The following is a 121896-nucleotide window of genomic DNA, read 5'->3' as shown; positions in this document are numbered from 1 at the left end:
CACATCTCGAGAAGCTTTATGGCTGTGCGCTTTACTTACCTACGGAAGTGTTGAGATTAATTTCCTTGGCATGCCTTATTACAGCAGAGGGTACAGGATCAAGGGAGGTTTGGTAACCAACAAACAGTTCCACAGTTTGGAGCTGGCGTTTTTTAGAAAGTCGTAAGTCCACAGATGCAGATAAAGGCAAAGTACTAAGTTTCTTGATTCAAGAGCAGGTATATTTATTTTAAGATAATATAAGAATGTAAGGTTGCTTTACAATTATATTTTATAATAAAAACAATACACTGGAAATTAAGTTAAATGAATTTCTTACTATTAAATGATTCTGAGAAGTACCACAACCCTTTCATCATGTAGGCTCTCTGTAAAGAGTATGATACTAAAATTTTATGTATAGTTTCATTTGTCCAAAGAACAGTTTGTAGAAAGAAATACTATGAATAATAGCATACATGTATTTAGTTCATTACTATTGTCAAAGCATTTACGTTTTGTTTTCAATTGACGTGAACAATAATCCAATGAGTTCTTTTTATCTCTCATTTTCATTATAGGGTAAAGTTCATGAGTGATATAATATGTAGGGAATCATTGTAATTTACTACTCTTTTCCATTTTAATTGACTAGAATATTTCACTTATTTCCATGCTGCAGTCTTATGATGAGATGAATGTACATTCACTCTGATACATAATAAAGATTGCATACATAGTATTTCTCGAGAGAATGGCAGAATTAGAATTAACTTTAATGTGTTGATTTAGTTTTTAATATACATTTATAGGACTGTTCTAAATGACAGTTTTTCCATGTCTGCAAGATAATACAACATAATTAAAGATAAAAGTAAATTGCATTTTTTTCAATTACTTTAGACAGCAAATAATGTTGAGAACATTTAGGTAAGGTAAAATAGACTTGGGCGTGTGAAACGAGTGGATAAGCATTTTCATATCAATTGAATCAACACTGAAAGAAGGTGAAATTATTATACTATACAGAATCTTCAAATTTATGAATCATATTCCTATATCAATGTAATAAATAATATCAGATAAAGAATGTAAAAAGTCAAATACATAGTAAATGCTAATAACATCTTTCTTGGAAATAGTATTACTTTTATAAATAGGCTGATGCACAGCTATCAATTTCACATTTAATAACTTACAAAAACAAAGTATTTCTTATTTTCATAAGCAAAAGCAAGGCAATAGCTGGAGTGTATGCACTTACATTAAATATATCTTGGAAAAGAAGATGAATGAACATATCCTCTACATATAATACATTAATATATTAATTTAAATCCATTTTTCTACTTTGTATAGTATCCCTTCATAAACTAAACTTTTTAATTGAACAAAATTCCATTAAGTGCTATCAAATTTTCTCCAAGTGAAAATCTAATTTTGTTATTTTTAATAGAAAGTTTTTCTTTCCTTCTTTAAGATATTATGTTGAAGTAATGAATTATATTAAATTATTTATTATTACTATTTGGCATCACTTTTGCAGGTGGTCCTTTTGCAAGAAACAAAGTATTAATTTCTACCTAATATTTACATACATCTAGAAACCACTTTATATTAGTCTCTTAGAGTTCTTGATTTGATGCTACAGACATTACTAATAATGAGCAAATAAGTTACAGCGTTGTGAGCGACTAGTTTCACTAGCATTATTGACATACACCGTCTGCAACCGGGAGCAGCACCGCGTTAAACCCGTGACACCGACAGTGACTCCTGCTCCAACTACCACCATTCTGCCATCACTGTATGACTTCTTCTGAGACAAAAATCTACAGTTACGTTTCTTCGCTGTATACATAAAAGAATACCAAACATTCTGTTGACTTTGATAAACGCAAACTTTTGAAAAACTTTATATGATTCAAACAATGTATATCAAGTACTTTTAAAAGTTAAAAGTACAACGTAAACCATCGTATTGTATAGTATCTTAATTTCTATTAGTTTTTCAAAACACTGTCAATGTAACTAAAAATAAATAGTAAGGATTTATCAACAATTCTAAGGCTCTTCATTTTCTTAAAATAAGTTCACAGTCTAAAACCAAAGAAAAATATGTCATTGTTCATTTTTAAGTGATCTAGAGTCCAGAATCATACACTATTTTGAAATTAGGCAAATTTCTAATACATTTTTAAATATTTAAAATACATTCTTATATAGTCATTGGAAGTATCTATATACTTCTGAAAGGAATGAAAAAGTGCAGAGTTCAGTCAATCAAGGCAAAAGCTTAACCTGATAACACACAACATTTGTAGTTAATAAGAAGATGCATTTTATCTGTCTTATGTTCAAGAATTCAGTTCAAGAAAAGATTGTAATTAGCATTTCACCTTTTCCTTCATTTCTGCAAGTTCTGACCTCAGACCTGCTTCTGTTCTCTGAAATTGTTGCTTCTTGCATTTGTCACGTAGATAATCCTTTAAACTTTGCTTTACAAGTACCTAATTTAAAAATATATATAAAAGCAATATATATTTAGAATGAAATTCAGAGTTGGTGGCATTAATCAAATATTATTATGATAATAATATGAAACAGTAAGGTACATAATAAAAATACCCAACAGAAAACATAAGTATCAGAAGACTTAATCGTAAAATGTTTCCTTTAATTTAAAAGTTCAGCGTTTCGGTTAGTACCTTGTCTAACCTTCAGGCTTATAAAGACCTACAGTAAATGCAGTCATTTTTATCTGCGGCGCTTAGCACTAACGCATAGGATCAGCAGTGTCCATGAGACAGTATGACAAGTTAGTTGGCAGCACTGCCGCTAGGAGCGTACAAATGGTAGGGTCCTACTTTTTTTTTTTTTTTTTTTTAATGTTTAAAGTTCTTGCAGGGGAGTATCAAGTTCTTTAAAATAGAGATTAGGAAGACCTTTTGTTAGCTCAATCAAAACAGTTACCACCTTCAATAAATACCTAAGCCTACTTGCTACTAAACATTTTAGACCAGCATTTCCCAAGATGGGTTCCACAAAACATGAGGTCTCAAAGCTACTTGGCAAAAGGCAGAATAGTGCTGTTTTCTTTTAAAGATACAAATGCATGGTAGCATAATAAGATCCTGTAAGTTCTAAGGGGGAAGGAACCTCTTTAACCATGTTTACTGTATTTCTGTAACTTATTTGATGAAACGTTGTTTTAAAGAATAATATGCATTGATATCCCTTGGAATCTCTTTGGCAATACTGCTATACACATATATAAATGTTTCAAGCTTGAGAAAAAAAGCAAGAAATATACATTTGCAAACAGGTATGAATGAATAAAACCTTCAAACAGAGACCTAACAAATTGGAACTCAGAGTTGACCAAAGTTTTATAGGTACAGTTGACTTTTAAAAGAGAAAAGGAGAAACAAAGCCCTCATTGTGGAGATCAGCATCAAGTCTGAGACATTTCTTTGGGTTGATACAAACTGAGTGGGTCTCCTGTATCTTCCTCACTTACGGTATTCTACAGTGATTGTTTAAAAAATAATAAATAAGATGGCTTTGCTGTCAGACAGACTAAAGCTCAAACCCCAATTTGTGACTTACTAGAGAATGTTGGGCAAATGACTCACTTGGCCTCTCTTTTCTCTGCTGTTAAATGGGATATCTGAGAGGATTAAATGAGATTCTAAATGTGGGAGAACACCCTATATTCTGTCATGGACCTAAAATAACTCCAAAAGCATTAGGTGCCATTATTGTAGCAGATGTTTGGAATCAAAATCCTAAAAATTAGTAACAAATATTCCTTAGATGTTAATGATCCTAGATTATAACAGCCCAATCTCGAGTTATTATTTTGTATTTACCCGGATACAAAGCTGCAGGTTAAACAGAATAATTTTTAATCAAGATATTCCAAGAGAATTCCAGTTGGATGAGTATTTATCCACTTTATTTTTATATTACAACTTAATAGTGGAAAAGTAGTGCTCTGTTCTAATCACTAATTCTTGAATTGCGTTACTGGTCTAAAATAAAATAATTTAAAAAGTACTTTTTAAGTTGAATTAGTGACCTAAAAATTAAAAATGAATCGTATCCCTTTCAGCTATTTCTGAAATATCATAGCAGAAAAGTAATTTATGACCCTTTCTTTATTGTTGCTGAACAATTTTAGACAGAAAAGCTAACATACTTATCTGCTATGAAGTTCCTTCTTCAGACAGGATTTGAAAGTGGGATATTTTTGAACTGTTTTATAGCCCTGTGGAACAGAAGATTAAAAAATGCAAATGTAAATAAAATTATTGGGGCCACAGATATGCACTAAATAAAGAAAAATAAAAAACACACAATACCTAAGAGATAAACACAGTGGCAGAGGTTTACAGTATAGTTTATATTTTAATTTGATCTTGCTACTCTAAAACTTTTGAGGAAAAATAGATGATTTTCAATATATGCCCTTTTAGGTATATGAGCCATCATCGCAAATGTTAACAACTAACCACTAGGGGGCAGTTATGTACACAGTATCTTTACCAAGTCCGCTTGGATTTAAAAAAAAATCATTAAAAGTCTTTAAAAACACTAAGATGAATATTAACTTTTTACACATATAACTTTTTCTCTCTTTAAATGTATAATGCTTAGGGGTATTCATACTAAAGAGGGAAGACTGCATATTCCAGCTGTTACTAGAATTTGCTTCTTTTTCCATTTATGACACTATCCATAAATGTTAGATAAGTAAACATTTATTGACTCACACTACATTTCATTTCTTAAAACATATTTCTGAGGAAAAAAATCATTGAACTTCTCATAATTGTTTTACAGTGTAGGATGTTCACAGAATGAATGGTTCAATAGACAAAAAATAAAAAGTACTGAATATGCAGTGACTTAAGCACCTCAAGTTGTCTAGTGGAAACCCACATCATCTAAAATGAGAAATAGTGATATTTCTTTGTATACTAACAAGTTTCAAAGCCAGTGTGAAGACTGAATAAAAAATATTTGGCAACATTGGGATACAGACATTAAACTACTTGAACATGAAAATGTTATTAAAATTCAAATTGATTTTATGTTTTAAAAAAGCATTACCTTTTACCACCTCAACTTATTTTTGAAAGTAGGTAGGGCCTTATATTCTTCTTTTCAAATATAACATTTTGTGTTTATATCCTTACAAATTTATATAAATTGTTTCTAAAACTTAGATGGACTTTTTTCTTTCAGTTAAAAAAAATTGTATCAATAGGCTTGAAATTTATAGGTTTACCCGGAATCCTCTATGGAGTCTGTCTTTCATAATTCCAATAAATTCTTTATAACTTAATTGATCATCTTTGTCAACGTCAAAAATCTTGAAGACTGTGTTCACTAAATGTGGTGAAAGTTTGAGGCCAGTAGCTACATAGACGGCACGCTTAAATTCATCTAGATAAATGTTACAGAAAAGGAGTAAATCATTAACATTTTTAAAATATGTCTTAATTACTAGAAAGGTTATAAAAGAAGTTGTTTTATAAATACGGGTCATGATCTTATGTAACATGACTTTTCATTAATTATGTTATCTTTTAGGGAACAAAAGTAATTTGCAGTTTTAATTTAAAGGGCCAAGAATAGTTATAGCTTAGTTTAATAATGCAATCACATTCAATGAATGTTTAATGAGCACCTGCTATCACTTTAGAGGTTAAGATGAGTAAGTTCTCCAGAAACTTACAGTTCTGATGGGAGATGAGACACCTGCCCAAATAACCATTACACAGGACCACACAAAATTACCAACAAAGCGCTATGAGAATTTGGAACTGAGTGATTACTTCTGTCCATAGTGTGGAGTGGGGAAAGGAGAGAGAAGAGCAGTGAGTAGGAAAGGCTGCAGTTTTGTATGTGAGCTGAGCCCTGAAGGATAGAAGATTTCAGCTTGTAGACGAGAGAAATGACGGATGAGACAACATGAACACAGGCATGGAGGGAACAGGAGGTGGGGAAGCACATCCAGAAAACAATGAGCAGTCTGGACACAGAAGAGCTGGAGGAGCTCGGTACAGGGGCTGAGTGAGGAACCTGTACATTTTTCACCAGGCAATTGGGAACTGAAGAGTTTTCCATAGCAGGCGTGCCATAGAAAGGTTAATCTGTGTTTTAGATTGTTCTGTGAGTTGTCTAGGAAATATCGGAGAGGAAAGTGGGTACTGGCAGGAATACCAGATCTGAATGAAGGTGCTAGTAGTGACAACAGAAAAGAAAGAGACATATATTCCTAGTACCTGCAAGAGGATGCAATCGATATTTTTCCATTTCCCACTTCCACAAAGTAAAAGAACAACTGTCCCTGAACCAGGCAAGCAGACTTTTTTTTTTCCTTTTGTGGTTGACTAGTAGGTTTATCATGGTAGTAAACGCTGGTCTGGGAAGGCAAGTTTCCCAAAGGTTTTGGTTTTAAAACACTAAAATGGGTTGAGTTGAGAAGGAGCACTCTTTGAAAATGTAGACTAGACAAGGGTAAAGTATGACAAATTTTCAGGTTTCTCTTCCTCAGTGAATAAATGAATGAAGCTAAGCTTTTGGAAGACAGATGACTAACATTAGTATTTAGGGGCTGCACCTGGGCTTCTCCCTAGACCTTGGCGATAAAATAACAAGACTATCCCCTTAGGTTACATTTGGGAGATGGCATTTATTAGATTATGGCTGACACAGGTCACATCACCCTAAAGACATGGACAGAAAGCCCTTGTACGGCATGAGTATCTGAAAAGGATGTTGCCCTGAGGGAAGAATGGAAAGTAGTCACAGAATTTTAGAAAAAGGATTTGATTTGTTGGTCTACGTATAGGAAAGGAAAGAGCTGGTCCTGAGGTTAATAACATTTTCTACAACAGTTGTATTTCTTTGTAAATTAAGCAAAACTGACATTCAATTTTACATATTGTTCTTAAAATGCAGCTAATGTAAATCCATAGCTAAGAGGGAGCTCTGTTGACAAAATTCAGGTTTCAGAGCCAGCAGGGATTGTGGGTAATGTAAGTATCATCCTGTGATGATGCCTGAGGCATGACCCGCTGGCTTTTCTGTAAGTAGATACACATCCTTCAATATGACTAAGTGGACACGAGGATCTCTCTCTTTGAACTTTTACAAACATCATTAGCTTTTCCCCATAATATGAGATGAAGGATGATAATAAATTTTATTTTCATTTACTGAATTTATGGGGCGACATTGGTTAATAAAATTATATAGGTTTCAGGTGTACAATTCTGTAATATGTCATCAGTATATTTATTGTTAATACCAAAACTTAGCATACTTCCCTAAATTTTGCTTAGAGAAAACAGATTTCCCATTTAAGTGCACAACAAACTTTCAGGCAAGTTGATGGCTAATATGATATATCTAAATAATTTGCTGTCAAAGTCCCTAGAACAATATAGGATTATTTTTTGCTTCTAATTTTTGAAAGATTGTTACTTACCTTGCCCTATAGAACGACTTGCAAAGTTATACATATTCAAGGCTATTGCAAAATCTTCTAGGTTGTTCAAAAACTGGAAAAATGACCTGAATTCATCAAATGAGATGCCCTATATTGTAAGAATATAAGTAAATACATTTTAGTATTGCCAAATTTATTAAAATAAGTTATCTATTCTTACTAGATATAGAGTAAGCATGTGCAATATATCTTGCAAGTAAACATTTCTAAGGCACGTTCTGAACCTTTCTCCAAATGGAATGTAAAAATTCACTCAGATTTTTCCCTATTGGGTCGTGTTGCTACTGTTAGCAACAATGGTGAAAATATTTAAAAAGTACTGTCATGTCGGCATGAAGTTCCAAAAAATTGCTACAATAAAAATGGATAAGAAATCTTTAGTTTTGAAAACTCTGTATTTCAGGCCTGAATTGTTTAAACCCTCTAAGTAAATATGATGAGGAAGAAAAAAAGAGTGAAAAAACAAACACCTAAAAAAAGTGTCCCCTGTACATGTACTCCTTAATATAATTTAGCATTACATTATGGTCATTACTGTCTTTATAATGTCAATGCAAAATCAAAACAAGCCAAGAGCAGTGCAGCTTTGCTTGTCTGTGTCATGGAGGCACCGGGAGAGCAGGAGGGTGCACAGAGACCGCGCAGGCCCAGCTCCGGGAGGCCCGGCTTAGGGCCTGTGGGGGGTCACGGGAAGGACACAGGAACACCGTTGACATCAATTGCAATTGTTGCCACTGCTATTGACGTGAACAGTAAAGTCATTTAAAGTAAGCACCATATATCTCAGATAATACAAACTTGGCCATGAAGAGCTGCATTTAATTAATGCGTTCTCAGTAAAATTAGTAATTGAAAGAAAAAGAACATGGAAAAGGGCAGAGGGCCAAGAGCTTAGGCCTACCAATTTCTGACCTGAGTGGAGGGGTACAAGTGGAAGGGAAAGTAACAAGACAGCACTGGGAAGCCAGGGAAGAAACCAGGAGAGGCTATTTTCAGATAAGCCAACTACTGATTAAGTCATTATTATCAAAATAATATTTATTATCAATTTCTTATCAAAAGAATAAGAACAAATCTTAGTATACATTATTTCCACTTCAATTACAATCTCTATTTGCACGGAAAATTCTCACTGTTTTTTCCTTTCACATTTTTTCCTCTTTCTTTATATTCAGAATTGGCTATTCCAGACTTGAATTCTGCTTCGTGACACAGTCCCTTCTGTCGTGTTTTCCAGAGAGGAAATCAACTAGGGAGACTGTGCCAGAAGGGGCTTGTCCTGACGTGGAGAACTTGTTGCCAGGGAAACTGGCCACTGCTCTAGTTCTGAATCAGTTTATGCTGCAACCAGCTGCCACAGCAACAGTGTCTGTCTCAGGGTGTCATGTTAATGCTAGTAAAAATGAAAAGCAGGATGAAATATTTTTAAGCAAAGTGTAAACAAAAATGTCAATATTTTCAAGGAGAGTACTTTCTGCTTCCGGCTAACCATTATGATAGTGGAAAAGAATCAGTTCTCTGGCTAACCAGTAAGGTAGTGGAACAGAATCTTTAGTGACTGCACGTGACAAAGAATATAAATGAACAACTGCAGGCGAGAATCTGATTTCTAGGGTTACTACATTATAATATTCAAAATGCTTAGTTTTTAGCAAAAATTACAAGACATACAAAGAATTAGAAAGGATACAGAAAAAAATAAGTCAACAGAAATGATCTCCAAGGAAGCCCAGACTGGACTAAAAAACAAAAACTTTAACTATATTGCTTTAAATACCCTGAAAAGAGCTAAAGGAAACCATGGATAAAGAACTAAAAAAAAAAAAAAAAAAAAAAAAAAAATCAGGAAAACTATGTATGAATAAAATAAATAGAAATTGTAAAACAAGAAACTAGAAAAAAAATGTGGAGCTGAAAAATACAATAACTGAAATGAAAAATTGGCTAGAGACATTCAAAAGCAGATTTGAGCCATCAGAAGAAAGAAACAGTGAACTTAAATGAGGACAATCGAAATTATTCAGTCTGAAAAGAAAAAAGAATGAAGAAAAGTGAACAGAGCCTAAGAGACCCAAGGATACCATCAACTGTTCCAGTGTATACGTTATTGGACTTTTCAGAGGAAAAGAGAGAAAGGGACAGAAAAAATATTTAAGTTAATAATGGGTGAAAACCTCACAAATTTGATGAAATATGTGATTCTACACATCCAAGAAGCTCAACAAACTCCAAATACAAGAAATGAAAAAGACCCACATTATGACACATTATATTCAAACTGGCAAAGGACAAAGATAATCTTGAATGTAGTAGGAGAAAAGTGACTCTTCATATAAATAGGATCCCCGATAAGATTAACCGCGGACTTCTCATCAGAAACCATGGAGGTCAGAAGTGACTGGATACTCCAATTGCTGAAAGAAAAACGTTTGCTAACCAAGAATTCTATACGTACCAAATCTGTCCTTCAAAATGAAGAAATTAAGACATTCTCAGATAAACAAAAGCTAAAGGAGTTTATTGCTAGCAGACCTGTCAGATGCTAAAGAGAGTCCTTCAGGCTGAAAATAAACTTGAAAGTAAATCAAAGTCATATGAAGAAATACAGAATTTTGGTTAAGGTAAAGATAATTACATAGATACTACTTCACACCCAATAGGATGGCTATAAAACAAGGGGGTGGTGATATAAATATACATATATTTATATTCCAGTCTAGGTAAAAACTCAAAGGACTGAAAAGTGGTACTCAAACCAATACATGTACACATACATAGCCTAGCAGCACTACTCACAACAGTCGAAGGATGGAATAAAGCTCAGATATCCATGGCCAGAAAAATGGATAACAAAGAGTGGTATATAAATACAATGGACTGTAATTCAGCCAAAACAAGGAATAAAGTACTGATATGTGCTACAATGTTAATGAACCTCAAAAATCGTATGAAAGAAACCAAATATTAAGGGTCACATGGTACATGTTTCTATTTATATGAAATAGCCATAAGAGGTAAATCCACCAAGACAGAAAGCAGACTGATAGTTATTGGGGGCTTGGAGGTTGGGGAAAGAACCCATAGTAGATGTAGGGTTTGCTTTGGTGTAATGAAGATATTTTGAAAATAGATAAAGATGGCTGTTATACAATTTTGTGTATATACTAAATGCCAAAGAACTATTCAGTTTAGAATGGTTAATTTTATGTTACATACATTTACCTTAATAAAATATAATTTAAAAAACAAAAATAAAAGACTATCTTGAGGAAAAGATTAACTTGAAAAATCCAAATAAGTAATCAGAACACATTATCATCCAAGTAAAAACTACCTTTCAGAAAATATGGTTTTATGAGCACCTCAAGTGTATAGGTTATATTTGTTCTCTACACAAAATTCATACTTATTCATAAATTAAGTATGCCACTATTTATACTGCTCAAATTATAAAGTTAACTAACCTACATGACAGCTATGTAATTACTTTAAAAAGTGTAAACAACTTTAAAAGGTAGGGAGAAATGTGCCATGTTGGAATAAACAGAAAATTCAAACTCTGAATTTTTTTTTAAAACAGTTGTGTTAAAATTTATTTTTTTCTTGTCTTTATTTTCTTTCTTTCTTTATTATTCCTCACCCAAGGACATTTTTTCATTCTTTTTAGAGAGAGAGGAAAGGAGAGAGAGAGGGAGAGAAAGACAGAGAGACATCAGTGTGAGGGAGAAACACTGACTGGTTGCACCCCAAGCAGGGATCGGCCTCACAATGCAGGCACGTACCCTGACCAGGAAGCAAACCTGTAACCCTGTCAGCGTGCAGGACGGTACTCCAACCAACCAAGCCACCTCAGCTAGGGCCAAACTCCGAAACTTACTGGCTGAATGACCTAAGGTAAGTCCTTTAAATCTTTCTGAAGATCAGGTTCCTCAGAGCTTAATAATGATAATTTTGTAACTGTCTTGTTCATATTTATATTATGTGGTTATTCTCAAAAGCCCTTTCCCTTTCCTTCTACAGTCTCTATCTGCGCTCTCTCCTAGAATAGTTCACCTGATCTCATGGCATTTAAATTTTTTAAAAATTATTCTATATGGCAAAGTATTCACTTGTTCGAAATCCAAAAGGCACACAGCAATGTAAATCACAAAATCTCCCTCTCTCCACCTTTGTCCCCTAGTCATGTTATTTCTCTCCTTGGATGAACCAGTGTTTCTAGTACTGTGGGACCGTCCGGAACTAGCACAGGCTATCTTTTAAACAAGTGGTAGGGTACCATACACACGGGTCTAAATGGTTCTCTTTTTCATTTATCATATCTTGGAGGCTGTTCTATATTAGTACATAAAGAAGCATGGATGGACCTGCAGAGAATTACACCAAGTGAAATAAGCCAGTCAGAGGAAGAAAAATACCACATGACCTCACTTACATATGGAATCTAATGAACAAAATAAACTAACAAACAAAAAGAGACAAGACTCATGGATACAAAGAACAGACTGACAACTGTCAGAGGGGAGGGGTTGGGGGGTGGGTAAAAAAGGCGAAGGGATAAAGCGAAAACAAAACAAAAAACACCACAGACGGAGAACCGTTAGGCGATTACCAGAGGGAAAGGTGGGTGAAGAGAAGGTAGGAGAAGGTAAAGGGGGAATGAATAGTGATGGAAGGAGACTTGACTTGGGATGGTGAACACACAATACAACATACAGATGATATGTTGCAGAACTGTACCCCTGAAACCTATATAATTTTATTAACCAACGTTGCCCCAATAAATTTAATTTAAAAATGGAATTTTCTTGATCTCTTTTCAGCTGCACCATTTTCCATTCTGTAGACACATCAATTTATTTAACCAGTGACTTACTGAAAAATATTTAGGTAGTTTCCAATATTTTGCTATTACAAAGATCTCTACAATAAATAACTTTGTATATCTGCCATTTCATACAATGAATCACTTGTAGGTAAAATTCACAAAAGTAGAAAAACTTTTAAGTTCTACATTTCTAAATAATATCTATCAATTCATTCAATAGGGGTTCTAGGTACCGTGGATATAAAATAAAAAAAAAAGATAAAAATACCAGCCTTCCTGGAGCTTACATTCTAGTTGGGGAAAACAGACAAAAAATAATAAAAATAAGTACATTCTGTTTATATTAGATTGGAAGGGTAGACATCCCCGAGAAACAACATACCCCATGCATGAGAAGAGAACACATCCAAAAGCCCTGACATGTAAGGTCACCTGGTACTGGGCGACAGTGAGGGGCTGGTGGCTGCAGCTGAGTGAGCAAGGGCGAGAATGAGAGGGAATGAGGTCAAAGGGAATGGGGCAACAGCTTGTGTAGGCGCGAAGGCCGCTAAAAATTTTGGCTCTTAACTTGGAGTAAACAGAAGTTACTATGAATCCTGGTATAAAGCATTTTCTTAAATGCGAAATGGAGAACGGATTGTAGGGAGACACAGTTGGAAGCAGAGAAATGATTTAGGTGGCAACTACAATAATCCGTGGGTGTCAGTAGTGGAGATGGCTGGCAAGAGCTGGTCAAATTCTGACACAGGCAGAGTCAAGAGGATGTGCTGAAGGGCTGTTTGTAGAAAGTGAGAGGAAGGACTCTGAAAATTTTGATTGGATCAACTAGGAAGGTGGCGTTTCCATTCATTGAAACAGGTCAGATGGTGTGTGTAGCAAGATGCTGACTAGGCAATATGCTGTAAACGTCTGAAATTCAGGGAACAAGTGCCCTGACTGTGTGACTCAGTTGGGTGTCATCCCGCAAAGTAAAAAGTCACTGGTTCTATTCCGGGTCAGGACATGTGCCTAGGTTACAGGTTCAGCTCCTGCATACTAAAGAGGCAACTGATCCATGTTTCTCTCTCTTTCTCTCTCCCTTCCCTCTCTCTAAAAAATAAGTAATTTTTTTAAAAAAATTCAGGGAAGAAGTTTAAGTTGGAGACACTACGGATTACCCAAAGTAGTCCTGATTGCACCCATGAATGCTACAGTCAAATATCCAACTGCCTGCATAATTTCTTCCCTTCACTATCTCACTGGAACCTCAAACTTAACTTGTCTAAAACAAAATTACTGATTCTTTCCTACCCCCAAACCTATAGTCTTCTTAGCTCAGTCGATGGCACCACTGTGTCACCTTGTGGTTCAGGCCATGATGTAGGAACTCTTGATTCCTCTTCTTCCTTCATACAGAAGACTAATCCAGCAACAAGTTCTATCAGCTCTACTTTTTAAATGATCCAGTGTCTGACCACTTTTCTCTACTCTAACTCTGGTCCAAGCCATGCATCTCTTTCCTGCACTCCTACAATGTCCTAATTTGTCTATCTTCCAAAGCTGGGCCAACTAAAATTCTGTACTATCCAAGACAGTTTTTTGAAATATGAATCAGATCATATCTGGTACATGAGTCAGATCACACTTGACAGCAAATACTTGTTGAATGAATGAACATCATGCCTATTCTCTAAGGCAAGGTTGGCAAACTTTGGTAGTTGCTGCTTCCTCCATTTGCAATGCTGTTCATCCAGATCTTTGCACAGGCTCTCTCTCAGTCTTTCCCCAAAAGCTACCTCTTCAGAAAAGCTTTCCATAACAGTATATCTTCTTTCCCTCTCTCCGGGACTTTTGGTCCTCTTCATAATATTTGTCTTATCTGAAAATAGGTCATTTATTTATTTTTTGTTTACTTGTTTATTGTGTCTCTCCACTAAGTATTCCCATGAGAGAAGGATATTGCTTGTCTAGTCACTTGACCCGTAGTGGCTAAAATAAGGTGCTTAGTATCTGCTAAATAAATAAATGGAAATTAAAGTATTTTAGAAATGTAAAGTGCTATTCAAATAGCAGTTGTCATTTTTTTTTTTTTTTTTTTTGAGAGAAAAGGATGAGAAGTAAGGGGAAGGGAAGAGAAAGACATAAGTAAGATGCAATATCATTGGCTTGGCATTTTGGGTTTGAACCTTTAGGCAGGGGTCTCTGTACCTGAGAACATCAGCTTCTCGTTTTCTAAAAGACAGCTGTCAATATCTGGAAGACGTTCTAAGGGTTAATGAGGTAGTACCAAAACAAAAAACCAAAAAATTAATGAGAATCAGTGCTGGTTCATTTGCCAATATTTCCTTTTTTTTTTTTTTTTAAACTGTAATGATTTGTAGTGCTTATGATACCTCATCAGTTAGTTTTCAGAAGCTGAATGTAACTTAAAAGAAAACTTCTATTTTGACATACTTTTAAGTGTGAAAAATAGTTCTAAAAACAATACAAAGAGGTCTCATACACTCTTCACTTTGGAATTAAACTTTCTTAGTTACAGAGATTTCTTTAAGTTCCCATAAGATGAAAGAATAAAAAAAAGAAACAATCTTTAAGGCCTTAAAAATACCCTAGTAGTTTGACATAGTTCAACTTCCAATATTTATTTTTAGGGAAGCGTCTGTGATTCAGAAAAATTCAGTTTAACATGTAAAACAGATAAAAGACTCCTAATTAAGAGATGGTGAGACTAATGGCCAAATGCATCAAGTCCCTTTTTTCCTTCCTAAGGGGGCGTGGAGAATTGTTAGCCCTGTCACCGTGTATCCATTTGAAACAAAGTCAAACTATTTGCAAGTTTCTCTTGGATAGATTAACTTGATCCTTCTACAAACACAAATAGAAGGCACTATATCGCAAACAGCTCATGCCTGAAGGGGTACTTGTAGCACCAGTCCTATTTGGTTGCAACGATGCATTCAAAGACCACTAGATAATGCACAACTGCTCAGAACTGCTGACAAAACACTTGCTGCTAAACAAATAGACAATCAGTTGTTCCAGGTTCTTAACCATTCATGCCATCCAAACTCTTTGAAAAACCTCACTTCAGCTGCTGATAAGATCACTCACTCATCAATGGCCATTTTCAAATGACCTTTTACTAAGAATATTACAGAAATGAATAAAGTGTGACTGAAGTGATGTCAATGTAAACGGCTTTGTGTGAGGTGATGTTTATGCAGTAGTCAAAGCAGACAGCTCAGCAGAATTCTCTGGAAAAACAATATTCATAATCTGAATAAAATAATTAACAACCTTAATGGTTTTTAGCATATCTGAGAAAAATAGGAATATCTACTCAGAATTTTAAATTAATGAATTTTTAAAATTTGGCCAGAACACTTAGGAACCATAGGAAAAAATGAAATACATCCAAAGTATCTATTAACCCACAGATAAGCAAAAGAACTAAAAAAGGACAACGTATGATATAATAAGAATAATATAATTATCTATATAATAAGATAATAATATGTGTAACAAAATAAATATGGGGGATTAGATACCTTTTCTTCAGGTATACTGTAGCGTACATTTTCCAAAAATACTGATGTATTTTCCACATTTGTATATCGTAAAAGAATATGAGCAAAATCTTCTTCACTGATAGTATTCATCCCGTTAGAGTAGGAAAGGAATTCAATCTCTAGAACTTCTGTTTGAAGGTTATCCATGAATCTAAGACAAAAATACATAAAGAATGAAGAAAACAGACGGTACTCAGCCTCTCAGCGCTCTGGTGCTTCATCTGCCAAATGGGCATAACCAAAAATACCCCGCAGGGTAGTGATGAGACTTAAAGCGGTTAACATGTCGTGTCCAGTGTTCGCTGCAGTACTGCTGTATGTATAGGAAATAACAGTCCAGATATCCAGACTCTTTTTTAATCATTCAGTAACTTCCTCTTATACTTATCAATAAAACCACTGGTTTACAGGTACAGCCAGAAGTGGATATTTGTTAAGGCAGGTGAAAACAGCACAGAGGTACTGCTGCTCTAGATGATTCTAAAGGCCTTTGTCACTTCAGCATGTTAACATTTTCTTCAATACAAATATAAAAATTAAGCTCACCTATAAAAATCTTCAAAGTTGAGCTCAGCTTTTCCTTTTTTTCCAAAAAAGTGTACAAGAAGTGTAGTATCTGCTACTAAACTCGTAATGTCATCAGCACGCTTAAAAAAAAAATTACAATTTAAAAGTTAGCTGCAATAAACAAACAGAATAGGGATACCCAATATCCCTCAAAGTATTTTGTCAACATATAAATATCCAAAATACAAATGTACTAATATTAGAATGAAAAGCATAAGGCTCTGTTAATAAATGCCATTACAGTTAAAATGAAGTCTGACATTAGAGATATTAATAAAATCTATGTTTATCCTCAAAAATTTTTTAAAATATGATTATACCCTTTAGGAAATTTTCGACTTCAAATTATGCATATAGGGTATCTATATTTTAAATTACCTAAAATAGTTGTACTCCTTTACTAATCATCTATTTTATTTTTACTTAAGTAATTTATAGTATGGATTTTCTTACTCAACTTGAAAAATCCTTTTTTTTAGGATGTTCAAGAGAGGTGAATTCTTCAGGTTTATTGAACATATGGGGCTGACAAAGGAATGGTCTCAAGCTTTACACAATACCTTCCTTTAGCCATGATATGCTTTTATTGTATTCCATATTTATGGTACCTTAGGTAGAAGATATTACATTTTGAAAGAGAAACCACAGTAGTATTACTTTGGAATTTACATCATCTGTAATTGTTTTAAAAAAGTCTTATGTTATTTTTTGAAAAATTCCAGAGGGTTTTTTCCTTTCCTGCTCAACTTGATAAACTAAGTTCTAACAAGTATATTCTTAAAATAACTGAATTATTTTCCTATAAAGTTCAATGGTCTATGGAAAAACATCATATGTCCTTTAATGTAGCGTTATAGGTTTTTCCTTTCTTTCCCCTTCCTACCACCTTCTCTCCCCTTCTGTTCCCTTCCTTCTTCATTTGGCCATCAACTCATACCTATCTTACAAATTCAGGTAAAAAAAATGATAAATTTCACATAATTGTACCTCTCTCATACATTATCTTGGAAATATATGAAAATTAAGAGGTCAAATAATAACTACTACTTTCTCTATTAAAAGGGACATATATGAAATGTATTACTTCTTGGCCAGAACTCTGACAATAAGGACCCCCATGACAACCCACCCCCCCACATATAAGAAATAGAAAGCATATACTTCTCTACAAAGGATCAGTTTTTTTCTCCCCTTCCACACTTTAAATTTTGTTTTTAATATTTAAAAAGATAGGTTTTTTTCCATTACCATTTAGTCTCCTTATACCCCGCCTTCCGGCCCTGCAAGCACCACACTGTTGTCCACGTCCATGAGTCCTTCCTCTGTTTTGCTCAACCCTCCCACCTTGTAACCTCCCCCCCCCCTTAGCTGTCCTCCTGCTCTCTGAGTCGGCCTCTGTTTTGCTTGTTCAGTTTGTTCATGAGATTCCACAGATGAGTGAAATCATACGGTGTCTTTTGACTCCTCAGAGCCCTCTTTCCAATCTTCGAAGACAGCTATTTTATCTTTCATAGCATTTATAGGGTCTTTATTTCATTTCTCCCTAAACCAAACATTACTCTCTTCTAATGACTAGCCCAGTTGGTCTTTTCCCCTCCAGCATGCCCTACTTTTAATCCATGACACTTTTTCTAAAATGATCTCTCTGCTACCTTGACTACTCACATCTCTGTTAAAAATGCCAACAGGTAGGATATCTTCTGCTTTAAATTATCTAAAATTATTAAAATTCTTAGTAATCATCTCGTCTATATTTAAGTAATTCAGTTGAAGTTTTCAAAATCATCTCTGGTGCATAACCTCCTTATAATTGGTTTAGATTCAGAAGATCTCTACTGTTTCTCAGTTTAGTTTGTTGACAAGTCCCAAGCATGCTCCGAAGTTGCAGTAACCAAGCAGTTCCCTATATCATAAGCAACTTCTTTGAAGACGTGCTTGCTAGGGGGAAAAGAACACAGCCAGCAAACCCGGTGTCAGGCACTGCTTTTTAAACATACTTTCCTGAACAAGCTCACTATGGATGGTGAGGAATACCGGCGGTACCGGCCTTTCAGGGCCCCCCATGAGAGCGGACGAGGGTGATCGTGCGCAGTGCTCAGAAGGCACGGCTGCCTTCACCAGCAGCTTCAGGCTGAGGAGGCAGACTGCCATAATGGGACCAGCAGGATTTAAAATCAGAAGACCTGGGTTTGAACTCTATCTGTCTTATCTGTAAAATGGGAATACTCTATAACAGCGATTTTGAGAATGAAATGAGAATATGAGTGTAAAAGAAACACACAAATGTTCTTACTGGCAGTCATAAGATGCTTTGACAAAAAAATATTGACTTTGGTGGGGAGGGGAAGAGATCCCATGTTGATTATAGACCTTTCTTGGTGATTGTATACAATCAAGTCTAGTCAGTTTATTATCCATGGGACAGCTTCAATGAGCAGGGGAAGGAAATACCTGAGAAGGCAAGCCTAAATGGAGCATAAGAGTGAAGGCTATAGCCAATCCGAAGTCAGCATGAGGAACTGGGTCGTCCATCTGGAAGCTAGAGGAGCGGAATGTGGGGGAGGGACAAAATGGCTAAGAGGAGGAGGGACGGTGTTTTAGAAAAAAGTTGCTTATTTCACAAATAAGCAGTAGTGTGGTGAACAAATACGAGGAGCTCAAGAGTCAGAATTTTGGCTTTGAGTCCTGACTTTTCTCAGTATTAGCTAAGTGACCTCGGGGAAGTCATCTCTCTGAGGATATGATTATCCTCAGGAATAACAACAGCACCTACTCCGAAGGACTGCTGTGAGCATTTGGTCACACACACAAATCACTTAGCACTATAACTGGCATGTTGTGAATATCCAATAAATGTTAGCTATTATTATTTTGGCCAAATCAACATATTTCAAGAAATTACAAAAGGGCCAGACAAGATAGAAAAGATAATAATGTTGAAACTTACTGCCAAACCATAAGAGATTTTTATGTGGTACACTTTTAATTTTGTTATTGAAACCACACATATATGTTATATAGATCTGAAAAAAAAAATGCCTTAAAATGAGATGTTACGGGAACCCCAAAAGTTAGTAAACTCAGATAACGTAATTATGAATGCCTTCTCTAGTGATGTCCTTTACCTCAGGCCATAGTACACTGAAATAAGATGGCTTTGTTTTACACAGGTTTAAATAATGACCTCATTCAGCCAGGTTTTCTCATGCCCACTGAGCAGGGCATATCTTCATTTACAGTCTTTCATCATCAAAATCTTATTAGACTTAGGTTGCACTTATCCAGATAATCCAGACCCACAGAGGCATAAGTAAGAGTTTGACATTAGAGGAAAAAAATTAGAAAATGGAAATGGTGAAAACTCCTCCACCCCCATGCAATGAAACAGAGCACTGTTGGGAGCCATTGAAAACTATACCAGGGCCCTCGGTGCCCTAACAGTGTTATATAACTTACATCACGGGGGGGGTAAGACAAAAAGAGAGACTTTATCCCTTTGATTCTTGTGCTCATTGTTAAAATAAATTGAATTCAGGTGTTTTCATAACAAAGCATGAAACTGCCACAAAAGAACCCATGGGTCATTTACCCAAAAGGCCATTATCTAACTTTGTTTTGACTTAAATTTACTGTAAATGTGTTCATAAAAAAAGTGCAATAAACAAATTAGTAAATCTGCATGAAATAAAAGTTTGTCAAACTCTTGAAGGGTTTTAAGGGTATTCTTTCAACATATTTTTATTGATTACAATGGGATAATCTTATCAAGCTCTATTCAAGGGCTTGGAAGAAATTGTCAAACTCTTGATTTGTTGGCAAAGGTTCTGAATAATTTATTGAAATTTATTAAGGACAAGTAAAGTTTAAAGCAAACAAAAAAATTTTATGTATAAAATTCAAAATAGTTTTTATAATTCTAGTACTAAGACTGTATTCAACAATTGTGTGAGAGACTTACACTATAAATTTATTATCTATTATTTTGGTTAGAAAATGGTGCTGGCTCTGGCATATTCAACTTTTCATTGTAGTATGGTTTCACTATAATTGAAAAATATCTATTGTGAGAAACTGCTCTGGAATAAGAATGACAGGCTACTCTCAAATTTATCTACAGTATTTAAAGAAAAAGGCTTACCTCAGTATTTACATTTTTAAATATATAAGTAACAAAAAATACATATAAATTATAAAGCTTTCTTTCTGAACCAATTTGAATCTTGAAATACTGATACAATTCAGTGTTACCCTGGCAGCAGTCAGAACCTATGAGGAGTTAGAGTGAGTTGTAATTTAACTACAGTTAATTCTCAACTACCCTAACGTGTGTGTGGTGGGGCGAAGGGATGGTAACAAAGATAATTCCCACACACTTATTTTCTTTGGAATTCAAGTTTTGTCTTTTCCTTTTTCTTTCCCACTTTCTCTTCTCCGTAAGATTTACTTTAATGATGTCTGAATCAATTCGTTAATTAATTTAGCATCTTATGATTATAATGCGGATTGACTACAGCCAATAGTGTGCTATGTAAACTGGCTCACCAGGAAAAAAAGGCTGGTCTGTAGTGTTCGCCAATTTCTGTGGTATTAACACTCCTGTCATGGGCACTTCCACGGTACCAATGGGATCGAACAAAATGGTGAGTTGGGAAAAGATGTACAGAATTAGCTGTGGGAAGCCAGAAAAGCTAGCTCCAGCACGCCTCTGACAGAGTGCTCAACGTCTTCAAAAGATCTTCTAATCATGTATAATCTCTAAGTATATGTAAGAGCTGACTGGTCTTCTGATTTTAAACCTCCCAGGATTTAAATTAAACTCAACTTCTAATGAACAGATTGTGTCTAATTGTGAGAATTTCTAGCAGAGTTAAATGAGATTAAAGATAGGCTGGAGGCTGAGACGTGGGCAGTCTAGTACGGGGAGAGACAATGGCACGACAAGACCGGGAGTTTGGCCCCAGTGGCATGTAGGGACTTGAGGGCTGGTGCCTGGAGTAGCTCTTACTTTTAAGCACTGAAAAGTAAGGGCTCACAGTAGTGCCTTTACTTTGTGCCTGCACAGGTGATTCCAGAAGGAGGGACTTCTAAAATATCTGTAAATGAAGCATCTATTACCACATCAGGCCTAAAAACAGTTCACATTTAAAAGGTAATCTTGAAAGATTAATTGCTTATTATAATTATATCATATTGCTATATCAAAGGCAGATTTGAGATAGGGAAAAGTGCTTTATTTGGGGATTTTTAAAATTGAGTGCAATTGAAAAAAAATGAACATTTCTAAGTGTTTGCCCTAGAGATATCAATTAACACTGTATATATAAATAACAGAAATTACACCTGATCTCGTTTACTTCTCTAGATATTTTTAGGTGTAACTTTTAAACATCAAACTTTAAAAGTGAAATGAGAAGCCCACTCTATCAAGAAAAAAAAGCTAATAAAAACATGCGGTCTGTCCAGAAAAAGTCCAACCATTGTGAATGGAACGAGGATGGTTTGCACGACATCCGTGTCACCTGGCAGCCACGGAGAGTGGACTGGATGGAATGCGCACGCGTGAACAAGGACAACTTTACTCTGTTAGTCGGGGGGGGGGGCAGTAGATGCTGTTGTGTGAGCATGTGGACTGTGTGGCCGTCACATTCAAAATGATTAAGTAGGACAATGAACCTGCATCAAAATTTACATTAAGCTTGAATCTTCCTCTACGGAAGCTACTGGGATGACTGAGAAGGCCTCGGCTGTGGGCACCTGGGGACTGGCAGTTTCATCACAAAAATACACCCATTCATGCATCACATCTTGTGCAGTTTTTTGGCGAAAGATCAAATCGCCCAGGTGACTCAGTCCCTTTACAGCCCACAGGTGGGGCCCTGTAACTTCTGGCTTTTCCCAAAACTAAAATCACCTTTGAAAGGGAAGAGATTCCGGACCATCTGTGAGAGTCAGGAAAATATGACAGGGCAGCTGATGGCAATTGGGGGACCTGTGTGAGGTCCCAAGGTGCCTGCTTTGAAGGGGACTCAGGCGTCATTGTCCTATGTACAGTGTTTCTTGTATCTTGTATCTTCTTCAATAAATGTCTCTATTTTCCACATTGCATGGCTGTATACCTTCTGGACAGACCTTGTATGTGTCTTTTACTATTTATTGAAGAATTCTTTGTGGTAAGACTAATAGACATCTCCAAAAAAGTTCTGAAAAATTCTTAATAGAAAACACACAATGGTGTCTAAGCTACAAGACATGGCCTATCTTTTAAAATGACAAAGCCCTGTTGGGAGCAGCAGAATCAGAGGGGATGGTAGGTGCTGTCTGAGAGCAGCAATAAGGTGTGTGTCTCTATGAAATTCAAAAACAGCCTGGATATATAGTCAGTCTGCTTTTCCCCATGCACTGGCAATCCTACACAATGTCAAGGTGAAATAGTCTTCCTTTCCTTGACTGACCGTTCCTACCACACCTGCTCCGTACCCTAACCTTGGTGAGCTACTCTATTAATAGTAGGAAAATTAATTCTTTAAATCTCCCGTAATGCTAAAGTATTAGTTATCTTTTACCAAGTTAAAGTTTCAGCATTTAATGTAACATTGCAAGTTAGAGGTTAGGAAAACCTGTGAAACTATAAACTAGCATTTTCAAATTTTCTGAAAGTGATCCTTAAGTAAAAAATAACATTCCCTCTTAATTCACTTGGAAAGTCATATTTTCTACAACAAACAAGTTGATTTAAGGTAGACCATTTTAGGTGATCTTGCAGCCTCTGCCAGTACAGCTAACATATTCAAATAGACCATTTACAGATAAAAACTCTTGCTTTACTGGAGAAAAGGAAAATTATAAAATACATTTTTGGTTCCATCCTTATGACTCTAAAATGAAGTGAGGACAAGACTAACAAAATGGCAAATAGTACAATGACCTGGGTGAGGTTTAATTATACCTCTGCGAGGTCTGAAAAGAGTGCTTGGCTTGTGTTACGTCTCAGTGTATCCCAATAGCTTCTGGAGACAAGTTCCTCAGCATCTGTTTTAAGTACCTGTAGAAGTTTTAAGAAGCACAACTGAAATCTAAAGAATAGTCACAAAGAATGATAATTTATACACTTTGAATCTCTTCTAGCGAACCTTGAAAAGAAAACACATTAGCTTACCTTTTTTGTTTTCTGCGGCACACAACAGTATTGTATTACATTGCTGGTAAACCCAGGGCATTTTCAAAGGTGTAATAGTATATAACCAATATTTCTAAGTACATTGTGGCTTTGTCAGAAAGAATCATATTCTTTACCCTCTCGCCCATGCCCTTCTACTGAAACATGCATAACTTCTAAGAAAGTGTGAAATAAAAATTTTATTCACGCTTTATGTGAAGTAAATTCATTTGTAGACTATCTGGAGAGTTTTGTAGCAATCAATAAAATTCATGATTCATTTAAAAATGAATCTGTGCTGCCTAGCATGCATTGTGTTAGTGCATCAAAGACTCAAAATGACCATATTCATTCTTTAGAGAAACAAAATTTAAATTAATCCAAAACTTGTCAAACAAAACAAGCCAGTTTAAGTAAAACTACTCAGAGCTACTCAGGGATTTGATAGGTGTGTCTGTTGTGAATAGGTAAGGTACTTCCTAATCAATTACAAGGACAGAACACTAGCTTCTACCTCAGCATTGACTAGTCTGCAGAAGGTGGTATCAAGATTAAGAAGTGTGGTCTAATCTTCATATGAAAATGCAGAACAATATGCTTAGGAGTTTAAGGAGTCTATAAACTTACCAAGTTGATAAGTTTATAGAGCCTCAAAAATGATTAAACGCATGTTTCTGTCAGGATTTATCAAGAAGATTCTGCAGGTTCTTTTACTTACTGTGGGAAGAAAATGCTGCATGATATACTTAGGAATGAGTGGCTGATACTGAGAGAACTTTTATTTTTGTGTGTGTTAATTATTAAAAGACTGATGACACTAAAAATTATTATGCATCTGAGAATTACTTCAACAATCTAAGTTTTAGTGTATTATTAACTAGAAAGCACTGCCTATTGCCCATATTTTAATAAAATCTTTAATTATGTTAATAATACAGTACAGGTAGCAGGAATCACTTGTATAACACAGACATTACTGTAAGTGTAAATGTAACAATATGACAGAGAATCTGCTCATTAGCCCCTTTTGTAACTAAAAAAGCTTTAACTAATTGGTATAAGCTAAATAAGTAAAATAAATTGAATATAGAACTAATACAGTTCATTTTCTTTTATACAGGTTTGGTAGAACCTCAATAAATGGTAGTTAGCTTAAATACTCTGCAAATGTCTAAATATTTTGAACACGGATGTGTTTTTAAATTGAATCAGAAGGTTAGCATATGATAAACAAAGGGATTATTAAATCTGTCAAACTAGCAAATAAGGCTTTATGTACTGTTATTAGGAGGGTGACAGGAATCATTTGCTTAGTGAAGCTACGCCTTTCCCCTATTTCCAAACACTTGCCCCCGTCACACACGCACACACATATACACAAACACTGATGACATCAGAAAAAATATTTACAGTTTATTAAGGAGTAAAATTAGTTTTATAAACTTTAGTGACATGATTCTCTAGAAAAAATATATTTTCTGCATATAGAAAAGAGGTAAATATGCTCCTAGGTACTGATTATCTCTGAACGGTGGCATTAAAATATTTTTTTATTTTCTTTTTGTGTTCCTATATTTTAAAATAAGAATGTGTATTTATCTATCAGGATAATACATAACCTTTTAAAATAAAAAGGTTATTTAGAGCATAACAGGTTAATAGTCTTCTCCTACAGAAAGTTTTCCCACTTTTTATTTAGCTCCAAAGAATAAATTATGCTAGAATATATAACTGAATTTTTGCAATTACCTTAAAGAGTCTTTTACATTTTATCATTTCTGACAGAAGGGACAATATTCTCACAGCAACTACTGTCATGCCTGCCTTAAGTAAATATATGGTATACAATTAACAAGAAAATATAGCTAAGATATTAGTGACTTTCCTGGCACACAGATTCCTGTATGCATGTCTGTTAAAGGGCCAGTATTTAATGATTTAATTAATGACTTTGATAATATAATTAAAGTAAAATTTCAGAACATGCAAAATAGAAATCTTTAATACCAGAAAAATATAATAGGATATTTAAAATAAATTTAAGATACCCATAAAAATCGGAATAGATTTTAACAAGAAATACAAAGCAAATACAAAAATCAGAACATGTGCATGCAGGCAAAGGAAAGACTGATAGGGGAACGTGTCCAAATATGACTGAGTAATGTGATTGCGAGGAAACGTTTTGACATGTAGAAAAATTGGCAAGGACTTCCTTCAGTCTTCTTAGTGTCACTGACAACTCTGTGAGCTTTAGGCCTCCTTACCAGTGTAAGGTAGGTGCAGACCTTCACTCAAAGAGGAAAAAGACATAGATCATTCAGAAGAACGTTAAAATGAATGGTACAGGCAAAATGATGCCTCAAACGTACTGTATCCTGTAAGTCCGGTAAATTTTTAGCCTAAGTTTAGAGTTTGTTATTAGTAGAACTTCCTTAAACTTTGCAGTTTGGGTCAAGAATTCCTAATGACTTTTTGGCTGAGCCAAAGCATGGTCCTATGCAAGCCATTCCATGGCATTTATGATGGAAGGAAGGAGGGAAGGGAGGAGAAAAGGAAGGAAGGAAGGAAGCAGGGGAGGGAGAGCAGGAGACAAGGGCAAGCTATGGTCTGAAAAATTTGTGTGTTGAAACCTTAACCCCCAAGGTTATGGTATTAGGAGGTGGAGCCTTTGCAAGGTGATTATGTATGAGAGTAGAGCCTTCATGAATAGGATTAGACCTCTTATAAAAGAGGCCCAGGCGAGCTCCTTTGCCCCTTTCCACTATGTGACAACACAGCAAGAAGACGCTGTCTATGAATCAGGAAGTAGGCCCTCATCAGCCACCGCCCTGAATCTGCAGGCTCCATGATCTTTGACTTCCCAGTTTCCAAAACTGTGAGAGATGTTTATTCTTTATAAGCCACCCAGTTTATGGCAGTTGGCTATAGCATCCCAAAAGGACCAAGACGGAAGGAAAGAGGAAGGAAAAAAGGAAGGAAATAAAAGAAGGGAGAAAATTAAGATGAAAGGAAAGAAGAAAAAAGTTAGGAAAAAAAAAAGAAGACTGATTTAGAAATGAAAATATATACTGTCCAGACAGGAAAATACTCTACATACAACTAGGGTCTGAGAATGGTTATATTCAGAGATTAGTCAAACGATGAAAAAAAAAACCAACAACCCACCAACCAAAGTAGCAGCCCACAGAATCAGACAGCAAACTGTCTTTACTATTAGTGATATTTAAAAATGCACAGAGAAAAATATAAAACCTTAGAATCTGTACCAGTATGACAACTGCGGCGGTCTGACATAACAATAATGTGAGAATTGTAAAGTTAATGAGATTGTAGTTTCCCTCCACTGCGTGAGGAAAAGAGACACACACACACACACACACACACACACGCACAAACAAAATCTTCCCAAGGAAAACACACCCTTAACTGAGTCTTTAAAGAATCCACACAGACGCATTCCAACAAATATATGCTCACAATACAAAATTACTAAACGTAAAAGAACATAAGCTACCATAAGTGAGAACTAGAAGAAATAACAAGCAATAGAACTAGACCTGCAGAATTCAGCTATTCAAATTATTAAATATGGAATACAAAATAAACTTATTAAGTTAAAAAAAAGCAGCTGTATTTGAAAGGATTTTTCAGGAAAAACAGAGTACCAAAAAAAGATTAGAAATTAAATTAGATTTAATTTAATCTTTAATTAAAAGATTAGTAGTTAGTTAATACAAAGATTAGAAGAACAAAATTAAACATCTAGAAATGAAAATTGGAACCACTAAAACTTAATATCATATCATATATAGCTGGAGAGATAATTAGTAAATAGGAATATAATATGAATAATTATACAGAATGTTAATGTGAAAAGATAAAAATATGGCAAATTATTAAAGACAAGTTTAGAGACAAAGGAGAAAGTGAATATCTGTGAAAGTTTCAGAAAGTAGTAACAGAAATGGGAAGAGACAATATTCAGAGAGATATTGGCACTAAATATTCAAGAATTGTAAACAATCCTCATATTTGAGAAGCACAATAAATTTCATGACAGATAAGAGCAAACAGAGATAAACTATAGTAAAATTGTAGAATACCAAAAGCAAACAAAATCTCAAAAGTAGTCAGAAAGAAAACAGATTATCTACAAAAGAATAATAATTAGACTCAGAGCTGACTTCAATTTCAACAAAAGAAGTCAGAAACCTGAAATGATATAATTTGTTGCGAATAAGTGTCAACGTACAATAATATATCTAGTAAAATCATCTTTCAAAGTAAGGATGTATATATGTATATTGAACCCTTATGTTGTACACCTGACACTGATACAATGTTATATGTTAATCATACTTCAATTAAAAAAATAGTTGAAAAGAGAGCATCACAGTCATAGAAACATATTGATTAGTGGTTGCCAGAGGCAGGTGGCAGGGTAGGGATGGGCAAGTGGGTGAAGATGGTTAAAAGTACAAACTCCCAAGTATAAAATAAATAATATAATGTACAGCATGGTGACAATAGTTAACAATACTGCAGTGTATACAGGAATTTGCTAAGAGAGATCTTAAAAGTTCTTATCACAAGGAAAAAAATATGTAACTATGTGAGGTGATGGATGTTAATTAAGTTTATTGCAATATATACATATATCAAATGATGGTGTATACCTTAAACTAATACAATGTTATGTGTCAATTATATTTTAATAAAACTTGGGGAAAATAAGGGCAAAATAAAGACAATTTCCAGAAAGAGGGTTTTAAAAAAATTTACCAAAAGACCCTCACTTGAGGATATAAGAATAGGTGAGATTAAAGGGGGAATTAATGAGTAAGAAATGGCAAATATGTAATTCTAAACAAATACTGATGGTATGTATTTAGTAAGTCTAATTAGTGGTATTAAAAAAAAAGACAAAGGCAAACTTTGTGCAATGTCAAGTACCCATGCCAGGAGGAGAAGGAAAGATTTTAAAGCACTTTAAGAATCATTTTTAAGGAAAAGAGTAAAGATATGGCCTAATCCAAGACTGCATTATTTTAAGTACACTTATTAACATTTCAAGAATACAGAGGAAATAGAATAGAATGTTTTCTAAATGAATACAGAAGGAAATAAAATGGAAAGAATAAAACTAAACACAATGGCTAAAAATAAATCCAAGTAAATTAGTAATCACGGTAATGTAAATTAACTGAATTTCCCAATTAGAACACAGATAAAAAAGAACCAATAAAATACACAAAATATACCTTTAATAAAGACACATCTAAAATATAAGGAAAGAGAGGGTGAAAAGATATACCAGAGTTTGTTAAATGATAGGCTAGCCAATAGCCTATCTTCTCACTGAGAATAACTGAAAAAGCTGGACAAGATATAAAACAGGAATCTCCTTCAAAGCTTCTTAAAGACAGTACTTTGCCTTTGGTATTGTGTTGACAGTTGCAATGATGCTGCAAAAGCAACGGTGGGTAAACCTTCTGAAGTCTTAGTATAAGGATGGCAGTGGCACCAAAGTCCAAAGTGATTACATTCTTCAGTTCCATATACTCACATTAAAAAAAAAAATTTCACTTATACTTGCTGAAGAATAAACTTACAATTTTGTTAAACTGACCTTTGAGCCCACATCTTTTCACTATTCAGTGTGACGAAACAGGAAGCATGCACTTCTCCTGCCTACTGAAGTAATATGGTTATTATCAGAAAAAACATTTGTGTGATGGTTTGTGCTGAAAAGAGTAGTCACTTCTTTCATGAACAACCATTTTTACTTGAAAGAAAAACTGACAGACAAACTATGGTTGTTCACACTTTGGTATCTGGCAGATGTTTTTTTAAAAAGTGAACCAAGTGAGCCTGTCACTCCAACGGAAACCACGGACAGTATTGTTGCCAAAATAACATACTGCAATAGATTGAATGCAGAGGCATCTGTGAGAAACCAGCTGTCTTCTATGAAGCCAGTACATTAAAGAGATTTGCAAAGAATGTAATATACCAGTGTCTTCCTTACATTTTTGGAGTTATTTTTCATAAAACATTTGTTAACTTGTGTTTTTATTTTAAAATGAATTAATAAATATTTTTAAGTTTCTCAATTTTAACTTCTAATATAATAAATATAGATAGATATAACCAACATAAACAAAAGTTCTTTTGGGTCCTCAATAATTTTCAACAATGGAAAGGGGTTCTAAAAACAAAATGTTTGAGAACTGCTGCATACAGTGATAAAAGTGTATGAACTAGGATTAGATACAACAATAAAAAATGAAATTGACAAATCATGATGTTGAGACAAAGAAACAAGACATGGAGAAACTTGAAACTCATATAATATGATCCCATTTATATGAAACTCATATAATATGAAACCCATTTGCATGAGTTTCAAAATGGGTAAAACTATATTATATTATTTATGATGTACAAGTAGGTGGTAAAGTTGCAAAGATGTGATTTACATAAAAGTTATGACTAGTTATCTTTTGGAGAAGAGGGAAGGATTACGGTTGGAGAGACATATGAAGGGGCTTTTGGGGGAATAGCAATGTTTAGTTTTGGTCTATGTGGTGGTTAAACTTTTATTATTAGTTATTTTATTATATTTTATTTGAAGTAAATTTCTGACTAAAAATATATTTTAAAAGTCAGGAAAAGCTTATCATCACTAGAGGAAAAAAATAGAAAATAAAAAACAAACTATTAACACAAAATAAAGGTCAGGGTGGGGGTGGGGTTATAAGGGAGATAAATGGTAATGGAAAATACAATAAAACACTTGATCTGTAAAAAAAATACTAATACAAATAAAGGTAGCATATTTATTCTAACAACAACATAGACTTTAAGATAAAAGCATTTCATGCAAACTCAACCACTAACTGTATGATGTTGCGGAAGAGAGGGAAACCAGGTTAGCTAAGGTAATGGTGGTGATGGAAATGCATTGGCCTCAGAAGCTACTGAGGTGGTCCATTTTACCCTTGTACAGTGCAAAAAAAAATTTCTGGTCAGCTAGGGATGGTATGTGATAGAAGATTCAATTCACTAAAAAGATGTAACTAACTTATATTCTCCAATAGGCAATGGCAATGTTTTAAAATATGTGAAATTAAAAATGACAGCATTATAAGTAGAAAATGACAAGTCTATCATTGTAATGTATAACTTAACATATTAATTAACAGATCCGATCAGACAAAAATATTAATAATGATAGGGATTTAAAACAAATAATTAACATGTTTGATCATATATATATTCTTATATATATATCTATATAAATGTGTATATATATATATATATACACACAGACACATATAGTCTTATCTCAAAAACATAACCCTGTACCCAAAATAGAAAATACACATTTTTTCGAACAGATCATTTATGAATATTGACATTGTTTTGGTCCATAAAAGAAGCCTCGATACACATCAAAAAACTGTATAAAAATTAGTACATTTTCTGACCACAATGGAAATAGGACAATTCAGATAATCTTAAATACTTTAAAAAGTCACATAAGGCATGCCAAAATCAAATATACCTGACTTTTGCAATATTTATTCTTTTGATTTCTTAATATTTCTTTTCAATATAGTAGTAAGACAATCAAGAGTTGTCTGGCTACATGAGAAATATGAAAATAATCAGGGTTCTTTGGAACAGAAAAGGTTGTAAGGTAATGATTTCATGAACACTGAAACAAGAAATAGAGCAAAAAAAAAAATAATTTGATTGAACACAAGCAGAATCTAGTGCAACAGTGATTACATCTGTGAAACGGACTGCCACAGAGGACACGGAATCTCCGTCTCTGTATAAAAGCCAAGAGGGCCTCTGTTTTTACTGAGGAACTTCTTCGTAAAGGTAGAATCTTAGGTCATATTCAGCTCCATGAACTGTACTCACTTTAAATACTTTATCTTCCAGTTGATCTAGAGCTCTGTAAACTAGCAGATAATGACCAGTTAATTCATAACATTATACTAATATATTTGTGCAATACATACACCAATGATATTTCATATAAATTTTTAGGCTATCTGAAATTTTTCTAAATTGAAATGAACTGTCCTTGTTTGCTTGCATTTTTTGAAAATTATTTATGAGTTTAAAGGGAAACTATAAATTGCCACAATTTGAAAATAGCTCATCCAATTATTTGATTAGAAAAATAGATACTGATGTTATAAATATTAACATTTATTAAGTTTCACAAGGCTCATAGCATTATAAACCATAAGATTTTTATCTTTCATATTCTTACAAATCTTTAAAGTGGCTAAGGGGAATCTTTTTAAAATTTTAAGAAAACAATAGACCTTATTTAATGAAAAATAGTAGCAAATTTTGTCAAAAAAAATTTTAAGTATCTTATAAGGAATCAAAATAACTAATCTATCATATGGGTCCCCTGGACTTGCCTGATTCTCCAACCCATTCTAGGTCCATTCCCTGTGACTTTGGCAAGATATCTTAGGTTTATCCCATGCTGAATCAACCTCCAGTATATGCAAATCTAGAACGCAGCTTGGACTTTTGATTATTCAATACATGAGGCAGCACAGCTACTTATGGAGTTGCACACTAAACTGAACACTTTTAGCACAATAATACTGAGTCAGTCACCCTGAATTCAAGGCCTTCTCTCAGGTGGAATTTGTATCATTTGAGGGATCTTTCTAACCTTGGGAAAATTAAATGAATTGTGCGTGCTTACATTCAAAAGGGGCACAACCTACTCTTAGTTGTTTAGTAGCTGGGCTAACCAACAAGCTCAGCTTTCCAGCAGAAAGGAAAGAAGAAGAAAGCTTAGCATAAGAAGAGTACATTTGAAAGATCATTTACCAAGCTCCCAACTTTGTCAGGAAAAGAAGAGTCTGAATATCATAATCCTCTTTGAGAAATAACATGATATATTAAGCATATCAAATGTCATCTTATACCAGACTTTTGTATAGACCATAGGCAATAGGCAGGCATCAAAGGTTTTAGAAAAAAATTGGGAAGAAATACTGAAAACTAAGAAAAGGCTATCCATTACCGTGCCTCTCTAATAGAGTTGAGAAGAGAATGTATATCAGATATGTAGATCTAGTTCTTAAAATACCTGTGTTCTGCAGGAGCACAGACTGAAAATCTGCTCCAAAATTTGTATTTAACTCTTCAAATACTGCTGAAAATTATAAAATTTCAATTGTTCTACCAGATTTTTTGGTGATTGTTCACTCATCTTTATTTTAATGCAAAGTTAAAGACATACAATTACTCTGTAAATTTTAGTCTTCTCATAAATCTAGGAAGGAAATAAAAAATTTTGACTTGGTTGTATCCTATTATATTCAATAAATTCCTAAACACTTTCAGTAGCAGATACAGCTTTATATAACAAAATAACATTATCAAGTATAACAGGTGAGTGCTATTCACATAAAAACATTTAAAGTATTGTACATACACTATTAGTAGGTGAATGGTATCCATAAAGTTGAAGACGCTGACATAGAGCACAAAGGGCCAAATGAAGTGTCACATTTCAGAATGAACCCAAGTATAGCGAAAGAAAAAAAGAAAAAGATGACAAAATAATCAATTAGGAAGGGCAAATCATTATGCTACTTTCTATATATAGAGCACACATACAAGTGGGAGAAATGTTAAAGATGAGTAGCAAAGCGTTTAAAATATCATTAATTAAACATTAAATGAATCTGTACTCATTTCAACCATTTTCATTGTAACCTTCTGGTAGACCTATTGCTTTGAGTAAAGCATGCTCCTCCCCAGTATGTGACTTTATTTAAGACACATCTCAGCAATGCTCTGTGGGATGGGGGGAATCCACACGAGCAGCGTGGCAGTGCGGATGGGACGAGAGACCTGCAGCGAGTCTCGTTCTGCTCCTATTAGTGCCACGACCTTACACACGTTAATGAATTTAAGACTGTTTTTCCATCTGTAAAACAGGTATGGTACTTACCTGGGGGAAACATGAGGACTAAATGCAACTAAGATTTATAATGTCTATAGCACAGAGGCATAGTTAGTTTTATCTGGCATGTAAATATTTAACAATTTAGTTTTGATTTAATTTTGATTTGCATATGTAAATATTCAGTTCAAGTAGCTATGTGGTTCTACGAATTCCCTTTTGAGTGTTTATTATATTTCACATACTGTTAAGTGGCTACATGTTTTAGCACAACAACCACACGTGATCATCACTCCCATTATCTCCTTTGTAAAAGTGAAGAAACTGAGCCAGAGATGTTAAGAACCTTTCTCAAGGTCACCCAGGTAATGAAGGGCAGGGCTACTATTCGAACCCTGAAAATCTGGCTCCTGGGCCTAGCCTATACCATCTCTCTTATATAATCCGTATATTTTCACTATAAATTTTAATTGCTTCAAAACTCAAAAATCTCATCAGTTCACATTTGCATTATTTAAAATGCAATGACTATTAACAATAAGTTACCATTATTATCATTAAACATAGTAACACATCTGTAGAGAGCTGTATTGTCGTAGAGAGTGCTGAACCTGCTTTAAGAAGTAGTCTGATAGCTAAATTAAGTGAGATTTCAGGAGCACTAATTAAACTATGTCAGACAAATTTGTGCAAGGTCCCTGCAGAGATCAATGATTTTAGTAAGGATTCTTTTACATAGAAACAAGTTATATATTCCTTCTAAGTTATTTTTACTTGTTCTTTAAAACAAGTTTTCTTCCCCATATATCTGATAGGGAAAGCTTCATTGACCAATAGGCAAACAAAATAATACAATTTGGGATATGCTTACATAATTTAGATCTCATACTTGAGACAGACTTTCCCTAATTAATCCAAGTTAATGAGGTTTTCTTATGTCACTATTACAGAATATTCGCATTAAATCAGAATTAAATTTACTTTACTTGGGCTACAATGAAGTTCAGAGCCAAGTTTTGTGCTGACCCTATCCGTTTTCCCAGTGTGGGTTGTCTGCTATTATTTCTCCCCTTCCTCTCTCCCTTTGTTGCTTGGCTTACATATTTTAGTAAATATTAATGATTAGAATAGTATTTATTGTACTTTTACTGGAAGAAGCATAAGTCCTTTCTGGAAGTAAATAAACAAATAAATAAAAGTTAAATTTCTCTCCACTAAAATATGATCTACTTTATCACTAAGGTATATCAAGATTAATTAATATAATTCAACCTCCTAAATGATTTTTACTAACTTGTCTACCCAATCAATTAAAGCTGTCAACCTATCAAAATTAAAATAATTGTTTACTCATTGGATATATTATATCATCTACAGAAAATAAAACTTCTAAAGGTATTTAACTTTCTAGTGTTATTTGCTAATAATCTAAGAATTGCATTTATGGGGCTAAAATCATACAGGATTTATTGATTACAATTTGAAAACAGTAAGACCTGAGTTAAAGAACTCAATACCCCTTTAATACTTGGCTGACATTATAATCAGCTCTTTTGATTTTTTTGAGTGTCTTCCATAAGCTTTGTCAATTAGTATACTGGGGGTACCATTCAACAAATACTGATATGTCATAGTCAACTATCCCATGAAATAATATGTATTGTATAATCCCAATAATCTGCTTTTATTAATATAAATATGAAAAACACTTTATAAATCTATTGGGATTGAATATGGCACCCATCCTCTACAGATAATACATGTTTTTTAAAAACCTAATATATATGATTACAACAATGAGAATAAAAAATGTTGTATCTCTCTGAAGTTAATTATTTGAATTCCCAGAAGACCAACACAAATCAGTAATTTGCAGATGAAATAATTATCATTTACATGCCAAGAAAATTCACCGTGTTTCTGCTATCTAAGGACTAGACGAAGAAATATGCCATAGTGGGTAAGAGTGTAGATTTTGGGGCTGTCCAGCCATGGGCTCAAATCTTGGCTTTGTCATTTAGTAGCTGTGTAATTTTGGACAATATATTTAACCTTTCCAACTATCAGTTTCCACATCTGTAATTAAAGATAATAAGAGAATTGCTAGGTAGATTAAATGAGAAAATGCATGCAAAGCATCTAGTACAGTGCCTGATAGTAAGGTCTCAGTACCTGTTATTTTTTACTATGTGAACCCGGGATGTTTCAGGTTGAAATACCTGGGGCAAGCCAAAGAAAACTGGTAGGAAAACGGAGTGAAATGTTGCTTAATTCTACCTTTGGAGTAAGATGAAAATATCATCCCAGAAGAATAATATATAATACATACTTATAAGAATGCAAAAAAAAATTTTGTTTTTGCTTCAACATTCATATTGTTACAGCACCACTAAACTCACTCATATATGTAATTAAATCTTTGCAATTCACCTTTAAATTTTTATATGCATAATGATCTATATTAACCTATAATATGATATACCCTTCAAATCTCATGGATAACAACAATATGAATAAAATGATTTCATCAATGTAATTACGGAAACAGATATTTAATATCAATATTTAATATAAATATTGATATTGATGTTGATATATATCAATACTGAAGCAATTTTTCTACATAAGAACTTTATAAGTTTTCAATAAAAGGGACAGCTCTAAATTTACAGACTTATTGTTTTCAACACGAGTAATTCTCATCTAGAAAAGCCACCAAAAACTACTACAAATTATTCTTACCAGCATTGCACGCTTTTCTTCATCTCCTTTAGTTTCTCTCTGTTCATTTTTTTTCCTGAATATCTCTTGAAGCTAAAAAGGAAATCACTCAAGAATCAAGCATCAAACAAGAGATTCAGGTACCTACCTACCACCTTATACCAAACTAGATGCAGTCTTAAAACAAAGAAAATGTCTGGCTTCATCTACAAATAACATTAAAAGTACTATATATATTTTTTTTTCTAATGTCATTTTTTTTTTCCTGAGACAAGGAAAACACATCCTTTGGCATTAGCAACCCATGATTAAATAAAATGTACAAAATCATAGTAATATTTTATCTCTAAGACACAAAGACATGAAGCTTGTGGCACACACAAAGGAGATGAAGCCTATTGGGGTATAAAGAACATTAAAATAGGACACAGGGTCTCTAGGTTTGAGCCCATCTTCTGGAGAAAAAAAAATGGAATAGACATTGGCCACAGAAGGAGGTGCAGAAAGACATGGGTAAGAAGAGACTGAAAATTTCTGGAAGGCAGGGTGGGAGTGGTAAGATAAATGATGTCGCCCGCCCAGCACCAACACTGGACCCGGCAGGTGAGAACAATCGAAGGATGGACACCTAAAAGCAATCTCGCCTCTCCCACTTTAGATCAGCCTTTGGTCAAAGACAGGGGAAGAAAATAGGAAAATGGAGACAAGACTGCAATACCGGCAGAAAGGAACGAAAGTGAAAAGGAAGAAAAAACAATCGTAAATCCTCTAATGAGAAGGAAGAGGAGGTCCTGCCGCACAGTTGTGACTGGGGAGCTGACGTGATGGGGACTGAGGACGGACGGGACGTATGTAACGCCTCAGGGTGCACGTTCGCCACTCAACAGAAAATATCGGACACACTTCACACTTCCAGAAAAATGTGTAATCAACTATAATCATCTTTATACACTGAATATAATTCATATTTTTACAATGTAAAAATTATTCAAAGGTCATGAGCCTATACTCCTTCACTACATTAAGGAGAAGGCATAAAATTTTCACTCTTTCTTCTACAGCACTTTAAAAGAATGCAAAAACATAAACATGTAAGCAATCTTTAATTATCGATAAAATTCGGCATGCAATGTACATACCACCAAAAACTCCTTTTTATCCACCATCTCATTGCCATCAGTGTCGAACATGTTGAAAGCTATTCTAAAACCTGCATGTGGCTCTGCCAGAAGAGACAGAAAAGTATTTATGAAATGGGGAATGGTTTTAAAGTACAAAGTCCATGTGAGTTGTAAACAGTTACTTATATTTGGTACAAAAATATCTTCTTTAACCAATACACTGAAAACAACATGTAACTATTAGTTAAATAAAATAAAAGCTGTATGTAAGGATACACATTTGTGCTTGTATATTAGCATATATAGTAGCAACATTGATAATATACTTTAAAAACACTATTTGATACTTGTTGCAAAGCACTGACAATAACATTTGACTACCCTCCTTCTAAAAACAAATATGGCAAAATGAACTAGTCCAAATTCTGCAGAAAATTGTAATGGAAATGACCTATCAAAATAAATGCCAAGCATGAAAGATTACATATTTGGGTTTAAACTTTTAGAGGCTTCAAAAACAGAAATATAAGAGGCTTAAAAAATTAATTCCTAATTCCCCCTAAAATACAAGAAACAATTATTTTTCTGAAAAAGGCAGACTTTCACTTACTATGAACTGCTTTAATTTCATGAACCCTACAATGAGGTTCAATCTTTTTTCTCTTTTTACTTCTAAAGCATAAAGAAGAAAACTTGGACACAAGAAAATCTGAACTTATTGTTAAAGGAGGAGCTCAGTGTACACGCCTTTTTCAAAACATTTGACCTACTCTTTTGAGACGACTGGAAAAGTTCAAAAAGGGGCCTCCCACAGACACACTTGCCACTACCAGTTGTGAGACCTTGAACCTAGACGGAGAGAAGCACACAGACCGACTTTCTTAACTGGTAATAGCTGTCTCTGAAAATAAAGGACACAGAAGCCAGTCTTTTCTGCAAGTTCACTTCTTGCATGTATTTTAGGAACCTAAATTTACTTTCATTATTATTCATTTGAGAAAGAAATAGAAAGTTATGCTCTCTGATAACTAAGTTTTAGGCTTTAAAAAAGTTCATGAATATATATGCAGATAAGAAAACCTTACAAGCACTCTTCGGAAGCAAATTATTATTTGACAGTTAAAATAATAAAAAGTAAAGAGGACAGGACTACAGAACTATAGACAAGCAACACAAATTATCTAACCCTCTTCCTGCCAACCCTCTTTTCACTTTTTTTTTTTGGTTCTAATCTAAATGTCATTCATAATTTTAAAATTCAAACTCTTACAAGTTTCCGAGAGGGGTCCTGGACACCCAAAGAAGAAGTGCAGCCTCCAAAGACCCTAACCTGCCCACGGTACGCAGGAACCACCGCGTGTGCTCGGTCCGGCACCCTTAAACCACACTCCGTCCCGCTGCAACATACAGCTTCCTTAACTACTTCTGTTTTAGACTTACCTATCCCTCTGCTGGTTCAGGTACTTATAACTTCAAATTTTGCATTCAACATTATAGCTAACCAGATAACTTTTTAACAAGTCTCTGAGATACTCTCGCACCCACTCTAATTTTTGTGGTTGCATTCATTGTTAACTGGACTTGAATCATCATAGTTCTTGTTTCCATACATCGCCACAAATCCCCACAATGGGGAATTCCACTACTGATATTCTTTCATTCATTCACCAACTATGTTTTGAGAGGCTAACATGTGTCAAACACTGTTCTTGATACAGAAATGCACAAAAAAGATAAAATCTTTACCATCATGGACCTTGCATTCAAATGTGGCGAGACAGACAAGAACATGTAAATCAATAAATAAATACTTTCAAACAATTTAAGCACTATGAAGAAAATAAAACACTGTAAAGGGACACAAAGGAAGAGATGAGAGAGGGAGCTATTTTAGAAAGGATGGTCAAGGAAGGATTCTCTAAGTATTCACATTTCAAAGGAAACCTGAATGATGTTTATTCTCATGAGGCTCTTGAAGAAAAGCACTGATGTCAGAGGGAGCAGAAAGTACAAATTCCTGAGGTGGCCATAAACGAATAGAAAGGTCAGGTGGCTGGAGTGTAGCTCTCCCATTAAACGCAGTGAATTTAACTGAAAATCTCAGTAAACCCTACATATATTTCATAAGAACTGCTGTATATAAGAGGAAGAGAAAAATGAAGCTGTTTTAGGATGTATCACGAGTATTCTGACAGACTTACTAGTTAAAAGATTCATTCTTTCACACTAGCTTTGCAGAAAATGTGATGCAAATGAGAGTAGCAAGAAATTCACAAATCATTATATGTCCTGACCGTTAGGCTCTCATGTAGATTAAACCACAGGGATTGATGTACAATGTTAAACTTACAGTTTAAGAGCATTTTATTACTATACTGTACGCCATAACAATATTTATGATTTTGACTTGATATTCCATATTTAGCATTATCTGTGGCCATTTAGACATAAATTTTGCAAAACAGCATGGACAGATATAAAGTGATTTTCAATAGTGAGAGAATCTAAGAAAGACTTGTTTTCTAAAATTCTGATTTAAAAAATTACATTCAGAAATACATTTAACGAGTACACTTACTTGTTAAAATACACAAAAGAAAAAGATATTCTGTGTAAGAAATCACACCTAGAAGAAAAACAGGACCAGTTATGCTATATAAAAATACTACTTTTTCTTCATATTTATCAAGTAAAATATTCTTCTAATAGCAATAAGTAATATTAATAAAGAACTTGTAGTTTTAAAGAAGATGCTAAATATTGTTTTAAATGAGACCAAACTTATTACAGAATCATAGCAAAAAAAGCAACAAAATTAATTTTACTTTCATTGTTTCACATGTCTCTTTAGAAACCCATATAAAATTCCCATTAATGTTTTCAGATATATGTGGTATTGGCAATAAAAATCAAAATTATGTTTACTTATAGCTGTAACTTTTAAACTTGTTGCTAGCTTTCCGTGTACGAATCAAACATAAAATGGAAAGGTTGGAAATGGTTAAAACTGTACAGTACTTAATTTTTAGTAACATTTGAATGGAACATTTAGACATTCTTCCTTGGAATTTTGATTTTTGCATTGTATTAAAAAAGCCAAACTCTGTAGTTATCCTTTTTCTGCATTCAAGTTATTATCATTGATAAAATTAATGCTTCTATTAAGTGTAACCTAAGAAGTTTTTATTTTAATTAAAAGATTATATACATATTGCAGCCTGAGTTCTCTGTAATGCCAGAATCACAAATTTCAAAAGGAGTTAATTTGGAGTAAGTAAAAATATGAGTTCTGTTACCCAAATTCTTGTTTTTGGACTATAATACCCAAGAGTAGAATTAATGTGTTACTTGACTTTCCAAGTGGATCCTGAGAAAGTTAAAATTGGGAATACGCTAATAACACTTATCCAGAGATCAGTCCTAATGTTTGGTAAAAAAGGGTATAAAGAACCCTTACATAATCAGATTGCCAACTTTAAACCTCCATTTCCCCCAGGCGCTCCTCTTGGAGGTCCTCCCCTCTGTTATAAAACAAAGGGGAGAGGAGTCACTGTCAGGCAGTTTGTCAGAAGTCCGGGAGGGAACGAGCCAGGAGGCCCTGAAGGCATTCCCTTCCTTTGTTTATACTGGAATATTGCGACCTATCGACAGAGTTCTGGTTGATTGCCATGGACGTTATGGGAGAAAGATTCTGGAATGGTCAATGTATATAAAGATACAATACCTAGAGTTCATAGGGATACCTTAAAAAGAAGGAGAAGAAGAAGAAGAAAGAAAGCATAAATGCAGAGGGATAAAAAGGAAATGGGCTCCGTATCCACAGTTCTATCTGACTGTTGTTCAAATTGATTTAGTGGAAGATATTTCCTGATCTTATCACCCCACCCTAAGGCCTCAGTGGCAATTTTTAGGACAACTTCCAGGAAAGAATTTCTAAGACCTTTAAAGATACCTTGGCACAGATTTTGCAAAGATTTTAAAACCCTAAGTTATGACAAACTTAAAAGATAAAGTGTCTTCTCCTTTCAGATTCCATGAGAACCGCGTAGAAGCAATTTTTAACTCTACTTAGATAAAATATATGGATTATAACTACTCCTTTAAACTATTTGTCTTCAAGTGAGAGTAAAACATTTTCAAATTAGTATCAGTTAAAATTGATGAAAAAGAAAAAGGTAACTTTATATAATTTCTTTACAATTTTTATTTCATAGATTCTCATACTTGAAAATATTAAAAGTATATTTCAAAGAAACATTCCTTTATAAGATTAAATTAATTAAATATTTTATTAGTTTTTGCTATAACTATATACCAAAATTACACTGTAAAAGAAAACTGCAATAAAAGCTACGTAATTTGACTATATGTATGAATTAGTGTGTTAAGTTAGATACATAGGTATAGATAATAGAGTAAATTGAAACAAGTGAATTTTGCAGTAAGAGTTGTTTTTAAAAGAAACATGGTCAAATTGGGTGACCAATGACAGGTCCAATAAGTTTTTCATATTGATTAAATTTAAGAAAACCTATAATTCCCAGAAATAAAATAGACATTTAGAGATTAGTATTTTTGAAAAGTGTTTTATATAGGTAAATATAGCCTATACTTCTCAATATGGTTAAAAAGGTTTGTTACCTATAAAAGTTCATTTTGTTGTAAAAAATTTGAAAGATGTAAATAATATACGTAAAAAGTAAAATAAAGAACACCCTTAATCCCATTACTTAGAAATAACCATTATTAGTATTTTTGTGTTTTTCTCTTCAGTTTTTTCTCTGTGCACACATATACACATAGTTGTAAAATTATTTTAAGTATGAAGAAAATCTGTATATATAATAGTATAAGTAATATTACATCAATATTAAAATGCTTAAGTACTAAAGTTAACTTACCTCTTTCTTTAAGGTTTCGAAATAGCTTTGATGATCCTTTCCAAACTGGTGGTGTTTCTGAGAGCATTTGATTTAATTCCTACGACATAAGGTGTCATAATGCTGATTAATATGTAAATTAATTCTAAAATAGATAAAAAATTGAATTCCTATCCCAAAAAATTCACTTAGAAGACCTGAGACATGACTGTATTTATTCTATCCTCTACCCGCAAAACCCAGTATTTGCCCATAGTCCAAGCATAAAATAAATGATAAAGATGCTACAACTGGTAGCCCAATTAGAGCTACCAAAAATTTCAGATAAATTTAATAGTTAGAGTAATATATATGTGATAATCAAATGAAGATTAAAAAGTGAGTTTAAGTTATGGAGCCAGTTAGAAAAAGTTCCGTGAGAGCCACTGGAAAAGGTGGGCTTCCCAATCAATACCCCCTGGCTTCACACACTGTCTGTTCTCTGTTGCTCTTTTGGATTTAGGGGGCTTTGTGGTGGAAGAAGTAAATGGACAAAGGATTGTATCAGGAAGGAATGAAGAATATTTTAATAGTGACTCCAAGATTTATGACTTTAGATGAAATGGAAGGATAAGGACATTGAGTTATTGTGGACACTTTCAATATTTTTTTCTAATTTTAACCTAAATATTCAGTAAAGGACACAGACTTTATTTGTTGATTAATTGGGATTTTTTTTTTTTTAATCAAACTATCACAGCTGGTGGGGGGGGAAACTATTTTGGAAAATTTAAACATTCGAATTATTCTTTAGATACTAAAGCTACTTCAAATTTATTGTATAACTGTGTTGAAAATAACTAAGTGAAAATTATAATTTGGTTAAATGTGAATAAAAATTATTAAAGGATTTGATGAGATAACTTGAAATAAACTGAAATTTAAAAATTAGTCTGCTAAGCAGCACACTGAAGAAACACTAGAAACCACTTCTATTTCAAGATCTGATTCTTGCCACTCAAAGTCTGGTTACCCCATTGCCCAAACATCATTACCTTGGAGGTAATTACAAACGCAGAATCTCAGTTCCCATCCCAGACCTACTGAATCAGAATCTGTTTTTAACAAGGTATCCACGTGACTTTTATGTACATCCAAATTTAGGAGCACTTTAGACAAACTCTTCCTGATGTAGTTGTACCTAGAAATGTGCTGTGGCAATTACAAACCATCTCTTTCTTTACAAAGTGGAGTTAGCATGCAAATAAGGATGAAAGAGGCAGGAGAGGCATTTTTAGGGGATTGCAGACATCCTGAAGCCCATCTGTGAATCCCAGCTTTCATTTCCTCCATAGTGTTTTCCCTGCACTGCAGGTAACAGATGCCACCGGGTAATGGGTAGCATGGCAGAGAGGTAAAAATGCAGGTATGACTAATGATGAGAAGCTGGGGTATCTACTGTCTAAACAGTAAACTCATACATATTTTTGTTAGAGCAAGAGATTAAAAAATATTTTGAATGTGTTTTATGTAGTTTACTTTTTATCATTTCTATTATATAAACATTCATTTCTTTTCATTTTAACTGTTGCTATGTATTCATCTTAAACTTAGCTATTTTTTACCAACTGCCCTCAATGTGGTTGGCAATGGGTTATCACAATATCTCATTTAATTCTAAAAGACAATCCTCATTTTGCATATTTTATTGAATCTTAAAAAACATAAGTAACTAGTCCAAGGTCATACAACTAGTAAATGACAGGCCAGATCCTTACTGATTCTAGTCAGTTTATTTTAGTAATAATTTAGTTTCTTCTGATCTAGATCATCCAATTGAAACACTCTTGTGTCTTCTGTTAACTATAAGGACTGTTAAATTTTATTAAAATCTCAGGCTGGGAAGGATTGAGTGGGGGAGGTAGGGGTAGGTGGGGCAGGGGAGAGTGGTGGCGAGTAAATGGAGACAAACGCATTGGAACAATACAAAAAATTATTATTAAAATCTTTATTTCCATTCAGTCTGGGAACCTTTCTCCCCACTCCAATGCCTAGCTCGGTCCTTTATATGGAGTAGTGTTGTATAATGAAGAAGTTGATTAGTCTTTGTCCCAGGTCTTTGGGAGGGAGGCTCTATCCCGTAGCATCACACCTGAGCTTATGCTGAGATGGCGCAGCTTGGGGGCTGGGAGCCAGAAAGAACCATTGTGTGGTTAGAGCGTTCGGGCTTTGCGCTCGCCCAGCCCTCGGGGAGGAGGCGGAGAGGGACTGGAGATTGAGTTCAGTCATGTGGCCACCGATCTAGGCAATCATACCTGTGCAGTGAAACCCCCAATAAAAACTCTGACACTAAGCTCCGTGGAGCTTGCAGGTGGGTGAATACAAGGGTTTGCTAGGACGGTGACACACTCAATTCCATGGGAGAGGACACGGGAGTTCTGTGCCTGGGGCCCTGCTGAACCTTACCCTACGCGTGTCATCATTGGGCTGGTCCTCATTTGTGTCCCGTATAATTATAAACTGTAATTTTAAGTGTAGAAGGTTCCTGAGTTTTGTGAATCAGTCTAGCAAATTATTAAACTCGAGGTGAGTTGTGGGAACTGCCTGGGTTTGTAGCCAGTTGTCAGAAATATGGGTGGCCAGGGACTCCTGAACTTGCAGCTGGCATCTGAAATGAAAGTAGTCTTGTTGGGGACTGAGCCCTTAAACCTGTGGAGTCTGACAATAACTCTGGGTGGTTAGCATCAGAGTTATATTGCAGTCTTGCAAATAGGTACCAAATAAATATTTGCTGGGTTGAACTCAGTTACCTAGAATTATAGCTGCCTTTTAAAGGATTTATACAATTTTCTTAAATGCACACAACTTTGCCTTATTATATAGCTAAAATACATCTATTATCTGGAAATTAGTAAGTACAGAAAATAAAAAGTAATTGCAATCCAGGGATGAACGACAAAAGTTTAACACCTTTTTAGTTTAATTCTCTATCAGGCATAATTACATAGTATTTTGTTATTATTGTGACAATTAGTAAATCATTTCCCACATATTGTTTAGTAACTCACTCTTTGCATCTAATACATGGGCATATTTTTCTGCCAAATGCTCTTCATTTTCATTTTCACAGCTACATAGCAGTTGTCTATATTGTCAGTTCTGAAACATAACTCTATACTCCTGAAAATTATTATGGACTCAAAAAGAGATATTGTTTATGTGGGTTATTATCTATCAATATTTAATGCATGTGGAAATAGGAACAATAAAGTTTTAAAACACAAAAACACACCAATACATAATCTAGTAAGCTGTCAAGGTGATAGTGTTGTCACTGACCACGAGGCCTCATGACAGAATGAGAGAAATAAAACAAGCAGGTATCTTCTCAGTATTGTTATGAAAATGACTTGACTCTACGGATCCCTTAAAAGGAATCTGCACTTTAAAGAACTGCTGGTCTATATTATTCTGTAACTTGCTGTTTTATTTAACCTTATGTTTGCTCAGTATATTCATGCCGATAACCTAAGTAGCTCTAATGTATTTATTCATTTTAGCTTTGTATTGCTGTATTTGTCCTTGATATGCCTCTTTCACAATTCTTTCATTCATTTCTCTAATTGACATTTATAATGTTTCTATTTTTTTTTGCTATTATAATCAATGCTATAGGAAATATGTACAGGACTCCTAGTATAAACACACAAATGTTTATCTAGTACACACACACATAGAAGTAGAATTTTTAATATGCATTTTCAACTTTACTAAATACTGTCAAATTTCTCTCAAAAGTGAATATACCAATTTATATCCTCACCTGGTTCCTTCCCTTCTTGTCCATACTAAGTACTGGTATTGTTAGATTTCTGGAAGTTAACAATATGATGGTTGTGAAATAGTATCATATCTGATTTAATTTGCATATCCCTGATTACCAGTGATATTGAGCTCCTTTACATATATATACCGGGCATTCTAACCATATTTGTCTGCTTTTTTCTTATTGAGATGACTTTCTTCTCTATATTGACTTAGAATAGTTCTATATGCCTTATAAGACGCTTTAGCTTTACTGTTAAAATGTTGCAAGCATATTCTCTCATTTGTCATACATCTTTCAACGTTGTTGACACTATCTTGAAGAATGCTTAAGTTTTTGATATTTAACTTTGTAAAATTTGCCAATAATGTCCTTTGAGTTTTTCTTTATGTGGCTTTGTCTAGTAAAACCTCCCAGGTTTCTCATTTTGCTTATAATATATCAGAATTTTTGTTTCTCAAAAGTAAGAACTTAATCCATCTGAAATTTGCTTTTGTATATGGTGGTCAGTTTGAGACCTAATTTTATTTGCCCAAATGTAAGAAAGACTATTGTTTCAATACCTAAAGGTCAATCATTTCTCCAATGATTCACAGATCTTCCCATACATGCCTGGATCTGTTTCTGGATGCTGAAGTCTATTTTGTTGGTCTACTTAAAAATATTGCAATAGTAACAGTATTACTTTAATTATTATACCTTTATTATTAATCTTAACATGATACAGGCCCTGTTGTTCTCATCCTACTTTCTTTCTTTTCTTCCTTTTCAGAATTGTTTTAAAAATTCGCAGACCTTATGCTTTCCAATGAATCATCCATGAATATATTTGTTTACTTATATCTTTTTAAAAATATAATTAAATCCTGCAACTTTACTGTATTTGTTTATTGTTTCTAATCATTTTGGTGGAGTCTTTAGAGTTTTCTATATAAAGGATCATGTCATCTGCAAAAAGTGATATTTTTACTTCTTCATTCTCAATTTAAATGCCTTCACTTTCTTTCTCTTGCCTAATTGCTCTGGCAAGGACTTCCAGTGTTACGCTGAATGTACAAAAATCCGCTACATTCCTGCATACTAACAATAACACTTCAGAAAAAGAAATTTTAAAACATTCTTCTTGCAATTGCAGCAAAAAGAATCAAACAGCTAACAATAGACTTAACAAAAGATGTGGAAGACCTGTTTGCTGAAAACTACAAGGCATTATTAAAAGAGATTAAAAAATTATGATGAAATGGAAAGTTATTCCACATTCATGCATTGGAAGACTTAATCTGGTTAAAATGTCCCTATTACCCAAAGCAACATACAGATTTAATGCAATCCTCACCAAAATCCCAATGACTTTTTTTAAAAGAAATAGAACAAAATCATCAGATTTGTATGGAATTACAAAAGCCCCCAAAAAACTAAAACAACCCTGAACAGGGGGCCGGGGTAGCAGGGGGTCTGGAGCTGAAGGTATCATGTTCCCTGACTTCAAGTTATACTACAAAGTGAAAATAATCAAAACAGCATGGTATTGGCAGAAATAAAAAAGACACACAGATCAATGGAGCAGAATTGAGCGCATAGAAATAAACCCACAGGTGTATGGGAAAATAGTTTTCAAGAAAGGAGCCAAAAATAAACAATGGAGAAAAGATAACCTCTTCAGTCAATGAGGTGCTGTGAAAACTGGAAATCCCCATGAAAAGAACGAAAGTAGACTACTATTTATCCCCATATTCAAAATCAATAAAAGACCTAAATATAAAACCTGAAACAATACATTACATAGAAGAAAATAGAGTTCCTAAACTTGTGGACTTAGGACTTAGAAAAGATTTTATAAATTTGACCTCAAAGGCAAGGGAAGCAAAGGCAAAAAGAAATGAATGGGATTATATCAAACTAAAAAAGCTTCTGCACAGGAAAAGAAACTACCAAAAAAACAAAAAGCCAACCAATTTAGTGGGAGATAATGTTTTCAAACAACAGCTTCAACAAGGGGTTGATATCCAAAATATATAAAGAACTCATACACTCAACACCGAACAAACAACCCAATTAAAAATGGACAGAGGACCTGAACGGACACTTCTCCCAAGGAGACATACAAATGATCAACAGATAAGTGAAAAGATACTCAACCTCCCTAGCTACTAGGGAAATGCAAATCAAAACTCCAATGAGATACTATGTCACACCCGTTAGAATGGCTATTATCAACAAAACAAGTAATAACAAGTGTTGGAGAGGTTGTGGAGAGAAAGGAACCGTCATTCACTGCTGGTGGGAATGTAAACTGATACAGACACTATAAAAAAAACAGTGTGGATGTTCCTCAAAATTTAAGAATAGAGTTACCATATGACCCAGCAACCCCTCTGCTGGGTATCTATCTACCTAAAAAAAATTGAAAAAATTTATTCACAAAGATATATGCAACCCTATGTTCGGTGCAGCATTATTCCCAGTGGCCAAGAGAGGGAGACAACTCAAGCGCCCTTAAATAGATGACTGGGTAAAGATGTGGCCCATATATCCAATGGAACACTACTCAGCCAGTAGAAAAGATGAAATACTGCCATTTGCAACAACACGAATGGACCTTGAGAATATTAAGCTAAGTGAAATCAGTGACTATATCAAAACTATATCAAAGCTCATTTGTCAGTTCTGCTACTGCTATTGTATCACAGTCTTTTTGGCCGTCATGAACAACCCATGGTCACTCCTATGAACCTACCCTGCATACGTGGAAGTTTCTCTGGTTATACACACTGGTATGAGATTACTGTATCAGAGGGTATATTCAAGCTTAGTTTATTAGGTAATATACGCATGCACCGTTGTAAAACCCCAGGAGTAAAACTGCTAGGTACAGGACATGTGGATATTTAATCTGAGTAGATACTGCCAAACTGTTTTCCAAAGTGGGTATACCAATCTACATTCACACACGAGGGTTACCATTGATCCACATCTTCGAATCGCTCTGGGATGTGATTTAATTTCCAGAAAAAAATAGATATTGTGTGTGTGTGTGTGTGTGTGTGTGTGTGTGTGTGTGTGTGTGTGAAGAGAAAGAGAGAGAGAGCAAGGAGGGGGCAGGAAGAAGAACACCAAGAGCTTTAACTTACCTGTTTGGAAAGTGACTTCCACGTTTTAGCAACTATAATAAACAAAGATATAAGAGGTAGATAACTATCAACAGCCATAACTCATAACGCCAAGTTTTCATGTCTAAAATGCAAAGTTTCTTTAATCTCAGGATTTGGATCCAAGATATTTTATTTATGGTATATATTTGTTTCATGTACTATAAACTATTTATATTAAATAAGTCACATAAAGGACACATTGTTCCATAATCATTATCTTACTTTGAGGATTTCTAGATTTATAAAGTAAGTTAACTCACTTTATGTCAAACATCTATGGTCTTAAAAAACACAAATAATAATGTTTATTAAATATTCATACTAGAAGATAAAATATTAACATAGAGAAATTATAATTTTAAGGTATTACCATGACCTCTGTTATATTAGTATCTCTGATGATAATTCAAAAGTCAGGTGTCTCTAGGGTAAGTGGGAAAGATGGAGACAAAGGCTTTGAAAAGAGATGAAGGAGAGAGCAAACAATGTGAGCTAGAGAGCCTCATCCTGTTTCACTCTCTTCCCCTAACAATGTTATGGTTGAGTAAAATACCAGGGATCATTTTCTTTTTCTGATTCCTCTTCACATACCTGAAGATCTCAAAAGCTATAAATCTTTATGATATTGGAATAGATGTGAGTCATATTGCTGTTTTTTTTTTGCTCAGATTTAACACTGTGAATATCAATCTAATGACTGCCCAAGAATTATCCCCAGGTTTATACAGGATTAAGTCTTCTCATACAGCTGAATTAGAAACTGGTCAATATTAAGTACTTTAGCTACATTACAATAATGACAACCAATAATGTTCCTACATGGTGATGTCGTTATTTCTGTGTAATAAACCACAATTAATATAAACAACATATCAAATTCAAAATTATAATATAGGCATTTCCTTACCTATATAATGTTCTCTTTTTAAAACTATTATCATTTTGAGATCAAAAGGGAGTCTGTTCTAAAACTTAGCAAACTGATTTCTAGGCAGACAGATTTCTTCTTTATACAGCTACAACATCCTTTCTTTACCCAAGGTTATTTATAGAAATGTGTAATTAAGTGATTAAAATCATAGGTCTACAAAGTAGAATTCAGCATTTAACCTTAATTATGGCACTGTATACATTCTCATTTAAAGGCATCCTCCTTTTCATAATAAACAGAACATTGTGAATAATATTATTCTGTTGCTTTTGAATGATAGCAGTAAGAAGAGGAGAAAAATAAATGGCACAAAAGTATATGCACACGCTCTTATGCAATGTTCAGAAGCTATTTATCAAAAGAGGAAGTTAGACACACTCTTGAGTCTTGCAGGGTTCATGAAATCTCCAGGGTAAATTATTCACAAAAGACACATTCATTCTGCCGGATGTGTTACCACGTTCAATATTATTAGCTTTTTCTTATAAAGACCAAAGAGCCATTAAGATTGTTCTTCAAAGGATTTTCTGATTTTCTAAACTTATTTAATGTGAAGTTACTGCATATATAAATATAACTTAGATGAAGAGGGACTTCAATTCTATTGGATATATTTTATTTCCTAAAGCTATAGGTTAATGTTTATTTTATTTTTAATATTTTTATATGTCCAATTTTTTAATACTACCTCTTTTAAAATTAAAATTAAAATATTTGAAGCTATATGAGAATAATCAATTACTTATTTTAGTTCTAGAAGGGATCTCAATTAACATTTACTTGTATTGTAAACTATTAGTCTGGTAAAATTATATAGCATAATGTCTTTCAAAATACCACGTTACTTTGTTAGTTCTAAAAAACTTATACTGCTCTAGAGATAAGAAAAAATCTTATAAAATTATTAAGATAATTTTAAAAATATACTTACATTTGGGCTCATCTGTTGTAACAGCCAAAATAAAATCATACGGAGTCATGAATAACTGCCCTTCACATTCTACAGAAGCAAACAAACGAAATCGCCTTTCACGAGACGTAGCATAGAGGTCTAAGTCTTCGATGTCTGTTCTGCCAATAGCAACCTAAAGTGAAGGAAGCAAATAAATTTTAACTATGTGAAATAATGCCTCCTTTCAGAAGATAAATGCTTTCAATTGTGTTAAAAGTGAATTAACAGAGTAAGTGAAAACCTGAAAATACTGTCTTTTAAAGAACTAAATACTTTTATAAATAAATTATCCACATGAATACAATGAATTAATATTCCAAATATCCTACAATGAATATTACTAAGGGCCTGAAGTTTTTAAACTGAAACTTTGAAGGACTAGTGATTTATTTCTTCAGTTTCAGTCTTAGAAGACATTAAATTTCTGAGCTGGCAGTTTCTCTAGAGCAGCAGTTTTCAACGTTTTTCATCTTGCGGCATACATAAACTAATTACTAAAATTCTGCAGCACACTAAAAAAATTTTTTTTTTTTGCCAATCTGACCAAAAGAAAAAAAGTATAATTCTGATTCATTCACACCGGAAGCTATTGTTGTGTTGGCTGTTGTCATTTTTTACCTGACAGTCTAAGAGAAAGGAGGTCAGAGCCCCCGCCGAGTCAGGCATTGCACGTTTTAAACAGGTCCCACGGCACAGCGGTTGAAAGCCGCTGCCCTGCAGGGAGCGCTGACACTCGCTGGATGCTGACTGCGCCCTCTCTAGACTGGCGTATTTACTCAGTTAGAAGTCTATTCATTGTAGTTTATTAATTTTCTTTAAAAACTGAAACCCTGATAGGCTGTTCATGGCTACCACTAAGGAAACCACGTAGGGGAGGCGCTCAGATTAGAACTGAAGCTGCTAACTCTAGATCACCGTACTATAGTCACTACCAATAGTGTTCTGAAGTCTGCCTAGGGGTACGGCCAACGGAATTAGGAGTCTGTGTATGAGGGGAAAACAGTCTCTTTTGTTTTCCTTAATTTGAAGACCTTTCTCTGTAGATAATTTTTCACTTTATTTCTTTTCCTCCTGATCTAACGATAACAAATTTATTTTTTAACAAAAGGATCACTTTCCTGGTTACAAAAGTAACACATAATTATCGTATATAATTTAGAAGAAAAATTTAGAGAATGATATGTATAATTTTTGTGTTTTTTGGCAAAAAAAATTGGGTTAGACTATTACAATTCAGTATTCTGGTCTTTTTTACTTATTAATATATCAGGCCCATTTTCCCAAGTAAGTAAATAGTTTAGTAGATCATTTTTAAAAATTGTATACTATTTCAGAGTAAGTGCTTACAGCATAACACAATTAATAAATCCAAATGGTTGAATATTTAGGTGACTCATGATATTTTACTGTTATAAAACAATGTTATAATGACCATCCTTGAAAATATTTAGGAAGAAAATACAAATTTTAATGTTATGAAGATATATGAATATTCTAGGTTTGCACAGCATATCTGAAAAATGGTAATCATCTTCCTGGAACATAGGATTTGCATTCATAGAAAAGGGTGGGTAACTGATGACAATTTCTGAATGATAGAGTAAAACACTGGAATTTAATCTGACAGAAAACAAATGGCTGTAGGGAGATTCTTAAACGTAGCAATGACACAAAGAAAATAGTGCTTTGGAGAGAGAAAGCAACCTGGTCAGAGACAAGTAGCTCATCAGTGTATTAATAACAGTGCTGAGGTAATCCATGCTATTATGAAATTGTTTTTGCTCTGCTGAGGGTGCAAAGCTAGACAATGAACAACTCCATGTCAAGAAGGGGCAATAATTTCCCTGAACACTCCTCAGGGGTCAGTCTACTGTCTTCAGTCCACTCTACACATACACCCCAGGGGTTTCTTCTTCCTCCCAGGGCAGGGAGCCCACTCTTGTCTGTGATCACAAATTACTTTCCTGCTTTCTTCTTGCTAGGCCGTTTCCTTAGGCCTAGAAGGCCCAAGTCAACTCTTCAGTTTCCTGGAGGACCACTTACTCTAAAGGCTGCTTTCCTGCCATAGTCTAAAGCCACACCGCAGGCTAACGTCCTGAACCACAGTTTTTGCCTATAGCATCTATGTTTGCTATGATCTACATGGACTTGATCTGTGACTTCTGCTACTACCCAGTGCTGCCCATGAGGTGCCTGTGTTTTCTCACCAAACATTCCTTCCTTAAGCAGTTACCATCTGTCCCAGTGCCAAACCTGCAGACGACTGCAGCTGGAAGTCTGATCCCTTCTGTGAGCTAATGCTAACAACTCCTCTTTCTCCTTCACTTCCACTAACAACCAGTTAGCAAATCCTGTTGTTTTCCCTTTAATTTCTCAAATCCACCCACTGCCACTAACTTTTTTCAAACATTCGTTCCTTCCCTAAAATTTTACAGTAATGGCCTGTGATTTTTGCCTCTAATCCATCCTATACTGAGAGAAGGATAAAACAGCAGAAGTATAGAATAATTTTGTATTCTTTAACTACCCAAGCACGGGTGTCAGAAGAAATCTACCAGGTAGAATGAAAGGTTTTCATTAAAATCTCTACTGCCACATGAATTCTGTCCACTATTACCTCAGCAAAAGTACCCCTCATTTTTGATAACAGCATTATTCAGTGATGCCCACAAGTCAACCTAGCACCAACTTAAAAAGAAGGTCTGGGAGGAATTTGGAAATGGTTTGTTTCCCAGATTAAAAAAATTATATACATCCTAAAAGGGAAAAATATGATTTATGAATAAAAGAGAGAACCAGAGCCTGGGTGCTTAAAAGGGCTCTCTGCTCCTGCAGACGTTGCTTCCTCCATTGCCTTTGCTCTATTTAGTGTGATATTTCACATAGTGCAATGGCACACACGGGCACTGCTGAAACGAAACAAGGACTGGCGAAAAGTGAGAGCCAATTTCCCCGTTAACCCCTTAAACTGGCCTGATCCTAAACAAAGCCTAGATCATCTAGTAGGAAAATTTGGTTTCTCTGGTTGGCGAATGGGATAGGATGGAAAGCATAACAGGAAATCAATACTTGGGTGTTTTTATATTCTCCATTCTATTCACTGACTTATTTGTCTCTTCCTACTAATATGTCATAGTGGTTTATTACTGTGACTTTTGGTTATATTTTTGACATTAGTAAAGCAAGACTCCATCTTATTGACCAACTTTTAAAAATATTCATGGTGATTGATACGCAATTTTCTCTTCAAAGTAAACTTTAAAATCAAGCTGTCAAACTTTAAAAATCTTACTGATATTTTGTTTGGGATGACAGTGAATTTTCGTATAATTTAGGAAGACTTGATTTTTTCCAAACTGGAAATGTGAATGTCTGTTTACTCAAGTCTTCAACTATGTCTTTCAGTAAAGGTTTGCAGTTTTCTTCATCTAAGTTTTAAATATTTTTGGTAGATTCACTCATATATGGTATAGTTTCTGTGTAATAGTGACTTGGGAATGGAACCTTTTATTCCTATTGCATTTCAATTGGCTATTTCATAGGAATGAGAAAGCTATTGACTTTAGTTTTGGGTTGGCCAAAAGGTTCACTTGGGTTTTTCCGTTAGATGGCTGTAGTAGTGCTTAGTTGTCTTTAATTTCATTTGAAACAATTTTGTTAGACTGTGTTGTGACAGCTGTCATGTCGGCATGCATTTCTTAAAAATTTAATAAAATTGTTGAATTTTTCTGTAGCCATTTTAATATTGAAGATGGAAGAGAGTACCCCACATTTTCAGCATCTTATGCTTTATTATTTGAAGAAAGTTCAAAATGCAACTGAAACACAAAAATAGATTTGAACAGAGTGTGGGGAAGGTGCAGTGACTGATCAAACGTGTCAAAAGTGGTTTGTGAAGTTTCGTGCTGGAGATTTCTCACTCGGTGATGCTCCACGGTTGGGTAGACCAGTCGAAGGTGATAGTGATCAAATTGAGACATTAATTGAGAACAATCAGCATTATACCACACGAGAGATAACCAATATACTCAAAATATCCAAACCAATAAAGTTATTAGTGAAAATGAAAATTGTGTCTTATTTTATGGAAAAAACCATACAGACTTTTTGGCCAACCAAATATATTTGCTTTGTATTCAACTAACCTTACTAAATTCCTTCATTAATTTTAATAACTTTTTTCTTTGATTTTCTAGGTAGAGAATCATAGGTTCTTTCAAAATAGTGACAGATGTGTTGCTTATCCTTTTAAATATTTATGTCTCATTTTCATCGCCTTAATTACTAAAGGTCTGTGTCTCTAAAAATGATGTTGAAGAGTATCAGTAATATTAAGCATTCTTGTTCCATGTTTTGAAGAGAATGCTTCTAACGAATTTCCATTAAATGCAATGTTTGCTATTGGCTTTGATAATTATCTTCTGCCCTAAATCAGGAATGAGAGCTTACCTAGTCTGCTTTGTCCACTGAAAATAAATGAGTTAGAATTAGAATTGTCCTTAGAGACCATTTGTTCCTCTTGTTTCTTTATCTTTTTACTAGAATAGAAACATAGAGTCCCCAAACAATTAAAATATGTTGGGCAAACAGAAGCATAAACAAATCCCCCCAAAAGCTCAAAAGGTACTGTACAAAACTCTATTATGTACATTATCTTTGAACAATTTTTAGTTTCCAAGGTGAATTTCATCTAATGAACTAATGTGAATTTATTCATTCACTCAATAGATATTTGGTGCGTGCCTACTATATACAAATGAATCAGTTATAAAGCAATTAATCAATTGGAAAATTACTTTTTCAAAAACTGTTTTAGGGGAAAATATGAATAAGTAAGTTTGGCTTAATCATTCCTAACTATTTGCAAACACTTCCATAATCTACCTGCTTCTTTCCCCATAATTTATGAACAGACTATTTTCTTAACTACTGATATAAAATCACAGATAAAGAATTCTATTTCTTTATCTATCCTACTGTGGAAAAGGTCTAACCACGTCAAACTTTACAGTGTTTAGGAGGCTGACATGGAGAAGCCGTCCATGAAGTTTGGCTGATGATATCTGACCTGAACTACTGGAACCTCTGAGGAAGAGGGCAGGGCCAGGCCAGTAGATACCAAGTGTCAGAAGGAACTCAGACCTTTAAAAGATTCAACTTTGTTCTTGAATTTTCCAAGGTCTGAAAAATCTAAACCTTCTGAAGTTTTACCCTCAATGTTATGAATATTCAGAAACAACAGTCAATAAAGGTGCAATATGATATTCAAACCAGTTTATTAATCCTTTTGACAGTCCTTCTTACCTACACAAGACAATGATCTTGTACCCCATTAATGTTCTGAAGCTTTAAAAACAATACAAATATGCACAGCCATTTTCCTCAAGAATATTGGCATGAATCTGTATTATAATCTTTATATTACAAGACGCAGGTTAAGTATTCCTATACTCACTGGCTGATCTACTTTAATACCTTTTTTGCTTATCTAATTCCAATATATCTTTTAATTTCTAAAACTTAAAATTAACCAAAACATCTTTCAATAATATATACTGTCTCAGAGAAAGACAATTACCACATGATTTTACCCATATGTGGAATCTAATGAACAATCTGAACTAACAAGCAAAATAGAGAGAGACTCACAGATGGAGAACAAGCTGACAGCTCTGGGGGAGGCTGAGGGCACGGAGGGATCGAGTTAAAAAGAAGAAAAGAGAAAACTCGTGGCCATAGAGAGCAGTGCGGTGACTGCGGGGGCAGCGGGGGCAGCGGGTGGGTGGATGTGGAAGAGGGTGTAGGGGGATAAATGGTCATCGTAAAAATACGATAAAAGAAAAAACTTAAAAAGTAATATATTGTCTCAGTAAATGACACTTTTTGCATCACAAATTGCCAATATAGTAAAAACTCAACGGTAAGTATAATGTATCTAAAGTGAATGGGAAAGTTAACTTGAAAGCCAAAAAGAAAAAAACAAAACAAAACTGAATTATATCCATGTAATTGCTAAAATGAAAGTTTTTTATTATCAGTCCAGTATCATGTATTTAAAAAATAAGCCTTCCAAAAGAGGTAAAGAGCAACTATACCATTTGTGAACCACAAGAGACTGACAGAAGTTATAGAAGTCATGTTCACTATGAAAAACTCCGTGTAGGTTGATAATCAAATTTAAAAAAAAACACTTTTGGGGGGAATTTAAGGAAGTGACAGCCTTTAAATTGTTAAGAAATATTAGCAAGAAAACTCTCCAGCTTATAATGGCTGCAAAGAGAACAGCCTCTCTCGGAAGCAGGTGGGGAGGCGAGCTCAGAGAGAGCAGAAGCCTGCTCAGCTGCGGGGAAAGCCTCTCCAAAGTAAACACAACACAGTTTCCACGTTCCGTCTTTTCTGGAGATGCTTCTTTAAAGTGGCCTTTTATTAGGTGAAATCCTTTCCCTGCATGTACTCCTGCCTTTTCTTGTTTTGTTTTGGTTTTTTTTCCTTATTATCAGCAGACCCACTGAGGAAGTTCTTAAATGATGGAAGACTGAAACAGTTTTTTGTTAGGCAATGAATAGCACATCAAACCAGGGAGTATGGCTTCAGAGAAAGACAGTAACATATGATTTCACTATATGTGGAATCTAATGAGTCAGCTGAACTAATAAGGAAAATGGGGACAGACTGATAGATGGAGAGCAGGATGACAGCTAGTGGCAGGGGTTATGGGGTGGAGGAATTGAGAAAAAATACTCATGGACATGGGCACCAGGGTGGTGATTGCTGGGGGGAGGGGGGAATAAGGAGACTAAAGGGTAATGGAAAAAATACAATAAAGATTAAATAAAATACAAAAAAAGAAACCATAAAAAACTATCAATGTTAAAAATTTGCTCTCATTAAAAATTCTTAGAGAGTGAATGTAACTAATATTATCTGTTCCTTGAATTCATGTTTATCCTGGTTTTTATAGAACCAGAGTCTTTATTAGTGAGAACGCTGATTTCAAAATAGTGCCCTTGACTTCCACTTCCTCTGAGCATCTGAGCTTGAAGCTACTTAAGTACTATTAGCGGTATTTGGTTCACATCCATCTCTAGAACCAATCCTATCCCAAGTTGGAGGTAACCAATGACTTTGAGGCCAAAGATTTGGGTAGCAGTATCTGTCCTGTTCTGGGACCAGGGACTGAGCTGATTTCATTCCTATCATCAGAACCCATCCACTATTTCCCAATTTCAGTATCTGGGTTCCCACCTGTCGGCCTGTGCCTGAGGTCTTTTCCTGATCCTCCGCAGTTCCCCTGAAACTATAGTACATGCTTACCTGCCCACTCCAGCTCTTGGCGTTAAGGTGCTATTTATGAGGTTTCCTTGATGCTTCATTCTAGACTCTCTGCTACAGAGATCTTCTAGTTATCAACAAGTTAGAAGGTTGTCTACTCTTAGAACTTCATGAAACCAATTAAGCTAATCCTAACTAATGTCTAGTCCTAACGTGTTGATAAAAACAAGAATGAGTCTAATTTCACTCTGTGCCTGGTTGAGCTCTGGGAAATAGAATGGTGTCTGCGTTATGGTCAGCTCCAGCAATATTTTAGATCAACTTCAGTTTACCAATTAGCTTTTCAATTCTCTAGAGGTGTGCCCTGACACCTTTTCTGCCAAGGAGATGAATCTTTCCTCTATATCAACTTACCTATGTGATTCTTCTCCTCAGACTCTCGGGAAGGCTGCCTGCCAGGAAACTTCGGATGCCACACACTCTCGACTATATAACATACTGCCCCAAACCAACCCTAATTAATCACACCCCTTGTAATAACAGACCTTAGACTTGTATAACACGCCTTCCCTGAGGGTTAACACTGCACCCTGGACAAATCCTAGTTACTTCCTTTATATGCCCCTAGTATATCAAGGGCTCTCCTTTCCCACATTTTCAAATTGGGCTGCATTTACCTATTTACGTATCTGTCCTGCCCATTAACTGTGAACTCCTTGAGAGGGGCAATATTTTTTACTTTCTAAGAACTTAACCAGTGGTTAAAAGTGCCTGGCATATCTAAGAGGCTTAGTAAATGTTTATTGTATGTATAAATGAATGCTTATGGATGGGGAAAAAAACTGGCAACGGGGTAATAAAGAGCCAAAGAAATACTGAGTCTGGATCAAGTGGTGTTAAGGACAACCAGAAGAGAGGCTTCGGATTCCAAGTTAGGCATTTACACAGAGATGATCAGGGAGAACCTAAAGCTTTAGTGAGAAAGAGACCACATAATTTGCATGTATCTCTTTTAAAAGTTGTTAAAACAGATCTTCAAAACTACTATTGGCAATTGTTTAAGGTCAACTTGTAATAGGCTTATAGATTTTATTTCTGTTTGTTTATTATGCTAATAGACTAAAAATGCCGGTAAAATTAATCTCTTTTTAAACAGGAAGGTGGGCAAAAGTAACCTGTGGCTTAAGTCTTGAAATTTGGCCCTCGATTCTCAGGCACTACTCCCAAGTGATTGCAACATATAAAAACTGGATTCTTATTTTTTTTCTTGTTTTTATATTTAGATTTTAAAAGAGAGTTCTATGTACCTCAAATTTTAAGGTATTATACTTTACTAGCTACATATTACTTCAGTTGGCTTCTTCAGTTATACATTACCAATTCTTTTCTACAATAAAGAGTAATTTTTGCTTCTATAATATCTTTCCAAAAACATTAATGAAATTCACAAATTCTTCTAACCTTTCACTACAGGAATAACAAAAATGAATGCATAGTATACTGGTGAGAATTTTGTAAGTGTATGAATTAGGGAAAGCCAGAAAGAGTAGAATACAGCTCTTCATATTTGAATGAAGACTGAGAATTACAACACAGAAGAAGGTCCTTGGTTATTGTTGGAGGAAAAAACAAACACAAATATGATTTGAAAGTCTCAAATTAGTAGATTACCCTTTTGGCTACATGGAAGATAGCAGGAAGGACAGTAGTGGAGGGCAGAAGAAGTCAGAACAAAAATGTATAGGAGATGTAGCCATATGATTTATGTGGCACTACCTGAACCAAGTACAAGACTCAGACTGTGGACCTCAGCTGGGGGTACAGTTGATACACAGGGGTTCAAGCAGTGGGGAAACTGGCTGAAATCCATTATTCAAAGAAAAGATGAGGAGACTAAGTCAAGAGCAATCCGAGGTCAGAAAAAAGAAATGTAGTCCATTGGATGTTGCATAAAGTCACTAGGGTATAAGATAGGACTCCGTAAGACTGGGGCTAAATCACAGGATCAGTTACATTAACAACTGGTGAAGAGTGGCTAATTTCCCGTTAATTCAAAGCTCTGCATATTTTCCCGTTGGTCTTAGTGTCTACAGTGAGGCTGAATCTACAGGTGGATGGTCAGCTTAACTCTCATAACAGGAGAATATAGGAGATCAGTCCAGCTGGCAAAGTTAATCATTCATCAAAAAAAACAATCATTTTCCTCCATCATTAGATGAATGGATAAAGAAGACGCGATGCATATAAATATATATATTTATGTGTACATATAGGGATATATATAAAATGGAATATTATTCAGCAATAAAAAATAATGGAAATTCTGCTATTTGTGACAACATGGATCGACTGAGAGGGTACTATGCTAAGTGAAATAAGTCAGAGAAAGACAAATACTACATAATTACATTTACATGTATAATCTAAAAAAACAAATGAACAAACAAAACAAAAACAGACTCACAGAAACAGAGAACCAACTGATGGCTGCTAAAGGAGAGATGGGTAAGGAGATGGTATTGGCAACTGTACCCAGATTTCATAAAACATTAAAAAGGAGTTTTATTTTATATTTTGTGGGCAAAACTCTTACAAGATGTACACGAGATGCCATTCATATCTATTATAACTCTAGCCAAAAAGATGTTCATGGAAGTGTTACACTCGGCTTTCTCAAAAGGCTTCAGGTTTATTTAAAAGCTTCTATGAAGATAAAAGGAGTAACATTTTTTTTTGTTTATTGGGTGGTTGAAAGGTTAAATATCAAATCCCCAGTGTTGGAAAATCCCAAAGTATTGTAGGTGAAAGGGATCACAGTCGATAATACTGTGATAATTTTACATGGTGACGGACGGTACTAGACTAAGTGTGGTCCCACTGTAAGGTACTGTATATAATAATGTTGAATCAGTAGATTGTACAAATGAAACTAACATAATACTGTATGCTGACTATACTTGAATAAAAAAATTTTGAATAAAATATTTTAAAATAAAAAATTCTTTGAATACAAAATTTTTAAAAACAAACAAAAATACAATTATTTCCCTTCTCAATATGCAAGGCCTTCACCAATTAACACTTCTTCTTTCTACTACATTAGATAAGGAAGGCTAAATTCCTCATATGTAATGGCTCAAACACAGCAGATGTAGGTTCACTTTTCTCTCCTAAAGGCCCAGAGAGGACATGCTAGGTCAGGGTGGGGAGGGTAATCGGGGAGCTGGGTTTCACACAGTCATTCCGAGACATGGGGGGACGATGGCTGCCATTATCAACCAAGCGGGGGTGGGGGCGGGGGCAGCACGGAGGAGGTTCCTGGGAGCAGCTTTTACAGGCCCGACCTAGACGTGGTATAAATCGCTTCTGCTTACATTCGATGGAAAAGAAGTTAGTCACATGGCCATATCTAAGTGCAAGGGATAATGGAAAATAAAGAAAAGGGCCTCCACAGCCCTAACCATTATGTGGGGAAAGAAGAGACTATGGTGAATAGCTTGTGGTTTCTGTCACACCAACTTTTGGTGACAACATCAAGGATTGATGGAATATAAAGGACTAGGGAGAAAAACATCAGAATTTTATACAGTACGTTTAACAAAAACTTGGAGAGATACACTTCCAAAACAAACCACATCTGTAGCCTCTTGGGAAATAAGACTTCTAAATAACCTTCATCAATCTTTTAGGAAATACTCCACTACTGTGATTCACTTAGGCTGACACTTCCACACATTCTATCCTCTGCATATTGCATTTCTTTCCAAAGTCTTAAGCACAGCCACTATTCACCTGAAATTTAATATTTGCAGTTACACTTTCCCAGGTCTGTTTTCCCGAATTTGGCAAAACAGTTTCGTAAGTCCAACATTTTCACAAAACACTGCAGTGAGATTAAGAAACATTGGTTCTGGTCTCCATCCATGATATTGAGAGATGCTGCGTACATGGAGACATTTGTGCTCCACCTCACAGACCTACCCACAGACTGATGGGAGGTTAAAGTAATTGCCATCCAATACTTTAATTTATAAAAACAGAATTGAACTATCTATAGGTAAAATGACGATAACCTTTAAATAATTGATCTATGATTTAAAACTGAGTTATTCCTAAATTAAATTTGGTGACAGATTTGCTAGACTCAAAATATCCAAATAAAATAACTAAACACTCTAAAATTTCAGTAACAAATAATATATAAAATTACCCCAAAATTCATATATATAAACTTAAGTTTTAAATTCTAACAAGTTCATTTCTTTCATTAATATGGTAAAATTCACTCTGAAAATAAAGCATCATCAAACTTTAAAATAATGAAACTATAGATGGTGTGATTTTTGACAAATATTACTTATTAAATGTAATACGATGATGATTTCTTGGCTTCATGTGGGCACATTCTAACTAGATATGTTAACATTTTTACGGTGTTCCACAGGATGAGAAAATACAGACATCCTAAGTTTAAGGTAAGATATTATTGCAATATTTTCAGATGTGGCAAGTTTCATAGAGGAAATGGAATTTTTCATATCAAAAATATCTTGCAAAATTGCTACTGAAAACTACCTAAGCACGGGTTTAAGAGTTGGCACATAAATTATATTCACTGTAAATGCAAGGTTGCACAACAGGAAAATGAAATCACAGAAATCTAGAAGTAGAAGAGAATTTAAATTTCCCTTTTCATTTTATTCCTTCTAAGAAATTACATTTTACACCTTCTAGGAAATTATTTTATGGGAATTACTTAATATTCTTTTCAAGCTTGCTAAACAAATGTTTGGGGAATCTCCTTTCTAGCTCCAGAAAGCTCTATCTTTTCTGTTTTACAGAAAAATTGTGTCTTTAATCTCAGTTTCCCAACTTACAAAAATGGAGAATTTCATGGAAATAAAAATTTCAAACACACTTGTAAAGTAACACACACATTTAGTACTAAAAATAAGTAAGGATCATTTTCAGATACGTTGTGGGTCCTCTAAGTCATGACAGATCAGTGGCTTAAGAAGTGGTAGAAATGATAAAAGTTACATTTTAAAAAATTATCTCATCTTTCCAAAATAAATAAAAATACATCTCAATGAAATTACATTCTTTGGAATTTCCAACCTCAGACCTTTGTAACTAGTCCTTAGATGTCACTTCTTAAGTTAGTGAAACTGGGGCCTTCAGGCAACAGAGTAAATCATTATCCTTCCTAAGAATAACAGAAAGCAAAGGTTCACTGCCAAGGCACAGTGTCATGTTACTTCAGGTCAGCAATTTGAAAATTTACTCTGTGGTAAGGTCTGGTTTTCCCAGGGAGGCAAGATTAAATGCCAGATAAAGGATTCACTACTTGACAATTAGAGAAACTGATGCCTACAAGCTGATAATACCCTAAAGAGGTAACTTGAAACAATTATATCAATTATCCAAACACTATATAATGCATTACCTCTTAGCAGCCAAGAAACAGAGACATGAAAATGAAAAATGGAAGAAGGAAAAATAAACACCATTTGTATTAACCAAAATTATTTAGATGACTCATCCTTGCTAGTTTATTTTTTTTAAAAATTTGTTTTATATTAAATTAAATCAATATTAATTTTTTAAAATAAAAATGAATAGAAATTTTACTTGATTATATGCAGAAAGCTTAGAATTTTAAACCCAGATATTGACAACATACCAACATTTTATAAAACATTAAGAGGGATTTTTATTTTATATTTTGTGGGCAAAAATTCTATGAGAAAGGTGTACATGAGATTCTATTCATATCTATTTTTACTCTAGCCAAAAAGATGTTCATGGAAGTATTACACTTGGCTTTCTCAGATGGCTTCAGGCTTACTTAAAAGCTTCTATGAAGATAAAAGGAGTAACATTTTCTTTGCTTGTTGGGTGGTCGAAAGGTTAAATATCAAATTCCCAGTGTGGGAAAATCCCAAAGTAAGGTGAAATGTTCTGATGCTCAGTAAATGTATCTATGTGGAAATACACATGGCTGAAGACCAGCCAATAGTATTTTTCTGGCTGAGATCAAATAGAAAAGGAAAATGGTAAAATAGAAAAAAAGAGTAACTGACCATTCATGATTTTAAAGTGTCCACTGTATTGTAACAGTAGCTTACATGATAGGGGTTTTCACACCATTTCTCGCCTGCTATTTACAAGGCTACTGGAGAGAGCTGCCTACATTTCCTGTCTCTGATTTCCCCTACTTCAGCAGGTTCTCCCCTCTACCACTCCACTAAAACTGCTTGTCAAGGTCATCCATGACCTCCTTGTTTCTAAATCCAAAGGTCAATTCTCAGTTTTCATCTCACAGCATCTGACACTGTTGATAACTCTTCTCCTTGAAATAATTTCTCTCGGTTTCCAAGGCCACACTTCCCTGATTTTTGTCCTACTCCTCTGGCAGTTCCTTCTTAATACTATTGCCGGTGCTTCTCATCTACACAGTGCCCTATGGCCAGTCCTGGAAACTCCTCTCTTATTTTAATCTATAATTACTTCTTTGATGATCTAATCTAGGTTTTACATATTATAAATTTACTATCAAATCCAAAATAGAGGCTGTTTGCTTGAGATAGGGCAAGGTGAGGTGTGCTGCAGGTGCAGAGGAACACAGCACTTTGGAATAGCTTTAGTGGGATGAGAAATCAAGGTAAAAAGGACATGTAAAAGGATTGTTAAACATGCGCACATGGTTCAGTTTCTCAAGGGTATATATCTAGATAGAATTCCAGAGTGTTGAGGCACATAAACCTTCAATTTAACACATAATGTCAATCTATTTTCTAAAGATTTGTACCCCTACCACCAGAATATAAGAATTTTTGGTGTTCCATATCATTGCCCACATTATTATCAATATTTTTAACTTTACCAATCTAGTAAGAAACAGTGCTTTCCTCTAGTTATAATAGTATATCCCTATAATTAGTAATGTTGAGCATCTTTTCATGTATTTATTGGTCTTTTCAATATACTTCTCTTGAATTGCCTATTTAGACCCCTTGTCCATTTTTCTATTATATTGTCTTTTTTCTTACTGATTTGTAGATCACCATGATATATCATATATTCTTGGTACTTATTCCTTACAAGTGTTATGTAAGTATTTCTTCCATTCTAAAACTTCTTTGTGTTTTATTAGATATTTTTGTTTTAATAAAGTGAAATGCAGTAGTATTTACCATTCTAGATTGGGCTTTTGTCTTGTTTTGAAAATCCCCTTCTTAGGTTCAAAATTTTATTTTCATATATATTCTTCTAAATATCTTAAAGTTTTACTTATCACATTTAAAACTCTAATACACTTGGATTATTAGGTCCTGAAGTAGGCATGTGTTTTTTTTTCCCCCCATAGCATTTTAAGTCTAATCAAACCCCACTGTCTTGCATATCATTGTTGTTCAACATTTGAAAAGCATCTTATTTTAACTCCCTTCAAAATAATAATATTGTTGGAATATTATTGTTTAATATTTAATATTAATATTTAATATTTAATGTTGTAATATTTAAATAGTTGCTATTTAAAACCTATTCCATTTTTACCAATTCATTCACATTGCTTCCTGAATTTCACCCTTCTTGTTATGTTCATTTCTTCCTGATATTCACTTTTTAACAGTTCTTTTAATGATGATCAAAGACTACTAAACTCTCTCAGACTTATGAAAATAAATTTATTTTGTTCTTATTCCTAAATTATAATTTACCTAGGTATAGAAATCTATGTTGGCAGTTATTTTCTCTCAGCATTTTGAAGATACAGTCTATTATCTTCTGGCTTCTGTCTGTTGCGGCATATTAGTGTCCAATCAGGCCAACAGCTATCCCTTTCATGGAATTTGCCCTGTCTTTGATTTTTCAGTTTCACAATAATCTGACTAAATACTTATTTTTATTTATCCTGCTCAGGACTGTTTGTATTTCCTACATCTGAGGACTAATGTCTTTGTTCCTTTCTGAGAACTGTTCAGCCATTATCTCTTAGTGTATTGTTTCTCTCAGTCTATTCCCCTAGTCTGTAGCCCCTAATAGATGAATTTAGACCCTCTCAGTCCATTTTCCATGTCTCATAAACTCTCCTTAATATTTGCCATTTCTCATATTACATTCCCTGTAGTTTCCTCAAAAGTATCTTCCAGATTACTAATTGCCTCTTCAGTTACATTTTATATCCTGCCTAACCTTCCAAACTCCAATGACCGTATTTTGCATTTCTATAAGTTCTATTCTTTTCATTATGTATGTAATGTTTTTGTATATATTTAATTTAAAGATGCAACCAAATTATCCTATTATTAAGTTGCTAGGAATTTAATCAATTTACTGACTCCTTTTCATAGACTTTCGTATTTTATTCTCTTGGATTATGTTCTCATCCTCTTATAGATCTTATTTGTAGAATTTACTTATGGTCAGTGTTCAGGGCATTTCTTTCTATAGAAGTCTTGCATTTCATTCTGCCAGCAACGTCAGCTTTTCTCTTTGGGTTACACAAGCTCTAACTCTGAATCCATGCAAGGCAGTGTGGGACCATGCTTATACATCCTCAGGAGAGTCCTTTTTTTCTACTTAGAGCCCAGGCAAGTATCTTCAGATTTTCTTGTCATCAACTTTTAATGGACGAATGCCTTTTTCTAGCCCATTCTTTTGATGTGGGCTCTGACTTTAGGAAGGTAGGGTGTCAGGGGTCTCAGTTCCAACTTCCCAAGGTCTTGTCTCCTGTCCCCACACTGGCATTAAAATCCAAGTCCCTAGAATTCCATGAATCATGACACATCACTCCCCCAAGGTACAGTAGCACTGTTCTATCATTACTTTCCTCTTTATTTCTGCCTTTGGCAACCTTCCTTAATTTACTATAAGCACTGGACAACAGTGTGGTGATTGCAGGAGGTGGGAGGTATAAGGGAGATAAAGGTAATGGGGAAAAAATGCTATAAATTAAAAAAATAAAAATAAAAAATAAAAGAATTACTATGAGTACAGTAGAGTATTTAAAAGGATGTTTAAAATATTTTTATAACAAATTATGTAGCATGCTGTATTGCTAAAACCAGAACTCAAAACAACTGATTTTATTAAATGGGCATTCCATAATTTATTTATGAGCATTTTCATTTCATTCAAAAGCCATTTCCTAACACAATACACTGTAAACATAACAAAGACTGATAGATAACCTATTACTTATTATCTGGTTTTTTCTTAGAAAGCAAACTTTGATTTTTAGCCATGCACAATAGTACAAGAAATAAATGTTACATTTCTGAGGCTTTGTTGCAGTTAGATTGGGCCAACTGACTAAGTTTTAGCCAGTGTGAAATGTAAACTAAACGGTTTGTTTTGTTTGTTCGTTTGTTTGTTCTGAGATGTCCAGGAAAGCCAATTAAGAGGTGCTGGCTCAGCTATATAGGGCACAGGTAAGAAAGTCAAAGTCATTATTTTGACTCATTTCTCCTGACCCTAAGCCAATTTCTCTTTACTGCACCCTGCTTCACTATTTCAATTATGTTATTTTCATGATCCCATTAATTCCTGAGCTTAGAGGTGTTGTAGAGGGCAGTTGCAAGTAGACACGGGCAAGGAAATCACTGTAGAGGGAGGCCATGAGGGCAAGGGAAGGGAGGAGGATCTATACCTTCACAAGCAGAAGCTAAACATCTTCATGAAGATCGAAATTGCTTTTGGACCAGGGTGTGGTGAAGTGAAGCATCAGCAGGTATACCACAGCGTCTTCACCAATTACTCTGGGGTAGGTGACTCTCATCCTCTCGTGCCCCAGTATCTTGTTTTTTCAAAAGGACTTAAACTCCCTAGGGAGCCACTCTGCTATCCTACAATTAAGAAAGCATAACTCCAGATACCTGTATCATACATTACATTTAAGAATGCCACTTTCTCGGTAGAGTCTAAGAGAACACTTCCAGAATAAAACATACCACAAAAAAAAAAAAAGAAAAGAAAAGAAAAGGAAGAACTTCTTTATCAGCCTGTAATCAAACAAAACACGCCTACTACCTCTACTACCTGAGTTACCTCTGCTCTTACATATCTGACATTCAGAAAATTCTTCACTGCTTCACTTCTCCATGTCCTTCAAATTTTCATCATTCTCCTGAAGATCAATATTTAACTCAATTTATGGCTTTAGCCATGTTCCAAATTCTGTTGGGCAAGGGATGCAAGCAGAAGACCAAAGACACAAAGTGCTATCCTCCTATAATTTGCCAGCAAAGGGCAGGAACTTTAAGAAGTTGGCCTGCTCCCTACAGTTTTATAAAAACTAAAAAATAAGTACTACAATAATTCAGGATAAGTTCTAGACTTTAATTACTTGGTGATACATATGTAAAATATTTATGATAGTTACTTCACAAAAGCATCCAGTATTTGTACTTTTACTAATAATATTTAGAATACTGATCCCAGTATGAAGTATAGATTTAAACTTACTCCCTAAATAGAGTGTCTTGATTTTGATTAAGTCTGTGTTAAAAAGACTTAAATCAAAACTCTTCCCTGACTTTTACAGTGATCAGGAACTCACCAGGGCCGACAGATCAGCAGAGAACATGACAGGCAGGTATGTTAGCACATCCACACAGGCTGGACCAAAAGGTTACTAAGACTGTATTCACACTATGAGGACATAAAATTCTGCTGTGACACATTTACATGGATAGTAAACAGTCTAGAGGAAGCCATGTGACGACAAAGACTGAATGGTGAAAACTCAAGTCACACTAATCTCCATTCACCACAAACCCTAGTCCAAAAACTGCCTATTATTGTCCTTAGGATTCCATCATGATCTTGATGGTAGTGATATCTTAAAACCTTTCTCAATCTCCTGGGGACAATGAGTAAATGGGCTTGAATGTATATAGAGAATTATAAATTACATCCCATCTTTAGATTAGTAAGAATAACTTTAAAGTGGTTGTAAGAAGTTTAGGTCATCTTGTTTTTTCAAAAGGACTTAAACTCCCTAAGGAGCCACTCTGCTAGGAGGGAGGGGGCAAGGGAAGTGGTGCGGGGGGGGGGGGGGGGTAGGCAGAAACAAATGTATTTGAAAAAATAAATTAAAATAAAATTTAAAAAAAAGAATATAACACTAAAAAAAAAAAAAAAAGAAGTTTAGGTCATCCTATTTGAAGAGAACTATCAGGTTGGAGCTAGCTTAAACTGGACCTAATCTATGAGAGCCTTTCTGATATGATGCGAAGTCTTTTAGAAAATATTCACTTTGAATTGTTGCAAGCAGTTTGAACAATCCATTATATTCCTTCCAGGGAAAGGGATAATCCAAATATTCAATACTAGTCAATACTTAAAGTATCAATTGGATAGATGTCACCCTTATCTGAAAGCAGAAAAAAATGAAATTATTCAAAATTCTTTTATATACACTTCTTATGTCTAAATTCTGAGGACAGAGTTGATTATTAAAATGGTTAAAAGGCAATTTAGTGAATGGAGAAAAAAGCAAAAAACGTGTATTCTACTTTCCCAAATTGGAAAAAACAATTCTTTAATGAGCAAACACTAACGATGCTGGTCAATTAAATGATATAGCTCTAAAAAAGTTCCACATTTACCTTAGTTTATATCTATCAACACATTGAGAAAATAAAGAAGGGTTACAGAAAGTGAAAGGTAAAAAAAGTAATATATTTAGAAAATCCTGTTTAGTACACAAATGATTAGGCATTGTCTTTCATGCTAGATAAATAATGTCATAAACAGAACTTGTTTGATTTTTTTAATACATTTTTCTCCAATACAACAGTGTTTTTACTACACAAAATAAAGTTATTCAGATTCTCAGTGTTAGGCACAACAGTTACAGAAAATCAATGAGAACTAACATTTTCCAGTTTAAACTTGCCCATCAAGTATAAACAAAAGAATAAAAATCTATAGTATGAGTCTGATGTATTTCCTATGTAAGTTAAATATTGCATCATGGGTAAAAAAAGTACTAATTGTTTACACAGCTAAACAATTACTAAGTACTAAGGTTTACAGAGCTCAAAAAGAGGTAATAACATACACAAGAATTAGAACAGCAAAAGTTGTGACCATGTAAAAATATTCATTAACAAACTACATTTCATGAGCAAGCTAAAAATTCATTTTATCATTCAAAAAACTCATTTAATCTTGAAAATACAAAACAGAAGCAAAAAAAATTCACGGTTTTTTAATTTTTTAATAGCTCTATCCCCCACTCTCCCACAAATCTCCACAGATTTCTATTGTCTTGCTTTCTAGTTAACAGAGAAAATAAAAGCCATCAGGCAAGGACTCCTTCAACTATTTACCAATAATCATGTACACTGTCTGCTTCCTCCCATCCTTCCTCCTATTACACTGGAAATGGCATCGCTTCCATTATCTAAAATGAAACTCTTCCCTGTGCTTTCACTTTCCTCTCCCATCTCCACCTGAGTCCTTGGCAAATAAATTATCCTCTTTCCTTTGGGTTTAGTGTTCCTCTTCATTCTCTTAGCATTTAAACATATGTGAGGAAGGAAGGGAGGGGAGGGAGGGGAGGAAGGCAGGATGGGAGGAAGGGAGGGAGCAGAGGGAGAGAATGAATCAGTTCTATGTCCCTTAAACTACAGCCCACTCTCCTCCCATTCCTGGCCAAATTCATGGAAGGTTTTCACCTCATCTTGTCTGCTTCATATTTTCTTTCCTTTACTCTCAACTTATCCAACTATCTGATCATCACTTTCAAGACCGCGCCAAGATTACTATGGCCTCCTTATGGCTGAACCCAAGGCCATTCCCTCATCTTAGTCCCCCTCCTCGGGCAGCGTTCACGGTAACTGACTCCTTCATGTTTGATGTACTGACTTCTGTTGGCTGCCATGACTCTCCTGGCTTTCTTTTACCTTTCTTTCTTTTGCCTTCTCAGCTTTTTACAGAGTTCCCTTTCTCTGTCAGTCTTTTAAATCATTGATGCTGGCCAGGACTCTCTCCTTAGGCCCCTTTATCTGCTTGTTTTGTATATCCTGAACAGTGTCATCCATTCAATGACTTTTAACACTTGTTGTTTCCCAAATGCATTCCTGTAGTACAGATTTCTCTTCTGAGCTGCTGACCATGTATCCACCCGGCATTCACTTCAGCTGTCCAAAAGACACCTTGATCCACTGTGCAAGTTAAAAAATCATCATCCATACCCACGACCTCCAACCTTACTTCCTGAGGACCCAGGCTCAGTGCACTGCTGCACAATCCACCCAGCAGCCCGAGACGAAAATCTGAATATCCTCCTAGACTCTTCCACCTCCCTCATCCCTAAAATCTAATCGGTACCAATCCTGTTGACCCCACCTCCCAAATCTCTGTCCAATCCAGCAACCTCTCCCTGCTGCACTGCCATTTCCCTGGGAAAGCATGGGTGAGATGATTTTGTAAAAGCAAGATTTCTAAAGAACTATGATAATAAAAATATTATAGTTTATCTCTGGATATAGAATTCATTCATTTTGTCATCAAATAAGAATTTATTAAAATCTATGAGACCCAAGGCTTATGTGCTAAAAGGGGATGAATGAAACCTCCCTCAAAGAAGCTTCATAAATTTAGGGTTAGTATAATTGTTTTAATAATCCCAAAGTGTCTTTGTTAATCATTCAGCTCAAAAATTACTAAAGCTAAATTATATATTCAATCAATAAGAGTGCCACTACACTTAGTACTCATAAACAGTCTAGCCCAAAATGATATAAACAGGGTTTTATGTGAGAACATGACAATCAATCAGGAAGTCACATGAAGTTCAAATACTACTACCTGAATTCCAATCAAAATACAATTCTGTGTTTTCATTTATGCTTTTAATGTGGAAATTACACAGACCGAAGAGAGGGGGGACCGGTTATATACCTTCATTCAAACTGATTACTAGGCAGTATTTGACAATTTCTAGGTCTTGGAAGAGAAATACAGATGAGAATTTTTTTTTATGTTCAAGGTCATAACAGTTTCATGTCCTGATTCCTTTTGTGAATCTGAATAAAAAGATATCCATAAAATGCTGTAATTAGTTTTCATTGTAACCCAGACAAAAGGTTTATGCATTTCTGTAACTCCTGGTTTTCTATAACCAAAAAGAGGGATATTATTTCCCAATTCACCCAAATTTTATTCTGTGATTTACTTAGAAAAAACATCTACACTCAAATTGTTATATGTGAATCTACAACTCGGTCAGGCCACTGGCTGGAACGCAGGTAGAATCTGATGGATTTATCAGAGAGTGATTCAGAAAACCAAAAGAGGGGATCGCTTAGTTTAGCCTCCTGTACAGCAGAGTTATTTTACACTGGATTAACCTGTCTTCAGTCTCACACCTATGTCACCTCCCTTGCTCTATAAAAAATTAGGACTTTTCTATACTGACCCATCTGGCAAATTCTTCAGTATTTTGCAAAGAATAAGCATAACCTCATGTCTCAAAATGTGCTGCTTTAAAAAAGAGGTTGGAAAAGATACAAAGTGAAATTTAAAAGTGCATAATTACTGGCAATTATTATGGAAATATACAAAGAAATACAGGTATTATTCTCTTTTCCATTTGAAAATAAAACTAAATTAAGTTGCTTAAAGATTTTTTAGATGAACGAATCATAAAATAGATTATGCAGTTTATATCACAAGTAAAATACTGGATTAAAGTGTGTTAAACATGTAGTAGATAAATTCTGGACCTGAAACAAAAAGGCAGTTATAGAACAAAAATTTTTTCCACTAATAAAAATAATACTTTAAGATTAAAACTGTAAAGTTCTAAACAGAATCTTGTCAACACTGCCTTCTAATATTAATAACGTTCAAGGCCATGTTTACTGAAAAGAAATCTGGCAAGCCAAACTTGCACAATTAAAATAAACACAGGGTCACGTGATTTGGTTTCCCAAAGCCTGGAATTTTGACCTTAACTGAAGTTTTCCCAATTTTAATGCTATAAATAACTACTTTAGCTAAACAAAATATTAAACTATTAATTTTCACAGAACGCAGTTGTGCCGTTTCTAGTGCATGTCCCACGCAAGTGTTTAGTATAAGCTTATTGATTTGACAACTATTTTTCAAGGCTAAGCCCCACGTAATGATGATATAAGTGTGGTCAAAACCAACATGATACCTCTCCTTAAAGGGCTAAGACAAGCAGAGAAAACAGACAATTAACAAATAATTGCAAGAAGTCATCATCTGGATGTACATGATAGAGTCAGGAATGCCTTCTGGAAGATCACAGGCAATGTCTTTAAAACAAAAATCTTCAAGGCTATGGTAACAGAACTGCATGTCTGTAGGTTAACTGAATGCCATCGGTTAAATTAGTCTCATAACACACACAGGTTAGTCTATATGCTAGGCTATGTGCAATATATATGCTGCTTACTTAAAAGAGGCTTTATAAATCAAGGGTTTTTAGTTATAGTTTTAAACATCAAAAGAAATTTCTACCACTTCAGGAAAATCAAATAAGCTTAATAAATGAAGGGGCAACACTGGTTTAAAATATTTCTGAAAAATGGCAGATCGACTTCATGAGTTTCTTTCAACCTCTTCCTCCCAAAACCACATTAAAATCACAATGGATTTTTTTTTAAAGGTATGAACATACAAGAACTAAGAAAGAGAAAGGAGAGGAGACCAAAACGCTCATGAGAATTCATCAACTTTTTATAAACTTTAAGAGACGGAGGAGCGATAATTGGCCAGGGGAGCAGAGGCACGGCCTGCGTACCGTGGAGGACACCAAATGGAGGTGAGCTAGTTTGGGCTACAGACCTCAGGAAGGAGAAAGCTTTCAGAACACAAGGAGCTGTGTTGGCAGAGAAGGTGGTGGGGCTGAAAACAGAGGATCAGAAAACAACATGTCACTGGATACTCCTCTAACACACATGTTCTCACACACATGTACATGTGTGCCTTTATCCAGATTGCTGCGCCTCCCGCCTCTCCTATTCTTGGGAGAAGCTCAATGACCCTGGAGAAAAAGATTTATAAAATACTGAAATGTGGATGCTACTCTCATGAAAAGCCCAGGTCACCAAATAAAAGGCCATGCTCCTGTACAAAAGAGCTTCTGAGTGGTCTCAAACAGATAGGCAATGACCACAGATATGTGGGGAAAACCTCCAAAATGAAAATAAAAGCATAGAAAATCAAACATAAAAAAGAACCTGGGAGAAACAACACAATGCATGGAGCAGAATGCAATTTAAAAGCAAAACTAAGATTCATGTCCTTATAGTAAAAAGAGAAATGTAGCAGCCATAAAACAAAACAGAAAATTGTAACACATGAGCAGCAGAGAGCACAGAATAGTTTTGAATTAAAAAATTAGGATAACTGAGATAAAACATTGAATAGAAAAAACACTGAATAGATAACTGAGATAAAACATTAGAAGATAGTCATCTCTGAAGATAAGGACATCTTCCATAAAAACAAACCAACTAAAAGAGTAAGTAGCTTGAATACAAGAAAGATTAGAATTAAATTAGGATCTGTCAGAAGATGTAACTTTACCACTTCACACCAGTCAGAATGACCATCAGAAAAAAATCAACAAACAAATGCTGTTGAGGTTGTAGAGAAAAGGGAACCCTAGTGCACTGTTGGTAGGAATGCAGACTGGTGCAGCCACTGTGGAAAACAGTGTGGAATTTCCTCAAAAAGCTAAAAATGGAACTGCCTTTTAACCCAGCAATATTTTCACTGCTGAGATTATACCCTAAGAATCCCAAAACACCAATTCAAAAGAACCTATGCACCCCAATGTTCATAGCAGCACAATTCCCAATAGCCAAGTGGTGGAAGCAACCTTAAGTGCCCATCAATAAATGAGTGGATCAAAAAACTATGATACATTTACACAACAGAATATTATGCACCAGAAAGAAAGAAGGAGCTCCTTCCCTTTGAGACAGCACGGATGGAACTGGAGAGCATTACTTTAAGTGAAATAAGCCAAGGGGTGAAAGACAAATACCATATTGTCTCACCTATAAGTGGAACCTAATCAACAAAACAAACAAAAAAAGAAGATGTAACTTCCAGGTTTCAAAAAAAAAAATGGAGAAGAGAAAAATCGTCAGAGAAATAATACAAGAAAAGTTTACAGACCTTTCAGACATGAATTTCCATAATGAAAGGGCCCTCCAGTGCCTAGCACAATAAATGAAACAATGCCCGCACCAATGCTCACTACTGCCAAGTTTTCAAACACCGGGGATACACAGAAGATTATAAAAGTTTTCAGAGGAAGAAAAAGGTCACATAGAAAAGAAATAATGATCAGAATGTATAACTGGAGATTGGGAAGGGTAAGACACAGGACTTCGGTATTATTGAACTTCCAAAACTACGCACAAGTATTTTTCATAATTAAGCAATAATAACGTAAGTGAATAGATCCATAAGTAACTAAATGAAATAAAAAATAAAGTGATTGAGTGCTCAGTACATGACAGGGTATCATTCTTTTTAAAAAATATATTATCTCATTTAACTCTCATAACTCTGCAAGGAAGACACTATCAACCTCCTATTACAGGTGAGGAAACGGGCATTGAGAGGTTAGGTAACGGTACACCGGCTAAGTGGTGGAGCCAGAGTCCTGGCTTTCTGAGTGTGGTCTTTTAAAACTGCATAGGGCTGTCTCTCAACTTTAAAAGTAAAATGAGTTTTTAAAAAGAAGAAAATAAAACACTATTTGGTTGTTTCCTATGTTCCTACTCTGTTCCCAAATCAACTGTGGTTGATTAAAAGTCCTGTCTTGGTCAATCAGGACACAAGGGGGGCGGGGCGTGCGCGCGCGCGCACGCGCGCTGAGGGATGAAGGTTGAAGGTGTTTGCTAGTATTTTAAGTGCTCACTGCATACAAGTACCTTATGTGACGTGTTGCCAGAAGTTCCACAAGTGGATTCCCTGACCTAAATGCATCAACAACCACAACCCAAAGAAATGACGCACCTCTAGCATCAGATCACCCCTGCCCATCCGGGCAAAGAATAAAGGTAAAAACAGAATCGTTGCCTCTTTTCTAAATTATTGCCCTCTAAACCATCCACGCTCTTCTAGTCTTGCAAGGAAAATATCCCTAGACGGTTTTCCTAGTTATTTACATGACTTGTTACCTATATTGCTGTAACAATAGCATCGTGCCTCTGCTCTCTCTTGCCTTCCACTCTTCTTTACCTTACGTTAAGTACAGCATGATTCTTGAACATTTGCATTTGGAGTTCCTCCGGAGGAGCCAGCCTCATTCAGTTTCCTACTTGTGCTGTCCTATCCTTCTCCTCACTTGTCCCTTACTTAAGAGAGTCTACCTTTGGGGGTGGGTGGGATATCATCTTTTCGAACAGTATTTTTTTTCTTTTCTTTTCTAATCTGGCGACTTCTTCGTTCTTTCTGACCTGTAATACTACGGAGGCTACACAGCTTTGGCATTCGGTTCTTTACGACTAATAAACCTCTATACAATGGCGTCTTTTGGGACCTGACACCACTGCCCTGCACTGGACCGCCCGGCTCATATGCTGCTGCCCGGCTCAGCCCGGGAGTTCCTTCCTGCCCCAGAGGCAACCCTCCACTTTCTGCCTGTCATGCCCTTGACCTCTTCCTCGGGGTCTGTTTTGCCTTGTCCTGGTGGGGGTTTCCGTTGATAGGTAATGGCTGCAGCAGCCTTTAAGGTTCTCAAACAGCAATGAGAGCATTGTCCCTGTCTTCCCAACATCGGGGTGGGCGCGCGCGCGCGCACACGCACACACACACGCACACACACACACGACACGCACGGGGGCTGCCTGGCCTAGGTCTCGGTCTTGGTCACAGAAGGTCCCTGCCCACGGCCGCAGGGCTGACACTGCGACAGCCTCCAGTGTCACGGTGGCCCACGGCCTCAAGTCGCGCCCTGCGCGGCTGTCACACCGTCCCTCCGCGCACTCAGGTGGCCCAAACACCTGGCGGCCCTACCCTCGGACGTCACCGGCGCACCGGGCCGGCGCGCGCGCGCGCGCGCGCACGCGCACCTACCGTCTCCTTGGCAGCGGCGACCGGGATGGGAAGCAGCCCCAGTCCGCGGGGCGCGTCCTCCAGCTCTGCGTCCGCGCTCTCGGAGGGGCGCCCAGGGGTCGGCGCCCGCGTGGGGTCGGGCCTGGGGTCCCCGTACAGCTGGTAGCACACGAGGCCCACCAGACCCCCGCCGGCCGCCGCCGCGATGCTCAGCTCCCCCCAGCGCCGCCGCCGCCTCCACGCCGCCTCAGCCACAGCCCCCTCCTCCTCCTCCCGGCAGGAGAAGGGCCGGCCAGGAGGGCCCGGGGCTGTCCCCACAGGCCGCCCCCAGGGCCCGGGCAAGGGATGATGAGGGGAGGGTGTAGGCGGGAGTCGAGGCGGTGGCCAGAAGAGCCTCCTCAGTGCAGCCATAGCGGGAGCTGCCTGCACCAGAACCCGGAGGGGGCGGGCGGGGGGTGGGGGTGGGGAAACCTCGCGAGAAGTCGGCGCGCGGAGGTTCGCTGCTGTGCGAGGGCGACCCTTAATGAACGCGTGGCGTGGGGACCCCGGGGGCAGCTGTAAGCTGGGGGAGTCCGGGGTCTCTGGCCACCGAGAACCTGGAAGAGAAAGCGGCTGCTCCTTCGCCCCGCACTCCCAGTCCCACCCCGCAGACAGAAATAACTGCGCCCGCCCGTTGCGACACCTGACCGCGAGCGCCGAGCCCCGGGCTGCGGGGGTGTCGAGCGCCCCTCCGCTAACGGGGCCTTCGCCGCACCTGCACGGGGTGGGCCTTGGGCCCCTCTGAGAAAGTCAGATGCCCGAACGGTCTTCCTGATCTTCGGACGCAAGGTCGCGAATAATTTGCAATCGTACCTTGGGAAGTCCAACAAAAATGAGATGTAAAAAGTTGGCTCAAGTCATAAAAATGGCAAATTAAGGCGAAGGGTGCTTTGACTACACGACGAAAGCTTCTGGACTTTTGATGGAGGAATGCGAATGCCCTTTTTTAGTTACCGTTAATATTAAAAAAAAAAATATCATACCTGTGGTCACTTAATTCAACCAATCAGAACTTTGAAAGTTACCCTTAATTGTGGAAGGAAGCTGTTGCTTTCAATATAAAATGAATTGATTTGTATTTTGTTATTACGATATTTGTTTGTTTCACGGTCAGTATCACTTTTAGGAGAAAGTATACATGACATTCCTACCGCTTCTCCTCCCACCCCAGTCTTGGTAACAGTTAAGCCAGCTTTGGGGAATGGTGCCTGGAGCCCCCAAAATATTCTGGGTCTAGGGGTGTAGGCAGCTAAACCCAGGAGTCTCAACGGCGCTACGGTCCCCAGGGGATGAAGTCAGTGGGATCTGGCCGTTGTTATGGAGACCAAGGGTTTGCAGGGGCGCAGAGAATGAGGTTTTAGGTCAAACTGCTCTTCCCACTCCTCATTGACCATTTGCCTCTAGTAATCTATCGGATACGCCTTAGTCACTTCTTGTTTTAACAGAGGTTCATGGAATTTTTCTTAAAGACACTGAAAAAGATACACAGAAAAATCTCCTATAACATATGAAGAAAATGTGTCTATTTTAGGAAGCCACCCCTATTTCTTTCACTTTCAGCCTTTTGGTTTTATACAACTTATGCTATAAGAAAAAGTCAGTGGTGTCTCCTGGCGTTATCACCAAAATTCCTTTAATTTCTGCCTTCTCTGAATTCTGGAAGCTTTCAGTATCCAAAGAAGCATCATTGATTCTCTGGATATATAACACAGCTCTTCTGGCATTGTTTACTTTGAACTGAGCACAATTTTCTGGACTTTCTCATAAATGTCCTACAAGGCCTAATGGTAGAATTCTTAGACTAGTGAGTTTTAGTTGGTTAGATATTAAAAGCTGAGTAGCTCTAAAGAGAATTAGGGAGGCAATACAATAACATCATATTGCACATAAGGGGAATATCACAAACTTTCCATTAAGATGACTTTATGTGTATATGATTTCTAGTTTCAATAAATTTAATACAGCTACTGAAACTCATTTTTCTGTCTAGAAACCCAGGTGCAGCTGTGAGAGATGCAGGGATTAAGTTTGTCGAGTACTCAGCTCCATGGGCAAAAGTTGTTCCAGTTATAACTTTCCACAGTGTATTTCCTCTAAAAATCAAGTTTCTTTAAGAATAGCTATTGTTTTCTTTTTACATTTGATGCTCTGTAACTATAACTACAGATTTCTTTATTACCTGTATATTTTTCTGAGTTTAATTCTCAGGGGGAAAAATTATAAGGGAACATGATAGGAATTTGGAAACTTCTGAAATTATGGATAATATTGTTAGGTCAATGTAGATTTAGCCCAATTTCCTTCATCTTTTATGTCAATTCTACTGAGCATTAATAATATCCCCAAAATGTCCCTACTAAACAGTAAGAGTCCACATCTTCAAAAAAATACTCACTTTTATTCACTATGGGCTAAGTAAAAAGAAACGCTCTGAAACATTTAAAAATGTTTATAACAGCAGGGATTAAGCCAAAGAGAGTTTTTCAGGAAAGTATGTCTACCAATGGACAGAGTGATAAACTAGATGAAAAAATCTGGACTCTTGGTTTTACTACATTGTGACTGTATAAACTGATAATGTTTTGGAGGCCACAATTTCCTATGAAGTAATCGAATTGAATAGGTGATCACCTCCTGAATCCATGGTCCTAATGAGCCAGAATACGCCAAGCATATCAGTAAACCTGTACAGAGACTTCATAGCATTTCTCACACGTCATTTCCCTTCTCAAGACCTATAACTGCTTTATTCTTTCCAATTAAAATCACATCCTGTGACCTAATATTTTAACCTCTAAACCTCCTTAAGTTACAAATACATGAGTGACTTATACATTTTGAAAATGTGAAATGCAGGTGTGATATGTGTCATGCCTAGGCAGAAATGTATTGTTAAAACCCCCAACAGAACTTCTATTAAAGCATACTTCTCACCTTATTTCACTTCCAAGCCCCAGTATCTGGACTAGATGAAAGATAAGCAGTTATCTGTGAGACCCTATGTCAGGGACACATGGGGGCCCCCAGCCCAGGTCCACGTAATTCTGACAGAGCGAGGCTACCAGCCAGAGAGCAAGGCTGTAGCAAGCCCCTTCTTTCTTGAGGCAGTTGTCATAAACACTGTCCTCATTTTCAGTGTTGTATTCCTTGGGGAACAATTGGCAAAGTCAAAGGAGAAAGTGGTGGGGAAAGTGTATTCTGTGCAGTTACTGGCTTTTCTTGATCTCTTCTCTTTAGAGTATTAGACACTCTAAGTTGGGAGTTCAATTCCCAGAACCCAGAGCTGTGGAAACCAATGTACTCAAGGCACTGACGGCCTGTTTTCCATATTGACTGTCTCCCACTCCCAAAGACAGATTGACAGTGGTTTGCCTCCTGCCCTCCTCCCTCAATCAAAACTTAGCTGTGTCTAAGCTCCAAGAAGTCAGAGTTACTTAGTATTTAGCCCAACTCCTGACACATAGTAAACCTCAATCAATGTTTATTAAATGAAGACAGGAATTTATTATTATTGTGGGGGTCAACATAGAAATGGCCAATCAGGAGATAAACAAACATGAAATAGCTCATCAGACTTTCTCCTGTGAAAGGTCCATATGGTTATCACCACTGAAAGAGGTGATAAACCCAGCAGCACGCCTGGAAATGCAGTTAGTGCCCACAGAAGGCCAGAAAGAGGAAGCGAGATTTGGGCAAGGAAAGGTTACAGAGCGTGTGGTCATGGAGAACGGTTGATTCAGGAACACATTCATGATTCTGTTATTTGAAACCAATCTTGCACATATTATAATTTTCCATGATCCGGCTGGACTTAGAGCCTTAAAGCAACAGGCTTCCACCAGGCTCTCACGCTCCTCGGAGGACGTCCAGCATGATCCATGGCCAAAGGGGAGAGACTCGACCTTGGCAGCTCCTGTTCTGCTCTTGCAGGCTTCACTGGTCACAACAAGCAAGTTGGCGGTTGTGCGCATTCATTTATCTGACTTCGAGGCCAGTAACACTCTTTCTGACAATTACATCAGACTTAGATAATTTCCAGTTTTAGGTACTGGGCCTTTACTGACAGTGTCTCACTGTTTAATTCTTATTGATGTCTTCGCCCTCCATTTAGTGGCAAGAACTTCTTATCTATTTGGGAAACAAGGAATAGCAGCTCAGACTTGCTACTAGCAAATTTTCCTGTTTAAAAATAACTGAGCCCTTTCTCAATGGTCATATCCTTTTTTTTTTTTTCATGCCTGAAAATGATTCAAGCATCTAGGCCCATTAGAAGCTGTTTTCTGGTGGGGAATAGCCTCGGAGTAATATAGTAATCATCTGTCATGCAAGAATGACACTAGAGTAGCAAAACAAATATCTATCTAAAAATGTAACTGCGGGAGTTTAACATAAGCATTCCCTATGACCCATCAATTTCACTCCTAGGTGAAATACTCATCAAAAATGATTGCTTTATACCCATCAAAAGACATAGACACATTTGTAATTGGCCCCAAACTAGAAAGTATTCACTTGCGCATCTATAGTGGTCTGGATTACTTTTTTTAGCATGTGGTACATTTATATAGGTGAACACTACATAGCAATGAAAATCACTGAAGCGCAGCTACATGTAATCATGCGGATAAGCATCACAAGCAGAAAGTTGAGTCAAAGAAGACAAACACAAAAGAACCAATTATATCATTCTATTTATAATATCAAAGCCACATACGTATTTATGTTTTTATTCAGAAATATAGTGGTTTCCTTGGGTAGAGGGTGACTAAAAATGGGAAAAAAGGGGATCCTGGAGTTCTGTTCATGTTTTGTTTCTTGATCTGGCAGCCAATTAAATACGTGTATTCATTCTGGGGAAAGTCACAGAGCTGTCCACTGACTATTAGTGTACCCTTTTAATGTATGTTATTCTTCAATAAAGAGCTTATATAAAATAAAAAAATAGGGTTTTTTTCCCTAATGCTCATATACTAATATGTTACTCACTGGAGAACTTGCTCAATTGTGAACTGCGTAAGTTAGGAGGAATGCACAGAATTTGTGAAGAGTTGAGATAAGAGCAAAAAACTTGAAGATTTGGAGACTCGTGGAAAAGGTAGAGAATCCTGATATAACCTAAAGAGATTTAATCAAGGAGCACCTTAACAAAAGTCTTTTGGTGCCTGAACACCCTTAAGAGGATGCTCATGAGCTATTTTCCTAATTTACTAAGGAAAAACCAAAAAGAACTTGGTATTTTAAGCAACAACCTAGTGTGTTACCTTCTTTGACTTTTAGTACTTTCTCCTGTGAAATGTCCATATGGATAGACCCAGTAGGTATCTGGTAGTAAGGCCTAATGAACCAGTATATACCCTTTTCTCTGGCTGTAACCCCAGATTGTCAGGTGTTTGGTGGGAAATTGCTTTAAGGGCAGATAACCAAACAGAAGGGCAGGCTTCACAACAGATGGAAAGCTCAGCACCAAGAGGGAGCCATTAGAGAAATCAAGCCGAGCATAAGGAAAGTCAGTGTACATACGTGCAGAAGCTTAGCAGGACGGCAAACCAGTTTCATTTCTTGCCAACTCCAGTTGATTGATATTGGTTACCCAGAATGTTGTGGGAACAAAATTTTCTTATCAGGCCAGAATTCATAGGAAAAAGTGCTCTGGTGGGTGGATATGTCAGCTAAGAGCTAAGAGCAGGCTATCAGACTGAGCTGAGCTGTATTATAGAACCGCCAGAGTTTTTTTCGTTGTTTTTTTTTTTTTAATTTTGCAACTCCCCAATAAGGGAAGACAGTGTAAATAACTGCAGGAAGAGATAAATTTAAAAATATTTAAATGTTTCTGTAATACACATGTGAACACTTTGTATTTACACTGCAAAGATACAAAAGAATTTAGTAATAGCTTGGTCTGGAAATTTTTTAAACTTTCAAGTTTTTTTCTGTGTGCGGTGGAAGGGGGTGCTAGAAAGGGGAAGTCCTTAGTGGAACTGTCAAAAGAAACCTTTAGTCACAAATGGCAAAAATTTACCTATCTTTTAGTCAAGAAGGCGTTTAACAACCTCCCTTCCCTTCCTGGGGAGGTTAACTGGTTTCGATCGACCTATATTCCGATATTGCTACGAAATTACTTTTACTCTTTCCAAATAATAGTTGTTCTTCCAAAGACTTAGAGTTAAAAAAGTCATCTCAGGCGTGGACAGAAATAACTGACTACCCAGAGTCAGGTGGGGACTCGAGCTGAGTCTACCGCGAGCCAGTTAAAATGTTACGCATTTAGCAGCTGATATCCACTAGGGCCCAGCTCTCATCTGACATTGCTTGGTAATTAAGTGTTGCTTTATGCTAATGTTGATTTTTAAGTTTGATTAAAATATATTATATCAAGTTTACAATACAATGATATAATACATTTAAACAATTCTTACATTTATTACAGTTAAAATTTATATTTTGTCCACAGAAAGGTAGTCATTCTTAAGGCAAAATAATAATCAAATGATTTAGATCACTGTGCAGTATCTTTTTCTGCTAAAATAAATCAGCTTGCCTCAAACACTGGAGATTTATCTAAAAGTGAAAAGTCTGAAAGTATGGGCTTTCATAAATTCTTCGGCAACTGAAGCATATCAAAACTCGTGCACTTTGGAAGTGATTGCAATTTTTTCAAGATTGTCTCAAATCTTATGTTCAGGAATCTGTAAACCTCAGACCACCACATCAAGGGGAATGAAGTGAACCTTTCACTGATGATAAGGCTTTATAAAAAAACCACTAAACGAGCTCCTCTAATATCATCATGCAGGTGCATGCGTCTCCTTGAACAAATGATTCCAGATTAAGCAGGTTGGTCCCTTCATCCTGGTAGTGTTATGCAAGGAAACCATATTTGATTAGGGTTTTATTGTGTGAAGTATTTGTTTCAGGGCATAAGCTGTGATCAGGATCTATGTACTGGAAGTTTGATTTTGATTTCTGTATCTAGAATATATCATTGGCCTCTCGGCTATGGCTAAATATATTACATGGATTTATTTATTAAACACCTATGTACCTGTGAAGAGTTTGTTCCTAAAGTGATTTTTAAATAAAGAGGAACATCAAACAATGATGAAACAAATATATGAAACTCAAGATCATTATCCAAACCAAGTGCTTTCTCAAACGGAAAATAAACCAAATGCTAAGGAAGAGCTAAACATTAAATAGAGTAATTCATTATTTTAAGCCTTTTAGAAGAGGAAACAAATGAGAAATGAATTTCAGAACATGGCGTAAACGTGCCCTTGTTCTTATTTCCAGTTTGCAGATTAAAATAAATTTTCTTCTAACCTTTCTCTGACAATGTTGAAGGACCAATACAACATTCAGCTAGAAGAGGCCACTACGCAGAGATAGGTAACTAGAGCTTTGGGACAGAGGTCTCAGAGGTAAAACGTGACTGCTATGAGGCTTTGTATTGAAATTTATTTGGGCTTTTATGTGAAACTGGTAAAAAAAAAACAACCAACAAAACTTTGAAAGACAGTTTACATATGCTATAAGTAGATTATGGTAGAGTCAAAAATTATAAATTATATAGCATTTCCATAATTTCAGACATGGGAAGTTCATGTATATACAAATACATGTTTTTTTTAACATATTCATTTTGATAAAATATCAATATTTGAGTATCATAATTAGAACCTTCCTTATCTTCATTAAAGCTCTGATTTTAAGGGAAGAAGAACTTAAATAATTTGAAGACAGAGGTTTGTGAAAATTAGTTTATAGAGCAAAGTTACTGAATTCTATTTTCCAATGAAATTTTGCCTTGAAATTCAGATAGGACATTATAAAACGTTGGGACCATAGAGGTCATCTAGCCTGAGGCCCGTGTCACAGAGAAGAGGAACGTGAGTGGGCAGTGCCCTCCCAGGAGCTATTTTCTGACCCGGCTCTGCTTTCCCTCCCTTCCCTGGCCCTCCCTGACAGAGCTCTGCTGAGACAGAACTTGGTCCAAAATGCTCACACCGTTCCAAGGCTAGTTAGTCTACCCCGCTACCTGCCTCCAATAAGCTACTTGGAACTTCCCCATCATAGCACCGCCACTATAATGTTCTCCTTTACTTGTTTGTATCCACCAACGAGACTGTCAGGGGCAGGAAGATAGAGATTATGTTTTGCCTTTTAAACGCAGACAGTACCTGTTATACAGTAAGAACTTACATATTTTTTGAATGAAAATCAGATATTTGTTTTTATAAAATGACCAAGAATCCATATGAATTTAGTATGAGTAGAAGTCCTTTCTTCAGAATAATAAAGATATGGATTGAATTATCGTTCAAAACTCAGAAACCCAAGCCAATGAACTGCTAGGTTAAAATGATTGACCTGCCCTGGCTGGTGTGGCTAGGTGGATTGAGCACTGGCCTGTGAACCGAAAGGTCGCAGGTTTGATTCCTAGTCAGGGCACATGCTTGGGTTGTGGGCCAGGTCGCCAGTTGGGGGCATGCCATAGGCAACCGATCCATGTATCTCTCACACATTGATGTTTCTCTCCCTCCCTTCCCTTCTCCATAAAAATAAAATATTTTTAAAAAATGATTGCCTTGAAGAAATATTTTCAATAGTTTTAGCTTACTTAGAACTATTTATATTTTATTATATTGACAACATTGAGGAAATAGTAGTGGATCTGAGTTTACTGAACTCACTCATGAAAGATTGCTGTCTGAAAGTTTCTTCTCTTATTGTAAAAAATCCACAAAGAGGTTACTTGCTGTTGTGATCATGTTGTTTTTGTTGCAGATTCTGGTACGTGCAGTTTTATAGGTGATGCAATTCTCAAAGAACTTATCTTTTTATTTGGTTTGTATGACAACAAATGACTCCAAATCCAGTCCCTTGCTATTTCATGTACTTGACTCAAGCTCCTAGTCCTTGAACTCATTTCACAATTTCATTGCCAGCTAGAAACTTATAGCCTAGTTCACAGGAATAGCTGGAGTCAAATATTTTCAGCGTCAACACTTTCACGGTGCCCTGACAGCTGACAAAACGGCTGAGCTGCGTCTTATTCTTCATAAGATTATTGACATTTACACAGTTTTTCTGACTTTCATCTTTGCCAATGACCTACTGGTTATCATTGCGTTGTTACTCTGTTTTTGTTTTGGGGGGGTGAAACTTTGCATGAGGAATTTACCAATGGCTGGAACCTGGAGAAGTGAAACTTGGCAGCATTCCTGTCTGTCTCTCAAAGTCCCTCCTGGCTTTCTGGAGGGTCTGGCAGCCTGTGTGCCCACACCGTCCTCTAGTGGCTGACCCCCATGCCTGTCCTTTCTCACAGCGCATGGCTTTTCTGCCCAGAGCTTCTTACCTTTTCTAAGATTAAGGATATTTTTCCTAGTGTCAAATTAAATTTAAGTCTCTGAATATACATTCTATGACTCAGAACCATTTTCTGCTAGGGGAAATATAAAAGTAAATTCAAAATCAAAGCAAGTGCAATACTTCAGGTTTCTGAAAAAATCTTCACGTGTATGTCAGTCAAGCAACAATATTTATCAAGTGTAAAAACATGCCAGGTACTGATGTCGGTGCTTGATATACATCAATGAACAAAATACACAGAGACGCCTGCCCTCATGGAGCATGCATTCTAGTATGAGAACTACAACAATGAACTTGTTTCTCCTTAGGATAACGTTCACACCAGGCTACTATACACACATATTTCAACAACTGTGCTATTATGAACTGTATTCTTGACACCCATTCTAAAAATCTACAGTTAAATGTGGTTGATGTTTGTCTTATCTTCTCTAACCTGCCTTCAGGGCAAATTGCAGGTGATTTGAAACACATCACTTACATAGCTGGTACTCCACCTTACAAATGCTTTATTTCGCTTCCGCTACTAACATTTCTCACTTTAGAGTGAGTAGAATTTTAAATGGCCTAAATCCAAGGGAAAATTGATAATGATTATTGTCACTAAAATAATATGGCATTAATGGATTTTCATACACATTTATCTATATGATTCCTACAACACTTTCGCAAGTTAGATATAACATTCTTCATTATCCCAGGTTTATAGAGGAAAAAACTGAGCTCAGGGGAAGTATGTAATTTTCCCAAGGTCTTGTAACTATTGTGTCTAGTAATGTGAATAGGGAAAGAAGATAATAGAAGGCAAAAATCAAAGTATGTGCTGTTTATAATTCTTCCTCCTTGTGGTAAGTAAAGTGAGCCTAGGGCTGGATTAGAGTAGTTTTCATTCCTGAAACAAGCAGGCAATAACAACAATGATCAATTTGTGACAAATTTTCATTCTGCTTGGTTTTGGTTCCCCAAATTATATGCCTTCATACTTAATTAATATTCAGTTTTCCACATGTGTTCAATACCGTCCACAGAGTATATGCGTATACAACCTGTTCTGGTCCAGGTTTGAGATTTTGTGCAGACTGGAACTCTCCTAAGCAAATGCTTGATTCAAATTCAGGAATTCTGATCTATCTCATTTACCTTACATAATAGCTGTTGAATTTAGATTTTTCTTTCCTATAATTAAAATGCTTCTAATATCTAAGTGTGACCTTTCAATTGTACATTAAAAACATATTTTTACCTAATTTTATATTTATGGAAAAGTTACAAGAATAGTACAAACAATTCCACATACCCTTTCATTACATTCTTTAAATTTTAACATTTCACTTCATCTGCTTGATCAGCCACCCTCTCTTTTTTTTGTATGTAGCTGTGTATACATTTTTTTAACCACTTGAGAATAATTTTGCAGACATCATGCATTTTTTATCCAAAAAGCTTTTATTTTATATTTCCCAGGAGGTTTCCTTATATAGTCATAGTAAAATGGTCAAGATTAGGAAATTGTTCATAAGTATAATATTATTATTTAATTTACAGTCCATGTTGAAATTTTGCAACTTGTTTCAATAATGTCCCTTATGGCAGTTTCTTTTTTCAGGCTCAGCCTTCATACCAGGATCATATATCACATTTAGATTTTATGCCTCTTAAGTTTCTTTTAATCTGGAAGAGTTTCTTAATCTTTTTTCTTTCTTGGTTTTGAAACCTTGGGCAAGTTGTTGTGAAGAATGCCCCTCAGTTGGGGTTTGCTGATTTTTTCATGATTAGATTCAGGTTATGCATTTTTGACAGGGACATGAAAAAAGTGACATTGCGTCTTTCCTAGGGTATCAAGAAGTGCATGGTTTGTCCCATTATCATTGTTTACTTTATTTGCTTAAGATAGTATTTGCTAGCATTAATCCACTGTAAAGTTATCATTTTTCTCTTGGTGATTAACAACTTGTGTGGGGATATCGGGGACTATGTAAATAGCCTCTTCTTCATCAAACTGTTACCTAGTAGTTTTAGCATGCACTGATGATTTTGCTGGATTAGCAATGATCCTATGATGGAAGCAAAATCATCATTTTCTAATTCCATCATTTTTTCAGTATTGATTAGTAGGCATTCTACCATAAGGAAAGGTATTCCCTTCTCCTTTAGTTTTCACTTGTTTGTTTGATTGTTTATTTATTTGAACAGTTACATTCATAGATTCTTATTTTATACTATGAATATCTTGATCCTATTTCATTGTTTCGATGAAAGTTATTTATGGCCATTGAGAAACTGAGTCTAAATTTATATGGAGAGGCAAAAAACCTAGTCTAGCCAACACGATACTGAAGGAGAAGAACAAAGTTGGAGGACTGACAATACTTAACCATGAGAATTACTATAGAGCTACAGCATCAAGACACTGCGATATTGGTGAAATAAGAGACAAATAGATCAATGGAAGAAAATAGAGATCCTAGACATAGGTCCACATAAATATAGTCAACTGATCATTGACAAAGTCTCAAAGGTCAATGGAGCAGAAGTAGGATATTTTTTCAATAAATGGCACTGGAACAATATGACATCTGCATACCAAACAATGAATCTAGGCAGATTTTATATCTTCATGAAAATTAACTCAAAATGGAATGTACACCTAAATGTGAGATGCAAAACTCTAAAACTCCTAGAAGATAACATGGGAGAACACCTAGATGACTTTGGGTATGGCGATGACTTTTTAGACATGGCACCAGAGGCATGATCCATGAAATACTGGGGGGTGGGGGGCAAAGTAGGTTTACAGCTGTTCATATGGGAAAATAATACAATAATTCATAAATAACACAAGAATAAACTCTGTGGTTCACATAATCACAATATGAACCTGTTTTTGCCCCACCCTGTATACAATTTGCTAAGCTAGAATTCATTAATATTAAAACCTTCTGCTCTGCCAAAAACAGTGTTGGGAAAACGAGAAGACAAGCCACAGAATGGGAAAAAATATTTGCAAAGGACCCATCTGATAAAGGACTGTTATCCAAAAATATACAAATAACTCAAAATTCAACAAAAAGAAAGCAAACAACCCAATCAAAACACGGGCCAAAGATCTTACAGACATCTCACCGAAGAAGATACCTGGATGGCAAATAAGCAAATGAAAAGATGCTCCACATCTTATGTCACTAGGGAATCACAAATGAAAAAATAATGAGATACTACTCCACACGTACTAGTATGGTCGAAATCCAAGACATCCCAACAGCAAAATCCACAGCACCAAATGCTGGTGAGGATGTGGGGCTCTAAGGGACTTTCATTCATTGCTGGTGGGGGTGCAAAATGATACAGCCACTTTGGAGGACAGTTTGGCAGTTTCTTACAAAACTACACATACTCTTACCATACAATCATGCAATTGTGCTACTTGGTATTTATCCAAAAGAGCTGTAAACTATGTCCACACAAAAACCTACACATGGATATTGAGCAGTTTTATTCATAATTACTAAAGCTTGGAAGCAATCATATGTCCTTCAGGAAAAAAATAGATAAACTCTGGTAAATGCAGACAGTAGAATGCTATTCAGTGCTAAAAAGTAATCAGCTATAAAGCCATGAAATAGCATGGAGAAAACTTAACTGCATATGACTAAGTGAAAGAAAGCAACCTGAAAAAGCAATATACTGTATTATTTCAAGTCTGTGACATTCTGGAAAAGACAAAGCTATGGAGACAGTAAAAAGATCAGTGGTTTCCAGGGACTCGGTGAGGGGAAGGATGAATAGGCAGAACACAGAGGCTTTTTAGGGCAGTGGAAATACTCTGTACAACACTACAGGGATGGATACATGTCGTTATACAGGGTCCAGCACAAATAACAGCCCCTTTTTATTAACAAACTCCTAAGCGTGTAATTCTGTAACATAACAATATCAGATTCAGGCACACCATATGCCATTTTAGGTGAAATGTTTAAATTTAAACCATAAATTATTACACCCATGTTATTACCCTACCAACCACACTCAAGCAGGCCTTACGTCTGCCGCACCCTGTATATTTGTCACAACCGCTGGAATGTACACTAAGAGTCTACCCTAATGTAAACCATGGACTTTGTGTTAACATAGGTTCACCAGTTGTGACAAATGTACCACCCTGACAGGGAATGTTGTTTGTGGGGGAGGCTACGCAAGTGCATATCTTCTTATTTGCTGTGAACCTAAAACAGCTCTAAAAAATAGTCTTTAAAAAAAAGGTGCCTTAGTCCCAAAACCAGATATTTTCCAGGAATCATGGGTCATTTTAGTGGTAGTGTGAGTTGAGAAACTAAAGATCTAGGTACTAAGTGTGTTCACGTGTCTCAGGTGTATCTTTGCCTCTAGAGCCCTTTAGTAGACAGAGCTAACACACACACACACACACACACACACACACACACACACACACACACACTAATGCTGGTAACTGCAATTTTAACTCAGTACTGCAACATTCATTCTCATCTTTCCTGCTTTTATGTTTGTGACTCCATTCTCCAACAGGGAAACATGTAGCTCTTCACTGCTGTTAATGTATCTTATCTGCTCATTGGTTCAATCTTACAATACACTAGGCTAACCCCTACCACTGAGAAAAACAGTCTTTGTAACCGAAGTTCGGTATTTGTTTATGTTTCTTTTGGTCTTTAGACCTTAATTATACAGTCTAAAACAGTATTTAAACTTCACTTAGTTTTTTAAAACAATATTATTTCCCTCTGTGTGGTTATGTTATTCATTTGAATTCAGTTAGGTTCATTTGTTTCTGGTTCCATTCCATTTCCCCCTTATTCTTGTTTATTTTATTGCACTTTAAAAAACTATAACATTTAAATTTCTCAAAAAGTCAAAACTCTATGAAAAGTCATTCTCAAAGAAATGTCATTCTCCCTTCTCCTCACATTCACCCCAGATAACCAATTTCATTGGTTTATGGTTTATCCATCCCATGTTTATTTTGGGGGGAAAAATAAGTATGCTTCTGTAGAATTTTATTATTTTCTTTCTTTCTTACAGAAAAGGTAACACACAACACATAAAGTATGCTGAAGCTTTGCTATTTTCACTTACTAATTTATCCTGGAAATACCGCATATTGGTTTACAGAGATCTTTGTCATTTTTTTTCCGGCTGTATAATGCTCCACTGTGTGAACATATTATAATGTATTCGATCAGTTTTCTGTGTATGGAAATTTATGTTGTTGCCAGTATTTTGTAATTGCAAATGAAAATAATGAGGGCAAATATATTTTTATTTTATGAGAGAGCGTAAGTCACGACTTTTAAATCAGCTCTTTTTCCTTTTTTTTTTTTTTTGGTTAAACACATGTAGAAGTATCAAAAGGCATCTTTTTAATGTGTAAAAACAAAGATTCATGACAATATGCTTGCTGAAAAGCTACAAAGAAATTATGGTCTGGAAAACTGTAACTACATTTGTGGAAGTAGAAATTGTACCACATATTTGTAGAACAGCAAGGCAAGTGTGGTCTCTAGGAAGTATAGGTAGAGTTGATTAGATTGCAGTGTATACTTAAAAGTTGAATAATGCACTCTTGTAAAACACTCTTCAAAATTATTTAACTTCCCATGATATCATCACAGCATGAGCAAAAAATCTTTAGTGTTATCTTTTCCTGTCACATGACTAGTGCAAACAAAAGAAATCCTTATCTTTTTGTTTCTATTCTGGCCCTTTATAAAATGGCATTAAGCACCATTCAAAACTTACACATTAAAGGTTTGGTTTGGGGAAAAAAAGATTTATTTTGTATTTCAAATAAATTACATTTGTTAAGTGATAAAGCAGAAATTTTTCCAACAACTGAAGGTGTTTAGCATCTTACATGCATGGAAAACTTTTTAGTTTTAAAAACATGTTCCTAAATATTTTTACATTTAAATCTCATAGCAACCCTAGGCATAGTGAACTAGGCAGGAGTTACATTGTACTTATTTTACAAAAGAGGCAACAGAGGCACAGGGAGAGTTTAAGGACACAGCCCTTGGATGTAGAACTATACCCTGGACTAGAATCCAGGACAATTTTTTCCATATAAAGTGGAATGTGCCTAACTCATAGTGTTATTTTGGGATCAAATAAGGCAACACATTTGAAAATGCCAAAGCTGTAAAAAGAGAAGGTAGTTTTCATATTAAAGTATTTGGGCTTTGGTGGCTACGTAGAAAACGTCCCCATATTTTTTGTAATTACAAGTAATAGAAGAGATTTAAACAGTCTTAGAGCCATAAATCACACAGTAAGACTTAGAGTGTGGGGAAATACTTTATAGAATTAAAATATTTAATTTTGTACTAGACGAGTACCTCAAGGAACAGGTGACGACTCTATATATCTATTGTGGAATAATTAATAGCATTATAAGCTGTACAGAATTTAGACCTTGAAACAAACCTCATTAAAAGGAACTTGATCTTTGTTTTAAACCTTTAAGTATCTCTTCTTTAAAAGTGATCAATGTATGTACTAGCTATTTCAGTTATCCCTCTATGAGATTCACACAACTTTGATCTAACTTTCTTTGATTTAACACTGCAATTAAGAAGATTTGGTTCAAAGTCAAAGCTCATTGGTTGATGTTTTACACTGATGTGATAATGTTTACACAGATGTGCTTTGAAATCTTGATTATGGTGGATTTGGGGGTCCTGCCACAAGAGAGACTGCTGTTATTTGAAAGGTGAAATAATATGACATTTACCTGGTACAACCTTTAAAACAGACTCAGCAGTGTACATTTCTAAGTGATTTATCTGTTTATTGTTTTTAGCCAGTGTTTTTGTTTAATTTCATATCTATCAACAGTAAATCACTCGTTTTAAGGACTCTTTTATAAGTTGGTTGCACAAGGGTCAGTACTTAGGGCCACAGTGATGAAAAGGTGTAACTTTACCTACTTTAAAGCACCTGCCAGTTAATTAGCAAAAAAAAAAAAAAAAAAAAAAAAAAGAACAGCAAATAAAATAAAGCAGTCACATAGACTTATGCTCCTAGGTCTAGGCTTTTGCTGAACAGACCATGAAACAAGACTGAAAAATTAATCTTTAGTGATTCCTTAAAAGTTTTTGCTCAGGGGAAGCATCAATCTGCCAAATGATTGATTCTCAATTCTCCTACCACTGAAAAAAATTTTAATGAAAACATCTTGAATTTAACTACTGGTCCAAAACCAAGCTTGTAAGTTCAAATGGACATGTATCCCACCCCTTCACTTCAGTGACTTTTTCTTTTATAAATACATACAGGCATCCTCACAATTTCCTTTAACCAGTAACTTTTCATTGTCTCAGAGACACATCAAGAATCAACACCGTTTTCCATTAGTTGTTTTTATCATAAAAGTGAACCCCCCCAAATCTACCCTTAAAGAAAATGCAGCCTCGAAGAAAGGGAGGTGCTCTTAGGTGGGACCAGGGGCCCAGAGGCCACTCCTCATGTGTGACAATATTACAGACACTCATCTTCCATTCGGGCAAACGCGAGAACGAAAACTATCTCTTTCCAGCCTATTTGGATTTACTCTTAATCTCTAGATTCAGGATTATATTGCATTATTATATTATATGATTAAAAGTTCATGACCTCAGCACACAATTTAAAACTTTTATGTACATTAGATAGAAGACCATCGCGGTTATATCATGTGTTGAGTAACGATAAACATTAAAGAGAGCCTGGGAAGGGGGGGTATGTGTGTTTCTAACCTAACCCTGATTATGTAAAGAAAATCCCCCATCTAAATGATAAAAGAAAAGAGTAATGCTTGTACATTTTATTAGTGTTTTAAAATTAGCGAGTTAAACTGTCAAAGCTTTGATTTTCCTTTCATGTGTGTCTGGGCAGGTCTAAGCCTCGGGTAACGCCCTTTTTTTCCTTTTCCCTCTCTTACCTTTCTTTGCACCTGTCCACTGCAAGCTCCCAGCAGCTCCCAAGGAGTCCAATTCTCCTCCTCTTCTCTCCTTTTCCTTTACTACCCATCCCCCTTCCCGTCTCCCCTCCCTCCCCACTTCCCCTTCTTCTATATACCTGCCAAGCTGGGCTCCTTTTAGCAGCCATCTATCACTGCAAAGGAGCTCACATCAAAGGCGGTTGCACAGCAGCAGCCGAGCAGCATCAAGGTTGTTCCAAAGACAACCGCAAAGAGGGGCCTTGACTGCGCCTTTCCGAAGTTGCTGGCCAGCTTTGGCCAAGTGTGGGAATGATTTTTGCGACTGCACGGATAGAGAACCGTCAAGGGCCCCTTTTGGTCACTTCCGAAGAGCAAAAACGTGTTGAGAGGAGGCCGGTTTAAGATTTCAAACAGAACCTCCCCAGCGCGCATGAAAGGACTTGATTAGCATATGTCAAGAGGACCTGCTTATATACTCGGTGTGTATGTACACAGGACTGATCTGATCAGTTTGCGGAGTGGGAGCCCCAGCCCCCAGACCCCTGTCCCCGTATTGGCAGCCGCAGCCATAGATGTTTCTGCAAAGCCAGCAGCCAGCTCCCACCTACCCAAGGAGAGAAGATCGCTCCAAGACAGTGAAAGCTTCCCGGCTGTCTCAGTGCAAAGTCCATTCAGCGACCTCACGGGAGTAACCGGGTCTTAACTTTTTGCGCTTGTTTCGCTATAATTTTTCTTCCTCCACCTCCCCATCCCAGCTACACTTTCTACAGGGGGTCTTTTGTTTTCCGGATACTCCGCCTCTCCCTCTGGCCCCACCATGGCTCCCTTGACCGAAGTCGGGGGCTTCCTGGGCGGCCTGGAGGGCTTGGGCCAGCAGGTGGGCTCGCACTTCCTGCTGCCTCCTGCCGGGGAGCGGCCACCTCTGCTGGGCGAGCGCCGGGGCGCGGCGGAGCGAGGCACCCGCGGCGGGCCCGGGGCCGCGGAGCTGGCGCACCTGCACGGCATCCTGCGCCGCCGGCAGCTCTACTGCCGCACCGGCTTCCACCTGCAGATCCTGCCCGACGGCACCGTGCAGGGCACCCGGCAGGACCACAGCCTCTTCGGTACGTACCCGCGCCCCATCCCGGGCTCCTCTCCTCTATCCCGCCCGCCTCCCTCCTCGCCCGCGCGGAGAGACAGGGCTGCGCGGAGCCCGAGCCCCGGGACCCTTCCAGGGCCGGGTGCGGGCCGAGGCTGCAGGGAGCCGGCGCCGCGAACCGAGGACTCGCCCTCTCACCGAGTTAGGGCTGCTGCTCCGGACGCCGCGGGGGCGGGGGAGGCAGGGTGGGGGCTCTGCACGCACTTGGCTCCCCAGCCCTTCCTGCAGCCCGGGGTCTGGCTCGCACTACTTACCTCGCAGGTTGGGTTTTTGTTTGTTTGTTTGTTTGTTTTTGTTTTTAAAATTCCCATATTATTTCCTCCTACTCTTCTCCGGGTTTCCCTAGGATTGTCTACCTTTTTTTTTTTTAATCAACACAAATTAATAACAGGAAGCATTCCGCTTCTTTAAACATATCGCACAGTTAGGCAGTCGGTTCTGCATTCAGGGCTACTGCTCGGAAGCTCGCTCTTGCCTGGGACGCGAGCGTTTACGTGTCCACCCAGAGAACTGAAGTGATCACCCAAAGGGGTAACAGATTAACTTTCCGTGGGCACCGTCGCCACTGTCAGGCTCACCTGGCAGCAGCCCTTCACGCTCTTAGAGTTCTGTTTGGGTGGGGGAGAGAGAGAGAGAGACAGAGAGAGAAGGGGGGGGGGGAGCCTACCTGGCTACTGAGCATGCCCAGTCTTTCAGCCAAGCTCCTCTAGAAATTGTGAAACCAGAAAGGAAAGATCTTGGTGTTGACCGCACGTAAGAGGAAATGGGGAAGCGAAAGAAGATATGGGTGGGAACACCCAGGGACAGGTTTCAGAATACCTCCAGCAGTGCCTGGGAGCGGAAGGGGTTAAAGGAAAGAAACAAACGAATGATTGTTAAGACACTGGACTGGGAAACCAGAAAGTCTCTAACTGCTAACTAGCTGTGCGACGGGCGAGTGCCCTCCCCTAGTCTGAGCTTCGGTTTTCTCGGCTGCCCAGCGCTGAGGTTAAGTTAGGTGATCGCTTTAAGACGCTTTCCGGTTCTGACATGCCAGTATCTTCCTGCCATTGCAGAAGTTTTCATCAAATTAGAGTTTACTGCCTAGCAATCTCAAAGGATTTTCGATCATCAAACTTGGGACATCATCGGAGATATTCGCTTTTTTCTTTTCTTTTCTTTTTCTTTTTTTTTAAGATACCATTTATTTGTCAGCAGCAATGTGAGAGGGCTCTACACCGTGTCGGGTTTCCTTTCCCTCCCTCAGCGCTGTGGGATCCTTTGAGAATCTCATCTCTAATGGCCTTCTCTTATCTTGTCCTCATCTCCTTCTTTTACTCTCATTCCCTCTTTGGCTTGTAGTTTTCATTAAAACTCTAGAGAAGTATAAATCTTGGGTTGAGTGGCATTTGTCACTCTAGATGTGGGAATGAGCATGTGGTGGTCATTTGGTAGCACTCAAAGGCTTAGAAAATTAGCTTTGTAAAGCCCATATGTTTGCAGCTTCCACTGATCTCTTCCAAATTCCCACTGACTATGAGTCAAGAGTGCCATGACCTAATGGCCAACCTTGGGTCACTTTTGGAAGGCAGTTTCTAAATTAAAGAGCCTGAGATTCTGATTCTAAAGACCTTTGCTGACACCAGGTGGCTCAGTTGTCTCGCCTTAAAGAATTGCTGCACTTTATTCATGACAGAAAAATCCTGCAGCTACCAGAAGATTTAGAAATGGGCACAAATGTGTTAAGGCCTGTAAGTACACCAGGTGGAAGTTAAGCGTAGGAAATATTCAGGCTTCCCCCTGTGATAACGTAGCTTTGGAGATTCTGCTTTTAAGACACTTGTAATTCAACTGTAATCTCCCCAATGACAAGGGTTGCTTCTTCTGCTTTGTGTCTCTTTGTAAGACTGATCCTATGAGAAAAGAGTGGTAAATATTTGTAGACTTGATAACACTCGTTAAACTGGGATTTAAATCCATTCCTTAAGAAATGGAGATTGCATATCAGAATTACTTTCTCACTAGAACGTTTTTTGCTAAAATTTTCTATAATTATTTAGTAATTGCCAAAATATCCCTGAGACTGATTTTGTGCCGGTTTGTCACTCTATGGTGGGAGGCTACATATCAGAACAAAATATGTGTGCAAGGAGAGGAGAACTCAGATTAGCCTGGTAGTGAGCTGTACGATGCATTACAGTGCACACTGTACGATGCATTACACTGCATCCTAGTGGCCTCTGACAGCTCAGACATCATCATTTCCTACAAAGGAGTGTAGGTGAGAGGAAATTTTATGTTTAATGTATACACTATTATATGCTTCTTTCTCTACTTGCCTTCTTTCCTAGTGTTTCAATTACTAATTAGGACATTATTTTTCTATTTTTTATATTCATTTCTGTGTCATCAAAAAAAGAATTTTGAAAAACCTAAAGACTGGCTTTTTCAGATGCTAAAGTAAATTAACATGTTTGATAATTTATGCTGATTTGGCCATAATTAAATACAAAGTTCAGAATCCTGGATTTTAAAATTTCAAAACCACATCAATAGACAGAAAGGTCATGGTGAGGTTAAAATAATTTCCTATCAGAGTTGGCTCTCTCTATATAATAGAGTTTCTCTGCACAGTAGTACAGTAGGAAGACTTTACCTAATGCATAAACATGGAGTCATTACTTTAAGGAAAAAAAAAAAAGCTTAGCCTGAGATCAAACATATTTCTTTAAAGGCTTTTCCTTTATTCTCCCCTCTTCTCCATAGATTTGTCTGATGTGGTTGCATTGTGGGTTGACTCACCTGTTTATTATGATTTTTAAAAAGGCTGGCTTTGAAAATGATACCAGAAAGACAAAGTACCTCCAAGTCTTTTTATGGGACACTGGGCATTAGAAAATCTATCTAAAATCTGTGATTACCTCTTAAGGAAAGTTTTTCATGTCTCCTCTTTGTGAAGGAATTAGCTTAGTTGCCACCTCATATTATAAATAAGAAAGACTTGTCAAATCTCATTTAAGAATCAAACGATTACAAATTACTATGTGGTATACGATTTCCTTGAGGAGAAAAAAGATCAGAATTAAAAAGTGTGGCTAAAATCTTTAAGAGGAACATAAAAACACATAACCCTTTCCCCATAAACCCTATAAGCCATTGCAAAATTATTTATTCTGGTTATGTATGAAGTTTTAGATCTTATTTAATAAAGTTGAAATACTGAATATAATTATTCTAAGAATATATGTAATCTTTTGTCTTTTAAAAAGATAGCATTATCTTAAGGTGAGAATTAAAGTATAGGTGATTTTAGTTTTGCAAGAAAAATAAATACTTTACAAGATCTGTTATATAATTGGTCTATATGCAAATGAAACATATTTTATTGTATTTGAAAACTGGTTCTATTTTACATCCTAATCAGTTAATCAGTTCCTGTCCTTTGAAAGACAGGAGCATCTTAATGTAAATCAGATACTTAAAGAATTAAGTTACATGTGAGCCATAGTATACTTTTCAATTTGAATTTAACATTCAATACAACTTCAAGTAATTATACATTTGTAAGTATATCCTGGATGAAAATCCATTAATATATCTACTTCTACCAACAATGATTTGCCTGATGTTTTTATTTCTAATATGAATCACTCACCAAAGAGCTTGACAGTAAATTTAATTGCTGTTTACTCCCTCCCTCTATGTTTGTCATTCTCATGGCCATCCTAAGGAGTCTGTGTCTTCCTGCTATATCTTATCTCCTCTCTGCCTTAGGCTCTCAATTAGGGACACTGACTCTTTCAAGCCACTTATAGACTGTTTAGTAGTGTATTGTTGCTGTAAGATCCTTGATAGCTCTAGTGTTCTACATGATCTTCTAACAATTTGAAAGAGCTCATTTGAGCTCTTAAGCATCTACATTTAGAGCTTAAGAATCTACATTTCTGCCAAAGAATTAATTAGGCTCTGGGCAAAACACAACCCTCCAGTATAAGCAAATAACTAGATTTTGTACTTTCCCTTGGACTTGGGAACATCACGTGTCCAAATAGAAACTTGCACAATAAATCAAGAAATGACTTAAAAGCAAGAGTCAGGTTAAATGGTGCACATTTATACTGTTTGTAGAGCTTAAGAGGGGGTGAAGGGGCGAAGGAAGAAAGCTATTGAGGAAGGAAGTTCCAAGTACAGAAAGTATGTCTATATACTTTTCCAGCAGAGTCTAAGGGGAAGAACCAGACAAAAACATTAGTTCAAAGGTTAGAAAAAGAGTGTTGCAGAGGTAAGCATTAAGGGTTTTCATTTTTTTCTATTACAGTATTTTAGTGTCTTGAGTGGAGAGTATTTGACACTAGTTTACTTTCTGATAAATGAAAATAACTCTAGAATGTTATTGATAGAAAAATTGATTTTCATGCTAACTTCTTGGTATTTGACTACCACATTTAATGAATTATAAAGTTCTTTTATTTCTTTGAATTATAAAAGTGACTTTTAAAAATCATGTGACAGCACATAGCACATTATATAATCTATGAAGTTTTGAAACTACTGTATTATCTTCAAGAAAAAGTGTCCTGAAGTAGGAACATTGGATTAGAGCTCAGAAGTAGGAGTTCAACTGTGGGTTCTATTAATTACAAATTTCATAACCTTAGGCAAGTCGGTAAACTTATTGAGCCTCAGTTTCTTTATATGTAAATGGGGCTAATACTATCTCCCTATCTATGTTAGGGGCCTGCTTTTGCAGAGCAGATAGAAAATGTAAATAGAAGACTCTTATAAACTATAAAATACTAACATACCCATATAAGATATTTTGGCTGCAGTGAGAGAAAGATGGACTTGATTCATAGTGAGCAGAAAAACCCAACAAAAGTATAATTAATAAAACATGGTTATGATTAACTAATAAAATCACAGACAATTAAAAATAGAGGAATACCTCTATTATATACTAATTTATGATAATAATAGCTTCCATTTGTGGAATGCCTAAATGGGTGGGTTAGTCCTTACCTGTCTCCTATTATAAGGAGGCATTTCACTCAATTTGCATAGGAGGAAATTGAAGTTCAAATGACTTGCACAGTCCAAATTCAAACCCAGGTCAGTCTGGTTTAAGGTTTTACACCCTTAACATTATATCATGATCAGCCCTTTTTTCTTTCTTGTTTTTTTCCCATCTATAAAGTGGCACAATCATCATAATAAGACAATGGTACAGCACTTTTTAGTTTACAAAGGACTTTAATGCACATCATTTTATTTAGCAATATTTGTCTACCGCTGCTTGGAAGATTTTCATTAATAAATACAAACTGTTTTTTTTGTTTATAAATTTAGGTATCCTGGAATTCATCAGTGTGGCAGTGGGACTGGTCAGTATTAGAGGTGTGGACAGTGGTCTTTACCTTGGAATGAATGACAAAGGAGAACTCTATGGATCGGTACGTATTTTTGAAAAATTATGTAATTTCTAAAACAATGGCTATTCATTTTGTAAGTAAAGTATCTACTAATTATGCATTTCAGAAATATACAAAATATACTTATGTACAGATTAACCATTTATATCGCGATATGTTTCCATGTGTCTGGGAAATAGTACAGTATCTCAGTTTTATTTTCTAAGCCCTACAGCCATACTGTGTCAGCTCGCTACTTTGGTCTGGCCATTATCTTGGGTATTTCTACTTTTCTTCATAGTTTGATCATTCCCACCAGAGATAGAAAAAATGAGAGCACTTTCTTTCTGCCATGTTAGATTCTTTGTACCTTTACGTTCATTTAAAGTGAAATTTCTCTCCTCATTATCTTCTATAAGCTAAGTATATATCCCTTACTTGCTGATCTTTGTATATAGGAAACGAATAAATGAAATCTTAGATTACCGTAAGATATAACAGATAATAGTAACCACACTAGTTTGACCGGATATGTAGTCTTGATAATTACAATAGCCACAAGCTCATTCAGAGTTGTATTGTGCATTTGCAGGTCTACTATAAATGCTTTTAAATATCGGGCTTAAAGTAAACTTTTCAGGTTAATATTTCACCAATAAGAGAAGTATTTTTTCAAACACCCAAGAATTAGAGTAACAGGATAACATAAAACCCAATCTGCAGCAAAATACAGATTTTTGTCTTTCACTGATAATATTTTTTTATTTGTTCACAACTGCTGATGAACTCTTAAGAAAATTGGTAAAGTGTAACTGTGTGCCATTCTCCCATCCATTCACTCATATAAAATCACTGCTTAAAGTCAAAGTCTCTAACTATTTACCAAAACAATTTACTTTTTATTACTTAGCTGATGGCACTGGCTGGCATCTTCTTTTCCTTAAAAATCTCACCTGAGACCACAATCTACAGTTAGAATCTCAATGTACATTGAGAAAAAATGGCTATAGTATTTCAATAAGTGGTATTCCATTTAATATCTTTCCTTTGTAAGGACAAGCCTTGCCCTTTCCGGACTTCCTGTCAGCTCAGAAGAAAGAGAAATACTACATTTTGTAATCATCGTAAGTGTAGAATTACAACTGATGGAGAAAAACATGCACATAACTTTCCTTCTTCATGCATGTGTTAGATTAAAAAAAATCAACTGTGGCCCATCCCTTAGAATAATATACAGTCCATTTTGAGGAGACAAGAAATCACTGAGCTTTCATACTACATTTTCCTAATACTAACTTCCAGGTCAAAGTTAATCATGGGGAATGTATCATCAAACAATAAATTTATAAAGTGAAGATACATGATTTGAAGTGATGATCTTAAAGTAGCTATTAGATGTTAGCAAGATCTTGTAATGTTTCAAGTTGTAGTAGAAATTTTCTACATAGAACTTTGGCATCTAATGACAGAACAAGATAAACTATAGGCCTGTTTGCTGGTGATGGTAGTAGGAGGGAAATACAATGGAGCATGAGAAAGTTCAGAACATGGTTTACATATTTGAAAATAAAATTGAGAACTGACACTAAACAAAGTTCTTTGAACTGAACTGCTGGGAGAAAAAATTCCAGATACATAAGAACTAAAGCAAAATAAAAACAATTTAATCTTCCTCCCTTCTTGGCAAGGGTGTAATTATAGGCAAAGAAATCAAAAAACAAAGTTGAGATTTTAAAAAAAATTCTCTCAAAGGTTTTTGTTTTTTTTTTTAATGGTAGTTATCTTCTCTCTTTTAGGAGAAACTGACTTCTGAATGCATCTTTAGGGAACAATTTGAAGAGAACTGGTATAATACCTATTCATCCAACATATATAAACATGGAGACACAGGCCGCAGATATTTTGTGGCACTAAACAAAGACGGAACTCCAAGAGATGGTGCCAGATCTAAAAGACATCAGAAATTTACACATTTCCTGCCTAGACCAGTGGATCCAGAAAGAGTTCCTGCACTGTATAAGGACATACTGATATACACTTGAAATGTGATAGTGGCTTTACTGAAGAACCAGACTACAACCATTCTTTCTCATTACAGTGCCCATAGTAAAATGAATAACCCAGGAAGACATTCAGAAAATTACAGAGCCAATTTTCCACTGGGAGACTGAATTTGGGAATAATATTGAAAACAAGCAAAAACATTTTTTGACTTGACATAGGTCAAGATCTCTCTTTAGAAGTGGATTAGGTTCCCTTGGGTGCACTGGCTCAGTCCTTACTAGTAGGTGGAAGCTGAAAATCTGTTACACTGTGGATGATGGGAACCCCACCTAGTTTGCTGCTCTGGTGCTTCACCTCTCCGGAATATGTTTACTTTAAAAGATGCATTAAAAGTAGATACTTCATGTTGAAGAAATGGACTGACATCTCTGGCCAGGATTACTGCTCTTAGAGGTTAAGGACCTTGAAGGATTTTGCAGGTTATGGCATTCTATGTAAAAAACCTGGGTGAAACGTGAACTATGGAACATGCTACACCAAGGCGGAACATTTTTTTAAAGGATGGACCTATTTATACATTCTCAATTTGCAAATATTTATTATATATTTATTTATTAAAGAGTTTATTTTTTACTGCTATATGAAGATATTACAAAGAGAAAAAAACAACAAAAATCCTTTTATAGTGCCATTATTTTGTTGTGGTGTCTTTGTCTGTAAAGAAGACATCTTTATTACAATAATTAAAGATAGAATAAGATCTTGAGTTTCTTTTTAAAAATAAAGTATAGCATAGATTATATATATTTTTTGCAGTCAGTTGCCTTCTAAATGTATCATTGGTTCCTTTGACCTAGAAAAATGCTTTATCAATCTGTATTGAATTCAACACACATTCAAAAGGGAATTAAACATTTTTATCTTATGTTTTGGCTTCATTCCTTTTCAGTTATTCTACTTGTATACCACTTTTTTTAAATGATGAAATTTTAAGTTTCCCAGAGAAAACCTCCAATACTTAAAGAACTTCTAATCTTGAAAATATCAAACATTATGGGCAACTCACACATTTTTTATTTTTTGATTCAGTGTGAAAAGACCATTTCTTTCACCCATTACGATCTAGAAAGAGTGAGTCTTAGTAGTACCATTGCTAACAATGGTAAGGCTCCACCTACTTATCTGAGTCTAGTGTCTTTTCCATTCTATGTCCTATTTAGTCATTTACCCAGGAAATACCCATCAAAGCCTGCTCTCCAGAAGATACTCTTAGGCACAATGTGGTGATCAATAGTGGGGGACCCTGCATTGTGGAGCTTAACATCTAGCAGAGAGAGAGAGATGGTAAACAAATAAACTAACACATACCGTAATTGTGAATTGTGGCATGCTCTGTGAGGGAAACGAGGTTCAGACACAGAAAAAAGAGAACACATTTTGATAGGACGAGTCAGAGGAGGTTTCTCTGAAGAGGTGACACTTTTGATGGGCCCTAAAGAATAACAAAGAGTCAGCCAGGGCAAGAGGAGAATAAGAGCCTTACAGGAAGAGGACGCAATGCGTCTGGAGGCCGGAAGGCGAGGAAGGACCTTGTGGCTGGACTTAGGGATCAGCTGGGACAGGGCCACAGGCGAGTTCAGAAAGCGATGCAGATACAGACCCTGCAGGTTCCCTTTCTGAGGTTCATTGGCTTCTGACCTGGAGAGTCAGTGTCGCTACCCTTAGACGAGCCATCATCGTGGGGGAAGTGGTCACGACAATGGTAGCAGCAGCCACCAGTTCCCAACTTGGGGAAATGCGGATTGTTGGGCCCCTGTGGGAGAGTTATTGATGTGTGGGTTTGCGGTGGGACCTAAAATTTTGCTTTTTTAAAAATTAAATTTATCGGATAACATTGGGTAATAAAATTATATGGGTTTTGGGAGTACAGTTCTATAATACATCATCTGTATATTGTATTGTGTTTGCCACCCCAAGTCAAGCCTCCTTCTGCCACCATTTAGGGGTCTCCCCTTGACCTTCTCCTATCTCCCTCCACCCCAAATTTTGCATGTTTAACAGGTCCCCAGGGAATGCTGGTACAGTTGTTTTGGAGACCACACTTTGAGAACCACTAGTCTAGCGCAGTGTTTCTCAAACTTTCAAGTACCCACAAAATCACCTGAGGGATCTTGTTAAAGGAAGGATCTGTTAAACACAGGTCACGGGGTGGTGAGGGAGATGAGATTTTGCATTTCTAACAAAGTCCAAGATGATGCTTGATGCTGCTAGGCCATGGACCACACCTTGAATAGCAAGACTCCTGTTGCTTTAATGCTCTGAAGTTATTCCTATTTGTTCATCCTCTAATTGTTTAAATAAATTAATGGTGATATGAGGGGTGAGCACAGGTTATAACTTTCATAAAGCTACATGGGAATATGTGTGTGTTGGGTGTGTTGTGGGTGTGTTCAGGGTAAGAGAGACAGAAAAATGTGTCAGCTAAAAACCTTTGGTTTTATGAATGTAAAAAATAGTAAAGATGGTTTAATAATCTTAAGAATAAAGTAATTCTTACTTTTTTTAGAGCTAGAAAATTTATCCTTATTGTAGGACAATAAAGATACAATTCTGTCCAAATGAAGGCAAACTAGATTGGTGACCAGAGTTAACAGGGATCTAAAAGAATGTATTTGCTACATTGGTGACCACGGATTACTACAAGATTGATTAAATGTGCATCTCTATCTTAGATTAGTCAAACCAGGGAGTTAAAGGAGTAAGTGGTATATGGGGTTATTCCCAATTTCTTCAACCCCTTATTATGTAATTTGATAGACTCCTACTGCCCCTCGATACTATTTCATATTTGCTACTGTGATACATGGTTGTGCTAGAGGCTTCCTTTTGGCATGCCCAATTGTTTGGGTCCTACTCTTTAACCTTCTGAAGGCTCTTTTTATCCCTAGAATTTCCATAAATCACTTGCAGTTACACATTCAGGGAAAGGAGATACCACTTCAGGAAAACTTCCCTGGTCCTCTGTATCCAGCAATCACCAAGACACAGCAACATCAGCGACTTTTTTCTCCATACCCTTCAGGAATCAAAATAATTTCTCTACTTCTATTCCAATTTCCCAGAATTAATGTTACTTTTGATCCCTAAGATTCTCGAATATTATCCTTTGTTCAAAACAGGTCTTTCCAGGCAGATCTTATGTTTTTATGGACCTGCCTGCGTGTTAAGGACTTTGGGGCAATTTGTCCTTCCCTTTGAAAGACTGGGCCTGAGCCTCCAGACTTTAGGGCCTGGCTTCTTAAATTAAGGGAGATCAGAAGAAATCAAAGGAAACACTTTGGAAGTTGTTCTTTGTTTTTCATGTGCAGGGAGTTTATCCTTAAGATTTACAAAGTCCTTGTCTCCGTGTTCCCTCGCTTGGCTCAGCTCCCGGCAATTCTGAAGTGCCTTGCTGCTGTCTGCGCGGAGGGCTTGCCAAGGCTGTTGCTATGGCTGCGGTGCCAGCAACTGTAGCTGATTCTTGGGTCCTATTGATCTCCTCTGAGTCTTAGCAACCTGCCCGTGTTCCTCCTAAGGACTGGGGGAAGCTATCCCAAGTCGAACGACCCTTTGTCTCAGCCCACAGAGAAACTGCTGCGCAGACAGCAGGCCCGGTCCACATCCAACTTCTCCCGTTAGCCAGTTCTCCAGCAGTTTCCCAAGAAATTCATGTTTCCGTGAAAAGCTATTGGGAGGCAGAAACAGAACCCTTGGGAAGAGACCTCTCGTGCCCATTTGTTTGCATTTCAGCCTAAAGCTAACCCTCTGGGTCTTTAGGCTCCCCAATCTTGTTGTTCAAGATGGCAGCTATCGCAAGGGCTCCCTCTCTGACCCCCTGGACCCCCAGCTTCTCTGGTTTCTGTGGCCGGGGCTGCTCCACCACTCCCTGCGAATCAGCTGTCTTGGTTCCCATGCCTTCCGCAATAGGAATGAAGCCTTAATTTCAAAGAGGTTCCCAATTTACCCTTCACATACTGTATATATCACCTCTCTTTTTTTTATGGTGGTGAAATAGACGTCAGATAAAATTTACCTTTTTAAAACGTTTAAAAACGCACAGGTCAGGTCTCCGGCATTGAGTACGCCGGGACTGCGTGCGACCCTCACCGTCATTTCTCTCCAGAGCTTTTTCACTTTCCCCAGCGGAAGCTCGGACCCATTAAACACCAACTCCTCATTCCCCTCTCTTCCCAGCTCCTGCAAACTAGCATTCTACTTTCTCTTTCTGTGAATTTGTCTACCCCCGGAACCTTCTGTAAGCGGAGCTTGGAGAATAGATATTTACTAGGCGGTGCCCTTGGGATGAGCACCCGTGGAAGAAAAGGCAAGAAAATAAGGTTGGGTAGGGGAAGTTGAGCTGTGATGCATCTGTGATGTCAGACTTGGCCACTTTGATTGAGCTGGAGCTCCAATGGCCCTAACTCATTGGGATGAGTCGGCTGAGACTTCTCTGCCCACGCTTGGATCAGTTGCCAGGTGTGCAGCGTGCCTCTCCGCAGCTGAGGCAGTCCCTGAAGGGGACTTGGAACCACACACCCTTCCTTGCAGGGTGTGCAGACAATGACTCTCCATGCCCATAACCTCCCACTCATCATTGCTTAGATCCACATTTTTATAAACATGATATGATTGCTGTGTCCCGCTGTCATGGGCCTATTCTCATGCCTACTCTGCTGTACGGCGATCCTGTGCAGGTAGAACAAGCCCCGGGGTCGTGATCCTGGCTGAGACGTGGGCAGTAAAGGCAGTTTGTGCCCAGAAAGTCTTTCCAGATCGGATTCAATCACAGGACTTTTCAGGGTAGGAGGGTCTCCGGGTAGACAACTTGCTATCAAGTATATCGTCTCCTTGAGAAATGGCACAATATATGGACTCGGCATTGTTCTCTGTTGATGGCAGGTTGGACATTCAGAGGCAGTAGTAGCTAGGTTATGGGAAGTGCTGGGCTGATACCTCACCTCTGTCTCTGCCATCATTGCTGCTTTCTAATATGTCCATTGTTCCAGCCTTAGAATGGCCAGTGACAGCTGGTTTTCATCAGCTGGTTCAGTCGTTCTATCTACTGGGTTGTTTAGTGGCTCTTCCATGGCGAGAGCTCTTGGAATAGTGTTAACTTTTAATATAAAGATCTTCATGCCTTATACACACTTCCATTTATTCATATATATATTCCCTTCGGACAGGCATTTTTGTCTCTAATCTTAATCTTTTCTTCTAGGATTTTGTTCGACTAACCAGACTATCTATGAATCCTTAGATGTTCTAATCTCAGGCCACTTCTTTTATCAGGCAAAGTAGGTGGCCAGAGACACTGTCCCAAACTCTGCCAAACTGGAAGATTTTCCCTGAGTTAGACTTTAGTGGCTTGCATCTACATACTCGCCTGTAAACCAAACTTGGGCATTTTCATGCTTCATCAGCTAATCCTCACGTATGGCTCCCCTGGGCCATGGGAATGAGCTGAGGAAGAGGTGCTGGCGCAGCCATGGTGGAGGGAAGGAGTTTGGGCTCTCTGAATGATAGTAAGGCAGAGTTCAGCTCCTCTGGGAAATGCTAGCCATATGGTCGCTTGGCATCTCATAGTCAGACTTTCAATTTGTACCATGGCTCGGCACTACGATAAGAGTTGCAGTTCAAAAGACATATGCTCTTTCTTGAAAATTGTATGTTCTTGCTCCAGTACCCCAGGGACTTATATTGTGGCTTTTCCAGGTTGACTTCTCATAGATTCCAAATAGTGTCTTTTCCCACCCCTGAAACCTGTAATACAAGAGGGTCAGTTGGCTCAAGTGGCAAGGGGCAGTGTGGACCTGACCATAGACACTCCTGAAATCTCTTACTTGCTTAGAGGCATCTTTGATTTGATTCAGTTTTAACACTCTTACTTTTTAAAGCACGATTTCCAAAGACTATGAACAAGGATCTCAGCAAAATGCCTTCACAGAACAGCAGCTGTAGCTGCACTGTCAGCGGAGACACATGAAATCGATTCTAAGGAAGGCTTTTCTACTCAGTGGTTCCTGAGGATGCTCTCTGTTCCCAGCACATTAGAAAAGGTTATAACTCTAACAGACATCCTGGTGATGGTGAGGTGGTGGTGATGGTGGTGGTGGTGGTAGTGGCGGTGGTCGTGGTTGGCGGTGGTGGTTGGTGGTGGTGGTTGGCAGCGGCAGCGGTGGTGGTGGTGGTTGGTGGTGATGATGGTGGTGGTGGTGGTTGTGGTTGTGGTGGTGGTGGTGGTGGTGATGGTGGTGATGGTGGCGATGGTGGCGATGGTGGCAGTGGTGGCAATGGTGGTGGCGGTGGTAGCGGTGCTGGTGGCGATGGTGGTGGTGGTTGTGGTTGCGGTGGTGGCAGTAATGGTGGTGGTGGTGGTAGCGGTGGTGGTGGTGGTGGTGGTTGTTGGTGGTGGTTGGCGGTGGTGGCAATGGTGGTGGCGGTGGTGGTGGTGATGGTGGTGGTGGTAGTAATGGCGGTGGCGGCGGTGGCGTGTATACATGTTTAATAGAAGAGAAGGGTATAGGAAGAGAGAGTAAACAGGTGGCAGAAAGTCCTCCCAATTAGCTGTTTATTCAAACTAAGAAGTTGTAATTAATTGCTCTTTTGTATTTCTACTTCTCAGAGAGGAAAAATGAACCCTGATCTTCAGTATACCAGTTCAATACACTACACACTGATAAAGATAAAGTACAAATAAAGAAATGGCAAAACATAGATACTATTACCTTACCTTATGAGAAGAAGAACATATGCGCTATTTATTTAGTCTCAGAGCCAAAAACTTAGAATTTTTAGAGTTTGAAGATTTCTTAACTATCATCTTCAATCTCTCCATTTTATAAATAAGGGAAATCTTTTATCACATTTACTTTCTTCCATAAAGCCACGAAATATTTTTTATAAGTTAGTAATGTATCCATACACTTTTATAAGTTTCTTTTATGATTTTCGGCAGCATTGATTAAATTAGTGTGTTTTGATCTTTGTGCAAGTTGTTCAGAAAGAACTTAAAAGAAGTATTTAGGAAAATCCAAGTGCTGAAACATTTAAGATATGCTTTGTGGTCTCAATTTTGTGTGATTGTCAGCCAGGAAGTTTTCTGATTAAGATGGCTTGCCAGTTCCCTGACAAATACATTATTTATTATACTAATGGGGATTTCCTATTTGAACTGTTACAGACAAAATGTTACTGATATTTTTCCCTCAGAATAATTGACATACAGCAATTGAAGCAGTCTAATAAATTAAAATCAAGGATAAGACAGAGTCCATAAAGATATATAGGTAATTTATTGGTATATACTTATCAAAATGAACTAGATTTCATTGAATTGGAGATTTCTCATTCATTATGAGAGTAAATTTTGAGGCTTGATGTTACTAAACTTATATTTCCTTTCCTTTCTTGAATCTAACATCGTGCAAGAATAAAATTAGTTTTAGCAAGGACTGAATTTTGTTGAGTAAAAATGGCAGTTAGAATCCCACAGTATTATGCACAAATTTTAGAATTTAATTAGTTCCCCAGAGTTTTAAAGCAACTTTGCACACTTATGTTTGTATATTTTCATTTGTTTACAGTAGTTTCTAGAATAGGAGATGGGTGCCAAGCACCTAGTAAAAAATATATACATGTAGGTCAATTAACACATACTCTAAATTACACAGAATGTCAACCAGGCAGCAAAAGTATGAAATAAATTTTAATAATTACACCTTCATTGTTTGTAAAATTAAAATAAATTTTAAACTTACAGAATGCGATATGTACTAAGAATGAAAAGAATAAGGTGCTATAATAAAGAACACAGGTCATTGCCTTTAGTTGAAGCAGTCCTAAAATGCTTTTCTGAAAGATGAGTAGGAGATAGACAAAGAATTTGTGTAGTTCGTGTGTGGGGGGCAGGAGGTGCTCGGACAGCAATACAGGCAGCCTGGGGAACAGCTCAAAGAAGGTCCCGGAGTTGGGAAAGAGTGTTCAGGAAATTAAAGGCCAAGATGGCCATTGTATAGTCAGGACAAGCAGAGCACGAGATGAGAGTGAAGAGAATGGCACGGATGGGCCACATCTACACCTACACCTACAAGGCAGGGCCTTGTGGGCCATATTGAATTGTTTGAATCCTATTTTAGTGTGATGGGAGGTCACGAACAGATTTTAAGTAGGAGAGTGACATTTCACCTATATCCTGAAACGATAACATTGGTTACAATGTGGACATTGCACTTGATTAGGGGTTAGAGTGGAAGAAGACATTGTTGGAGACAATTGTATTGGTCTACCTGAGAGCTGGTGTAGCTTGGACTGGGGTGTCGGCAGTGAATGTGGAGAAGAATGGATACATTTATGTTATTTTGAGGACAGAATCACAGAGTCTTAGTAATATATTAAATGTGGGGACAGGAGGAAAATATGTCAAGATGTGCCCAGATTTTTGGCCTGGGCAAATGAGGGGGTCAGTTGGGGATGACAGCATCATTTATTCAAATGCCATGAGTATGGAGGAGAAACAATCTTGGGAGAAAATCAAAACAGTAGTTTCTGGAGTTATTACATTTGTGATGCCAGTGAGATGATTAAAGGAATAGGTCAAGTAAGCAATTCAGCATCTGGGTCTGGGAGTGTGGGCTAGAGATATGACTTAGGAGTTCCTGGCATCCAGAGGGTAGTGAGAACAAAATGCAAGTTCTGTGTCGCATCAGGTCAAGTGGAAGAGAAAGGGTCAACTACAGAGAAAGGAAGGTATTGCTCTCTTACCATATCCCAAACATTGTGCAATATGCTCTCTGTATACTATTTCAGCTAAGCCTCCAACAACCTTGTGAGGCATAATTACTCTTATTTTTCAAACACATTAAGACAGAGAAATTAAGATTGTGTCCACGGTCAAAATCGGGTAAGTGGGAAAAACAATCAACGACTTATTCAATCCGTTAGACTGGTTCATTCCCTCCAGACTAGAACTCACTTTCTCCTGCATCTGTTGTGGGAGTATTTCACCCCTGTGCTCGTCTGCACTTGCCTATTTTCTCCCTTGCTCAGACCTGCCTTTTCGATTCTATTGGCATTCAGCCAACTATTACACATGAAGATTAAATATGTTGATTTTACCAGGGTAACCCTACTAAAATGATAAGCGTTCCCTGAAAATATTGGGGCAGGGGACTGAGCTGTTTAAAGACTGACCATAATGAGCAGCATTAATAAAAAGGTGGGTTTTTTTTTTGTTTTTTTTTTTTACCATACGACTTTACATTAAGACTAAAGGAATGGAATTCACTGTGTATTTATAACATGGAATCAAAGAATATTACATAAAATTATACAGCACTGCCAGAGAGCCTGATTTTCATAGATTATTTAACTTTTCTTTTTGAAAGTATGCAAATTCATAGTGTTTTTGAAGATGTAGAGTATATAATTAGGGCAAAATGATCTCTGCTAGGAAACAGATAATCATACTTCTATTAAAGGCTCTAGTACTCTGTGACCTGAGCACATTTTTGAACATGTTTCCTCATCGGCAAACTGGACATAGAACTGCTTTGCTTTCAAGATTCAAATTTAAAGGAAAGCGAGCAAAACCAGGTATCTGATCTTGGCGAAACACTGATTCAGCAAGCGATAATTGAATGCCTATTGTGTTTTAGGCACTATAGTCACTGGGGTCGCTCCCAGTGGTGGAACAAATGCTTAAATATGTAAGGTCACATAAGCATATGGTAAGTACTGGAAAAACACATGTAAAATATCATATACAAGAGTACATGAAGGTGGCCATGGTGGGAAATGAAGCTGGAATAGCAAGTCGGACAGAGACTATGAGGCCATTAAAGGTTAAAGATATTAAAGAGTATGGCTATTATTCGGACAATGTGATTATTGACAGTTTCTAAATATAGGAATGATATGGCTATATGTGAATGTAATAAAGGTAGTGGTTCTAGAAAAATGGGGACAGGAAATATAGGAATTAGGGAGATTAGTTATCTTGCTGCTTCCAAAATACAGAAGAGACTTAGGTGAAACCATCAACAGAAAGAGGAAGGAATGGTTTCTGTTAGTTACTGTTGCCTAATGAGCCACCTCAAACTGAGTGGCTGGAACAAAGAATGATGTTTTATTTGTTATCAGTACATGGGCTGGCTGGATGGTTTTATTTCCGGTCTTGCTGGGGAATCTTCCTGTGGTCACAATCCAGTTACGCCTGGAAATCCTGCATATGGTTCAAATGGACACACTCGGCTGCCTGGCCGTTGGGGCTGACGGTGGGCTACAGCATCTCTCTCCCTTCCTCATGGCCTCCCACCCTCGAGGCAAGACTGACTCCTTACACCATTGTGTCTCAGGGCAGAGTTCCAAGAGGACAGGGCCCAAAATACAAATGCTTATTAGGCCCCTAATTTGTGCCATATTTTCTAATGTTCAATTGGCCAAATGAAATCACATGGTCAAACACAGTTGTGGCGAGAGGAGTGGAAAGTCATTTATGTCCATTTTTTATTTTTCACAAATAGTTTGAGGAATTTTGGAAGCAAAGTTGATGGTATTTGGGGCAAGTGAGATGTGGAAAAAAGAAATAGGGAAGGTCAAGGATGACTCATGTGCACAGTAAATAGTGGTGCATTAATTGAACGATGACTACAACAGGAAGACTCACTGGGAATTGACCAGAAAGACTGGATTTTAATATTGAAAGATGTAGAATTGATACCTATGGGACATGCAAATGGACTACTCAGTAAGAATGTGGAAGTAAAGATCGGAACCTAGATGAACTTTCCAGGAAAGGATTAGAGATTTGGGAATCATTGGCTTATAAGAGAGGCCTAGATTTCCTAGTAATGAAATATGAAACAAGAAGTGGGTTAAGGATGAAACTGAGGGGAATACTAATACTAAAAAGGTAAGCAGCAGAAACATCTAGCACAGGAAACTGAGGAACTGAGGTCAGAGAACAAGGAAGATATTTAGAGAGACAATCATGACAAAGACAAACCTATAGAAATATAAGGGAAATTATTAAAAAACACACAACATATGCTACGCAATACATAATCCATACCTATTGATAAAGAGATTTCCATTTATAACTAAATCTGTCATTAAGTTTTTCTTTGTATAAAAGATTTGTCTTAGCTTGAAGATGGTTTTTAATTCAAAGAAGAAGTTTGAAGTGACAGATGTATTTTCAGATATAAATTCATAACTGAGCATTTCATATGGAAACATAAAGTTAAAAGGGGTTTAAAACACCAGGAAATGTCATTTGGAAACTGACAGTGAGCAGCCTGAGAGGATACAATGTGTGAATCATACTCTTTGGACTGCGTGCAGCTGCAGCACAGAACTGCTGCTGAACCTGATGGGCTAATGTTACTAGAAAATTCAAAGAGACAGTGGATGTCGCTGAAGAGCTAACTGTTGGGTAGGGGATGGAAAACCGCTTCAAAATTTTTTTTCTATTGTTTTTGTGGTACTTTGTTACAGCAGCTCAAAGGAAACTAGTGCATCATCTCATGGGTTGTTTTGAGGATGAAATGATTTTATGTCTATAAATTACCCAGTTTAGAGTTTCGTGCATGGTAAGCCTTTAAAATAGTAATTTTAATAGTCATCATACTGAATTATGATAAACTTTTTACTTGTTTGTCTGCCATAAAAGAGACTCCAAGTTATTTTCTTCTTCTTTGTTAATAAGGTACCAAATTTTGGCTGGACATATTACTCCTCTTTAAAAATACCAGCACTGATCGGTTGGAACTAATCAATTATATTTTCTCTTTATTCTTTTATTTTACTTTTACTTTATTATTTTACTTTATTATTTTATTTTACTCTATTTTCCACATTTCCCTTAAGGAGTATAATTACTATAATTGCTAAATGTTCAATCAGAAAAGAAAAAATTATAGCTGCTGCAATAAAATAAATCTTAGAAGAGATGGTAGACTGCTGTTTAGTTGTATTTTTAGATATATATATTTAAATTGATATTAGCATTCTATGTGCTATTCCATTCTCAAAGACACCTCAATGATGGTCTCAAATCTAAAGTTAATTTGGGCAGACATAAAAGTTCCAGTGTCCTTCAAATCACAAAAGTTTTTGAAGAACCTTTTTATATGTAAGATTCTAAATTCTTTATGTATTTTTCATCAGAAACTCAGGAAACAAAGGAACTTGTTTTGAAAAACCTTGAAACTCAAAACAAGACCATTTTATGTGCATACTGCTAGACCCCACAAGCTGTTTTGCTATTTTAGATACACATTTGAAAAAGAAATTAACCTGAGTACCAATTTGAAGGAATGTTTTTGTGTAGTGATGAAATCAGGTGATTACAGGTTGAATTATTGCCTAGTCAATTAAGGAACCATTAAAGTGCAGAACTATTGACTGGTGCCTTCCATTACATAGCTCTAAGTCAGGCTAACCACTTGTTGGGTAGACCACCTTCAGTTTGTTCAGGCACATACCTTGCACAGAGAAAACCTCTTGCCGGGAGCCTGGGAGAGCGCAGAGAGAAAACAGAACTGAAAGATGAGAAATTGAAACTAGGGTAGGGGAAGGTAATAAAAAGGGGAGGAGAGTTACCCCCTTAGCAAAACTCTATTGTTGTAACCCCAGAAAGTCATAAATTCAGAGACTCAACTTGTCACAGACCCAGAGGGTCAAGGAAATCCAAGTCTTCTTTGGGTTACCAGATCCTGCGGGGCAACCTAAAATTACCAAGTAACACACGGTAACTGAAAAATCCGACCGCCATCCTTCACCACGAATAGGTTATTTAACATCCCCCATTGCAACAATGCCACTGAGAATGATGGTGCACTCCCTGGAAGTAACACGAAGACGGTGAGGAGGAGGAGTCAGTGGGGCCAAACAGCGTCAGTCCCATCAGAGGTGCGTTCTCATTCCCCTGTGTGTTCCAAATAATTCATGGTGTGGTCAGTCTCATAATAAATGTGGCTTGAAATGGCTTAACAAATAATCCACATCTAGGGGATTATTTATTTCCAAAATGTCTTTGAAGTCTTTCTATATATCAATGCTAAGAAATTATATACCAAATATTAGTTACTTTGTCGTGTTAACCGAGGGAAGCATGTAAGAAAAAACCTCTGAAACCACTAAAGAGGGACTAATGGAGGAAAAAAAGAAGGAATAAAGGAGCAAAACTCTTTCTTGGTGCATATTTCAAAAGAAAGGCTGTAGATCACCAGTAAAGAGAAAATACACATAACATACAAGGCCTAAGTATGATTTAGCTATAACACAAGGCGGGAAAACTTTATCAAAAAGCTAGTAGGCCTTTGATTAGTAGGGAGACAGTTTTGGTCTATAGGAGATGACACATTTATCATCATTTTACTTTGCAAGCTTTAGATTATTTATCTAGAAGGAAGCTGTTTAAAATAGTCATACTGATAAAGGGTACAAATATGAGCACACTGCTCCTTCAGTTTTCCCTCTTTTAACATCTAGACCCTTTCAATACAGTATCAAGGTACTGAGCTGTTAAGAAAGCTTTGCCTGACCACAGACATCAGCACATCCTAACAGTAACGGCTGTGGACATTATCCCGTACTCAGAAGAGAGTGCACTTATTCGACACCTTGAACCAGGTTTTGTGGGCAATCCTGCAAGAGAGTAGGAACCAGGGCCCTGCGCAAAAAGTGGGAAAAGCTACAGTAGAGGAAGTTTGGAGGATGGTACCAAGCCCTCTTGACTCATTTGCATCCCCTGCTTGCTTTGACATCCTCAGTTCTTTGGTTTTTACCTTTGCAGGATCAGACAGTGAGGCAATTGGAAGGAGCACTGAAGACAGGAAGAGGATTTGGTGTCTGCGCAGACGAAAGCAGAGGCAGATCCACCGGGAAAACGACTCGATCGCCTGATGGCCCGTTGCTTTAGTCTTATTATAGGACCTTCGCATCTCTTATGTATAGCAATTCATCAGTCTCTTTATCTTCTGTCTCCCCTTTGCAATTTATTTATTTTCCAGGTTGTTCCTGGAGTGACGTTTCTGAGACTAAATGTATTTATGGCCTTCAGATAAGGCAGATGTGTTGACAGCTCATTGAATCCAAATAACTCTAAGGAGAGGGGATGCCTCCCCTCCTCTCAATGAGCTCATCCTTTGGGGACTCGGTTCCCCATGACTCTTCCAGGAAACCACTACTGGACTCCTCCCTTCCAGCTCAGAGGCTCTGTCTACTTCTTTCATAGCCTGTGTTTACCTACATTGTATTCCTTACTGCACTGCCGCATATAAGCATCTCTTTACCTCTCTGCTCCTGTCAACAGACTGAACATTCTTTTTCCTGGTTTCATCATGTAACAAATTGTATCATGTTGACTATGAAATTTCTCCTTTCTGAGCCTTCGTCCTGTCGTGTGTAAAATGAGAATGATGTTAACACCTCTGCCACAGGAGTGCTGTTCAGATGAAATGCAGTGATTCAGGTAAGACGTTGGTGGTGCATAACACTAATAATATTCAGCAAGTGCAGAGATGAGCACTTACACGGAAGAGCTCACTTATTCTGTGCAACCTCGCGGCGACTATTATATTACTCCCTTTGCAGACCAGAGAACTGAGACTCAAGGAGGGCAGTCAGCCTCTCTAAGAGCATAATAATGAGTAAATAGTGTAAGTTGGGTTAGACATAGGTACCCTGACTTGTTTTTACCCATGCGTTGTCACGTCCACAGTAACCAACACCGAACAGCCCTTTTTATCATCAATTCTCTTTTAGATCTAGCACTACCCACACTGCATAGATATAGTTGGAGTTAGGAAAATGTGTATTAAATATACACTTGAACAAGAATTAAAAAAAAAATCCCTCTGCCTTTTACACATCTAAGACTTGGGTGTATAGGAATTATTTGTTTTCCTGGAAAAGCTATTTTTTTTTTAAATAAAAAGGTTATTAGTGGCTTTTTAATTTATTTTTATTTTTTTAACATCTGCTGGAAAAATGTCTTTTTTCCTTTCTTGCTAAATAAACTCAATTTTCAAGTTCCTGGCGAAATGCCATTTTGTCTGTGAAACATTCCCTGGCTTATGGAATGGCCGGCATTTTGTGGATGCCTCAGTCTCAGCACGTCTTTCTATTCTGAAGTGATCTATGTATTGATCTATGTCATTGAACAGTTCGTCCCCTCAGGACATGGGTGATGTTTTATTCCACCTGTGTGTTCCCTGTGCCTAATGCAGTGGGTGCCTAGTGGGCAAAGGAAAAAAAAAAGTTGAGTGACATTTTTCAGGGCTGTGAGGTGCTGGGACGCATCTCCGAGAGGTGCTGTGAGTTTCACCGAATGCTTTTTAAAAAATGTTGACGGGTGACCTTTTCCCCCACTATGCAGTTTCTTTGTAATCCTTTCACAGTGGTGGAATGACATAGATAATTTTCTATTCTTAATTCTGTTATTCTGTTATTCCCGAGAAAGTTACTTGTCCGTCTTACTTTTAGAATCGCGATCACAAATCTCAAGTGGGTTCTCAATGCCAGGCAATCACGCTGCCCTGCCCACTGCATTTACCACCGTACTCCGTTACACACCTTTCCCCGCCAGGAGCGGCGTCACTGCTGTACTTGGCTTTCCTGCCTTTTGAACTTTCCACATTGTTCCAGGAATTCTCCACTCCTCCTCCTACATCATCATCTTTTTCTGTCTCCTGAATCGTTCCAGCTGGCACGCAAGCATGCCGTTATTTATTTCCTCTTCTTAAAAGCCAAACCACCAAACTGTCTCTTCACCCCACTTACTCCCACCAGTTAACGGCACATTTTCTTTCTCGCATTGACATCAATACACCTCCTTGGGTTTCCTCCAACCTTATAGTTTCGTCCTCCTTAGTCTCCTTTGACAGTAGGCTCCTCCCTAACTTTTTAGAGTAACGCCCAGTGTGCAGATCTTAATTCTCTTCTTTTCTTTCTTTACAGTCACACTCCTAACGATCTCATCCATTATTATGGCTTTAAATATTCCAAATATGCTTGTGACTCCCCATGATGCATCTCCAGCCTGGATCTTCCCTTTGAACTCCAACCTAAAAATAGAGCCAATGCTGCACTGACATTCCCTTTTAAATATTAAGCTCAATGTGTTTGGCATGACTTTTCCCCACAAAGCATATTTACCCATAGCCTTTGCCTTCCCCTTTAATGACAGCTTCATCCTTCCAGTTACTCAGGCTAAAGACCTTGGATTCAGTTTTGACTCCCTGTCCTTTCTCACACCTGCCATCCAACCTGTCCAGAGTCCTGCTGGGTCTACCTTCAAACTACCTCTAAAATATGACTGCTGGTCCCCGCATCCACTGCGATAGTCCCGGTCTGAGCCACTGTCATTTTGCATATGGATGGGGCACTTGTCTCCTACCTGGTGTCCCTGCTTTTACACTCGCCCCCACTCCTGGCTGCACTACTTATTCAGTACAGCAGCCAGAGTGATGCTCTTAAAATCTGACTTGGGCTGAGTCACTTCCCTCTTCAACATCTTGCAACACGTCCCAATGTTGCTCCATGAAAGCCACGGTTCTTACAATAATCTACAAGCCTTATAGTATCTGTCCCCTCTCTCCAAGTGGGCATCTCTCTGTTCTAATTTCTTATTCCTTCACTGATTTTCATTTTATTTCATCAACATTCTAGCCTTTTGTATCAGCGGTTTCCTCTGTTGCAAAGTCTCTTGCAGTCTCTACATGACAGATGTCCTCATCTCTCTCCAATCTTTGCTCAATGGCATTTTCTCAATGGGACCTACATTGATCTTCCTAATTAATGTTAAGTTTGACCTCTTATGCCAGCACTTTGGATTCTCTGTTTACCCTACTCCACATTATTTTTTTCCATAGACATTCATAACAATATTCTAACATAGCAGGTAATTACTAAGGTATCATTTCCGTTCCTATTCAGTGTCTTCCTCCCTCTTTTGGAATGTAAGCTCCAGGCCAGCAGAGATCTTTCTTTCGTTCTGTGTAACTGAAGCAACTAGAACATGTTTAATTGAAGCATCTAGAATGATTCCTGTCATGTAGTAGGTGCTCAATACATCTTTTGAATTAAATGAACATGAATGTAATTTTATGTGATGCTAAATCTATCTTCAAAAATAACTTTTTTGTGTTCAGATGGATGCATTCATGATGTTAGAGACAGCTCATGTAATACTTATTTTCAATATATTTAATTCTCCTTCACAACTTCTAAGTCTATTCCTCACCAAAGTGTTAGACTTTGGTTTTGAAGGTTCTGCTGCCATCTAATGAGGTAAATATAAATTACAGAAATTTGCTTTTCTTCAGCTGTTGCCACAGCTTTTGCTTCAAAAGCAGCTCCTAACTTTCCTAGACCGGAGGAGACTGGTAACTGGTAACTAGTAAATTTTGATCCAGATCACTAATACTTGCAAGTAGAAGCATGAAAACAGGTCTCCTGAAGTCTGGAAGCACCCCATGCACAAAGCTGATACAGCAGAAAAAATTATATCAATCATGAATGCATTATCTTTACTACAAATGACATTTGCACAGGAAAATGAAACAAATTATTTTAAGGGTCACACTTTTATTTACAAAATAGACCTCTGGTTTGACCTTGTCCTGACCTGAAACATGTAATTTTTTTAAACTATTAAAGGGACCTTAAAGGAAAAATTTGCAAGAGGCTCGAGAGCATGAAAGTGAAGGACACTATTTTGTTGTTTACACCTCGGATTCAAGAACAGCTCACCTGGGGCTGGAATTTTCGAGGGAGTGAACAACAATAGATTTTATTCAAAACCAGCTTTGCGTGAAGTATCTCCCAGGACTGTAGACATGGTTCAGCTTTAAGGCCCTTGTAATGAATGGAAATGTTGAAGCACAGAAACCTGAGGATCTTGATTGATTACCTAACATCATTCTGAGACAACTAAATGAAGATCCCCTCATAACTAAAAATGTCATATAAAAGTTATTGCTGTGGATCCAATATCAGTTAATTTATGCATGCTGTGCATCATATCTAAGGGTTTTCTAAGGACTAGAAAATGATCCACAGAATATTGGTTACGTAGTCTAATTTGCCTTCAGTTCATACATTTTTTTTCTGTTCTAGGAAGTTGTTTCTCTGCCTTGTTCTTTATGATTGCTAAGAAAAGAGTTTCTTCTTTTTAATTTTTGTTCTTGTTTAAACTGTGTATATATAGAATATACATCATGAATTTTCCTTTTTTTAATAAGAATTGAGATCTTAAAAAGTCACCTTTATTTGATAGACCACAAGACCATGCTATTATTTTTTATTATGATAACCTACAATGTTACTGTGAAGATTGTTGGCTTGTTTATCCTTAAAAGTTAGTTTAACAGGAACTTCTCTAATCTGAAGTGTTAGGCAATTTGAATGGCACCAGATACCAAATGGAACATCAATATCTTGGCTAAAACAAAACTTATATTGGGATGACTATTTCAATGCATTTTAATAAACCTCTTCCAAATATTTTTTAT

The 121896-nt window shown here is 36.6% G+C and overlaps 2 protein-coding genes and 1 non-coding gene across 3 annotated transcripts; 2 read left to right on the top strand and 1 right to left on the bottom strand.

Annotated features, from left to right (window-relative positions):
* Nucleotides 1-709: 709 nt before the first annotated feature.
* MICU3 (mitochondrial calcium uptake family member 3) lies at nt 710-77875 on the bottom strand. Its single transcript, XM_054566102.1, has 15 exons — nt 77473-77875; nt 51097-51250; nt 49214-49245; nt 42299-42377; nt 39976-40023; nt 37416-37498; nt 36298-36369; nt 33082-33120; nt 23388-23483; nt 16421-16521; nt 15854-16025; nt 7481-7589; nt 5273-5430; nt 4181-4249; nt 710-2489 (listed from the first exon to the last, which is right to left on the bottom strand). Exons 1-14 carry the CDS (start codon nt 77860-77862, stop codon nt 4181-4183), a joined length of 1602 nt encoding a protein of 533 aa, XP_054422077.1. The 5' UTR covers nt 77863-77875; the 3' UTR covers nt 710-2489.
* Nucleotides 30481-30611, top strand: LOC129064928 (small nucleolar RNA SNORA66). Its single transcript, XR_008528539.1, has one exon. It is a non-coding gene; the product is annotated as a small nucleolar RNA SNORA66 (small nucleolar RNA).
* A 17755-nt stretch (nt 77876-95630) lies between the features above and the next one.
* Nucleotides 95631-103437, top strand: FGF20 (fibroblast growth factor 20). The gene is made up of 3 exons (XM_054565803.1): nt 95631-95916; nt 101277-101380; nt 103135-103437. Exons 1-3 carry the CDS (start codon nt 95631-95633, stop codon nt 103378-103380), a joined length of 636 nt encoding a protein of 211 aa, XP_054421778.1. The 3' UTR covers nt 103381-103437.
* Nucleotides 103438-121896: the final 18459 nt, after the last annotated feature.

The sequence above is a fragment of the Pteronotus mesoamericanus genome, unplaced genomic scaffold, assembly GCF_021234165.1.
Source record: "Pteronotus mesoamericanus isolate MK-2021 breed Mesoamerican mustached bat unplaced genomic scaffold, CSHL_Meso_final contig_169, whole genome shotgun sequence".
Classification (NCBI taxonomy): Eukaryota; Metazoa; Chordata; class Mammalia; order Chiroptera; family Mormoopidae; genus Pteronotus; species Pteronotus mesoamericanus.
Note: the sequence above shows the minus strand (reverse complement) of the source record. Positions and strands in the feature narration are given on the sequence as shown.

Excerpts from the sequence above, each read along its gene's own strand:
- MICU3 (XM_054566102.1), bottom strand. The coding sequence starts at position 77,862 with ATGGCTGCACTGAGGAGGCTCTTCTGGCCACCGCCTCGACTCCCGCCT. Across the intron at positions 40,024-42,298 it reads TCGAAACCTTAAAGAAAGAG|GTGTGATTTCTTACACAGAA; the intron begins GTAAGTTAACTT and ends TTTTTCTTCTAG. Across the intron at positions 4,250-5,272 it reads GACTCCATAGAGGATTCCGG|GGCTATAAAACAGTTCAAAA; the intron begins GTAAACCTATAA and ends TCTGTTCCACAG.
- FGF20 (XM_054565803.1), top strand. The coding sequence starts at position 95,631 with ATGGCTCCCTTGACCGAAGTCGGGGGCTTCCTGGGCGGCCTGGAGGGC. Across the intron at positions 95,917-101,276 it reads GCAGGACCACAGCCTCTTCG|GTATCCTGGAATTCATCAGT; the intron begins GTACGTACCCGC and ends TTATAAATTTAG. Across the intron at positions 101,381-103,134 it reads AAGGAGAACTCTATGGATCG|GAGAAACTGACTTCTGAATG; the intron begins GTACGTATTTTT and ends TCTCTCTTTTAG.